At 37.6% G+C, this 144,179-nt stretch overlaps 4 protein-coding genes and 1 pseudogene across 7 annotated transcripts; all 5 read right to left on the bottom strand.

Annotated features, from left to right (window-relative positions):
* Positions 1 to 351: 351 nt before the first annotated feature.
* LOC131395000 (membrane-spanning 4-domains subfamily A member 4A-like) lies at positions 352 to 25,309 on the bottom strand. The gene is made up of 7 exons (XM_058526764.1): positions 25,193 to 25,309; positions 17,929 to 18,088; positions 16,732 to 16,866; positions 13,570 to 13,626; positions 12,214 to 12,372; positions 2,548 to 2,649; positions 352 to 654 (listed from the first exon to the last, which is right to left on the bottom strand). The coding sequence occupies exons 2-7, from the start codon at positions 18,070 to 18,072 to the stop codon at positions 535 to 537; spliced, it is 717 nt and encodes a 238-aa protein (XP_058382747.1). The 5' UTR covers positions 18,073 to 18,088; positions 25,193 to 25,309; the 3' UTR covers positions 352 to 534.
* Positions 25,310 to 31,588: 6,279 nt separating this feature from the next.
* LOC131394999 (membrane-spanning 4-domains subfamily A member 4A-like) lies at positions 31,589 to 117,151 on the bottom strand. Of its 4 annotated transcripts, none has more exons than XM_058526763.1 (7): positions 117,084 to 117,151; positions 41,660 to 41,819; positions 40,446 to 40,583; positions 37,270 to 37,326; positions 35,910 to 36,068; positions 34,227 to 34,328; positions 31,589 to 32,443 (listed from the first exon to the last, which is right to left on the bottom strand). In XM_058526763.1, exons 2-7 carry the CDS (start codon positions 41,801 to 41,803, stop codon positions 32,324 to 32,326), a joined length of 720 nt encoding a protein of 239 aa, XP_058382746.1. In that variant the 5' UTR covers positions 41,804 to 41,819; positions 117,084 to 117,151; the 3' UTR covers positions 31,589 to 32,323. The 4 variants fall into 4 exon arrangements, with proteins under 4 accessions (XP_058382746.1, XP_058382744.1, XP_058382743.1 ...); XM_058526761.1 differs by lacking the exon at positions 117,084 to 117,151 and adding an exon at positions 88,962 to 89,042; XM_058526760.1 differs by lacking the exon at positions 117,084 to 117,151 and adding an exon at positions 53,839 to 53,978.
* On the bottom strand, positions 60,815 to 89,050 carry LOC131395001 (membrane-spanning 4-domains subfamily A member 4A-like). Its single transcript, XM_058526765.1, has 7 exons — positions 88,962 to 89,050; positions 70,292 to 70,451; positions 69,077 to 69,211; positions 65,922 to 65,978; positions 64,564 to 64,722; positions 62,863 to 62,964; positions 60,815 to 60,972 (listed from the first exon to the last, which is right to left on the bottom strand). Exons 2-7 carry the CDS (start codon positions 70,433 to 70,435, stop codon positions 60,853 to 60,855), a joined length of 717 nt encoding a protein of 238 aa, XP_058382748.1. The 5' UTR covers positions 70,436 to 70,451; positions 88,962 to 89,050; the 3' UTR covers positions 60,815 to 60,852.
* On the bottom strand, positions 95,273 to 117,906 carry LOC131395297 (membrane-spanning 4-domains subfamily A member 4A-like; annotated as a pseudogene).
* A 5,805-nt stretch (positions 117,907 to 123,711) lies between these two features.
* LOC131395002 (membrane-spanning 4-domains subfamily A member 4A-like) lies at positions 123,712 to 135,515 on the bottom strand. Its single transcript, XM_058526766.1, has 6 exons — positions 135,369 to 135,515; positions 134,149 to 134,286; positions 130,943 to 130,999; positions 129,594 to 129,752; positions 126,058 to 126,159; positions 123,712 to 123,816 (listed from the first exon to the last, which is right to left on the bottom strand). The coding sequence occupies exons 1-6, from the start codon at positions 135,510 to 135,512 to the stop codon at positions 123,751 to 123,753; spliced, it is 666 nt and encodes a 221-aa protein (XP_058382749.1). The 5' UTR covers positions 135,513 to 135,515; the 3' UTR covers positions 123,712 to 123,750.
* Between the last annotated feature and the right edge of the window lie 8,664 nt (positions 135,516 to 144,179).

Genomic DNA, 144,179 nt, shown 5'->3' with positions numbered 1-144,179 from the left:
CATGATGTGATTTTTACTCTATGTTTATTACACTAAATAATGGTTTGTGCACATACAAGAAATGACTATGTTTTTGGCATGTTCGAGGGGAGGAAGAAAGCAGGAAAAGGAAAGGGAGGGAAAAGCCATGCATCTCAACTTTCTGAAGGTAAAAACACCTTGCATTCCTAAAGGCAGTAAAAGAAAGTCAAACAAATGGGATGAGTATTGGCCAGGGAAGCAGAAATATGTAGTCTGCATGGAGGCTTCACTTCAGCAATGTCTTTTTGTCCTTCTTCTGCCAAATCTTATTTACCACATTCATGTCGTTTTATAAAGACCTGAAGATGGATGAAAACCTTTCAAGTGCTATTGACTCATTAAATGTATGATATATTTATTTAAACTTCTGCTATTGTTGATAAAGTGCCAGCGGAATGAGTGGTTGAGTTCCTGAGGGAAAATGAGAACCTAGTTCTGAATTATACATATATACATATGTTAAAATCAGGGTTGGATTCTGGTACTTTCCCAAGCGGGGTTCTTGCATAACTGTCAAGATAGGTTTCCTGGAACATTTTGCTGTTGATATGCTGGTGGCATCAAGCCTCCTGTGACTGGTGCAGGAGATGCTGTTTCTGCCATGTGAGGATTTGACGGCATAAGGAACACAACCTGTGGAATCAATCAGAATGCCATAGATGAGTCAACCAAATCAACTTGAGGTTTCCCTTTCCTGTCCACACAGTATCACCATTATCAGAGTCTACCCTTTCTTCTCTGAATTCAGTGTCAACATGAATTTGGTAGCATTTCTCAGGGATTCTTTAGATGAAGATAGATCTAGGAAAAACAGTGAGTGATAGCTCTTGGCATGAGATGTTGATAGCTGTTGTTGTGGTCTTGTAAGTGGATTGATCTTACATGTGGATGATGGTGCCCAACAAGTTGGGTAAACCAAGGTGTTGTGGAAAATATAGAGCACTTCTTCCAAACCAGGTCATTCATGTTGATGGCAACAACATACTGAGATAATTGCTTTGCTGGCCATGACTAAAGCATTGCAAAAACCACACTGACCCAGAGTGGCAGGAGTCATTAGGAAACTAAGGAAAACGCCGGTCCTTCTTCCACAAACTCAATGTGAAATGGAATGTGTGTTTGGGGAGAGACCCAGGAAGAGATAAAGAAGTAGGCATCATATGCCCCACAGCCATTACTTTTCTTGATTCACACTTTCGAGCTCTGTAACCAGTGGAATTAAGAGGAGCAATATTTCACAGTTCTGTAACTACTCTAGAGGCAGAAGGGAACACGGGCCTACATATTTTGATATCAATGTTATTAACGAGTTTGCTCCCTTGTTCAAATGCTTCATGTAATGAAGATCCAAAATCATTGGTAATTTCTTAGAAACTCTATCTTCTAGGGTCTTGTGATTCAAGAATCCTCTAATATCGTTAATGTGATTTAGTCAATCTCCCTCTGTGTGGAAGGGCTGTGGAGGTGGGGGATATGGTGTAGCGTGGGACCCCCAAAAGAAAGTAAAGAGGCACAAAATGGTGGAGAAAAGCATCAGAAAAATAATCACATCAAACTATTATTATTTTATGATTTTGCTTTGGCCTTTGACTGCCACTAGCCTTTGGTTCAGGAAAATAATGAGCATCTCTTGGGCTTTTAATATCCATTTTCTCACTCTGGAACCTTTAACTTTCTTGGAAGATACCCTAGTTCTATTCTTCCTGGTGCATCTTGGTCTCTTCTCTCCTCCCATTTCCCAATCCTCTCCGTGTGACATTCTTTCTGTTCTATAGCCAGGAGGATCTGCTGCAGGTCTCAGGGTAAGAGAATGGGCAGATGTGTGCACACTGATAGAGAAGTGTGAAATCTTGACTTTTTCAGCAGCCCAGGGAAGGCTGCAATAACAGGATAATGGAGTAACATCTGGCACTCTCTGGGGACCTTTCCATTGTGAAGTATTCTCTGATCTGGACTAAGAGAGGAGGCCCTTTGAGGGAGAAAGAATGAAGGAAAATAGCTTTTCTTTATCCATTGTGGTCGGCAGAATTCTATAACAACACCTGGTCACCAATGCCCCTGAATGATTCCCTCTCTTGGAGTATGGGTGTGACCTGTGTATATGTTGTGATATCAATCCTGTGAGTAGGTTACTAATCAGCTGACTTTGAGTTTGTCCAAAAGGACATTATTCCGGATAGATGTGACCTAATCATATGAACTCTTTAAAAGAGCCTTAACGTGCCAAAGACTTTTGCTCTCCTGTAGGCCTTGACAAAAAAGTAAATTGTTGTGAGTTCCACACCTGAGAGGAAATAAATTCTGCCATGTGAGCATGGAAGAGGACCAGAGGCCTCAGCTGTGACCACAGTCCTTGCCAACAACTTGATCACAGCCTTATAAACCCTGAGCAGAGAACCCAGCTAAGCTGTGCCCAGACTCTTGACCCACGGAAACTGAGAGATCATAAATGTGTGCTGTTTTATGCCTCTTTTGTGTAATTGTTACACAGCATTAGGAAACAAATGCAGATTTCTTAATACTCACCCCACCAGGATTACAACAGGTTACTTTGCATCCAAAGGTAGAGAGGGACACTGCAATGCAGAACTCTAGCACACTTAAGATGAGCACAATACCATCCATACCCTAAGAACAAATTCATAACAAGGAAATGTGAGGGCTAGAGATGACAAGTACAAAACATTGACCACTTATTACAATACCAAAAGAGAAGAAGCATGGGCCAGAGGTCAGAAAAATTGGCTCCTAATTGCAGTCATACCCTTATCTAGTACTTAGTCTGCTGACTGTCACTTATCCTCTCACTTTTTCACTAATAAAATACTCATTTTTTCCCCACCCTCTACTTTCTATGGTATTGTAGATACAGAATGTGAAAATGCTATAAAATAGGGGAAGAGATCATATAGATAATTATCAACTTAGTTCTTTCCAACTATAGGAATTCCATATAGGAGACAGAATAATATGATCTCATATCTTAGTAATGGAAGGCAGAGTATTAATTGTATGCAGAATAAAAATAGACTGAAGAGGTCCACATCCTAATCCTTAGATCCTGTGAATATGTCAAGTTACATAGCAAAGGAGAATTAAGTTTGCAGATGGAATTAATACCTGACCATGACATAGAGGGACTATCTTGGATTATCCATGAGCCCCAAATAATTACAGAATGCTTATAACTGGAAGGGGAGGCAGAAGAGTCAAAGTCCAAGAGAGATTTGAAGATGTTGCACTGCTTGCTTTGAAGGTGGAGGATGGGATGGCAAGCCCAAGAATTTTAGGCAGCCTCAAGAAGCCAGAAAAGGCAAGGAAACTGATTTTCCCTTAAAGTGTCCAGAGAGTAACACAGCCCTGATAACTATCTGATTTTAGCCCAGTGAGACCAATTCCAAACTTTTGACCTGCAGAACTGTAAAATAATAAATTTATGTTCTCTTAAGTCAGTAAGTTTGTAGTAACTAATTACAGCAACAAGAAGAAACTAATGCAACAATGAACAACAATTTAGTTGGTCTTTAATCCGTCTCCCCAGAGAATTGGCTTTCCATCTAATCTTTAGCCAAAACACATGGTCAGATTTGAGAAACATTGGGCAGCACTCTTATTCCTAAAAGTTTAGACTGAATGCCTAAATTGATGCCTAGGATTCTTGGGTCTAAGTATTCTCTCTTTTTCTCTCCATGGATAGGAATATTACCTCTGCTGTGGAAGAGTCAGTAAATAAAGAGCCCAGGACATGAGTAACACTGACTCGAGTGAACCTTGAGAATATTTGCATTCAATGTTTCTTTATCTATTTACCCATCTCTTCAACACATTCGGTAGCCCCTGTGTTTCAGGAATTGTAGGCACAGAAGATAGAGCAACAAACAAAACAGACAATTTCCATAACCTCAAGGATTTTACCCTCTAGTAGGGTAGAACAGGAGTTAACAAACTTTCTAACAAGGGCCAGCTAGCATATATTTTAGGTTTTGCAGGTCATATGGTCACAAATACTCAAGTCTGATGTTGTAGCAAAAGCAGCCATAGACAGTATGTAAACAAATGGGTGTGGCTATGTTACAATAAAACTTCATTTACAAAAACAGATGTCAGGCTAGATTTGCAACAATAAGTGGAAAAATTTATCTAATACATATGTTTTCAACCATATGAAACCACTGTATTTCTAGATCAAGTAGAGTTGATGACTGGCAATTTCATCTGGTTCTGCTAAAGATTTCAGGTAGGGCACGCTCTGTCTTTCCTACAAAGGGCTCACCTCTTCCTAACCTCTTTTTATAATTATATTCAATGGTAAGCCATTGGACTTTGTCAACTTCTAAGTGCTTTCCAATATTTCTATCTTCTCCTCACAGGAGGACTGGAGCTTCCTAAACATAGGAGCCTGGTCTCTTTCTTATGTCTCCCAGGGCCAACCTTAGGATTGGGCATAAAATGTGGGATCATAGACCTGTGGACTGACTGGGCAGGTGCTCAGGTAGGAATAAACCTGATGCTTCTGATCCCAGGAAGCCCTTATGGATGTGCTCTGCTATAAGGACAGGTAGAAAAAATGTTCACATCACAGGAATTTCTGACAGCCCCTGGGAAAAGGTGATTGAGATGCAGGTAGGACTGGCTACAGCATTTACAGGGCCTCTTGTTAAAAAAGTATTAAGAACTTCAAGATGGTAAATCAGAGCAGTAAACCAAGGGTAGAACTTTTCCAGTGACAAAGTCCTGTGTGACTGCACAGGCCCCATGCCCATAAAGCCAGCCCTATAAAGCTGGTGAATTCAAATTTTTGCCCCTATCATTGTGCCCTTAAAGTCTATGGGTGGAGAGAACTTCAGAAACTGGAAGTAAGATTCTTCTTCAGCATAACTACATGAAAAACATTAAATAATAGGAAGATTAGAGGCAGGAAGTTACAGAATCTAATCTTCCTTTGCCAATTTTTAACCACGTGACTTTGGAAAAAATGTAAGTTCTCTGAAGAAATTCTCTTCCTATTTTGAGTGAGTGGTAAGAAATAAAATTGCTTACTATAAGAACTGTTAGAAATCTCAAGGGGTTTGGTGTCAAGAGGGCAGGTTATATGGACTCTGAACTCACCTCCTCTCATGGACACAACAAATTTACAACTACTCTTGGAACAATTACCCCTGAGAGAGAACTGAAAACTGGATAAAAAGAACCCCCACAACAAGAACAGTCCTGACTGAGGTGGAAGAGGTAGAAATTCCTTTCTGGAGAGGAAAAAAAGCCACTTTTCAAACCACAGCACTTCACTGCCACCTGGGAGCAATCCAAAGGCATGCAGCCTTCCCTGGAGGAGTGAGGGATCTGAGCCGGGGAGTGTTACTGCTGTAAGCATCTTTTGGACTCAGCAGAATGGAGATGAGTGTCATAATATCTGGCTTTGCTGGCTACCAACAGCAACAGGGAATATGCCCAAAAAAGCTATCGGACATAAGAGAAAAATAAGCACTCTTAAAGGGCCCATGCTCAAATTCACCCATTTTGGAAACCAACCTAAAATCACCAGAAAGAAAAGTGCACAGTCCTTTAGTCAAGAGACTCAACTGATAGGCTCTGGGTGCATCTCAGTGAGAGATGAGACCTCTCTAGGGACTGAGATATTAGTGGCAGCCATTATTGTGACATAGTACAAGCATGCTGACACAGACACTGGCAGACACCACTGGAGTGCTTCCCCTTGCCTGTTAGCCCAGGGTCTGCCCTACCCACTAGGGCACCTATTTAATCCAGCTCAGCCAGGGCAGGTAGCCCATTCAAGGGACTGGCCCCAGCCAACAGCAAGCCCTCAGGAAACTTGTGGGCCTGCATAAGATGCATGCCTGGATCCTCTGCAGCCAGGTGAGTGGGTCCACCTCTGCCAGGCAGGGCATGAGTGAAGAGTGGGTGGAGTGTGTGGGGCTTCTGCAGTGGGGTGACTGGGTCCACTTCAGGAGGTTGGGGCGCACATATAGGGCAGGACTGTGTTGACGGTGTGTGTGGCCCTGTGGGTGGGGGGCATGTCAGCTGCAGAAGACTTGTGCTTCTCAAAAAGCCACATAGGGGATCAGCTCCGTCTTCCAAAGCCTGAAATATTTGGGTGCTTCAGTGCCTGGGGCCAGCCCCACTCAGCTGCAATCCTGAGAGAGTTGATAAGAGCCTTGTAGGCCGGATGCCTACAGCAATTGTAAGTCGCTGAGCCTAGCAATCAGCGATGCTGGGGGCCTGCTCACTTAACAGAAAAACTGCAACAAGAATGTGCTATTAGGTCTTGCAGCCAACTGTGCTGGGACCCCCCCATACCTGATAAAGTGACTGAAGGGTCCATAGCAGCCACAAGCAGTTGAGCATTATAACACTCTGGCAAGGGGGTCAGCCAAGCCTCCCTGGGGGCCTGCAGCAAGAGTAACCCTGCTACAACAGAAGGACACATGTAGCCTACACAGGGGACACTCCTGGAAACTTTGGAATTGGTGACAAGAAGGAAGCACACTGCTGGGCCTCATAAAGCATCCCTCACATAAGGGCACCTCTCCAAGATCAGGAGAATGTTCAAATGCACAAGGAACGGTCTCCAAGATTGATCACATATTAGCCCACAAAATAAGTCTCCATAAGTTTAAGAAGATTGAAATAATACCAAGCATTTTTTCTGACCACAATGGTACAAAACTAGAAATCAACTACGGGAAGAAAATCAGAAAAGCCACAAACACGTGGAGATTAAACAAAAGTGGTACTGTACAAAGATTGGGTCAATAAAGAAATCAAAGGAGAAATCAAAAACTACCTGGAGACAAATAAAAATGAAAATACGACATGCCAAAATTTATGGGATACAGCAAAAGTGATTCTAAAGGGGAAGTTTATAGCAATACAGGCCTACCTTGACAAACGAGAAAAATCTCAAATAAACAATTTAACAGGGCCCCTAAAGGAACTGGAAAAAGAAGAAGAAACAAAGCCTAAAATAAGTAGAAAAAGGGAAATAATAAAAATCTGAGCAGAAATAAATGAAATAGAGACTAAAATAAATAAATAAATAAATAAATAAATAAATAAATAGAAAAAATAAATGAAACCAAGAGCTGGTTCTTTGAAAAGAGAAATAAAATTGACAAACCTTTAGCTAACTCGTCAAGAAAACAAGAGAGAAGGATCAAATAAATAAAATCAGAAGTGAAAGAGGAGAAATTACAATAGACACCTCAAAAATACAACAATCACATGAAAAGATGTTCAACATCATTAACTATCAGGGAAATCCAAATCAAAACTACAATGAGATATCACCTCACGCCCATTAGAATGGCTATAATTAACAAGACAGGAAACAACAAGCATTGGAGAGCATGTGGAGAGAAGGGAACTCTCATACGCTGCTCATGGGAGTGCAAACTGGTGCAGCCACTATGGAAAACAGTATGGAGATTCCTCAAAAAATTAAGGATAGAGGGGCTGGCCCAGTGGTGCAAGTGGTTGGGTGCATGTGCTCTGCTGCGGAAGTCGGGGGTTCGCCGGTTCAGATCCCGGGCACGCACTGACACACTGCTTGGCAAGCCATGCTGTGGCGGCGTCCCATATAAAGTGGAGGAAGATGGGCATGGATGTTAGCCCAGGGCCAGTCTTCCTCAGCAAAAAAAGAGAGGAGGATCGGCAGATGTTAGCACAGGGCTGATTGCCTCACAAAAAAAAAAAAAAATTAAGGATAGAACTACCATACGATCCAGCTATTCCATTGCTGGGTATTTCCCCAAAGAACATGAAAACATCAATGTGTAAAGATATATGCACCTCTGTGTTCATTGCAGCGTTATTCACAATAGCCAAGACTTGGAAGCAACCTAAGTGCCCATCAAGGGACGAATGGATAAAGAAGATGTGGTATATATACACAATGGAATACTACTCAGTCATAAGAAATGATGAAATCCAGCCATTTGTGACAACATGGATGGACATTGAGGGTATTATGCAAAGTGAAATAAGTCGGAAGGAGAAGGTCAAATACTGTATGACCTCACTCATTAAGTAGTAGATAACAACAACAAATACATAGAGACAGAGATTGGATTGGTGGTTACCAGAAGGGAAGGGGGGAAGGAGGAGGGTGAAAGGGATAATTAGGCACATGTGTGTGGTGATGGATTGTAATTAGTATTTGGATGGTGGACATGAGAACATGATGTAATCAATGCAGAAATAGAAGTATAATGATGTACATCTGAAATTTATACAATGTTATAAACCAATGTTACCATAATAAACAAAAAATTAAAAAAAAAGAAATACAAAAGATTATAAAAGAATACTACAAAAAGCTATACACCAACAAATTGGAAAACCTGGAAGAATTGGATAAATTCTTAGACTCATACAACCTTCCAAAACTGAATCAGGAAGAAATAGAGAATTTGAATAGACCAATCAACAGTAAAGAGATTGAAACAGTAATCAAAAACCTTCCAAAAAATTAAAGTCCAGGACCAGATGGCTTCTCTTGTGAATTCTACCAAACATTCAAAGAAGGCTTAGTGTCTATCCTTCTCAAACTCTTCCAAAAAACTGAAGAGGAGAGGAAGCTTCCCAAGTCATTCTATGAAGCCAACATTACCCTGATACCAAAACAAGACAAGCACAAAACAAAAAAAAGAAAATTACAGGCCAATATCACTGATGCACATCAATGCACAACAAAATACTAGCAAATCAAATACATTAAAAAGATAGTACACCATGATCAAGTGGGATTTATTCCAGGTATGCAGGGATGGTACAACATCCACAAATCAATCAGCGTGATACACCACATTAATAAAATGAAGAATAAAAATCACATGATCATCTCAATAGATGCAGAGAAAGCATTTGACAAGATATAGCATCCATTTATGATAAAAAATAAAACTCTGAAAAAAATGGGTATAGGAGGAAAATACCTCAACATAATAAAGGCCATTTATAACAAACCCAGCTAATATCATTCTCAGTGGAGAAAAACAGAAAGCTATCCCTCTAAGAACAGGAACCAGACAAGGATGCCCACTTTCATCACTCCTATTCAACATAGTATTGGAAGTCCTAGCCAAAACAATCAGGCAAGAAAAAGAAATAAAAGGGATCCAAATTGGAAAGGAAGAAGTAAAACTGTGACTATTTGCAGATGACATGATTTTATATATATTGAAAACCCTAAAGAATCCACCAAAAGACTTTTAGAAATAATAAATGAATAGAGTAAAGTTGCAGGATACAAAATCAACATACAAAAATCAGTTGCATTTGTATACACTAACAACAAAATAGCAGAAAGAGAAATTAACAACTCAATGCCATATACAATTGCAACAAAAAGAATAAAATACCTAGGAATAAACTTGACCAAAGAGGTGAAAGATCTGTACATGGAAAACTATAAAACATTGTTGAAAGAAGTTGAAGCAGACACAAAGAAATGGAAAGATATTCGTGCTCTTGGATTGGAAGGATTAACAGGATTAAAATGTCGATACTTCCTAAAGCAATCTACAGATTCAATGCAATCCCTATCAAAGTTCCAACAACATTTTTCAGAGAAACAGAACAAAGAATCCTAAAATTTATATGGAACAACAAAAGATCCCAAGCTAAAGGAATCCTGAGAAAAAAGAACAAAGCTGGAGGTATGACACTCCCTGATTTCAAAATATACTACAAGGCTCTAGTAACCAAAAGAGCGTGGTACTGGCACAAAAACAGACACAGAGATCAATGGAAGAGAATCGAGAACCCAGAAATAATCCAACACATCTAGGGACAGCTGATTTTCGACAAGGGAGACAAGAACATACAATGGAGAAAGGAATGTCCCTTCAATAAATGGTGTTGGGAAAACTGGACAGCCACATGCAAAAGAATGAATGTAGACCATTATCTTACACCGTACACAAAAATTAACTCAAAATGGATTAAAGACTTGAATGTAAGACCTGAAACCATGAAACTTCTCAAAGAAAACAAAGGCAGTACACTCCTTGACATTGGTCTTAGCAACATATTTTCAAGTACCATGTCTGACGGGGCAAGGGAAACAACAGGAAAAATAAACAAATGGAAGTACATGAAACTAAAAAGCTTCTGCACAGCAAAGGAATCCTTCAACAAAACAAAACAACAAAACAAAAACATTTGTTTATGGCAATGGAAAACATCAACAAAAGGAAAAGACAACCTAAGAATTGGGAGAAGAAATTTGCAAACCATATATCTGATAAGCAGTTAATATCAAATATATATAAAGAACTCATACATCTCAACAACAAAACAACTAACAACTCAATTAAAAAATGGGCAAAAGATTGGAACAGACATTTCTCCAAAGAAGATATACAGATGGACAACAGGAACATGAACAGATGTTCAACATCATTAACTATCAGGGAAATGCAAATAAAACTACAATGAGATATCACCTCACACCCATCAGAATGGCTCTAATTAGTGAGAGAGGAAACAACAAGTGTTGGAGAGGATGTAGAGAGAAGGGAACTCTCATGCACTGCTGATGGGAGTGCAAACTGGTGCAGCCACTGTGGAAAACAGTATGGAGATTCCTCAAAAAATTAAGAATAGAACTACCATATGATCCAGCTATTCCACTGCTGGGTATTTATCCAAAGAACATGAAAATATGAATGCGATAAGATACATGCACCCCTATGTTCATTGCCGCATTATTCACAGTAGCCAAGACTTGGAAGCAACCTAGGTGCCCATCAAGGGACGAATGGATAAAGAAGATGTGGTATATACACACAATGGAATACTACTCAGCCATAAGAAGCGATGAAATCTGGTCACCTGTGGCAACATGGGTGGACCTTGAGGGTATTATGCTAAGCAAAATAAGTCAGAGGGAGAAAGCTAAATATCGTATGATCTTACTCATAAGTAGAAAATAAAAACAACAACAAACAATCACATAGAGACAGAGATTGGATTGGTGGTTACTAGAGGGGAAGAGTGAAGGGAAGAGGGCAAAAGGGATGATTAGGCACACGTGTGTGGTGATGGACTGTAATTGGTCTTTAGGTGTTGAACATAATGTAATCTATACAGAAATCGAAATATAATGACGTGAAATTGATATAATGTTCTAAACCAGTTACCGGAACTAAAAAAAAAAAAAAGAAATCTCAAGGGTAGTAAATTATTTTAGTAAAGTCACTGAAGTGGCTATTTTGGTGTGAACATATGGCACTCAAGAGACACCTAGGATTAGCTAGGAATGAAGAAAAGGCAATGCGATTGATCTGCATGAGAAGTTAGGAAGAATGCCGAGTTTCCAAATTTGGGTGAAGAAAGGAGACAATGAGAGAAAGAACTAAGTAGCACAGTGAAAGGCTGAAGTTCATATGGAGAGGAGATAACAGAAAATTCAGTGGTGTTGAGAATGGCTAACAGACTTTTTAGTAATAAAGATTTCATTGCATTTTAGTCTGCTATGGGTTCAGCAATAACTCTTCCTTCCCACACTTACCCTAAACCTCAAGAAGTTTTACTACCTACAAAATCTTGTGTAAGTCATTTGGAGAATAAAGCAATGAGGATAATATCTAGAGGAAGGCAAGTGGCACAGGAAAGTACTAAAACACAGAATAGAGATTGAGAATTCGCCAGGAGCTAGAGGTTGAGGCCAAAAGTGCTTAATCTTACATGAACATCCAGAGATGTCGGGAGGGATACTGGGTTATTCACCGTTTGTCAGATAATATTCAAAACACTTTCATTTTATTAGTAGAGAACGAGGTAACTACATCAGGCTCCATCAGGAAGCCCTGGGACGTACAGAGACTGACATCTGGTCTCCATTTTTAGAGTGGAGACAGTACACACTTACTGGTGTTTTGAAATGAAACAGGAAAAGTTATGCAAAATGCTTAGCACAATAATAATTACAAAGTAGGTGTTCTATAACTGTGAGCTTTCTTCCCACTTGTTCTCATCACAGTTGGAGAAGGAACAAAGAGAGAGATGAGATGTGGGCCTGAATCCTAAATAAAGGATTGCCCTGATTCTCAATCACTTCCCACTTCCCAAAGTGATTCATCAATTAGGGGATACTGATTGTTACTTTTGCCAGAGCCAGGGTTCTTGTGTCTTCTTTCCACCACAGTATCTCATGAATGAGAAAGCACTAACCATTAACATAGATACGAGCATGGAACAATTCTCCGAACTCTGAGTATAGTTACAATAAAAGTAATGGGATGGAAAAAGAATCATGCTGGTCATAGTGAGTATGATCCCCGCTGCAGCAAAGACAGAGCTGGTGATGTTCACTCCTAGGCTCCCTTGGACCTAGAAAGGAATGAAAATCAATTCAACAATCCAAGAACATCCTCTGATATGTCTCCATCGATCATTTTACGCCCACTACATCTTGTCCAACCCAGTCCATCTTCTCTATCTTGATTAGTGCAATAGTCTCCTAACTTTTCTCTTTCCTTATAGAAGTTTCAACTCTAATCTCCTGCCAAAACACAAATATGATCCTGTTATTCCCGTGCTTAAATCCTTCAGATGACTCCCATGGGCACATGACAACAACTCCAATCTCCTAAGCAAGGCTTTCAATACCCTTCATACTTCAGCTGGACAGTCCTGTCCGTGTGTAACTCCTACCATGTTCTGTTCCAGGCGCCTGACTTATTATTTTCTAAATGCTACTTGTCTCTCATGCCCCTATGCCTTTTATGTATTATCTCCCTTTGCTGTGTATTCCTTTTCCTACATGATCTTTTCTCAGTGAAGCTATGGAGGCTTTTTATAAGAACTAAAATTCCACAAGTATGAGAAGTTTAGTGTGGCTGTTGCAAGCGGTAGATTCTAATGATTACGGTTCTATCTAGAAGAGATGTTAGGAAGACAGATTGAGGTCACATTTGGAAAAGCTGTGTTGATCGTCTCCCTAGTTTGATATTTATCCTTTAAGTGAAGAAAACTCCAATTTGGCCTTTAGCTAGGAAAAACATTTGTTGAGATCTGGGCTTTTGCCTTTTATTGGCTTTGTGAAAGACAGATTGGCATGAAAGCTTTGTTTTAAATTTGCTTCTTCTTATTTAACAGCCTTATTTTGAATTTCTTTCATTGCATATTGAATCAAAATCATTTCTGCATATAGTTGGAATACATATTTTCATCAATAAGTCAATAAATATGAGGCAACACCATCAGTTGGTGCCACTGTAATGGGCGACTGGATCTCAAGGTGTAGGTTTTCTATGACTGACCCATTTTACTTTTCCTCTCAGGAATTCTCTGTATTTTCATAAAGAATCTCGCAGCACTACTTCCCCAAACTATTCATTCTGATGTCTGTAATTCTATTATCAGCCAATTATTTATTGCAATTTTTGAAAGACCCGTCAAACTAGGTAAAACTTACCGTCTCTTCTGATTTTTTAAAAACAAACAAAATTTGTTTTCTATTCTGGGGGAATACTTATGTGGTTAATCCTTCCTCTTTTGGAACAAAAAAGAGGAAATGTCACTCACCAGACCTCTCGTAGTTCTGGTTCCTGCTGCAATTGACAAGGATCCTGAAATAAGAAACTAATAACGAGAAGAAAAATAAAAGTAAAATACTTTAAACAAATATCTGAGGTCATAACTTTATAAAACTTATCCCAAAATGTGATAAGTATGTTCAACAGACCAGTGATATTAGAAGAAACACAAAAGTGTGTAAATAACTTTCCCATTTTCCCAGAAACAACAGAGAATTTCTACCAGATGGATTCACAGGAGAATTTATTAAGGCTTTCAGAAAATGTCTAACTGTGATGGTATTTAAACTGTTTGAGAGTATTGAAATATAAAGAAAGCTTTTCAATTCCTGATATGAAGTAACTCTAATATGGTACCAAAATTTAGTAAGGTATTACAAGGGAAAAAACCAAATGATTATTTTCATTTAAAATGACTATTAAAAGTTGTAAATAAAATAGTAGCAAAATTTTTTTTTTAATTTTGTATTAGATGATGATTAGAATACACTATTTCATTTGACTCCATCAATTGGGTAATTATTTTTCATTTAGCTAAAATGACTGGAGTGCAGTTGATAGGATTCCCTGCCTTAAACTATTTAACTATTTGAGTTTCTGGGTTTGCTTTCCAAATTTGATTTCAGAAGTTTCAAAAAGTCTGTCTTAATACCAAAAAAAGACTGATCTAATGAAGCAGTTTGATAAATTTATTCAACAAATTTCTAAATACCAAGACAGAGAGATGATTAATGTAAACTAAGTCTCCTCTGCAAAAAAATAGGAGAGAGAATCATCCATCATACTATATGAAACTAATCAGGAACATGTGGAATATTTCTTCAAATGTCTAGATTTTTTAATATTTAAATATTTTTGTAATTTATGAAATTAATGGGTTTAAGCGGAAAACTCACATGTTAATTGCTATTTATGTTTACAATCTTGATAAGACATTTAATAGAATTAAACATTATTATTGACAAACATTATTTATAAAACATGAAGAGCTGCATTTTCTATAACTTGATAGAATATCTTTCTCTGTCTAAAATCTTTATCATGTTTAATGAGGAAACACTAAGGCTATTTCATTAAAGTCAAAATCAAGATAGAGAGGTAGACTATTATGTATTACTATTCTTAGGACATTAACCAAAATGATTATATAAGAAAAATATTTGAAGCAAATGATTAAAATTAGTGTTATTTAAATATGAATATGTTATACTGCAAACATCCAAAATTATCAACTAAAATGTATTATAAACTCTAAGAAGATTCAGTAAGGCACATCATTATAAGCAGACGATATATATATTATAAATATGTGTGTGTTTTTGTGTTTGAAGATAGAATTTAATGAGAACTTCATTTACCACAGCAAAAATATATAAATTTTCTGAGAGAAATAAACTTAACAAGGAATGTGGAAGATATATAGAAATAAAGCTTGAACAAATAGACTAATGTGGGAATAATTTTACAGGATTGTGATAAAGGACATATAGCTCTACTGGAGACTAAAGGGCCAAAAGTAAGAGAAATTTGTGATTGGTTCTTGGTGGTGGTCCTTATATTATATAAGGGAGATGAAGGAGGCACTGCACAGGTGAGGTTTGGAAATAAGGTTGAAAGAATAACTGAAGGTAGCAACAAAAATGCTCCAGCAGTTGAGCAAAAGCTCATCTAGTGGGATTCCTACAATAGTCTGAGTGATGCCTCAGTTGACAGACACAGCTCCTGCAGTTTCTGATAAACTAATGAAAATGTATAGAAGGCATAAATTATGAAAACTGCTTTCCAAAGTGGTCTTGAAAAGGAAATGAAAAGGGAAGCAGAAAACTGGAGTGGTTAGATGCATGAAATACTGGAATTAGACAGACCCTATTTGAGCCCTGATTCCCATACCAAATAATTGTGTGATCTTGGTCAAGTTATTTCATCTCTCTAACTCCCAACTTCTTCATCCATAAAATTAGGACACTGATAAATCCTGTCTCAGATGTTTGTGAATGATTGTTTGAAATGGAATTGCACATAGTAAGCACTTAGCGGAGTGTCTAGATCATAGTAAGAGATTAATAAGAGCTAATATTGACATCAGTATGATCAGATATATAAAGCATTGCACCACTGCCCGGAAATAGAACAGCATTGGCTGTTCTTCAAAGCTTGCAGTTTTTCTATAAACAGGCAACAGGGCACAAAAAGCCAGCTCATTACAGACATTAAACTTTAAACTATCTCATTCTCAACTTTGCAGATCAATGGAACTCTACAACACTTGAATAGGTTCCCTGATTCTAACACAAACCCAGTTTATAAATCTTTTCCTCTTGTCAGTAGGTAAAACTTGATATTTTATACTCCATTTATACTCTCAATTTGCAGAGAAACTCTCTTGCATTGTGTTCTGGGGTAAATTTTCAAACTTTCTTACATTTTAATTTAATTTCAATTATAGTTATTGTTATTAAACTTAACAGACAAAATTTATCTAACGACAGTTGCATTTGTTAAGCTAACCGTTTGCTAAGACTTGATAGTTGACTATAAATTGTCTGCATATCAGCCATGTCTTCTCTTCTCCCTTGCTAACAAAATCCTCATTTTGTTCAGACTCCCATGAGCTTCAATGAATCCTTCCCACCCATAGAGATACATCTTGAGTAGATCAAGCCAATAATGGCAAATCCATGACCTTTGCCCATAGTTGTCTTGGGAATATAAAATATTTATGCATTACAAAACATTTATGAACAATGAGATGTGCCAACAAGTCTGATACGGTATGCCAGCAGTCCTCAATGGGGTTACCATAATGAGGTAACTCTGGAATTAACCAACCCTGGAAATGACTAGCTACCAGGCTTCTTGTTATGAAATAATCAAGGTTTTCAATATTTAGTACATTCTGGTTTGGATTTTTGGTACATGTTGCTGTAATATATATTAACTGATACATATTAAATATTTAACCTGTCTTGCTTTCTATGAGTTTTATATTATTATCCTCACTTAAATATGAGGAAATTGAATCAAACAGAGTTTAGAGATGTTTCTCAAAGTTATAGAACTACAAGATAGGGTAAGGATATGATTCCAAAGCTCAGGATATTAACAACTATGTCATGTTGTCCCCAAGTATATCAGAAGGTATTCTGCTCACCATCACTGACCCCCAAACAGTGTACCCAGTGTACACTGATAAAGGACAGTTATAATAACTTCCATTAAATAACGAGACAGTAATCATTATTATTCCCAAGCTGAAGTTCATCAGGGCAATCAGGATCTGCACAACCTAGAAATGATGAAGAAAGTAAAAATTGATTATCTACCACAAAAATGGGGCCCAAGCCACCGCCTTTCAAACCACTAAGTTACCCTTACTCTCTATCTTTTGAAATCATCAGATGGTCTTCTTGATATTCCCCTGTCACTTTTCTTTCATATAAAGAAGTGAGGATATATTAACTTACTAAAATCATCTCTTGGTATGTCTATCCCAATTGCCTCAATAATTTCAAGATTAAAAAGAGTGTACCAGGACCTACCCAGAGGTGCTTCACTGATACCTGTCCACGACGCTACTCCTACCAAACTGTTGCTCTACTTTGCACATGCTCAGACAGGAGTGATCCAGAAATTAGGAAACAAACATTCTAGCACGGAGGAGTAATCTAAGGAAGGAGAGTATGTACAGGGGAAGCCAAAGAGAAGAGCAATATGCCATTTTCTTGGGGTCTGGGATGTGAGCACATGAGTGAGTACAGGGGTCTAAAATAGAGAATTTGGAGTACATTACCCCATGGCATTGAAAGGGACCCAAAGTGTCACAATGACTTTGTCCCATTGTTGTAAACCTTAGACTAGAGATAATCCTCTATATTCACTGTCCTTCCACGTGCACTAACCTTTCTTTCTTCAAACCATCCATTTCTTTTTAGGCACATCCACCTGAGACTCCAGACAGAAATGCACAGGGGATAGAGGAAGGCTAAGAAATTTCCCCAGAGAGAGATGGTAAAAATATGGTGCCATCAGCTGTCAGGAAGGTCTGTTGATGGGACACCAGCTGGTGCACGTGTGGCCTTTTTTTTTGCTACTCTTCCATGCTGAAGTTAAATACAGTTATCATGGATGACCCACAACCCTAGAGTAGATCTGAAGTCACTATGTTTTAAATACAACTAATCAGAAGCACGATGTAATAGAATATTGTATCATTTTTCAAGTGATAGGGGCTGAACACCAAATGGCTGATGTATTATGAAGCTAATGCGACAGAGTATTTGGTGTTAGATCTGATCCCTTGTGATTCTACAAGATGATTGGTCTTCTCCCAGATCCACAACTGACTTACCCCGAGGACTTTTGGTTCCCCCTTTAAGAACTTCTCTGGCATCCCTTTCCATAGATATGCATTTAGAGAAGCATGATGTCCCGGCTGGTACACACCAGGGCCAGCCTTTTGTGTGGTCTGTTCCATTCCTTGCGTGGTTGTCATGGCAGCATAAAAGGTGCTGCAATAAGAAATGTAATTTAGGAAGCGGTCCTGGAAATGAGAGAGCAACTTCTGGGTCTACATGCTCTTCCTCTATTATGACAGCTATTAGAACATCTTCACAAAATGTCATCATTTTATAGACCAGCCAGGAAACTAGAACAAGGAGAGAGGGAGAGAGATTGAGAGAAATGTCATGTGACATCAAGACGCTACAAAATATTAGAGAGAAGGACATGTGGACAGAATTGAGACAAATATGCTGGGCCCCTCAAATTAGGAAAATGTCTTCCAGTTCGTATACCAAGTCTGCACTCAGGTTTTATCTCTATCCCCATTGCTGCATATTTCATTGATTATAGACGTTTCCCCTTTGAAATATAACTTTTTTTGTCTTTTTTTTTTTTTGTTAACAGGGAACTATTGGCCCTGAGCTAACATCTGTTGCCAATCTTCCTCTTTTTTTGTTTTTTTCCTCCCAAAGCCCCAGTACATAGTTTTATGTCTAGTTTTTCTATATGAACCACCTCCACACCATGGCAGCTGACAGAGGGGGCTGTGGTTCTGTGACCGGGAAGTGAAGCTGGGCCGCAGAAGTGGTGAGCGCCAAACTTTATCCACTAGGACATCAGGGCTGGCTCAAAAGACAACTTTTTAAATAGTAATAACCTGCACAGAATCGTCTGTGTTGCAATTTACTGCATTTTGTAGTTTTCCTTTTCTAACCAGAGCACAGTGACATTCTCAGAGCTGGAAACCTGGGGTTCATCTTTACTAAATACAATTTGTGTAATCTTGGATTTTACCCTACGAACTCTGGACTTTGGGGATGGAACTTATGATTCTGAGTCGTATCCCTGGCACCAAGAACACAAATCTCTTGTCTCACTAAAATGCTTTAAATCCTGACTTGCCGAAGAATAGCAAGGATGTATAAAATTATCTTTCTGAGACTCAAAGCACGAACATGATATTTTTATGCCACTTTCTCTCTTCAATATAGTAACCCCAATCAGGTTATGTGGAGATAGGTCTAAGTCAAATGAATATTTGTATCTACTCATTTGAATCCATATTCTGATGTTGTACGGCTCACTTCCATAAATTTTGAGGGAAGTAAAACTTGGTAAGACTATGCGGAGACACAATCAATTCTGGTAACATTGATGCTTCGTTGGTGCTCTGAAAAGTCTCAAGATTGGAGATGTGTGCCCTTTCATTGGTAGCACAAAGTAAAGAATGTTCTAGTAGCAGAAATTTTGTATGTACTGGAAAAGAATTCAGACTTTTCTAGAAAGGGTTATTAACCTATATTTATATTCAGTAGAGCCAAAGCAACTACATTATTAGTTATAAAGCAATAAAACTGATGGAAATCAGAAAAAAGTGAGTTAATTTTAAAGACAGAGAAAAAATGTCCAAATGAAAATAAAAGATTACTCATTCAAAACATTTATTTAATTTTTGTTAAATATACATTCCAAGTTCCAGAAAGCAGTAAAATGAAAAGTACATAATAGCAGATCATAAAATAATGAGTAAAGCAAAAATGAAAGAAAATAAGTAGACAGAAAAATATAGTTAATTCACAAACAATATTTAAGGTAAAGGAGATTAAAATAGTTAAGATCAAGAAGTAAAGAAGAGTATGTAACCAAAAAGTCAATGTTTCTTCTTCCGTTCTACAAAATTTCAAAAATCAATTCGGAGACAGAAATTTGGAGCTGCATTTTGAAACTGGAAACAACTAAAATCCCCATTACTCAGGTGAAATGACTGTCAAAAACAACAAAGATAGCATGAGAATGAATTTAGGGGAAATGTAGAGAGAGTATGAAGGACACAGGACACTATGGCCACAGATTTTAAGAGTACACTTCTCAAAGATAAGAGGCTCACTGAGGTATAAAACATATATTAATTTTTATAATCCTGAGAATGAATGCACCAGTTGATAGTTGCAGCTTCCCTGGACAAGTACAGTTCTGAGAAGTCTAAGGCAGGAATAAAAGAGAAATCACATCAAAAAGCTAAGAAGTGGGTTATGTAATTTTTCAGTGAAGAGAGGAAAATGTTATGAGAAAACAAATGAATGGTAATTAAAAAGTAAGTGTAATCCATTAACTAAAAAGCAAGAAAGGAAATCAAATGAGTAGAAAAATAAGTGTGACCAACAGAAAGAGAAAATATGGTAGAGAGAAAAGCACCTCCAGAATTGCAGAGCGAGGGCATGAAAATCTACTCCTCATTAAAAGCAATGAGAACACTGGAAAAATTGTCAAAATCAACTTTTTCAGAACTCTGGACATTAACCAGGATCTTGCAACAATCCCAGGAGCATTTATTCAAAGAAAATGTCTGAATCTAAGTAAGAATATTGAGCTTTGTCATTTTTTTATGGTAAAATATTCACAACCTATAATTTACCATTTTAACCAGTTTTAAGTGTGTAGTTCTATAGCTTTAAGTATATTTACATTGTTGTGCAAACATTCCCACCTCCATCTCCAAAACTTTTTCAACTTCCTCGGCTAACCATGTACCCATTACATCCTAACTCCACATGTCCACCGCTCCCCAGCCCTTGGCAACCACCATTCTACTTTCTGTCTCTATGAATTTAACTACTCTAGGAACCTCATATAAGTGGAATCATGCAACATTTGTTCTTTTGTGACTGGCTTATTTCACTTAAAATGTCTTTCAAGTTCATGTAGCCATGTGTGAAAATTTCTTTTCTTTTTAAGGCTGAATAACATTCCATTGTATGTATAAACCACATTTGTGTATCCAGTCATCAGCCTATGGACACTTAGGTTACATCCACCTTTTGGCTATTGTGAATAACATTGCTACGTACATGGCTATACAATTATCTGTTCAAGTCCCTGCTCTCACTGTGTTAGGGTATATATTCAGAACTGGAATTGTTGGATCACATTACCATACGGGAATTCTAAGATTAACTTTTTGGAAGCCACTATACTGTTTTCCACAGTGTTGGCACTATTTTATGTCCCCATCAGCAGTGCACAAGGGCTATAATTTCTCCACATCCTTGCCAAGCTTCTTAGTGTCTGGGTGTTTTTTTGTTTTGTTTTTGGGTTTTTCTTTTATTTTTTTGACAATAGCCTTCCTAATGGGTGGGAAGTTGTATCTCATTGTGGGTTTAATTTATAGGTTCCTAATGGCTAGTAATGTTGAGCATCTTTTAATGTGATTCTTGGCCATTTGCATATCCTCATTGGAGAAATGCGTGTTCAGTTATTTTACCCATTTTTGAGTCAGTTTTTTTGTTTTTTGTGTGTTGAGTTCTTTATATATTCTGGATATCAATTCCTTATCAGATATACGATTTGCAAATATTTTCTCCATTCCATGGGTTGCCTTTTCACTCTGTCGATAGTCTCCGTTCATGATCAAAAGTTTCTAATTTTGATGAAGTCCAACTGATCTATTTTTTGTTGTTGTTGCCCGTGCTTTTGGTGTCATATCCAAGGAATCATTGCCAAATTCAATGTCATGAAAGTTTCGATGTACGTTTTTTTCTAACAAACATAAGTGCACACAAAAACTTGTATGCACATTTTGGTAGCAGCATTACCCTTAAGAGTGAAAAGGTGGAAACACACCAAATATTCTTTCCTTCACCAGACTATATAGTGGATCTCCTTGAGCAAAGAGGCTCTGGAATTCTACCACCTGGAATTCAATACAGCTCTGCCACTCTTTACTCAAGGTACTTAATCTTGTGTTTCTAGACGTCTATACTGTAAATAATAGTGCCTACGTCTTGTGGGAATTTAATAATGAGATAATGCATTTAAATCAGTGCATTTCAATCATGAACACTAAATAGATATTTACTATTGTTATTGTTGTTACTACTGTTATTTACCCATTTTTTGCCTTTATATATAGAACATAAACTTCCTGTGACACTTCAGCCGCTCAAGAACCTGCTAGTGAGGGACTTTCTTTCTGACATTCTCTTGCACCAACCTACTCCTGCCTTAGGGGAGGTGGAGAGGCAGAGGAGAGTGTTTTACATGATTAGTTAGAGCTTGTTATTCATTGTGCCTTGTGGTCAGTGGTTGAGTCTCCATCTCCTTTGCAGTTTTTCACAAAGATTGCTCAGAAAGGTCAGGGTTGTCCTCTGTTTTCTACCCTCATGGTGTATGCTACATACAAGACTATGTAGATGCAGGCCAGGTGACTCTCCTCTTTATCTTGCAGTCTGTCCCAATGATAACTGGGTTCGTAAGGTAGGTAACAGATTATATGTTGTCGAGTAGGTGTGTTCATACTTTTCTGTATATTTGAGCATCCCCTGAGCAGAACCCAATGTCTCAATTTAAACAAAAGAAAATAAAATGGGTAGCTTTCTTTTTGGACTTCAAACTAATCCACATTCTCTAATCCAGTTTATCCTGAGAGATCTGTCCCTCTAGCATAATTTAAAGTCCTTATAATAAAGCCCATAATTTGATATTCATATAGCAACTTGTCCCAGAGAGGAATAGGGAGAATTTTCACTTCAAACATTAGAAGACCTACACAAAAGACATCCAGCCTTCCTCAACACTTTTTTTTTTCAAAAAATTAACTATGCAATGAAAAGTATGTAGAGGAGATTATTTCAGAGTGCTACAACTAGTTCCTAACATAGAATGGCAAAAGCTAAAGGTAACAAGAACCATAAGAGGATTATGGGATTCCAAGGGTTTTTCTTAGGCCTAATAATTAGCTCAGTTGTCCATGTTAAAAAACCTGGTAGTCTGTCATTGATACTTTCTCTTACTCACCCTCATGTCTAAATCAATCCTGTTCTTCTGACCCTACACAACCATTTCAACTCTGGGCACTTCCACATCCTCAGACCAAGCTATCATGCAATTTTCATCAAGAATATTCTCAAATCCTCTTAATCTTCTCCTGTGTCCACTTGAGAGCACGTATGTCTGGTTCATTCTCCACCTTGTAGGCAGAATGTTCATGTTAAAGTGCAAAAACAATTCTGTTGCCCTCCCCTCAAATATCCTCCCCTGCCATCCCAGTGCGCTTACTATAAAGTAATTATGTGGGTAATGTAGTTGATTGGAGAAATTCTGCTACTTCAGCCCACATCCACTCTCCTAACCTTACATTGAATCTCTCTCCTTTTATTTGTGAAGCCACATATACATTTGACTTATTTTAATACTTCCAGAGCAGCAATTTCATTCCTACACGGGGACGCTTGCGGGTCTCGAACCCATTGGCAAGAGTGTTCCAGCCCTCCCACAGCCTCCCTGCAACAACAACAACACCCCCCCGGGATTTGATCTTGTCACATACTGACAGTATTGAACAGTCTCTGCCTTCTCTCAGGTACAACTTTCCACCTCCTCCACTCCCCACACATGGCTGACTTGACCCATGATTGTAAGCAGGGGTTTAAGAAATCTTAGTGATCTCTCTCTTACATCATGGAGACTAAAATTGTTGTAAGGTAAGTACCAACGATTCTTCTTAATCCAGCTGAATATATACCGGAGTTGACTTCTCTTCAATGCAAAGGAAACTCTGCATTGCTCTCTCAGACATACCTTCAGACTGAGGATTTAGGAAGCATAGGTTCAGTCTTATCAAACATCGCTGGTGGTTTCCCTCTATGTGTAATAAGGCCGTGACTTTCTCCAGAGCAGACACTGTATTAACATAATGCTTTCAAATGACTCTTATGTTCTTTCCGTAGTTCTGTGTTAACATACATCAGGTCTTGGTCACTCAGGCCTGGTGCTCTGTCCTTATTAAAAACCTGGCTATAAATTTATGTAACGGGTCCTACCTTCACTGCATAGAAATCCATGTGTTACTTACCTAGGGAAGGTAAATTCCCCAAAGACAAAAATTTGTGATTATTTTCCTGGGCTTAACTCTCATATATTCAAATATATAGGAGACCAAAACAACAGGAAACATTGGATAGACATGAGGTACAATTCTTCAAGATTTGAGAAGACTCTGAATGCTAGTCTTGTCCCATCATCTGAGACATACATTGGGACATTGAGAACCACAGCGTCTTTTTGGTGGTTGTTGTTCCTGTTACAAATGTGGAAAAACCTAGAAAATGCCCCATGTCTTCCGCTGGCTACAATCTCCTTGTTGATCAGCATCAAGATCTATCATTTTTTCCTTATTTTTATGTCACTATCGCCCTCATGGGTCACAGTTTCCAAGGAGGGAGCATGAGGAAGACGGTCTGAAGGAGCCGCATCTCCTTACGTGTAAAACTTATGAAATAGAACAGAGGGCCAAAAGCAGGCCTGAACTTGGATGGTTTGATGGAGGATGATGACGGTAATGTAGAAATGGTGACCTGGGCACAGAAAAGGCCTAGATTAGGAAGCAAGTAGTCTGGGTTCTACTCCTAGCTCTTTTACTGACTGGTGTGACTCAGGATAAGTTCTGTCCTTTCTCTGGGTTTCCTTTACCTCATCCAAGGAAAGAAGTCTTTGGGCACAACTGCCTTCAAGCTTCTTTCTGATCCCAAGAATGCTAAGAATTTACCAAGTCTCTTTCATTAGTAGACTTCCTCGTGAGCAGCCTCAGTTTCTGCCTTGGGTGTCTCATGAATGGTGCCAAAGATAGTGGGAGAACTTGCTCAGGCCACAGTCCATATTGGGGACCCCACCTTTGCTATACAACGTCTCCACCAAATTCTGCATGTGGCAGATTTTTTTTTTAAATGTTGAATATAAAATTAACATGTCAGAGACAGATAAAGACCATGGGAGACCGGCATCAAGAGTACATGTAATAATTAGTCAACTGTGTTAAACATTGCTTTCATGTTCCTGATAGCCTGGGGGTTTAGAGAAGAAAAGTAACTAAAACAACCTCATCCAGCATCAGCTGTCAGGAGCCTGTCTTTACCCCATCCTCTATAGCAAAGACTGTTCCCCAAACGCCCAAATCGTACAGTTAAAGGTGCACTCAACCCACCCCAACATGGAATACCAGCTTGTGCCATAGGAGGTGACCTCGTCCTCTCCCATTCCACTCTCAGGGATCTTAAAACCAGTAGATGAGAAAACCTTCAGCCCAAAAGTCCCAGAAGGCATGTCCCTGGACCTACCTTTCTTCAAGCCTGCAACGTCTGCGTGTGTCTAATGAATGCCAGAGATGCTGGGCAAGTGCCTTTAATCCAGATACAATCACTTTCCCCCACTCCACACCTCACTCAGTCTAAATCTGAATCCCTCTCCAAACAGTTTTTCTAAATCCAAAAGGCGGTGCTAAGTATTTCTGACATGCACAGCTAGTTCCTTTTTTATGTCGGAAGTGTTAACTGAGTCTGTGTCCCTAATATGGGTGTGGATGTCAATTGTGAAATTTGCTGAATGAGCAGTGACTTTCTCATACAGTCTTTTTTTGTGTGTGTGTGTGTGAGGAAGACCAGCCCTGAGCTAACACCTATTGCCAATCCTCCTCCTGGTTTTTTTTTTTTTTTTTTTTCCCAAAGCCCCAGTAGAAAGTCGTATGTCACAGTTGCACATCCTTCTAGTTGCTGTAAGTGGGACGCGGCCTCAGCACGGCCGGACAAGTGGTGCATGGGTGTGCGCCCGTGATCCGAACCCGGGCTGTCAGTAGCGGAGCACATGCACTTAACCACAAAGCCACGGGGCTGGCCCACCTCATACAGTCTTTTATAGGAAAATAATGGTGGTTATTACCACCGTTAATGGTATATCAGTGTATGTAGTGGAGATTAGTGGAGATCAGTGGTAGATGGTTTACTGCATGTCAGACTCTGCTCAAAGGTCTTTATATACACAAACTAATTTAATGGAATTTAAAATCATTTGAAATGCTCTTTTCACTATTTCACACATTCCCCTTGTCTCTCTAGAGAACTTTCTATTGCCATTCTATACATAATTTAAATGTATTGTTTACATGAAATTCCACCATTAGAGATAAATGTCTATAAATTGCCAATAAGTTGGTTGCATGGCAATAATTAATATGGCACTTTCCTAAATCAAAGAGAAAGCTGGTCTCATAGAAAGAGCCTGGTCTTTGACTAAGACAAACCCAATACCAATCATTTATTGCATGCCTTTGTTATTTCTCTGAACCTACGATTCCTCATTTGTAATATAAAATCAATACTTACTTTACATGGAGGAGGAAAGCAAAGTCGTGTTCAGTTCTCTTTTATTCAACACATCCTTAGAGAAAAATTACTATCAGCCAAGAGGTGTGCTATATACTGCAGATCAAATGGTGAAAAATGAGAGTCTCAGCCCCCAATGAGCTTATAGGTTATGGGGCATACAGACAAGTGAACATACCATCATAATCCAGGATAATCAGTTCCCTGCAAGGTAAAGAAGAGTATTCTAGGAGAGCTTATAGAAAGATCAATTAATCTGACTTTGGTGATGCAGAGGAGACTTCCTGGAGAAGGGGACATCTAATTGGAGACTTGAATGAATAAGAGACAGACAAATGAAAGGAGAGTTAGACAAAGGAGAGTAAGAGGTTTCCAAATGGAGTCAACAGAATGAAGAAAAGCCATCTCTGTTTGTAGGCACCTTTTTAAAATTAAAGCACAATTCTTCCAGTCACCATGGAAACAGACTTAGTCTCCCACTCTGTAAAATTAGAAAACTGGCAAATATTGTAAACTATACTGGTGGACATTGGATAGTAGTCAACGCAGGGAGTTCAACACTGAGAAAATGGAAATAGATGTGAATATAACAATTGCTCTGATTTTCTTCATGAAGGAACTTTCCAGACCATTGTCAAGGAGATGGATTCCTACAGATTTTACTGTACTGAGAAGATAGAAATCAGAGTTTGAGGGAGCTGAGACAGCCAGAATTAGTGAGTAATGAATCATTAAGGAGGTAGCCACACAGGGGCAGAGTTCCTGAAATCTGCAAGAGAGTCCTTTGAAATTCGTTGTCAAATAGTATTCATTTACAGGCTGAAATTTGTTGAAAAGTCCAATCAAAGAATAACCAAGTAGTTAGGTAGTTGTAAGCTGAATGATCATCAGAACGCACACAGAGCTGGGAGACACTCAAGTTCCAACCAGTTGGAATGCAGAGTCTTCCATGGATTCTCAGGGTGTAGAGTAAAACCTCCAGGAAAGTTTTTGTTACTGAACACAAACAGAGGGTTTTTTACCGGCCACACAGGAGGGCCAATATCTGGAAGGCCAGGCTATGTCAAGGGAAGAGGTTTATTATCCAAAGGCAGCCAGACAAGGAGATGGGAGTTAAAACTCAGACCCACCTCCTTGAAGGGAAAAAGCTAAGGGGTTTTAGGCAGGGGTAGGGGAGCATGTAGCCCTGGGGGCTGAAGTTGTAATAGTCCTCTATGCAGACTCAACTGTCTTTCATATTTCTTCATGGATCTCGTGCAAATTCGGGGGAGTTCTATATGTTGCATGCAGTGGATTATTAGTACGGGATGTCTCAAGTTTGCAATTGGTCCTTTTAGCTTATCCAAGCTCCTGCATGCTTAGTCAGGCAGGAGTGCTGTTGGCAAGCTACTTTCTGATCAGTGGTCCTCTTGTTATTCTGAAAACTCAACTTAGAAACTTTGGTTACTTTGTTTCCCATGTTAACTTTGTGGGTACAAGGCAGGGTTTCACTCTAACCCAGGGAAATTGAACTCTTTCGTCCTCGGTTTCATTATGCCTTAATAATATATCTAAACTAGCCAAGAGTAATAAGTCCAAACCCTCCCTATAAAGGCTTTAAAAAGTCCCAGAAGAATCAAACTGGAATTCAAGTAACTGCTTACTAGAAATACAGTGTAACACTCTGAAAAAAGAAAATTTGAGCACTCAACCACAATAGAAATGACAATATCCAGCATCCAATCAAAAACTATTATGCATGCTAAGAAGCAGAAAAATGACGATAACCAGGAGAAAAATCAATCGATAAAAACATACCTTTAAATTACTGAGAAGTTTAAAAGGGCATGATGTGAAATGCAGGCAGTCTTCTTTAAGTTCTTGCTCTAATAGCCTGGGTGTTCATACAAAGTTTTTACAGTTAAAAATGCACTACTCTTAAGACTGCTTAGATAAATATAAACACAAAGAGGGTCGTGTATGCAAAAATTCTCACCAAAGGAAGACATTCTTTGGCCATTTTACTTTACTTTCTTTTTGGTTTTTAATAACTTTCGTTTTTTTTTTTTTCTTTTGCTGAGCAAGATTGGCCCTGAGCTAACATCGGTTGCCAATCTTCCTCTTTGCTTGAGGAAGATTGTTGCTGAGCTAACATCTGTGCCAGTCGTCTTCTATGTATGTGGGATGCCACCACAGTGTGGCTTGATGAGCAGTGTGTAGGTCCACACCCGGGATCTGAAACTGCAAACCCCAGGCCACAGAAGTGAAGCATGGAAACTTAACCATTACCCCACTGGGCCGGGTCACTTTGGCCATTTTAAATAAACCCAAAGCAATAGCTCAGCAAATATGAGTGTAGGATATTATACGAAATCCCAGAGATAGTGAAGAATCAAGTGATGTAGGATCTTGTAGGGCTTAGTATGAGCTTTAGCTTTTATTCTGAATCAGAGAGAAAGCCATTGGAGGATTTTGCCCATTTATTGTGATACTTGTATTAGACTACAGTATTACACTACTATTAAAATAGGTCTATTTTAATTTCTTTATATATTTAAAACTTAAGAGATTGGCCCAACCCAAGGCATTGATCCAACTCCAGGGACACCTTGATTCAGACACTCAACGGACATAGTTAGGAACTGATCTTTCCTTGGACCTCTCAGTTCTGCTCTTCTCTGTGAGCATTTGTCTCTTATAAGACTCATACAGTAGCATGAAGCCTGCTAATAGCAGCAGATTTATTCTCACAGCTCAACATCCTCACAAGCCCAACAGGAAGGAGAAAAGAGGGAGACTCTCTTTCCTGGTCAGTGAAGCAAAAATGCTGGGATTAGCTTTGATTGAAAATGTCAGTCATTCATGTAATTGGTTTTATTTAGTCACAAGGCTATGTGACACAGGAACCAGTCACTCTCAGTGAGCTGATGTAATTCTGCCATTGCCCAGATCTAGGATAAGCTGAGAGTATAGTCAGCATAAATTGGGAGTAAGGGAATGGTGGTTCCTTAGAGGAAATTCAGGCCATGATTATCAGAACAAATGAGAATAAATGCTGTGTACCAAAAGCTGTAAAATATAAATGAAGTATTGGAGAAAAAAGTAATAAGTGAGGAAGGGAAAATGGGCAAGGGACCTGACTAGACATTTCTACAAAGATGAAAAATGGCCAACAGATATAAGAAAAGGTGCTCAACATCCCTAATCATCAGAGATATGCAAATCAAAACCACAATGAAATATCACCTCATACCTGCTTGGGTGGCTAGTATCCAAAAGAGAAGGGCCGGCCCCGTGGCATAGTGGTTAAGTGTTTGCGCTCCACTGCTGGCTGCCCGGGTTCGGATCCCGGGCACACACCAATGCACTGCTTGTCAGACCATGCTGTGGCGGCGTCCCATATACAGTGGAGGAAGATAGGCACAGATGTTAGCCCAGGGCCAGTCTTCCTCAGCAAAAAGAGGAGGATTGGCATGGATGTTAGCTCAGGGCTGACCTTCCTCACAAAAAAAAAAAAAAAAAAAAAGACAAGAGAAGGGGCTAATTCCATGATGTGGTGATTATGTTTGCGTGGTCCTTTTCAGCAGCCTGTGTTCACGGGTTCCTGGGCATGGACCTTCACCACTCATCAGCCATGCTGTGTGGTCGACCCACATACCAAGTCGAGGAAAATTAGCACAGATGTTATTTCAAGGCTAATATTCCTCAGGCCAAAAAAAAAAAGAAAAAGATTGCCATGTTAGCTCAGGGGAACCTGCCTCAAAAACAAAACAAAACAAAAAGCCAGACAAGAGATACTAATTGTTGTTGAGGATGTGAAGAAAACGGAACATTTTTATACTGTTGTTGGGAATATAAATTGATACAGCCATGATGGAAAAGAGGATGCACGTTTCTCAAAAAATTAAAAATAGAATTACCCTATGATCCCGCAATCTCATTTCTGGGCATATAGTCAAAGGAAATGAAATCACCATCTTGAAGAGGTATCTGCGTTCCCTTGTTCGTCGTGGCGTTATTCACAACAGCCAAGACGTGAAATCAACCTAAGTGACTGTCAGCTGCTCAACACATAACAAAATATTGTGTGTAGATATGTGTATACACGTAAATATTTTCAGGCTTAAAAAAGAAGGAAATCCTACCACTCAGAACAACATGGTTGAAACTGGAGGACAGTAGGCTGAGTGAAATAACCCAGAGACAGAAAGACAAACACTCTGTGATCTCACTTAAATGTAGAATCGAAAAACATCATTCTCATAAAATCAGAGAAGAGGATGGTGGTTGCAGGGGTTGGGGCATGAGGGAAATGGGGAGATTTTGGTCAAAGGGTATGAAGTTTCAGCTGAGTTGGATGAATAACTTCTGGAAATCTAATTACAGCATGGTGACGATAGTTAATAATACTGTATTGATACTTGAAATTTGCTAAGAGAGTACCTGAAGTGTTCTCACCAACACAAACAAAAGCTAATTGTGTGTGGTGATGGATATGTGGTAACCATTTCACAATGTATACATATATCTAAACACTGCTTTGTACACTGTAAATATATACAATTTCTCTTGGTCTATTATAACTCAATAAAGCTGGAAAAAAATTGAAACAAAAAAAGTCTGTAAATGCAATGATCATTTTTCTCCTACCATAATGAAACTATCGCTTCCTCAGAAAGAACTTTCCTGGTTACTCTTTCTAGGGTCCCATACCCGCCATGACTACCACCAGCCATTCTCTAGCCCATTAACTTACATATAGCTTCCGTACATATAGCTTCTAACAACATATGAAAATATTTTGATTGATTATTTATATGTTCAGTTGTGTCCCACCCTATAAGTTTAACCACACAAGAGGAAGGAGTTCATCTCTCTTGTTCACCACCGCTAAAACAGGACCTGCCCATCATAGGCACTTTATAAACATGTGTTGAATAAAATGATAACAAATTGATATATATATATATAGATATATATATATACACACACACACAAACACACACAAATACATAGGCATGTACATATATTCATGTATGTGTATAAATTGAAACTCTTAAATCTCAGTGTGTGCCCATTGGAGTAGTGGTTGCTCTACCCATATTATATCAAGTAATTATCACGGGAATATGAGCCAGGTGATATTATCATTATTTTACTGAAGATAAATATGAGGTATAGAGAAATTTTGTGCTACGTCCATGGTCACCCGAGTAACAACTGAGAGAAATGTAACTTTCAAGATGAAAACTCAAGGTTGCCTGATTAAAAATCCACATTCCTCACCACCATACTATATTTCCTAATATCAACACTTAGTCTCTTTTCACCATATCACATCTGAATTGGAAGTAGACAGTACATGAACTTATTGGGTCTCATTTTATTTAATTTATTTTTGCTCTGTAATAAATAAAATGTATTTAACGACCATTCAGCAAATACCATCTATTGCACAATCACATATATGGCACTGGATACAAATTTGATGAGGATATAACCCTGCCCTGTAGGAGAGAGAATGAGAGAGAGGGAAGAAGAGGAGAGAGAGAGAGAGAAAATATATGTTGAATCTAATCCATGATGTGATTTTTTACTCTGTGTGTGTTATACTAATAATGGTTTGTGCACATAAAAGGACCTACTGTGCTGTTTGAAGGTATTTTCTATGGGATAAGGAAAGCAGGAAAAGGAAAGGGAGGGAAAAGCCATACATCTCAACTTTCTGAAGGTAAAAACAACCTTGTGTTCCCAAAGACAGGAAAAGAAATTCAAACAAGTGGGAAGAGTATTGGCCAGGGAAGCAGAAATATGCAGTCTGCATGGAGGCTTCACTTCAGCAATATCTATTTGCCCTTCTTCCCAATCTTATTTACCACCTTCATTTCCTTTCCCAAAAGCCCGGAAGCTGGGTGAAAACCATTCAAGTGCTGTTCACTCCTTAAATGCATGATATATTTATTTAACTTCTGCTATTGTTGATAAAGAGTCAGCGAAATGAGTTGTTGAGTTCTTGGGGGATAATGAGAGCATAGTTCTGAATTTTATATTTATATATTAAAATCAGAGTTGGATTCTGGTACTTTCCCAAGTGGGGTTCTTGCATAACTGTCAATATAGGTTTCCTGGAACATTTTGCTTTTGATATGCTGGTGGCATCAAATCTTCTGTGACTGGTGCGGGAGATGTTGTTTCTGCCATATCAGAATTTGATGGCTGAATGAGCACAACCTGTGGAATCAATCAGAATGCCATAGGTGAGCCAAGCAAATGAACTTGGGCTTTCCCTTTCCCGTCCAGACAGTGTCATCATGATCAAAGACTACCCTTTCTTCTCTGAATTCAGTCTCAACATCAATTTGATGGGGTTTCTCAGGCATTCTTTAGGAGAGGGTAAACCAAGGTGTCATGGAAAACATAGAGGTGTTCTTCCAAACAGGTTGTTCATGCTGATGGCAACAGCATACCCAAATCATTGCTTTGCTGGCCATGACTAAAGCATTGCACAACCCACACTGACCCAGCATGGCAGGAGTCATTTAGGAAACTAAGGAAAATGCTGGTCCTTCCACCACAATTTCAATGTGAAATGCAGTGTGTGCAGACGGGTGACCCAGGAAGAAGTAAAGAAGTAGGCATTATATGCACCAAAGCCATTATTTTCCTTGATTCACAACTTCCAGCTCTATAACCAGTGCTATTAAGGGGAACAATATTTCCGAGCTCTGTAACTACTCTAGGGGCTGAAGAGAACACGGGCCTAGCTATTTTGACATCAACATCACTAAGAAGTTTGCTCTCTAGTTCAAATTCTTCACTTCATGAAATTACGAAATCACTGGGAATGGCTGAGAAACTCTAGCTTCTAGGGTCTTATAATGGAAGAGTCCACTAGTATAGTTAACATGATTTAGTCAATCTCCCTCTGTGGGGAAGGGCTGTGGGGTAGGAGATGTGGTGTAGCATGGGATCCCCAAAAGAAAATAAAGAGGCACAAAATGGAAGAGAAGAGAACCAGAATAATAATCTCATCAAACTCCTATTATTTTATGATTTAGTTTTGGTGTTTGACTGCCCCTGGCCTTTGGGTAATGAAACTAATGAGCATCTCTTGGGCTTTTAATATCCATTTTCTCACCCCGGAACCTTCAATTTTCTTGGAAGATATCCATGTTCTAGTCTTCCTAGTGCCCCTTGGTGTCTTCTCTCCTCCCATTTCCCAGTCCTCTCCATGTGACATTCTTTCTGTTCCGCAACCGGGAGGATCTGCTGCACGTCTCAGAGTAAGAGAATGGGCAGGTGTGTGCACAGTGATAGAGAATTATGAAACCCTGACTTTCTTCAGCAGCCCCGGGAAGGCTGCAATAATAGGATAGTGGAGTATTATCTCGCACTGTCTGGGGACCTCTCCATTGTGAAGTATTCTGATCTGGGCTAACTCAGGATGCCCTTTGAGGGAGAAAGAGTGAAGGAAAATAGCTTTTCTTCATCCATTGTGGTAGGCAGAATTCTAAGACGACATTCGGTCAACCACGTGCCTGAATGATTCCCTATCCTGGAGTATGGGTGAGACCTCTGTATATGATAGGATATCAATTCTGTGAGCAGGTTACTAATCAGCTGACTTTGAGTTTATCAAAATGGACATTATTCTGAATACTTGATTTAATCATATGAACCCTGTAAAAAAGCCTTAAGGCACCGGAGACTTTTGCTTTCCTGTAGGCTCCAAGGTAGAAGTAAGCTGTTGTGAGTTCCACAGCTGAGAGGAAATAAACTCTGCCTGTGAGCATGGAAGAGGACAGAGGCCTCACCTGAGACCACAGCCACAGCCAACAACTGGATTACAGCCTTATAAACCCTGAGCAGAGAACCCAGCTAAGCTGTGCCCACACTCTTGACCCACGGAAACTGAGAGATCATAAATGTGTGTTGTTTTATGCCTCTTTGTGTAATTTATTACACAGATATAGAAGATGAATGCAGATATCTTCAAGGGAAGCCTGATACTCACCTTATCAGGATTACCACAGGTTACTTTGCATCCAAAGACAGAGAGTGACACTGCAATGCAGAACTCTAGCACACTTAAAATGAGCACCATCCCATCCATACCCTAAGAACAAATTCATAACAAGGAAATGTGAGGACTAGACACAACAAGTTCAAAACATTGACCACTGATTACAGTACCAAAAGAGCAGAAGCATTGGCCAGAGGTCAGAAAAGCTGGCTCCTAATTGCAGCCATACCCTGATCTAGTTCTTAGCCTGCTGAATGTCACTTATCCTCTCACTTTATTTCACTAAGAAAATAATCATTTTTTCCCTACCCTAGACTTTATATTGCTATTGTCCATACAGAATATAGAAATGCTATAAACGGGGGGCAGGGATCGTAATGTTAATTATCAACTTCGTTTTTCAAAACAGGAATTTCATATAGATGACACAAGAATATGATCTCATAACTTAGTAACTGAAGGCAGAATAATAATAGACCAAAGAGGTCCAAATCCTTATTCTGAGAACCTGTGAATATGTCAAGTTACATGGCAAAGGAGAATTAAGTTTGCAGAAGGGAACAAGTTTTAAGGTGACCAGGAGACTGAGGGATTATCCTGGGTTATCCAATGAGCCCCAAATAATTACAGGACCCTTATAAGTGGAAGGAAGAATTAGAAATCTCAAGGGAAGTAAATTATTTTAGCAAAAACACTGAAGGTTTTTTTTAGTGTGAGTATATAGCACTCAAGATTCTCCTAGGATTAGCTAAGAATGAAGAAGAGGTAATGTGATTGATCCGCATAAGAAGTTAGGAAACATGCAGAGTTTCCAAATTTGGGTGAGGAAAGGAGACAATGAGAGAAAGAACTAAGCAGCACAGTGAAAGGCTGTAAGCTCAAATGGAAGGGAGATAACAGAAAACTGAGTGGTATTGAGAATGGCTACGAGACTTTTTAGTAATAAAGATTTCATTGCATTTTGGTCTGCTATGGGTGCAGCAATAACTCTTCCTCCCCACACTCAATCAAAACTTCAAAAAGTTTAACTACCTACAAAATCTTGTGTAAGTGGTTATTTGGAGAGTAAAGCAATTAGGATAATGCATAGATGAGGGCAAGTGGCACAGAAAAGTAGTAAAGGACGGAATAGAGTTTGAGAACTTGCCAGGAGCTGGACGTTGAAGCCAAAAGTGCTTAATCCTGCAAGAACATCCAGCGATGTTGGGAGGGATACTGGGTTAGTCACCATTTGTCAGACAATGTTCGAGACAATTTTACTTTATTATTAGAGAACCAGGTCACTGCATCAGGCTCCATCAGGAAGTCCTGGGACATATAGAGACTGACACGTGGGCTCTATTTTTGGAGTGGATAGCAGCACAAGCTTACCGGAGTTTTGAAATGAAACAGGAAAAATTATGCAAAATGCTTGGCACACTAATTATTACAGAGTAAGTGTCTTATAACTAGGAGCTTTCTTCCCACTTTCCCTCATCACATTTGGAGAAGGAACAAAGAGAGAGATGAGATGTGGGTCTGACTCCTAAATAAAAGATTGCCCTAATTGTCACTCACTTCTAACTTCCCAAAGTGATTCATCAATTAGGGGATACTGATTGTTACTTTTGCCAGAGCCAGGGCTCCTGTGACTTGCTTCCACCACAGCATCCCATGAAAAGAGGAAGCACTAACCATTAACATAGATATGAGCAGGGAACAGTTCTCCAATTTCTCATAATTTTTACACATATTGTGATGGGCTGCTGAAAGAGCTAGGCTGAAGATAGTGACTAAGATCCCTGCTGCAGCAAAGACAGAGCTGGTGATGTTCACTCCTAGGCTACCTTGGACCTAGAAAAAAAGAAAAATCAATTAAAGAATCCAACAACATCCTCAGATACGTCTCCATCAACCACCTTAGACCCACCACTTCTTGTCCAACCCAGTCCATCTTCTCTATCTTGATTATTGCAATGGTCTCCTAACTTGTCTCTTTCCTTAGAGTAGTTTCAACACTAATCTCTTGTGCAAACACAACATGATGATCCTGTTATCCCATGCTTAAATCCTTCAGATGACTCCCATGGGCACATGAGATCAACTCCATTCTCCTTAAGCAGGGCTTTCAATACTCTTCACACTTTAGCTGGACAGTCCTGTCTGTTTCCATCTCCTACCATGTTCTGTTCCAGGTGTCTGACTTCTCATTATTTTCTAAGTGCTGCTTGCCTCTCATGCCTCCGTGCCCTTTATGTATTATCTCTCTTTGGTGTGTATTCCATTTCTTACATTCTCTCTCTCAGTGAAGTTATGGAGGCTTTTTATAAGAACTAAAATTCCTCAAGAAAGTATGAGAGTGTGGCTGTAGCATGAGGTAGATTTTAATCGTTATGTTGACATCTGGAGGAGAGGCCTGGGAGAGACATTGAGGTCAGACTTGGAAAAGCCATACTGATCACCTCCATACTTTGATATTTATCTTTGAGGGAAGAAAACTCAAATGTGGTCTTTAGCTAGGAACAATATTTGTTGAGATCTGGACTTTTGCCTTTTATTGGCTTTGTGAAAGACATATTGGCATGAAAGCTTTGTTTTAAATTTGCTTCTTCTTATTTAAGTGCCTTATTCTGAATTTCTTTCATTGCAAATTGAATCAAAATCCTTTCTGCATACAATTGGAATATGTATTTTCATCAATAAGTCAATAAATATGAGGCCTCGCCAACATTTTGTGCCACTGTCATGGGGGACTGGATCTCAAGTTGTAGGGTTTGTGTGATCGATGCATGTGAGGTATCTTCTCAGGAATTTTCTATATTTTCGTAAGGATTCTCCCAGCAACGAGCTTCCCAAATGTTCATTCTCACATCGGCAATTCTATTATCAGCCAATTTTTGCTTGCAATTTTTGGAAGACTGATCCAACTAGGGAAAACTTACAATCTCTCCTGATTTTTTTTTGCAAACAAACACCATTTGTTTTCTATTCTTGCAGAATACATACATGGTTAATCCTTCTTCTTTTGGAACACAACAGCGGAAATATTACTCACCAGGCCCCTTGTAGTGCTGGTTCCTGCTGCAATTGACAAGGATCCTGAAATAATAAACTAATAACAAGAGAAAAAATACAGGTAAAAATATTTAAACAAATATTTGAAGTCATAACTTACTAGAACTTATCCCAAAATATGATAAATATGTTCAACAGACCAATTATATTGGAAGAAACACAAAAGTTTGTAAATAACTGTCCCCTTTGACCAGAAACAACAGAGAAATTCTACCGGATGGATTCACAGGAGAATTTATCAAGCCTTTCAGAAATTGTCTAACTGTGATGGTATTTAAAGTGTTTAGGGGATTGAAATATAAAGAAAGCTTCTCAATTCAAGATATGGAGTAACTCTAATATGGAGCCAAAATTTAGTAAGATATTACAAAAGAAAAAATCAAATGATTATTTTCATTTAAAATGACTATTAAAATTTGTAAATAAAATAGTAGCAAACAAAATTTTTAAATTCTGTATTATATGATGATTAGAATATGCTATTTCATTTGACTCCATCCATTGGGTAATTATTTTCCATTTAGCTAAAATGACTATAGTGAAGTTGATTGGACTCCCTGCCTTTAACTATTTAACTGTGTGAGATTCTAGGTTTGCTTTCCAAATTTGATTTCAGAAGTTTTAAAAAGTCTATCTTAATACCAAAAAATGACTGATCTAATGAAAGAGTTTGATCAATTTCTTCAACAAATTTTTAAATACCAAGACACAGAGATGATTAATGTAAACTAAGTCTCCTCTGGGAAAAAAATAGGGAGACTCACCCATCATATTATATGAAATGAATCATGAATGTGTGGAGTATCTCTTCAAATGTATATATATTTTGACATTAAAATATTATTATAATTTATGAAATTAATGGATATAAGGAGAAAACACGTATGGTAATTGCTATTCACATTTACAATGTTGATAAGACATTTAATAGAATTAAACATTATTATTGACAAACATTATTTATAAAACCTGAAGAGTTGAATTTTTTGAATGTAACAGAACATCTGTCTCAGTCTAAAAGTTCTTCATGTTTAATGGGGAAAACAATAGGCCCATCTCATAAAGTCAAAATCAAGATTAAGATGTATTATGTATTAGCATTCTTAGTATATTAAGCAAATGATTATACAAGAAAAATATTTGAAGTAAATGGTTAAAATTACTGTTGTTTAAATATGAATGTTATATCGCAAACATCCAAGATTCTCAACTAAACACTACTGTAAACTCTAAGTAAATTCAGTGAGGCACATCATTATATACAGAAGTGATATATACATATTATAAATATGTGTGTGTTTTTGTGTTTGAGGAGAGGATTTATTAAGACAACTTCATTTACCACAGCAAAAATATATATAAAATTTCTGAGAGAAAAATCTTAATGAGGAATGCGAAAGATGTATAGAAGTAAAACTTTAAAATGTTCTAAAAGTACATAAAAGAAAACGTGAATAAACTAACGTGGGGATAATTTTGTAGGATTCTCATAAAGAACATGTAGCTCTACTGGAGATGAAAGGGCCAAAAATAAGAGAAATCTGTGAATGGTTCTCCGTGTTGGCTTTTGTACTGTATAAGGTACTTCACAGGGGAAGTTTGGCATAAGGTTGCAAGAATAACTGAAGGCAGCAGCAAAAAATGTTCCACCAATTAAGCAAAGCTCATCTAGTGGGATTCCTACAATAGTCTAAGGGATGCATCAATTGACAAACACAGCTCCTGCAGTTCCTGGTAATCTATTGAACACGTGTAAAAGGTATAAATAACAAAAACTGGTTTTCAAAGTGGTCTTGAAAAGGAAATGAAAGGGGAAACATAAAACTAGAGTGGTTAGATGCCTGAAATACTGAAATTAGACTGATCCTATTTGTGCCCTGATTCACGTGCCAAAAAACTGTGTGATTTTGGGCAAGTTACTTAATCTCTCTAAGTCCCATTTTTTTCATCCATAAAGTGAGGACAATGACAAATCCTTTCTCAGAAGTTTGTGTTGATTGTTTGAAATGCAATTGCACATAGAAACCAATTAGGAGAGGGCCTAGATTATAGTAAGAGTTTAATGAAAGCTACCATTGGCATCCGTATGATCAGATATGTAAAGCATTGGACAACTGCCCAGCCAGAAATAGAACAGCATTTGCTGTTCTTCAAAGCTTGCATTTTTTCTATAAACAGGCATGGGGGCACAAAAAGCCAGCTCATTATAGACTTTACACTCTACACTATCTCATTCTCAACTTTGTAGATCAATGGAACTCTACAACAATTGAATAGATTCCCTGATTCTAACACAAACCCAGTTTATAAATGTCTTTTCCTCTTGTCAGTAGATAAAACTTGATACTTTATACTCCATTTACACTCTCAATTTGCAGAGAAACTCTCTTGTATTTTGTTCTGGGGAAATATTTTTAAATTTTCCTAAATTTAATTTAACTTTAATTATATTTATTGGTATTGAGCTTCAGATACAAAATTTAACTAACAGCAATTGCATTTGCTAAGCTAACCATTTGCTAAGATTTGATAGTTGACTCTAAATTGCCTGCATACCAGCCATGTCTCTTCTTCTTCATTGCTAACAAAATCCTCATTTTGCTCAGTGTCCCATGAGCTTCCATGAACCCTTCCCAGCCATAGAGGTGACTCTTGATTAGTCCAAGCCAATAATGGCAAATCCATGACCTTTTCCCATAGTTGGCTTGGGAACGTGAAACATTTATGCATTACAAAACATTTATGAACAATAAATGTGCTAACAAGTCTGATATGGTATGGCGGAAATCCTCAGTGAGGTTACCTCAACGAAGTAACTCCAGAATTAACCAACCCTGGAAATGTTTAGGCAGCAGGTTTCTTCTTGTGAAATAATCAATGCTTTCACTGTTTAATCCATTCTGGTTTGGATTTTTTGCTACATGCTGCTCTAATATCTCCTAACTGATACACATTATCTGTACAAATTGCCTAGCTTTCTATGAGTTTTACATTATTATCCCTACTTTAACTATGAGAAAATTGAATAAAAAGAGGTTAAAGATCTTTCCCAAAATTATAGAACTACAGGATAGCGTTAGGCTATGATTCCTAAACTCAGGATATTAACAACCATGTCATGTTGTCTCCAACTATATCAGACGATATTCTGCTCACCATTACCGAGCCCCAAATTGTGTACGCTGCGTACGCTGATAAGGGATGGTAATAATAAATTCCACCAGATGACACCATGAGACTAATCATTATCATCCCCAAGCTGAAGTTCATTAAGGCAATGAGGATCTGCACAACCTAGAAAAAATGAAGAAAGTAAAAACTGATTATCTACCACAAAAGTGGCTCCCAAGCCACCCTGTTCCAACCGCAATGTTACCCTTCTCTATCTTTTGAAACTGTCAGATGGTCTTCTTGATATTCTCCTGTCACTTTTCTTTCATATAAAGAACTGTGGATATATGAACTTACTAAAATTATCTCTTGGTATAGCTATCACAATTGCCTCTGTAATTTCAAGATAAAAAAGAGTTTACCCAGACCTACCCAAAACTGCTTTATGATACCTACCAAAGATGCTACTCCTACCACAACTGTTGCTCTCCTTCACACATGCTCAGACAGGAGTGATCCAGAAATTACAAAGCAAATACTCTAGCAAGGAGAAGTAATCTAAGGAAGGAGAGCATGTACAAGGGGAGACAAAGAGAAACACAATGTGCCATCTTCCTGGGGTCTGGGGCGTGAGGACATGAGTGAACACAGGGGTCTAAAATAGAGAAAGTGGAGTACATTACCCCATGGCATTCAAAAGGATACAAAGTGTCATAATGACTTTGTCCCATTGGTTTAAAGCTTGGGCCACAGGTAAACCTTTGTATTCACTGTCCTTCCACCTGCTCTAACCTGTCTTTTTTTAAACTGCCCATTTCTTTTGCACGTTGACGTGAGACTCCAGACATAAATGCAGAGAGGATAGAAGAAGGCTAACAAAATTGCCCAGAGTGAGACAGTAACAATATGGGGCCATCAGCTATCAGAAAGTTCTGTGGATGGGACACCAGTTGGTGCAGATGTGGCCTTTCTTTTTGTCTTTCCTCTTCCATGCTGAAGTTAAATATAGTTACCATGGATGACTCACAAGCCTAGAGTAGATCTGAAGTCACTATATTTTAAATACCACTAAATCAGAAGCATGATGTAATAGAATATTGTATCATTTTTCAAGTGATAGGGTCTGCACACCAAATACTGATGTTCCTAGGGCTGGCTGATGTAATATGAGGCTAGTGGGACAGAGTATTTGGTGTTAGATCTGATCCGTTGTGGTTCTACAACATGATTGGTCTTCTCCCAGATCTCTACTGACTTACCCCAAGAACTTTGGGTTCCCCCTTCAAGAATTTCTCTGGCTTCCCTTTCCACATATATGCATTTAGAGTAGTATGCTGTCCCAGCTCGTACACAACAGGGCCAGCCCTTGGTGTGGTCTGTTCCATTCCTTGCACGGTTGTCATGGCAGCAGAAAAGGTGCTACAATAAGAAATGTAATTTAGGAAGAGATCCTGGAAATGATAGAACAACCTCTTGTCTACATGCCTTTCCCTAATATAACAGCTATTAGAACATCTTCGCAAAATATAATTCTTTCAAAGACCAGCTGGCAAAGTAGAACAAGGAGAGAGAAAGAGAAAGATATTGAGAGAAATGTCATGTGACTTCAAGATGCTAGAAAGTATGGAAGAGAGGGACATGTGGATAGAATTGAGGTGAATATGCTGGCCTCTCAAATTAAGGAAATGTCTTCACGTTCATATATCAAGTGTGCACTCAGGTTTTATCTCTATCCTAATTACTGCATATTCCCTTGATTTCAGCCATTTCTCCTTTGAAAGATAACATTTTTAGCAGTAATAAACTGCACAGAATGCTCTGCATTCCAATTTACTGCATTTTGTAGTCTTTCTTTCTAATCAGGGCACAGTGACATTCTCAGAGCTGGAAACTTTGCCCACGTCCATCTTTACTAAATACAATTTATGTAATCTTAGATTTTACCCTATAACCGCTGGAATTTGGGGATGGAATTTATCATTTTGAGTCATAGACCTGGCACAAAAAATTTAAATCTCTTGTCTCATTAAAATGCTTTAAATCCTGACTTGGCAATGCCTAGCAAGGACATATAAAGTTATCTTTCTGAGACTGAAAGCAGAAAAATGATACTCTTATGTTGCTTTCTCTCCTCAATATAGTAACAACAATCAGGGTTTGTGGATATAGGTTTAAGTCACATGAACGTTTTTATCTACCTATGTGAATCCATATTAAGATGTCGTATGACTCACTTTCATAAATTTTGAGGGAAGTAAAACTTGGTAAGACTCTGCCAAGCCACTATCAATTCTGATACCACTGATGCTTTTTGGGGGCTCTGTAAAAATGTCAAGTTTGGAGAAGTGTGCCCTTTTATTGGCAGCAAAAAGTAAAAGAATGTTCTAGTAGCACAAATTTTCTGTGTACTGGAAAAGAATTCAGATTTCTCTGGAAAGGATTATTAACCTATATTTATATATAGTATGCCAAAGGAACTACATTATTGGTTATCTATGAATAAAACTGGTGGAAATCAGAAAAAAATGAGTCAACTTTAAAGATAGATAGAGAAAATAGTCCAAATGAAAATAAAAGATTAATCATATAAAACATAAATTTAATTTTAGTTACGTATACATTCCAAGTTCTGGAAAGCAGTAAAATGAAAAGCACCAAATAGAAAATCATAAAATAATAAGGAAATTATTACAAAAATAAGAAGACAGAAATTTATAATTCATAATTCATAAGCAGTACATAATGTGAAGGATATTAAAATAGGTAAGATCCGAAAGTAAATAGAGACATAACCAAAAAGTCAATATTTCTTCTTCTATTCTAGAAAATTTCCTAAATCAATATGGAGAAAGAAATTTGGAACTCCATTTTGAAACTGGAAACAAGTACAATCCCCATAACTCAGCTGAAATGACTGTTAAAAACTACAAAGATAGGATAAGGATGAATTTCGGGGAAATGTAGAGAGTATGAAGGACACAAGATACTATGGCCACAGATTTTCAGAGTACACTTCTCAAAGATAAGAGGCTCACTGATGTCTAAAACATATATTATTGTTTATAACCTGGGAATGAATACACCAGTTGATAGTTGTAGCTTCCCTGGACAAGTATAGTTCTGAGAAGTCAAAGGCAGTAATAAAAGAGAAATCACATCAAAAAGCTACTTTTGTAGAAAGCCATCTGTCTCTGAAGAAATCTTACATGGGAGCCCACAGAGAAGGAAGCAAGCATTCTTGACGTAAGTCTCCAAGAAATCCCACAGATTAGGATCATCTGAATGTAACATCACCATCTCAGATCACCAAATGCGCAAAAACCAAGAAACCATGAGATTTAGCTATGAGAAACACCAAGTGCTTCAGATGTTAGCATAATCAAATACAGAATATGTACTAAATATGGATAAAATATTGAAATAAAAAATGGAATCACAAAAGTGAGAAAGCACAGACAAGTGCAAAAAGTAACATGACAAATTTCAAATGAGAAAAAAGATAATGTTGACATTTAAAAAAAATTGGTCAGTGTCTGAAATAGAAGGAATAGCCGAATAGAGACTTAATGAACTAATTTCTGAAGAAATCACCCAGAAGCCATACAGAGAGACAAGGAAATGGTCATAATAGAATACAGGTTAAAAGATTAGAAGTAAAGAATTAAAAGTTCTAGAACATGTATAATTATAGTTCCAGAAAGAGAGAAGATAATAAATGCAGGATAGGCAAAATTGGCAACATTTGGAATGATGATAACTATATATTTTCTTTGATGAAATACTTAAACGCACACACACATGTTATATAACACACAAAACAGTGTCTTTAAGAAATCTATATTGAAACAGATTGTAGTGAATTTATAAGATAGCAAAGAACAAAGATGATCTTTCAAGTAGTAGAACAGAAAAGGTAGATCACATGCAAAGCAATGGCGATTAGACTGATAGCAATTCAAGCCAGAAAACAACAGAAAAACATTTTCAAACAACGATACACGTAGAATATTTTTTATGCACCAGCACTGTACTTCAAAATCAAGGGTAAAATAAAAACATTTTCAGAAAAGTAAATGTCTGACAGAGTTTACCAGCACAGATATTTACGAAATAGAACTTCTAAATGATGTACTTCAAAAGTAAAGCTTATAAAACCCATGATGATGTTCTATGATACAAGAAGGAATGGTGAGCAAAGAAACTGGTGAACCTGCATGAACACACAGTTTGCACAAAATAAGAATAACAATATCTAATTTATTAGGTTAAACATGAGGGCAAAATATGAAATACTAGAACCCCAGAAAGCAAAATTTGGGATTGCATGAATGAGAACTGGTCTTCTAATGTCCTTGTGCTCTTTGGGAGATGGGTGAAGGGAGTAACTCTAGATTTTGAGCAAGAATGAAAAAAATCAAGGGTTACCAATAAAGATAAGAAATGGGTTGTGTGATTTTTCAGTGAAGAGAGGAAAATGTTATGAGAAAATGAATGAATAATAATTAATAAGTAAATGCAATCCGTTAACTAAAAAGCAAGGGAAGAGATAAAACAAGCAGAAAAATAAGTGTGACCACCAGAAATAGAAAATATGATGGAGAGAAAAGCACCTCCAGAATTATCGAGCGAGGGTGTGAAAATCTACGCCTCATTAAAAGTAATGAGAACACTGGAAAAATTGTCAAAATCAACTTTTTCAGAACTCTGGACGTTAACCAAGATCTTGCAACAATCGCAGGAGCATTTATTCCAAGAAGATGGCTGAATCTAAGTAACAATATTGAGCTTTGTCATTTTTACTTGTGGTAAAATATTCACAGCCTACAATTTACAATTTTAACCATTTTTAAGTGTGTAGTTCCATAGCTTTAAGTACATTTACATTGTTGTGCAAACATTCCCACCTCCATCTCCAAAACTTTTTCAACTTCCTTGGCTAACACTGTACCCATTACATCCTAACTCCACATGTCCACCTCTCCCCAGATCTTGGCAACCACCACTCTACTTTCTGTCTCTATGAATTTAACTACTCTAGGAACCTCATATAAGTGGAATCATACAATATTTATTCTTTTGTGACTGCCTTATTTCACTCAACAAAATGGCTTCAAAGTTCACCCATGTTTTAGCTATGTGTGAAAATTTCTTTTCTTTTTAAGGCTGAATAACGTTCCATTGCATGTATAAACCACACGTGTATCTAATCATCAGTCAATGGACACCTAGTTTGCATCCACCTTTTGGCTATTGTGAATAACATTGCTACGTACATGGGTATACAATTATCTCTTCAAGTCCCTGCTCTCACTTTTTTGGGGTATATATCCAGAAGTGGAAATGTTGGATCATATTACCAGAAGGGAATTCTAAGATTAACTTTTTAGAAGTCACCATGCTGTTTTCCACAGTGTTGGTACTATTTTACGTTCCCCCCAGCAATGCACAAGGGCTCCAATTTCTCCACATCCTTGCCCAACTTCTTAGTGTCTGGGGTTTTTTTTTGTTTTGTTTTGGGTTTTTTTTTTTTTTTTTGACAATAGGCTTCCCAATGGGTGTGAAGTGCTATCTCATTGTGGGTTTGATTTACAGTTTCCTAATGGCTAGTAATGTTGAGCATCTTTTCATGTGATTCTTGGACATTTGTATATCTTAACTGGAGAAATGTCTGTTCAAGTATTTTGCCCATTTTTGAATCAGGTTTTTGTTTTGTTGTTGTTGAGTTCTTTATGTATTCTGGATGTCAATTCCTGATCAGATACATGCTCTGCAAATATTTTCTCCATTCCATGGGTTGTCTTTTCCCTCTGCTGACAGTCTCCTTTTATGAACAAAAGTTTTTAGTTTTGATGATGTTCAACTTATCTATTTTTTGTTGTTGTTGCCCGTGCTTTTGGTGTCATTTGCAAGAAATCATTGTCAAACTTAATGTCATGAAAATTTCAATCTATGTTTTTTTCTGAGAATTTTATAATTTAGCTCTTACTATTGGATCTTTGATCTATTCTGAATTAATTTTTGCATGTATACGATGTAAGGTAAGGATCCAACTTCATTTTTTTGCTTACGGATATCCAGTTTTCCCAACACTATTTGTTGAAAAGACTGTCCTCTCTCCATTTACAGGTCTTGGCATCCTTGTTGAATATCATTTGACCATATAGGTGAGGGTTTATTTCTGGGCTATTTCATTCCACTGACCTATAGGTCTATTTCAATGTTAGTACCACACTGTTTTGATTACCATGATTTTGTTGTTAGTTTTTAAATCAGGAAGTGTGACACCTCCAAATTTATTTTTATTTTTCAAGATTGTTTTGGCTATTCAGATTCCCTTGAGATTCCATATGAATTTTAGGATGGATTTTTCTATTTCTTCAAAAAATATATATCACTGGAATTTTCATAGGTATTGCATTGAGTCTATTCAATACTTACATCTTAACAATATTAAGTCTTCCAGTCCAGGAACACAGGGTGTCTTTCCATTTATTTGTGTCATCTTCAATTTCTTTCAGCAATGTTTTGTAATTTTCAGTGTGAAAGTCTCACCTCCATAGTTAAGTTCATGCCTAAATATTTTATTCTTTTGATGCCATTATAAATAAAATTATTTTCCTAATTTCCTTTTCAGATTCTTCATCGTTAGTGTATAGAAAAGAAACTAATTTTTGTGTGTTGATTTTGTATCCTACAACTTTGCTGAATTAATTTCTTAGTTCTAACAGTTTTTCTGTGTATGGGTATTTGAGGTTTTGTACATATAAGAACATGTCATCTGTGAATACAGATAATTTTGCTTCATTCTTTCCAATTTCTAAGCCTTTTATTTCTTTTGTGGCCTAATTGCTCTGACCAGGATTTCCATTTCTATGTTGAATAGAAGTGGCAAATGCAGGCATCCTTGCTTTGTTCCTGATCTTAGAGGAAAAGGTTTCATCTTTCATCGTTTGGTATGATGTTTACTGTAGGTTTTTCATATATGGCCTTTATTATGTTGAGGTAGTTTCCTTCCATTGTTAGTTTTCTGAATTGTTTTGTCATAAAAGGATGTTGAATTGTGACCAATGCTTTTTCCACATCAATTGAGAGGATCACATGTTATTCTTTACATCATTCTGTTAATGTGGTATATTATATTGATCCATTTTCATATATTGGACTATCCTTGCATTCTAGGTATAAGTCCCACTTGGTCATGATATATAAGCTTCTAAATATGCTGTTGAATTCAGTTTGCTAGTACTTTGCTGAGGATATTTGCATCAATAATCAAAAGGGGTAGTGGTCTGTGGTTTTCGTCCTTGTAATGTCTTTATCTGGCTTTGGAATCATCAGAGTGATACTGGCCTCATAGAATGACTTAGGAGGTGTCCCCTGCTCTTGAATTTTTTGGAAGATTTTGATAAAGATTGATGTTAATTCTTCTTTAAATGTTTAGTATATTTCTCCAGTCAAGCTATCTCATCCTTGGCTTTTCCTTTTGGGGAGTTTTTAAATTATTCATTAAATATCCTTAATAGTTATAAATCTCTTCCCATTTTCTATTTATTTAAGACTCTGTCCAGGTAGATTGTGTGTTTCTAGAAACTTATTCATTTCATTTTGTTTATCTTATTTTTTTGGAGTACAATTGTTCATAGTACTCACCTATAATCCTTTTATTATTTCTGTAAAATTGGTACGAATGTCCTCTCTTTCATTTCTAGTTCTAGTTATTTGAGTCTTCTATCTTTTTGTCTTAGTTTATCTACCTAAGTTTTGTCAATTTTGTTGATCTTTGAGGAACCAACCCTTGGTTTCATTGATTTTCTCTTTTTTTTTTTTTTTTTTGAGATTTGTCGTGTTTTAACTTCTGCTCATCTCATTACTCTCTCTCGACTCTGTTCTCTGTGTTATCCCTGAAAACCAGAAGCCTTAGAACCATGGAAACTCTAAAAAGCGGTAGCCTAACAGGATCTGGAGGGGTTAGAATAGGATTGGAAATCCCTAAAAAGCCCCCTCCTCAGAGAATTGACACTACTTGATCCGTTTGGCAACTATCTAGAAAAACTTCACTCAGAGATCTGGTCTTTATTTGATCTGATTTAGAGTTCGTTCAGGGAGAGAAGCCATAACCCCAAGGTACTTGTCAAAAACAATCATCAGAAATTTTTTAATTCAGAGCTTTCTGAGGTACTGACAGCAATTGGGACAAAGAAAAAGCTGGATAAAAAAAAATTAAAAGAAAAAATAACAGGAATGAGGTACATTCAGGGAGCTTTGAACAATTTCTGAGGTGTACCTGGGAATTCAGAAGGTCATGCACACGTGCAGGTTGTGTGCATGCCCAGGAAAGACCTGAGAAGTCCCTAACTCCTCAACTATGGCTGATCTTAAGACTCTGTGCAGGTTGAAGGAAAGGCTAAGACAGTGTTTTAAACCACTGGAGCATTGAACTTGCCCCAATGCGCACGCGCACACACACACACACACACACACACACACACACACACAGCTTAACAGAAAAGAATAGGAAACTTCCTGTTTTAAGGCTCTTAAGGATATCTGTTAAATCATTAGCTAGCCATGAAGCTAATCAAGTAGAAAGGTCAATGTCCACAGGTTACAAAAAATACATTCTTCACAGAGGAGATCAAGGAGTCACTAAACTAACAACACAAAAATAACAACAGATAAACAAAATATAGACAACAGCCACAACAGTAAGGAACCCTTGAGAAGGGATTTTCTTTGAAAAGATCCACAAAATTAGAAACCCTTTAGCTAGACTGAGTAAGAAAAGGTGAGAGGAGAAATTAATAAAGTCAAGAATGAAAAAGGGAACATGATTACCAACCTTACGGAAATAAAAAAAATTATAAGGGAATACTAGGAACAACTGTATGCCAATAAATTAGACAACTTAGATGAAATAGTCAAATTCCTATAGAGATACTAACTAGTGAAACTGAATCAAGAAGAAGAACAAAAGCTACATAGATATATAACAAGAAACTAAATTAGTAATCTAAATAATTCCCACCAAGAAAAGCCCAGGCCCATATGGTTTCGAAGGTGAAAGTTTTTAAGCATTTTATGAAGAATTAATAAGCCTTCTTCAAAAACTCTGAAAAATGAGAAGAGGAAGAACACTTCCCAATTCATTGAAAGAACAAAGTTAGACCCTTCTTCATAACAAACAAAAAAATTAACTTAAGATGGATCAAAGACCTAAATATAAGGGCTAAATATACAGAACTATTAGAAGGAAACATAGGCGTTAGTCTTTGTGAACTTGGGTTAGGCGATGGTTTCTTAGCTATACAAATAAAAGCTCAAGCAATTAAAAAAAACAGAGATACATTAGACTTCTTCAAAATTAGCAATTTTCCTACTTCAGAGGGCACCGTGAAGAGAGTGAAAAGAAAACTTACAGAATGGGAGAAGATATTTGCAAATCCTACATCTAATAAGCGACTTGTATCCAGAATACACAAAGAACTCTTACAATTCAATTATAAAAAAGAACAATAACCCAACTTAAAAATGGACAAGGAATTTGAATAGTCATTTCTCCAAGGAAAATAGGAAAATGGCTGATAAGCACCTGAAAAAAAGCTCAACATCCTTTGTCATGAAAGAAGTGTAAACCAAAACCACAAAGAGATACCACTTCACACCTACTAGGATGGAAAAAATAAACACAGACAGTAACACGTGGTGATGAGAATGTGGAGAAATTGGAACCCTCAAACATTGATGTTGAGATAGGAAATTGGTGCAGCAACTTTGGAAAACAGTTTGGCAGGACCTCAAAATGTAAAAGGGAGACTTACCATATGACCCAACAGTTCCACTCCCAGGTAAACACCAAAGAAATACGAAAATAGAAGTGCACACAAAAACTTGTATACGCATTTTGGTAGCAGCATTATCCATCAGAGCAAAAAGGTAGAAACACACCAAATGTTCTTCCCTTCACCAGACTAGTATAGTGGATCTTCTTAAGCAAAGAGGCTCTGGAATTCTACCACCTGGATTTCAATCCAGCTCTGCCACTCTTTACTCAAGTTACTTAATCTTGTGTTTCTAGAACTCTATACTGTAAATAATAGTGCCTACGTCTTGTGGGAATTTAATAATGAGATAATGCATTTAATCAGTGCATTTCAATCATGAAAACTAACTACTTATTAACTATTGTTATTGTTGTTACTACTGCTATTTACCCATTTTTTGCCTTTACATATAAAACATAAACTTCCTCTAACACTTCCTGTCGCTCAAGGACATGCTAGTGAGGGACTTTCTTTCTGACATCCTATTGCACCAACTTTCTCCGGCCATAAGGGAGGTGGAGAGGCAGAGGAGAGGGTCTTGCACCTCTCTTACACCTCTTGTTAGAGCCTGTGCCATGGCACATTGAGCCATGTGGTCAGCGATTGAGTCTCCATCTCCTTTGCAATTTTTCTCAAAGGTTGCTCGGAAAGATCAGCGTTATCCTCTGTTTTCTGCTCTCCTGGAATCAGCTATATAGAAGACTACGTAGAGACAGGCCATGAGACACTCCTCTTTATCTTACAGTCTGTCCCGATGATAACTGGGTTTGTGAGGTAGGTAACATATTATACATTGCCGAGTAGGTATGTTCAGACTTTTCTGTATGCTTGAGCATCCCCCAAGCAGAACCCAATATCTCAATTGAAACAAAAGAAACTAAAAGAGGTAGCTTTCTTTTTGGCCTTCAAACTAATCCACATTCTCTAATCCAGTTTTTCTTGGGAGATCTGCCCCTCTGAGCATAATTTAAAGTCATTATATTAAAGCCCATAATTTGATCTTCATGTAGCAACTTGTCCCAGAGAGGAATAGGGAGAATTTTCACTTCAAGCATTAGAAGACTTAGACGGAAGACATGCAGCCTTCCTCAACACTTTTATTTTTTTCAAAAAATTAATGTTGCAATATAAAGTATGTAGAGGAGATTATTTCAGAATGCTACAGTTAGTTCCTAACATAGAATGGCAAAAGCTAAAGTTAACAAGAACCATAAGAGGATTATGGGATTCCAAGGGTTTTTCTTAGGCCTAATAATTAGCTCAGTTGTCCATGTTAAAAAACCTGGTAGTTCGTCGTTGATACTTTCTCTTACTCACCTTCATGTCCAAATCAGTCCTGTTCTTCTGACCCTACACAACCATTTCAACTCTGGGCACTTCTCCCACATCCTCAGGCCAAGCTATCATGGAATTTTCATCAGGAATATTCTCAAATCTTCTTAATCTTCTCCTGTGTCCACTTGAGAGCACATATGTCTGGTTCATTCTCCACTTTGTGGCCAGAATAATCATGCTAAAGTGCAAAAACAATTCTGTTGCCCTCCCCTCAAAAATTCTCCCTTGCCATCCCAGTGCCCTTACTATAAAGTAATTATGTGGGTAATGTAGTTGATTGGAGAAATTCTGCTACTTCAGCCCACATCCACTCTCCTAACCTTATGTTGAATCTCTCTCCTTTTATTTGTGAAGCCACAAATACATTTGACTTATTTTAATACTTCCAGAGCAGCAATTTCATTCCTATATGGAGACATTTGCAGGTCTTGAACCTATTGGCAAGAGTGTTCCACCCCTCCCACAGCCACTCTGCAACAACAACAAAACCCCCCTGGGATTTGATCTTGTCACATACTGACAATATTGCACAGTCTCTGCCTTCTCTCAGGTACAAATCCCCACCTCCTCCACTCCCCACACATGGCTCACTCAACCTATGATTGTAAGGAGGGGTTTAAGAAGCCTTAGTTATTTCTCTTTTACCTCATAGAGACCAAAAGTGTTCTAAGGTAGCAATGATTCTTCTTAATCTAGCTGAGTATGTACCTGAGTTGACTTCTTTTAATGCAAAGGAACCTCTGCATTGATCTCCCAGACATACCTTTAGACAGGATTTAGGACGCGTAGGTTCAGTCTTATCAAACATCGCTGGTGGTTTCCCTCTAAGTTTAATAAGGCTGTGACTTTCTCCAGAGCAGACACTGTATTAAAATAACTCATGACCTTTCCATAGTTCTGTGCTAACATACATCAGATCTTGATCACTGAGGCCTGGTGCTCTGTCTTTATAAAAAACCTGGCTGTCAATTCATATAACTGATCCTACCTTCATTGCATAGACATCCGTGTGTTACTTACCTAGGAAAAGTAAATTCCCCAAAGACAAAAATTTGTGTTTTTCTCCAGTGCTTAACTTTCCTATATTCAAATATATAGGAGATCAAAACTACAGAAAACATTAGATAGATATGAGGGACAATTTTTCCCAATTTGGGAACACTCTGAATGCTAGTCTCGTCCCATCATGTGAGACATATATTGGGACATCGACAACTACAGCGTCATTGTTGTTCTTGTTACAGATGTAGAGAAACCTAAAAAATGCCCTCCTCTTCTTCCACACTCTCCTTGTGGATCAGTATCAAGATCTATCTTTTGTTTCCTTATTTTTGTGTCACTATCCCCCTCATGGGGCACAGTTTCCAAGGAGGGAGCATGAGGAAGATGGTCTGAAGGAGCTGCATCTCCTTCCTTGTAAACTTATGAAATAGAATAGAAGGCCAAAGGCAGCCTGAACTTGGATGGTTTGATGGAGGACGATGATGTTAATGTAGAAATGGTGACCTGAGCATGGAAAAGGCCTAGATTAGGAAGCAAGAAGTCTCGGTTCCATTCCTAGCTCTTTTACTAACTGGTGTAACTCTGGAAAAATTATTTCCTTTCTCTGGGTTTCCTTTACCTCATTTGAGGAAAGAATGCATTGGGCACAATGCATTCAAGCTTCTTTCTGATCCCAAGAATGCTAAGAATCTACAAAGTCTCGTTCATTAGTAGACTTCCTCATGAGAAGCCTCAGTTTATGCCTTGGGTGTCTCAAGAATGGTGCCAAAGATAGTGGGAGAACTGGCTCAGGCCTCAGTCCATCTTGGGGTCTGCTAAGCCTGGTGACCTCACCTTTGCCCTGCAACATCTCCACCAGATTCTGCATGTGGCAGATTTTTTTTTAAACATCAAATACAAAAATAACATGTCAGAGACAGAGAATAAAGACCATGGAAGAAGGGCATCAAGAGTACATGGAATAATTCGTCAACAGCGTTAAGTATTGCTTTCATGTACCTGATTGCCTGGGGCTTTAGAGAAGAAAAGTAACTAAAACAACCTCATCCAGCATCAGCTGTCAGGAGCCTGTCCTTACCCCATCCTCTACAGCAAAGATTGATGCCCAAACCCCCAAATCGTACAGTTAAAGGTGCACTCAACCCACCCCAGCCTGGAACACCAGCTTGTGCCATGGGAGGTGACCTCATCCTCTCTCCTTCCAGTCTCAGGGATCTTAAAACCAGTGGATGAGAAAACCCTCAGCCCAAAAACATCAGAAGGCACGTGCCTGGGCTTACCTTTCTTCAAGACTGCAACATCTGCGTGTGTCTAATGAATGCCAGAGACGCTGGGCAAGTGCCTCTGGTTGAGATACAATCACTTTCCCCTACTCCACACCTCACTCAGTCTAAATCTGCATTCCTGTCCTAGCAGTTTTTTTAAATCCAAAAGGCGGTGCTGAGTATTTCTGACATGCACAGCTAGTTCCTTTTTTATGTCGGAAGTGCCAACCGAGTCTGTGTCCCTAAATGGGTGTGAGTGTCAACTGTGAAATTGGATGAACAAGCAGTGACTGCTCCATACACTCTTTTATAGGAAAATAATGGTGGTTGTTACCACTATTAGTGGGATATCAGAGTATACAATGTACATGGGTGGGGATCAGTGGTTGAGAGTTTACTGCATGTCAGACTCTGCTCAAAGATCTTTATTTACACAACCTAATTTAATGACATTTAAAATCATTTGAAAAGCTACTTTTCATGATTTCACACATTCCCCTTGTCTCCCTAGAGAACTGTGTGTTGCCATTCTATACACAATTTACATATATTGTTTACATGAAATTACATCATCAGAGATAAATGTCTGTAAAATGACAACAAGTTGGTTGCATGGCAATAATTAATCTGGCACATTCCTAAATCAAAGAGGAAGCTGGTATCCTAGATATAGCCTGGCCTTTGATTAAGACAAAATCAATACAAATCATTTATTACATGCCTTTGTTATTTCTCTGAACCCAAGATTCTTCATCGGTAATATAAAATCAAAACTTATTTTACATGGAGGAGGAAAGCAAAGTTGTGTTCGGTTCTCTTTCATTCAACCTTTTCTCAGAGAAAAGTTACTATGAGCCAAGCAGTGTGCTATGTGCTGCAGAAAAAAATGGTGAACAATGATAGAGTCCCTGCCCTCAATGAGCTTATACATTATGGGGCATACAGACAAGTAAACATACCATCATAATTCAGAGTAATCAGTTCTTTGCAAGATAAAGAAGAGTATTCTAGGAGATCTTATAGGAGGGTCAATTAATCTGACTTTCGTGATGCAGAGGAGACTTCCTGGAGAAGGGGACATCTAATTGGAGACTTCTTGAATGAATAAGAGACAGACAAATGAAAAGAGAGTTAGACAAAGGAGAGTAAGAGGTTTCCAGATGGAGTCAACAGAATGAAGAAAAGCCATCTCTTTTTATAGGCATCCTTTTAAAGTTAAAGCACAATTATTCCAGTCACCATGGAAACAGACTTAGTCTCCCACTCTGTATAATTAGAAAACTGGATAAAATTTTAAACAATGCCTGTGGACATTGGATAGTAGTCAATGCAGGGAGTTCAACACTGAGAAAACGGAAACAGATGTGAATATAACAATTACTCTGATTTTCTTCATGAAAGACCTTTCCAGACCATGGTCAGGCAGATGGATTCCTACAGATCTTACTGTACTTAGAAGATAGAAATCAGAGTTTGAGGGAGTTGAGGCAGCAAGTATTAGTGAGTAATGAACCATTTAGGAGGTAGCTACGCAGAGACACAGAAATCTGTAAGAAAGTCCTTTTAAATTCCTTGCCAAATAGGATCCATTTACAGGCTGAAATTCCAAAAGTCCAATCAAAGAATAACCAGGTAGTTAGGTATTTCTAAGCTGAATGATTTCCAGAACTCACACAGAGCTGGGAGACATTCAAGTTCCAATCAGTTGAAATGCAGAGTCTTCTATGATTACTTGGGGTGTAGAGTAAAGACCTTCAGGAAAGTTATTGTTACCGAACACAAACACGAGTTCACTTACTGGCCACACAGGAGGGCCAATAACTGGAAGGCCAGGCTATGTCAAAGAAAGAGGTTTATTATCCAAAGGCAGCCAGACAAGAAGATGGGAGTTAAAACTAGACCCACCTCCTCTAAGGGAAAAAGGGAACGGTTTTTATCTGGGGTTTTAGGCAGAGGAGGGGGAGCATGTGGCATGGGGGCTGAAGTTCTAAGACTATTCTGCACAGGCATGACTGTCTTTCATATTTTTTTATGGATCATGTGCAAATTTGGGAGAGTTCTATGTGTTGCACGCAGTGGATTTTTAGTCCTGGATGTCTAAACTTTTCAATTGGTCATTTTATTTTCTCCATGCCCCAGCACAATGCCTAGCCAGGTGGGAGGGCTGTTGGCAAGCTACTCTCTGATCAGTGGTCCTCCTGCTATTCTGCTAACCAAACTCAGAAACTTTGGTTGCTTTGATTCTCATGTTAACATTGTGGGTATAAGGCAGGGTTTCACTCTAACCCAGGGAAATTTAACTCTTTTGTCCTCGGTTTCATTATGCCTTAATAATAAATCTAAACTAGCCAAGAGTAATAACAAGTCTAAAGCCTCCCTAAAAAGGCTTTAAAAAGTCTCAGAAGAATCAAACTGGACTTCCAGTTTAACTGGCTGCCAGAAATAAAGTGTAAAACTCTTTGCTAAAAGAAAATTTGAGCACTCAACCACACAGAAATGACAATATCCAGCATCTAATCAAAAACTATTATACGTGCTAAGAAGCAGAAAAATTACAATAACCAGGAGAAAAATCAATCAATAAAAACAGACTTTTATATTACTGAGAATTTTAAAAATACATGATGTGAAGAGCAGGCAGTCTTCTTTTAGTTAGAATCATAACATCTTGCTCTAATAGCCTGACTATTCATACAAACTTTTTACAGTTAAAAATGCACTACTCTTAGATTGCTTATATAAATAGAAACAAAAAAACGGTCATCTATGCAAAAATTCTCACCAAAGGAAGGCATTCCTTGGCCATTTTATTTTACTTATTTTTTGATGTTTCCTTTTTTTTCTTTTTTTTTGGTTGAGGAAGATTGGCCCTGAACTAACATCGGTTGCCAATCTTCCTCTTTTTGCTTGAGGAAGATTGTTGCTGAACTAACATCTGTGCCAGTCATCCTCTACGTATGTGGGATGCCACCACAGTGTGGCTTGATGAGCAGTGTGTAGGTCCACACCCAGGACCTGAATCTGCGGACCCCACGCCACCAAAGCAAAGCACGGGAACTGAACCATTACCCCACTGGGCTGGCCCCCTTTGGCCATTTTAAATAAACACAAAGCAATAGCTCAGTAAATATGAGTGTAGGCTACTTTACAAAATCCCAGAGATAGTGAATCATCAAGTGATATAGGATCTTGTAGGGCTTAGTATGAGCTTTGTCTTTTATTCTGAATTAGAGAGGAAGCCGTTGGAGGATTTTGCCCAATTTTTGCACTACTTCTATTACATTATAGTATTACACTACTATTAAAATAGGTCTATTTTAATTTCTTTATATATTTAAAACTTCAGAGATTGGCCCAACTTCAGGGATTGGCTGAACCCTAGGGCTTGATCCAACTCCAGGGACACCTTGACTCAGACACTCAACCGACATTGTTAGGAACTGATCTTTCTTGGACCTCTCAGGTCTGCTCTTCTCTGTGAGCATTTGTCTCTGATAAGATTCATACAGTAGCATGAAGGCTGCTAGTAGCAGCAGATTTATTCTCACAGCTCAACATCCCCACAAGCCCAACAGGTAAGAGAAAAGAGGGAGACTCTCTTTCCTGGTCAGTGAAGCAAAAATGCTGAGATTAGCTTTGACTGGAAATGTCAGTCATTCCTGTAATTGATTTTATTTAGTCACAAGGCTAAATGACACAAGAACCAGTCACTCTAGGTGAGTTGGTGTAATTCTGCCATTGCTTAGATCTAGGATAAGTTGGGGGTAGAGTCAGCATAAATTGGGAGTAAGGGAATGGTGGTTCCTTAGAGGAAATTCAGGCCATGATTATCAGAAAAAATGGGAATAAATGCTATGTACCAACAGCTGTAAAATATAAATGAAGTATTGGAGAAACAAATAACAAGTGAGGAAGGGAAAATGGGCAAAGGACCTGACTAGACATTTCTACAAAGAAGAAGAAAAATGGCCAACAGATATATCAAAAAGTGCTCAACACCACTAATCATCAGTGATATGCAAAGAAAAACTAGACGGAAATATCATCTCATACCTTCTAGAGTGGCTATTATCAAAAAGGCAAGAGAAGGGGCTAGTTCCAGGGTGTGGTGTTTATGTTTGCATGCTCCGCTTCAGTGGCCTGGGTTCACGGGTTCAGATCCTGGGTGTGGGCCTACACCACTCATCAGCCATGCTGTGGTGGTGACCCACATACAAAGTCGAGGAAGATTGGCACAGCTGTTATTTCAAGGCTAATCTTTCTCAAGTAAACAAAAAAAAAGAGAGAAAGTTTGGCAACAGATGTTAGCTCAGGGCGAATCTTCCTCAAAAAAATAAAAAACCAGGGGCCAGCCCCAGGGCTTAGCGGTTAAGTGCGTGCGCTCCGCTACTGGCAGCCCGGGTTCGGATCCCGGGCACGCACCGATGCAGCACTTCTCCAGCCTTGCTGAGGCCGTGTCCCACATACAGCAACTAGAAGGATGTGCAACTATGACATACAACTATCTACTGGGGCTTTGGGAGAAAAAGGAGGAGGATTGGCAATAGATGTTAGCTCAGGGCTGGTCTTCCTCAGGAAAAAAAAGAGGAGGATTAGCATGGATGTTAGCTCAGGGCTGATTTTCCTCACGAAAAAATAGATAAATAAAAAAATAAAAAACCAGACAAGAGATACTAAGTGTTGATGAAGATGTGAAGAAAATAGAACATTTGTACACTGTTGTTGGCAATGTAAGTTGATACAGCCATTACGGAAAAAAGGATGCACATTTCTCAAAGTTAAAAATAGAATTGCTGTAGGATCCAGCAGTCCCACTTCTGGGTATATACTCACATGAAATGAAATCCCTATCTTGAAGAGATATCTACATTCTCGTGTTCATTGTAGCATTATTCACAACAGCGGAGATATGAAATCAACCTAAGTGACTGTCAACTGCTGAATGCCTAAGAAAATGTTATATATATATGTATAACTTATATGAGTATATATATAAATACACATAAATATTTTTTGCCTTAAAAATGAAGGAATTCCTGCCATTCACAACAACATGGTTGAAACTGGAGGACAGTATGCTGAGTGAAATAAGCCAGAGACAGATAGACAAACACTCTGTGATCTCACTTAAATGTGGAATCTAAAAAGGTCATACTCATAAAGGCAGAGAAGAGAATGGTGGTTGCAGGGGCTAGGGGGTGAGGGAAATGGGGAGATGTTGTTCAAAGGGTACGAAGTTTCAGTTGAGTCGATTGAATAACTTCTGGAGATCTAATGTACAGCATGGTGACTATAGTTAATAATACTGTATTTATACTTGAAATTTGCTAAGAGAGTACCTGAAGTGTTCTCACCAACACAAATAAAAGCCAACTACATAAGGTGACGGATATGTGGTAACCATTTCACAATGTATACATAGATCCAAACACCACTTTGTACACTGTAAATATATACATTTTCTCTTGGTCTATTATAACTCAACAAAGCTGGAGAAAAAATTGAAATGTAAAAAAAATTCTGTAAATACAATGATCATTTTTCTCCTACCAATATGAAACTATCACTTCCTCAGAAAGAACTTTCCTGGTTACTCTTTCTAGTGCCCCACACTTCCCCACCACTACCACCAGCCATTCTCTAGCCCATTAACTTACATATAGTTTCCGTATAGCTTCTAACAACATATGAAAAAATTTTTGTTGATTACTTATATGTTCAGTTATGTCCTGCTCTATAAGTTTAACCTACAAGAGAGGAAGGACATTATCTCTCTTGTTCACCACTACATTCTCCTATGCTAAAACAGGACCTGCCCATCATAGGCACTTTATCAATACGTGTTCAATAAAAGGATGATGAATTGATATATATATACACAAATACATAGACATGTACATATATGCATGTATGTGTATAAATTAAAACTCTTAAGGCTCGCTATGTGCCAATCAGTAGTAGTTGCTCTACCTATATTGTATCAAGTAATTATCACAGGTCTATGAGCCAGATGATATTATCATTATTTTACTGAAGAGAAATATTAAGTACAGAGAAATTTTGTGGCATGTCCATGGTCACCCAGGTAAAAATCGAGAGAAATGGAACTTTTGAGATGACAACCCACCGTTGCCTGATTAAAAAGCCCACATTCCTCACCACCATACTATATTTCCTGATATCAACACTTAGTCTCTTTCCACCATATCATATCTGAATTGGAAGTAGACAGTACACGAACTTATTGTTTCTAATTTTATTTAATTTATTTTTGCTCTGTAATAAATCAAATGTATTTAATGAACATTCAGTTAATACCATATGTTGCTCAATAACATATATAGCACTGGATACAAATTTGATGAGGATATAACCCTGCCCTGTAGGAGAGAGAATGAGAGAGAGGGAAGAAGAGGAAGGTGAAGAAAGAGAGAGAGAAAATACAAATTGAATCTGATCCATGATGTGATTTTTGCTCTATGTGTATAACACTAAATAATGGTTTGTGCACATACAAGGATGGACTGTGCTATTTGAAGGTATTCTCTATGGGAGAGAGAAAGCAGGAAAAGGAAAGAGAGGGAAAAACCATACATCTTAACTTTCTGAAGGTAAAAAATAACCTTGCGTTCTCAAAGGCAAGAAAAGAAATTCAAACAAGTGGGAGGAGTATTGGCCAAGAAAGCAGAAATATGTAGTCTGCATGGAGGCCTCATATCACCAATATCTTTTTGCTCTTCTTCTGCCAAATCTTATTTACCACCTTCATTTCCTTCTCTAAAAGTCTGGAGGCTGGATGAAAACCTTTCAAGTGCTATTCACTCATTAAATGCATGATATATTTATTTAACTTCTGCTATAGTTGATAAAGAGTCAGTGAAATGAGTTGTTGAGTTCTTGGGGGATAATGAGAACACAGTTCTGAATTTTATATTTATATATTAAAATCAGAGTTGGAAAAAAAAAAAAAAGAAAAAAAAATCAGAGTTGGGTTCTGGTACTTTCCCAGGTGGGGTTCTTGCATAAATGTCAAGATAGGATTCCTGGAACATTTTGCTGTTGATATTCTGGTATCATCAAATCTCCTGTAATTAGTGCAGGAAATGCTGGTCCTGCCATGTGAGGATATGCTGGCTGAATGAACACAACCTGTGGAATCAATCAGAATGCTGTAAGTGAGCTAAGCAAGTAATCTTGGGGTTTCCCTTTCCTGTGCACATAATATCATCACCATCAAAGTCTACCCTTTCTTCTCTGAATTCACTCTCAACATCAATTTGGCAGTGTTTCTCAGGCATTCTTTAGATCAGGCTAGATCTAGGAAAAACACTGAGAGATACCTCTGGCATGAGATGCTGATAACTGTTACTGTGGTCTTGCAAGTGGATCGATCTTACACGTAGATGATGGTGCCCAACAAGTTTAAACCAAGATGTCATGGAAAATAGAGAGCTCTTCTTCCAAACCAGGTTGTTCATGCTGATGGGAACAGCATACCCAAATCATTGCTTTGCTGGCCATGACTAAAGCACTGCAAAAACCACACTGACCCAGCGTGGCAGGAATCATAGGAAACTAAGGAAAATGCTGACCCTTCTTCCACAAACTCAATGTGAAATGGAGGAGGGGGGTGATCCAGGAAGAGATAAAGAAGTAGGCATTATATGCCCCAAAGCCATTACTTTTCTTGATTCACAATTTCAGCTGTGTAACCAGTGCAATTAAGCGGAGCAATATTTCCAGGTTCTGTAACCACTCTAGGGGCGGAAGGGAACACAGGCCTAGATATTTTGACATCAACGTAACTAAAGAGTTTGATCCCTTGTTCAAATGGTTCACTTGATGAAATTACAAAATCACTGGGAATGGCTGAGAAACTCTAGCTTCTAGGGTCTTATAATGGAAGAGTCCACTAGTATAGTTAACGTGATTTAGTCAATCTCCCTCTATGGGGAAGGGCTGTGGGGATGACGGATGTGGTGTAGCATGGGACCCCCAAAAGAAAGTAAAGAGGCACAAAATAGAAGAGAAGAGCACCAGAATAATACCTCATCAAACTCCTATTATTTTATGATTTAGTTTTGGTGTTTGACTGCCCCTGGCCTTTGGATAATGAAACTTACAAGCATCTCTTGGGCTTTTAATATCCATTTTCTCACCCCGGAACCTTCAATTTTCTTGGAAGATATCCTTGTTCTATTCTTCCTAGTGCCCCTTGGTCTCTTCTCTCCTCTCATTTCCCAGTCCTCTATGTGTGACATTCTTTCCAATCTGCAGGCATGAGGATCTGCTGCAGCTCTCAGGGTAAGAGAGCAGGCACGTGTGTGCACATTGATAGAGACGTATGAAACCCTGTCTTTCTTCAGCAGCCCAGGGAAGGCTGCAATAATAGGATAATGGAGTAACGTCTGGCACAGTCTGGGGACCTCTCCATTGTGAAGTATTCTGATCTGGACTAAGACAGGAGACCCTTTGAGGGAGAAAGAATGAAGGAAAATAGCCTTAATTTTTCCACTGCGGTAGGCAGAATTCTAAGATAACACCCCGTCAACCATGTCCCTGTATGATTCCCTATCCTGGAGTATGGGTGGGACCTCTGTATATGATGGGATATCAATCCTGTGAGTAGTTTACTAATCAACTGACTTTGAGTTTATCAAAAAGGACATTATTCTGGGTGTACTTGATCTAATCATATGAACCCTTTAAAAAAGCCGTAAAGCATTAGAAACTTTTGCTCTCCTGTAGGCCTCAATGCAGAAGTAAACTGTTGTGAGTTCCACAGCTGAGAGGAAATAAATTCTGCCATGTGAGCATGCAAGAGGACCAGAGGCCTCAGCTGAGACCACAGCCCCAGCCGGCAACTTGATTACGCCTTAAAAGTCCCTAACCAGAGAACTCAGCTAAGCTGTGCCCAGACTCTTGACCCCTGGAAACTGAGAGATCCTAAATGTGTCTTGTTTTATGCCTCTTTGTGTTATTCATTACACAGCAATGGAAAACGAATGCAGGTCTCTTCAAGGGAAGCCTGATACTCACCTTATCAGGATTACAACAGATTACTTTGCATCCAAAGGCAGACAGGGACACAGAAATGCAGAACTCGAGCACACTTAAAATCAGCACCATACCATCCATAATCTAAGAACAAATTCATAACATGGAAATGTGAGGACTAGCGATGACAAATTCAAAACATTGACCACTGATTACTACACTAAAAGAAAAGAAGCATTGGCCAGAGTTCAGAAAAACTGGCTCCTAATTGTGGCAATCCACTTATCTAGTTCTTAGCCTGCTGAACGTCACTTATCCTCTCACTTTTTTCACTAAGAAAATAATCATTTTTTTCCCCTACCCTCAACTTTCCAGTGCTATGTTGATGCAGAATGTGAAAGTGCTATAAATGGGGAGCAGGGATCATAAAGTTAATTATCACCTTAGTTCTTTCAAAACTAGGAATTTCATATAGATGACACAAGAATATGATCTCATAACATAGTAATTGAAGGCAGAGTAATAATTGTAGACAGAATAACAGATGAAAGAGGTCCAAATCCTAATTCTGAGACGCACCTGTGAATATGTAAAGTTACATGGCAAAGGAGAATTAAGTTTGCAGAAGGGATTGACTTTTAAGGTGACCAGGAGACTGAGGGATTATCCTGGATTATCTGATGAGTCCAAAATAATTACAGAACCCTTACAAGTGGAAGCAGGAGTTAGAAATCTCGAGGGAAGCAGATCATTGTAGCAAAGACACTGAAGGGTTATTTTGGTGTGAACATATAGCACTCAAGACTCGCCTGGGTTAGCTAGCAATGAAGAAAAGGTAATGCAATTGATCTGCATAAGAAGTTAGGAAGCATGCAGAGTTTCCGAATTTGGGTGAGGAAAGGAAACAATGAGAGAAAGAACTGAGCAGCACAGTGAAAGGCTGGAAGCTCATGTGGAAGGGAGATAACAGAAAACTGAGTGGTGTGCAGAACGGCTAATAGACTATTTAATACTAAAGATTTCATTGCATTTTAGTCTTCTATGGGTGCAGCAATAACTCTTCCTCCCCACTCTTACCCAAAACTTCAAGAAGTTTAACTACCTACAAAATCTTGTGTAATGGTAATTTGTAAAATAAAGCAATTAGGATAATACTTGGAGGAGAGCAAGTAGTATAGAAAAGTAGTAAAGGACAGAATAGAGTTTGAGAACTTGCCAGGAGCTGGACGTTGACGCCCAAAGTGCTTAATCCTGCAAGAACATCCAGAGATGTTGGGAGGGATACTGGGTTAGTCACCATTTGTCAGACAATGTTCGAGACAATTTTACTTTATTATTAGAGAACCAGGTCACTGCATCAGGCTCCATCAGGAAGTCCTGGGACATATAGAGACTGACACGTGGGCTCTATTTTTGGAGTGGATAGCAGCACAAGCTTACCGGAGTTTTGAAATGAAACAGGAAAAATTATGCAAAATGCTTGGCACACTAATTATTACAGAGTAAGTGTCTTATAACTAGGAGCTTTCTTCCCACTTTCCCTCATCACATTTGGAGAAGGAACAAAGAGAGAGATGAGATGTGGGTCTGACTCCTAAATAAAAGATTGCCCTGATTCTCCATCACTTCTAACTTCCCAAAGTGATTCATCAAATAGGGGATACTGATCGTCACTTTTGCCAACACCAGGGCTCCTGTGGCTTGTTTCCACCACAGTATCCCACAGAAAGAGGAAGCACTAACCATTAACACAGATACAAGCAGGGAACAATTCTCCAACTCCTTAAAATTTATACCCCCATAGTGACCGAATGAAAAAAAAATAATGCTGAACATAGTGACGAAGATCCCTGTTGCAGCAAAGAGAGAGCTGGTGATGTTCACTCCTAGGCTACTTCGGACCTAGAAAAGAAGGAATATAAATTAAACAATCCAACAACATCCTGAGATACATCTTCATCAACCACCTTAGACCCACTACTTCTTGTCCAACCCAGTCCATCTTCTCTATCTTGATTATTGCAATGGTCTCCTAACTTGTCTCTTTCCTCAAAGTAGTTTCAACTCTAATCTGCTGCCCCAACACAAATATGATCCTGTTATTACCATGCCTAAATCCTTCAGATGACTCCCATGGGCACACGAGATCAACTCTGATCTCCTTAGCAGGGCTTTCGGTACCCTTCACACTTTAGCTGGACAGTCCTGTGTGTGTCCTTCTCCTACCATGTTCTGTTCCAGGTGCCTGACTTCTCATTATTTTCTAAATGCTGCTTGCCTGTCATGCCCCTGTGCCTTTTATTTATTATTTCTGTTTGCTGTGTATTCCTTTTCCTACATTCTCTTCTCTCAGTGAAGTTATGGAGGCTTTTTATAAGAACTAAAATTCCTCAAGAATGTATGAGAGTGTGGCTGTAGCACGAGGTAGACTTTAATCGTTATGTTGATATCTGGAGGAGATGCCTGGGAGAGACACTGAGGTCAGACTTGGAAAAGCCATACTGATCACCTCCATACTTTGATATTTATCTTTGAGGGAAGAAAACTCAGATGCGGTCTTTAGCTAGGAAAAACATTTGTCGGGATCTGGGTTTTTGCCTTTTATTGGCTTTGGGAAAGACATATTGGCATGAAAGCTTTGTTTTAAATTTGCTTATTCTTATTTAACAGACTTATTCTGAATTTCTTTCGTTGCAAACTGAATCAAAATCTTTTCAGTGTATAATTTTCATCAATACATATTTTCATCAATAAGTCAATACATATGATGCCACACCATTTGTGCTATTGTCATGGGGGGTTGGATCTCAAGTTGTAGGGTTTCTATGACCGATCTGTTTGACATTTCTTTTCAGGAATTCTCTGCATTTTCCTAAAGATTATCCGGGCATCTAGCTTCCTAAATGTTCGTTCTCATGTCAGCAATTCTATTATCAGCCAATTTTTTCTTGCAATGTTTGAAAGACTGATCCAACTAGGGAAAACTTACAATCTCTCCTGATTTTTTTTGCAAACAAACACCATTTGTTTTCTATTCTTGCAGAATACATACGTGGTTAATCCTTCTTCTTTTGGAACACAACAGAGGAAATATTACTCACCAGGTTCCTTGCAGTGCTGGTTCCTGCTGCAATTGACAATGACCCCGAAATAAGAAACTAATAATAAGAGAAAAAATACCGGTAAAAAACTTTAAACAAATATTTGAAGTCATAACTTACTAAAACTTATCCCAAAATGTGATAAATATGTTCAACAGACCAATTATATTGGAAGAAACAAAAAAGTTTGTAAATAACTGTCCCCTTTGACCAGAAACAACAGAGAAATTCTACTAGATGGAGTCACAGGAGAATTTATCAAGCCTTTCAGAAATTGTCTAACTGTGATGGTATTTAAAGTGTTTAGGGTATTGAAATATTCAAGACAGCTTCTCAATTCCTGATATGAAGTAACCCTAATATGGTGCCAAAATTTAATAAGATATTACAAAAGAAAAAAGCTAATGATTATTTTCATTTAATATGACTATTAAATGTTGTAAATAAAATAGTAGCAAAGAAAAATTTTAAATTCTGTGTTAGAGGATGATTAGAATATACTATTCTATTTGACTCCATCCATTGGGTAATTATTTTCCATTTAGCTAAAACTGCTGGAGTGAAGTCGGTAGGATTCCCTCCCTTAAACTATTTAACTGTTTGAGTTTCTGGGTTTGCTTTCCAAATTTGATTTCAGAAGTTTCAAAAAATCTACCTTAATACCAAAAAAGGACTGATCTAATGAAACAGTTTGATAAACTTCTTCAACAACTTTCTAAATACCAAGACACAGAGATGATTAATGTAAACTAAGTCTCCTCTGGAAAGAAACAGCATGGAGAATCATCCATCATGTTATACGAGAGGAATCGTGAACATGGGAAGTATTTCTTCAAAGGTCCAGATTTTTTAACACTAAAATATATTACAATCTATGAAGTGAATGGATAGAAGGAGAAAACTCGCATGGTAATTGCTGTTCACATTTACAATGTTGGTAAGATATTTAATACAATTCAACACTTTTATTGACTTAAAAGTATTTATAAAGTATGAAGAGCTGCATTTTCATAATACGACAGAACATCTGTCTCAGTGTAAAAGTCGTTCACGTTTAATTGGGAAAACTCTAGGGCTGTCTCGTAAAGTCAAAATCAAGATAAAGGTGTAGACTATTATGTATTACTATTCTTAGTATATTAAGAAAAATGATTATACAAGGAAAATAGCTGAGGTAAATGATTAAAATTGCTGTTATTTAAATCTGAATATGTTATCCTGAAAACATCCAAGATTATCAACTAAACACTACTATAAACTCTGATAAAATTCAGTCAGGCACATAATTATATACAGAAATTATATATACATATTATAAATATGTATGCATTTGTGTGTTTGAAGATAGGATTTAATAAGAGAACTTCATTTACCATAGCAAAAATATATAAAGTTTCTGAGAGAAAAAAACTTAGCAAGGATTGTGAAAGATATATAGAAATAAGACATTACAACGTTCTAAAAGTACACAGAAGAAAACTTGAATAGACTAATGTGGGGATAATTTTATAGAATTCTGATAAAGAACATATATCTCTGTTGGAGACTAAAGGGCCAAAAATAAGAGAAATTTGTGATTGGTTCTTGGTGGTGGTTTTTCTACTGTATAAGGCACGTCATAGGGGAAGTTTGGAAATAAGGTTGAAAGAATAACTGAGGGTAGCAGCCAAAAATGTTCCACCAGTTAAGCAAAGCTCATCTAGTGGGATTTCTATCATAGTCTGAGGGATGCCTCAATTGACAAACAAAACTTCTGCAGTCCCTGATAATCTACTGAACACGTGTAGAAGGTATAAATTATGAAAACTGGTTTTCAAAGTGGTCTTGAAAAGGAAACGAAAGGGGAAGCACAAAACTGGAGTGGTTAGATGCCTGAAATACAGAAATTTGACCCTAATGAGCCCTGATTCCTGTAAAAATAATTCTGTGATCTTGAGCAAGTTACCTAATCTCTCTAAGTCCCATTTTTTTGATCCATAAAATGAGGACAATGATAAGTCCTTCCTCATAAGTTTGTGATGATTGTTTGAAATGGAATTGCACATGATAAGCACTTAGCAGAGGGCCTAGATCATAGTAAGAGCTTAATATGAGTTACTAGTGACATCGGTATGATCATATATATAAAACATTACACAACTGTCCAGAAGGAGAACAGCATTTGCTGTTCTTCAAAGCTTGCATTTTTTTTATAAACAGCTAAGGGGGGCACAAAAAGCCAGCTCATTATAGGCGTTAAACTCTAAACTATGTCATTCTCAACTTTGTAGATCAATGGAAATCTACAACGCTTGATTGGTTCCCTAATTCTAACACAAGCCCAGTTTATAAATATCTTTTCCTCTTGTCAGTAGATAAAGCTTAATACTTTATACTCTATTTACAGTCTCATTTTGCAGAGAAACTCTCTTGTATTTTGTTCTGGGGTGACATTTTTAAACTTTCTTAAAATTTAATTTAATTTTGATTATATTTATTGATATCAATCTTAAAAGACAAAACTTATCCAGCAGCAGTTGCATTTGCTAAGATTTGATGGTTCACTCTAAATTGCCTGCATACCAGCCAGGTCTCTTATTCTTCCTTGCTAACAAAATCCTCATTTTGCTCAGTCTCCCATGAGCTTCAATGAACCCTTCCCAGCCGTAGAGGTGAATCTTGATTAGTCCAAGCCAATAATGGCAAACCCATGACCTTTGCCCATAGTTGGCTTGGGAATATGAAAACATTTATGCATTACAAAACGTTTATGAACCATGAGACGTGCCAAAAAGTCTGATATGGTCTGCCAGCAGTCCTCAATGAGGTTACCCCAATGAGGTAACTCCTGAATTAACCAACACTGGAAATGACTAGATACTGGGCTTCTTCTTGTGAAATAATCAACGCTTTCAATGTTTAATCTATTCTGGTTTGTATTTTTTGCTGCTGTAATATATCTTCCCTGATACACATTAAATATTTAACCTGCCTAGCTTTCTATGAGTTTTGTATTATTATTACCACTTTAAACATGAGAAAATTGAGTCAAGTGGTTAGAGAACTTTCTGAAAATTATACAACTACAAGATAGGGTTAGGATATCATGCCGAAGCTCAGGATATTAACAACTATGTTAAGCTGTCTCCAACTATATCAGACGCTATTTTGCTCACCATCAGTGACCCCCAAATTGTGTAACCTGAGTACACTGTTGCAGGATAAACATGAGTTTCACTAACTGACACTGGAACGCAAATCATTATTATTCCCAAGCTGAAGTTCATCCCGGCAATCAGGATCTGCACAGCCTAGAAATGATGAAGAAAGTAAAAATGAATTTCTGCTGCAAAAATGGTGCCCAAGCCACCCCCTTTCCAACCACTAGGTTACCCTTATTCACTATCTTTTGAAGTAGTCACATAGTCTTCTTGATATTCTCCTGTAACTTTTCTTTCATATAAAAATTGTGGAACGATTAACTTACTAAAATTACCTCTCGGTATATCTCTCACTTGCCTCAGTAATTTCAAGATCAAAAAGTATGTACCACAACCTACCCAGAGATGCTTTCCTGATACCTATCTATGACACTACTCCTATCACAACTGTTGCTCTACTTTGCACATGCTCAGATAGAAGTGATCCAGAAATTAGGAAGCAAACATTCTAGCAAGGAGAAGTAATCTAAGGACGGAGAGTATGTACAGGGGAAGACGAAGAGAAGAGCAAAAGAGAAGCCATTTCATGGGGTCTGGGGCCTGAGGACATGAGCGAGTACAGGGGTCTAAAATAGAGAAATTGCAGTACATTACCCCATGGCATTCAAAAGGATCCCAAGTGTCATAATGACTTTGTCCCATTGGTTTAAAGCTTGGGCTAGAGATAAACCTCTATATTCACTGTCCTTCCACCTGCACTACCATGTCTTTCTTTAAACAGTCTTTTTCTTTTAGGCACATTGACATGAGACTCCAGGTATAAATGCAGAGAGGATACAAGAAGGCTAATAAATTTCCCCAGAGAGAGATAGTAACAATATGGTGCCATCAGCTGTCAGGAAGGTCTGTTGATGGGACACCAGCTGGTGCACGAGTGGCCTTTTCTTTTGCTACTCTTCCATGCTTAAGTTAAATACAGTTATCATGGATGACCCACAACCCTAGCGTAGATCTGAAGTCACTATGTTTTAAATACAACTAAATCAGAAGCATGATGTAATAGAAAATTGTATCATTTTTCAAATGATAGGGCCTGCACACCAAATACTGATGTTCCTAGGGCTGCTTGATGTATTTTGAAGCTAGTGGGACAAAGCATTTGATGTTAGAGCTGATGCATTGTGATTCTACAAAATGATTGATCTTCTCCCAGATCCGCAACTGACTTACCCCAAGGACTTTGGGTTCCCCCTTGAAAAACTTCTCTGGCATTCCTTTCCATAGATATTCCTTTACAGAAATATAATATCCCGGCTGGTACACACCAGGGCCAGCCCCTGGTGTGGTCTGTTCCATTCCTTGCATGGTTGTCATGGCAGCAGAAAAGACACTACAATAAGAAATGTAATTTAGGAAGCAGTCCTAGAAATGCTAGAACAACCTCTGGTCTACATGCTCTTCCTCTATTATAACAGGTATTAGAACATCTTTGCAAAATATAATTATTCATAGGGCAGCAAGGAAAGTAGAACAAGGAGAGAAGAAGAGAGTGAGAGAGAGAGAGAGAGAGAGAGAAATGCCATGTGACATCAAGACGCTAAAAAATATGGAACAGAGAAATGTTGATAATCTTGTGGTGAATATGCTGGTCCACTAAAATTAGGGAAATGTCTTCAAGTTCACATATCAAGTCTGCACTCATAGTTTATCTCTATCCCTATTACTACATATTCCCTTGATTAAAGCCATTTCCCCATTGAAAGATAACTTTTTAAATAGTAATAACTGCACAGAACCCTCTGCATTCCAATTTACTCCATTTTGCAGTCTTCCTTTTCTAACTGGAGCATAGTGACATTCTCAGAGCTGGAAACCTTCCCCAGGTTCATCTTTACTAAATACAATTTACGTAATCTTGGATTTCATGCTATAAACTCTGGACTTTGGGGATGGAATTTATGATTCCGAGTCACATCCTAGGCGCCAAGAATTTATATCTCTTGTCCCATTAAAATGCTTTAAATTCTGACTTGCCAACGTATAGCAAGGGCATTTAAAATTATCTTTCTGACACTTAAAGCACAAACTTTAAAAGTGCTACTTTTATGCCACTTTCTCTCTTCAATATAGTAACCCCAATCAGGTTATGTAGAGTCACAGGGACATTTGTATCTACTTATGTGAGTCCATATTCAGATGTTGTATGGCTCACTTCCATAATTTTTGAGGGAAGTAAAACTTGTTAAGTCTCTGTAAAGCCACAATCAATTCTGATACCATTGATGCTTCATTGGTGCTCTGAAAAGTCTCAAGATTGGAGATGTGTGCCCTTTCATTGGTAGCACAAAGTAAAAGAATGTTCTAGTAACACAAATTTTCTGTGTACTGGAAAAGAATTCAGATTTCTCTGGAAATGATTATTAACCTATATTTATATTTCGTGTGCCAATAGAACTACATTATTAGTTACCTAGCAATAAAATTGATGGAAATCAGAAAAAAATGAGTTAATTTTTAAGATAGAGAAAAAAAGTCTGAATGAAATGAAAAGATTAATCATTGAAAATACTAATTTAATTTCAGTTACATATACATTCCAAGTTCTGGAAAGCAGTAAACGAAAAGCACAAGACAGCAAATCATAAAATAAGAAGTAAAAATTAAACAAATGAGAAAGAAAAATATAATTTATAATTCATAAGCAATACATAATGTGAAGGGGATTAAAGTAGCTAAGATCAAAAAGTAAAGAAGAGGATGTAACCAAAAGATCAATATATATATTTTTTTCGTTCTAGAAAATTTCCGAAGTCGATATGGAGAAAGAAATTTGAAACTGCATTTTGAAACTGGGAAACAATGAAAATCCCCGTAACTCAGGTGAAATGACTATCAAAATCAACGAAGATTGCATAAGGATGAATTTAGGGGAAATGTAGAGAGAGTATGAAGGACACAGGACACTATGGCCACAGATTTTCAGAGCACACTGCTCAAAGATAAGAGGCTCACGGTGGTATAAAACATATGTTATTGTTTATAATCCAGAGAATGAATGCACCAGTAGATAGCTGTAGCTTCCCTGGACAATTATAGTTCTGACAAGTCAAAGGCAGGAATAAAAGAGAAATCTTCATGTAAGTCTCCAAGCATTTGTGACATAAGTCTCCAAGAAATCCCACAGATTTGGATCATATGAATATATCATCACAATCACAGATCACCAAATGCATGAAAACCAAGGTACCATGACGTTTACTTATGAGAAACAACCAGTGCTTTAGATGTTAGCATAATCTAATACAGAATATGTAATAAATATGGATAAAATATTCAAATAAAAATGGAATCACAAAAGTGCGAAAGTACAGGTAAAGTGGAAAAAAGTGACATGACAAATTTCAAATGTGAAAAAAGATACTGTTGACATTTAAACAAACTTGGTCTTACTGTGAAATAGCAAGGAACAACTGAAAAGAGAATTAGTGAACTGGAAGGTAAATCTGAAGAAATCATCAGAAGCCATATAGAGAGACAAGGAAATGGTCATAATAGAATACAGGTTAAAAGATTAGAAGTAAAGAATTAAAAGTTCTAGAATATGTATAATTAGAGTATAGAAAGAGAAAAAGTATTAAATGGAGGCAAAATTGGCAACATTTGGAATGATAACAACTATATATTTTCTTTAACTGGTGAAATACTTAAACCCACAGACACAGGTCACATAACATACACCAAACAGTATATTTGAAAAGTCTATATTGAAACACATTTTAGTAAATTTACAAGATACCAAGGAACAAAGATGATCTGCAAATTAGTAGTAAAGAAAAGTCAGATCACACACAGAATAATGGTGATTATATTGATAGCAACGCAAGCCACAAAACCACAGAAAAGTATTTTTAAAACAATTCAAGACCTAGAATTTTTTATGCACCAAAACTGTACTTCAAGATCAAGAGTAAAATAAAGACATTTTCAGATAAGTATACACATGACACAGTTTTCCAGCACAGACGTTTACTAAATAGAACTTCTAAATGATGTATTTCAAAAGCAAGGCCTACAGTGGGCCTGTCTGGCGGCACAGTGGTTAAGTTTGCGAGCTCTGCTCCAGCATCCCAGGGTTCACAGGTTCCAATCCTAGGCGCAGACCCACGCATCGCTTATCAAACCATGCTGTGGCAGGCGTCCCACATATAAAGTAGTGGAAGATGGGCATGGATGTTAGCCCAGGGTCAGTCTTCCTCAGCATAAAGGGGAAGATTGGCAGCAGAAGTTAGCTGAGGGCTAATCTTCCTCACCAAAAAAAAAAAAAAAAACCAACTAAGGTATATAAAACCCAGGGGGATGTTCCATGATACAAGAAGGAATGATGAGCAGAGAAACTGGTAAACATGCGCGTACACACATTGTTTGCACAAATAAGAACAACAATATATAATTTATTAAGTTAGACATGAGGGCAAAATATAAAATACTAGATCATAAGAAAGCAAAATTTGGGCTTGGAATGATGAGAATTGGTCTTCTAATGTCCTTGTGCTCTTTCGGAGATGGGTGAAGAGAGTAACTTTAGATTTCGAGTTAAGAATGAAAAAAATCAAGAGTTACCAATAAAGATAAGAAGTGAGTTGTGTAATTTTTCAGATAAGAGAAGAAAATGTTATGAGAAAACAAATATATGACAATTAAAATAATACATGTAATCCATCAACTAAAAAGGCAGGAAAGGAGATAAAATGAGCAGAAAAATAAGTGAGACAGACAGAAAGCAGTAACACGGCAGAAGGAAAAGCACCTCCAGAATTGCCAAGTGAGGGCACTGAGAATCTTCTCCTCTTTAGAAGCAATGAGAACACTGGAAACATTGTCAAAATCAACTTTTTCAGAACTCTGGACATTAACCAAGAACTTGCAAAATCCCAGGAGCATTTATTCAAAGAAAATGGCTAAATTTCAGTAAGAATATTGAGCACTGTCATTTTTTTTGTGGTAAAATGTTCACAGCCTGCAATTTACCATTTCGACCATGTTTAAGTGTGTAGTTCCATAGCTTTAAGGACATTTACATTGTTCTGCAAACATTACTGCCTCCATCTCTAAAACTTTTTCAACTTCCTCAGCTAACACCGTACCCATTAAATCCTAACTCCACATGTCCATCTCCCCCCAGCCCTTGGCAACCACCATTCTACTTTCTGTCTCTATGAATTTAACTACCCTAGGAACCTCGTATAAGCGGAATTATACAACATTTGTTCTTTTGCTTCTGCCTTATTTCACTGAACAAAATGTCTTCCAAGTTCACCCATGTTGTAGCCATGTTTCAAAATTTCTTTTCTTTTTTAAGGCTGAAAAATATTCCATTGCACGTATAAACGACATTTTGTTTATCCAGTCATCAGCCAACGGACACTTAGGTTGCATCCACCTTTGACTATTGTAAATAATCTTGCTATGTATATGGTATACAATTATCTATTCTAGTCTGTTCTTTTACTTTTTTAGGATATATATCTAGAAGTGGAATTGTTGAATCACATTACCATATGGTAATAATAAGATTAACTTATTGAGAAATCACCATACTGTTTTCCACAGTGGTAGCACTATTTTACATTCCCACCAGCAATTCACAAGGGTTTCCATTTCTCCATCTCCTTGTCAAACTTAGTGTCTGCGTGTATTTTTTTTGACAATAGTCTTCCTAATGGGTGTGAAGTGGTATCTTATTGTGGCTTTGATTTGTAGTTTCCTATTGACTAGCGATGTTGAGCATCTTTTCCTGTGATTATTGGCCGTTTGTATATCTTCTTTGTAGAAATGTCTGTTCAAGTTATTTTACCCATTTTTGAATCAGGTTTTTTGTTTTATTGTTGTTGAGTTCTTTATATATTCTGGATGTCAATTCCTTATCATATATATGATTTGCAAATATTTTCTCCATTCCATGAGTTGCCTTTTCACTCTGTCGTGGTCTCTGTTTATGAGCAAAACTTTTTAATTTTGATGAAATCCAACTTACCTATTTTTTGTTGTTGTTGCCTGTGCTTTTGGTGTCATATCTAACGAATCATCGCCAAATTTAGTGTCATGAAAATTTCAATCTATGTTTTTTTCTGAGGGTTTTATAATTTAGCTCTTATAATTGGATATTTGATGTATTATGAATTAATTTTTTTATGTATATTGTGTAAGGTAAGTGTCTGACTTCATTTTTTTGGCTTACAGATATCCAGTTTTCCCAACACTATTTGTTGAAAAGACTGTTCTTTCCTCCTTTAAGGATCTTGGCACCCTTGTTGAATATCATTTGACCATATAGGTGAGGGTTTATTTCTGGGCTATTTCATTCCACTGACCTATAGGTCTATTTCAATGCTAGTACCACACTATTTTGCCTTTTGTGTGTGTGTGTGTGAGGAAGATCAGCCCTGAGCTAACATCCATGCCAATCCTCCTCTTTTTGCTGAGGAAGACGTCAGAGCCCGTCTTCCTCCAATTCATATGGGATGCTGCCACAGCATGGCCTGACAAGCGGTACGTTTGCGCCCACCCAGGATCCGAACTCAGGCCGCCAGCAGCGGAGTGCACGCAATTAACCACTATGCCACGAGGCCAGCCCCCTACACTATTTTGATTACCATGAATTTGTTGTTAGTTTTTAAATCAGGAAGTGTGAGACCTCCAAATTTGTTTTCATTTTCAAGATTGTTTTGGCTATTCAGATTTCCTTGACATTCCATATGAATTTCACAATGGATTTTTCTCTCTTCCAAAAATATATATCATTGGCATTTTCATAGGTATCGAATTGAATCTATTCATTAATACTTCTTAACAGTATTGTCTTCCTGTGCATGAACATGGGGTGTATTTCTATTTATTTGTGTCATCTTCAATTTGTTTCAGTAATGTTTTGTAGTTTTCAGTGTTAAAGTTTCACTTCCATAGTTAAGTTTATGCCCCAAATTTTATTTTTTTGATGGTATTATAAATGAAATTATTTTCTTAATTTCCTTTTCAGCTTGGTCATTGTTAGTGTATAGAAAAGCAACTGATTTCCGTGTGTTGATTTTGTATCCTACAACTTTCCTGAATTCATTTCTTAGTTCTAACAGTTGTCATGTATATGGACTCTTTGGGGTATTCTACATATCACAGCATGTCATATGTGGACAGAGATAATTTTAGTTCTTTCTTTCCAATTTGGGTGACTTTTACTTCTTTTTGTTGCCTAATTGTTCTGACCAGGACTTCCATTCTGTGTTCAATAGAAGTGGCAAAAGCAGGCATCCTTGTCTTGTTGCTGATCTTAGAGGAAGAGCTTTCATTCTTCCACCATTGCGTACGATGTTGACTATGGTTTTTTCATAGATGGCTTTATTATGTTGAAGTAGTTTCCATCTATTTCTAGTACTCTGAATGTTTTTATCATGAACAGATGTTGAATTTTGTCAAATGATTTTTTTTGCATCAATTGAGATGATTACTTATGTTACTGCTTATGTCATTGTATTAATGTAATATATTATATTGATCCATTTTCATATGTTGGACTATCCCTGCATTCTAGGTATAAGTTCCACTTGGTCATGGCATATAATCCTTTTAATATGCTGTTGAATTTGGTTTTCTAGCTCTTTGTTGAGGATATTTGCAACAATAACCATAAAGGATATTGTTCTGTAGTTCTCTTTTATTGTAACGTCTTTATCTGGCTTTAGTATCAGGCTAATGCTGGCCTCACAGAATGACTTAGAAGGTTTTCCCTCCTCTTGAGTTTTTTGGAAGAGTTTGATAAAGACTGATGTCACTTCTTCTTTAAATGTTTAGTAGATTTCACCAGTGAAGCTATCTCATCCTTGTTTTTTCTTTTTTGGGAGGTTTTAAATTATTCATTCTATCTCCTTACTAGTTATAGGTCTCTTCCCATTCTCCTGTTGTGATTCAGTCTTGGTAGGTTGTGTGTTTCTAGAACTTTGTCCATTTAATTTAGGTAATCCAATTTTTTCAGAGTACAATGTTCACAGTACTCTCTTATAATCTTTTTATTATGTAAAATTGTAATAATATCTTCTCTTGCATTTCTAATTTTAGTTATTTGAGTCTTCTATCTTTTTGTGTTAATTAATCTAGCTAAAGATTTGTCAGTTGTCTTGATCTTCTGAAGAACCAACTCTTGGGTTCATTGATTCTCTCTGTTCTTTTTTTTTTTTTTTCTAACTTTCTCACATTTTAACTTGTACTATTCCCATTCCTCTCTCCCAACTCTGTGCTCTGGGGTATCTCTGAAAACCAGAAGCCTTAAAACCATGGCAGCTTTAAAAACCAGTAGCCTAAAAGTCTATGGAGTGGTTAGAACAGGATTGGAAATCCCTAAAAAGCCCCATTCCCAGAGAATTGCCACTATTTGATCTGTTTGGCAACTATCTGGAAAATTCCCACTCATAGATCTTGTCTTTATTTGATCTGACTTAAGGTTCATTCAGTGAGGGAAGCCCTAACCCCAAGCTGTTTGTCAAAAACAATCATCAGAAATTGTTTAATTCACAGCTTCCTGAGGCAGTGACAGCAGTGGGATTAAAGACAAAGCTGTATAAAAAAACCTAAAAGAAAAAAAAAACAGGAATGTTGTACATACAGGGAGCTTTGAAAAATTTCTGATATATCCCTGGGAATTCAGAAGGTCATGAATATGTGAAGGGCTGTGTACATGTTCAGGAAAGACCTGAGAAGTCCCTAATTCCTCAACTGTGGCTGATCTTAAGGCTCCTGCAAGTAAAAAGGAAAGGCTAAGGTGGAGTAGTAAACTACTGGAGGTTTGAAGTTGCCCAATGCACACACACACACACACACACAGCCTAACAGAAAAGTATAGCAGACTTACTGTTTTAAGGCTCTTAATGATATCTGTTAAATAAGTAGCTGGCCATTAAGCTAATCAAGAAGAAAGTTCAATGTCCACAGAATACAATACATACAGACTTCACAGAAGAGATCAAGGAGTCACTAAACAAACAAACCAAAAATAGCGAACAGACAAACAAAAAACAGACAATAGCCTGTCTTGGGATGAGGTATTCTTTGAAAAAATCAACATAATTGGAAAACCTTTAGCTACTGAACCAGAAAAAGGGCAAGAAGAAATTATTAAACCCAGGAATGAAAAAGGGAACATGATTACTAAGCTTACAGAAATAAAAAAATTATAAAGGAACATTAGTAACAACTGTATGCCAATAAATTAGATAACTTAGAGAAAATAGTCAAATTCCCACAGAGATACTAACTAGTGAAGTTGACATAAGAAGAAATACAAAAGCTATATAGATCTTTAACAAGAAATTAAATTAGTAATTTTAAAAATTCCCACAAAGAACAGTCTAGGCCCATGTAGTTTCACTGGTGAAGTCTACTAAGCATTGTAAAAATAATTAATAATATTTCCTCAAAAACTTTGAAAAATGAGACCAGGAAGGACACTTCCCAATTCGTTGTAAAAGAAGATTAAAAAGGAGTGACATCAGCGTCATGGCGGAGTGAGCTTTCCCGTGAACTCTTTCCCCAATAAGATACAACAAAAGGAACAGTCACAGACCAACAACGGAATCCCAGACAGTGAAAAGCTAGATCAGAAAGATCCACACTGCCGCACATCTGAGAGTGGAACGTGCTGGGCCCCTGGAGGAAGTGGGGAGAGATAAGGAGAACCCCTCTCCCTCCCCATCAGATCAGCGATCCCGGTCCCCGTTGCTCCCAGAGAGGGGGGAGGGGCGGCCCTCGGCGGGGAAACTGCAGCTCTTCAGGCTCTCTCAGCCAGTGGGAAACTCCCACACAGAGGACTCAGAAGAGCCACAGGGCTACCATCAACATCTGAGCACCCCAGAGAGCTGATAACAAGGGGCTAACAAGAAGCACCCCACCAGGGACCCAGAGGGCAAGAAAGCCCCTCCCCTGCAAACCGACCCTGCAGCTCAACTGACCAGACCAGACCAAGGGATCCATGGCAGACCAGACCAAGTGATCCGCGGCAGACCAGACCAAGTGACTGGACCCGCGGATCACAGTGGGGAGAAAAAAAAGAAAAAAAAACTGCGGATCGCAGCAGAAAAACCGCGGCAGAGCGCAGGGGGCTTAGACTACACAGCCCTTTAACACTACACAGTGGCGGTGGGTGGAAATTGCAACCAGAGATTTCCAGGATGAGGAAAAACAAAGCCAACACAGGAACCACAATGCAAAGATACGTGAAATCACCAAACCAGAAGGAAAATGACAAGCACCCAGAAACCAACCCTGAAACACAGAAATCCATAATCTAAATGACAGAGATTTCAAAATAGCTATCATAAAAACACTCAACGAAATACGAGACAACACAGACAAACAATTCAATGAGATTAGGAGTTTCTTCACAAAAGAGATTGAAATCATAAAGAAAAACCAATCAGTGCTGATGGAGATGAAGAACACAATGGAGGAGATAAAGGAGAATCTGGAATCTTTAAAGAACAGAGCTGACAATATGGAGGAAAGAATTAGCATTTTAGAGGGTAGGAATACAGATATGCTCCAGGATGGAAGAAGAGAGAGAACTAAGACTAAAAAGAAATGAAGAAAATCTCTGAGAAATATCTGACTCTATTAGGAAATGTGACATAAGAATTATAGGTATTCCTGAGGGAGAAGAGAGGGAAAGAGGAACAGAGAGCCTATTCAAGGAAATAATAGCTGAGAATTTCCCAAATCTGGGGAAGAAGCAGGAAATACCAGTAAGCGAAGCCAACAGGTCACCTAAATATGTCAACAGGCAAAGGCCCTCTCCATGACATCTAGTGGTAAGGCTAGCCAGAGTCAATGACAAAGAAACAATATTAAGGGCAGACAGACAAAAACAAAAAATAACCTACAAAGGAACTCCCATCAGGCTCTCAGCGGATTTCTCAACAGAAACTTTACAGGCTAGGAGAGACTGGAATGATATATTCAAAATACTGAAAGACAAAAACTTTCAGCCAAGAATACTCTATCCAGCAAAAATATCCTTCAAATATGATGGATAAATAGTAACTCTCCCAGATAAACAAAAGCAAAGGGAGTTCATGGCCATGAGACCCCCACTACAAGAAGTACTCAAGAAGGCCCTCAGGCCTGAAAAAAAGAAGAGAAAGGGAATACAAAGCTTGGAGCAAGGAGAAAAATAGGTAGATAAACTCAGAAAAATAGTAGATCTTTACTGGAATAGGTTAGCAACCATTTAAATACTAAAATCAAAGATCAAAGGAAGGAACTCACCAAAAAGAAATTTAACCTTATCACTGTAAACACACAGCCACAACACAAGATAGAATAAGGTATAACAAGAACGACTTAGAAGGGGAAGAGGAAAGTGATTGAATTGACTTAGTATAAGGAAATAGGAGGCCATCAGATAATGGACTATATCATACACAAGATTGTTTACCCAAACCTCAAGGTAACCACTAAACAAATAATCAAAACAAAACCACATATGATGAACAAAGAGAAAACTAGAAGAGTCATAAGACAAAACAACCAAACTGAATTGGCAGTCCAAAACAAATGGGACAAGAAACAAAGGAAATGCAAAGGAACTGGAAAATAGGTGACAAAACAGCAACATTAAGCCCTCATATATCAATAATTACCCTAAATGTAAATGGATTGAACTCTCCAATCAAAAGATGGCAGCATGGATTAAAAAGCAAGACCCAACAATATGCTGCCTTCAAGAAACACATCTTAGCACTAAAGACAAGCACAGGCTCAGAGTGAAAGGATGGAAGACAATACTCCAAGCCAATGGCAAACAAAAGAAAGCAGGTGTTGCCATACTCATATCACACAAAGTAGACTTCAAGATAAAACAGGCTAAGAAAGACAAAGAAGGGAAATATATAATGATAAAAGGGACACTCCACCAAGAAAACATATCACTTATAAATATATATGCACCCAACATAGGAGCACCAATGTACATAAAGCAACTATTAACAAACCTGAAAGGAGAAATTAACAACAACATAATAACAGTAGGGGATCTTAACACCCCACTTACATCAATGGATAGATCATCCAGACAAAAAGTCAATAAAGAAATAGTAGACTTAAATGAAAAACTGGATGAGATGGACCTAGTAGACATATACAGAGCACTCCATCCAAAAACAGCTGACTACACATTCTTCTCAAGCGCGCATGGAACATTCTCTAGGATAGACCATATGTTGGGAAACAAAGCAAGCCTCAATAAATTTAAGAAGATTGAAATCATAACAAGCATCTTTTCAGACCATAAGGCTATGAAACTGGAAATGAACCATGAAAAAAGAAACTGGGAAAGTGACAAAAATGTGGAGATTAAACAACATGCTACCGAACAACCAATGGATCATTGATGAAATTAAAGGAGAAATCAAAAACTATCTGGAAACAAACGAAAATGATAATATGCCATATCAAACCATATGGGATGCAGCAAAAGCCATCCTGAGAAGGAAACTCATAGCGATACAAGCCCACCTTAACAAACAAGAAAAAGCCCAAATAGGCAACCTTAAATTACACCTAACAGAACTAGAAAAAGAAGAACAAACAAAGCCAAAAGCCAGCAGAAGGAGAGAAATAATAAAAATCAGAGTAGAAATAAATGAAATTGAGACCAAAAAAACAGTAGAAAGGATTAATGAAACAAAGAGTTGGTTCTTTGAGAAGATAAACAAAATCGACAAACCTTTAGCCAGGCTTACTAAGAAAAAAAGAGAAAAGGCTCAAATAAATAAAATTAGAAATGAAAGAGGAGAAATTACAACGGATACCACGGAAATACAGAGGATTATAAGAGAATACTATGAGAAATTATATGCCAACAAATTGGACAATCTAGAAGAAATGGATAAATTCTTAGACTCATACAACCTCCCAAAACTGAACCAAGAAGAAATGGAGAATCTGAATAGACCAATCACAAGTAAAGAGATTGAAATAGTAATCAAAAACCTCCCCAAAAATAAAAGTCCAGGACCAGATGGCTTCTCTGGTGAATTTTACCAAACATTCAAAGAAGATTTAATACCCATCCTTCTCAAACTATTCCAAAAAATAGAAGAAGATGGAACACTTCCTAAATCATTCTACGAGGCCAACATCACCCTGATACCAAAGCCAGACAAAGACAATACAAAGAAAGAAAATTACAGGCCAATATTGCTGATGAACATTGATGCAAAAATCCTCAACAAAATATTGGCAAACCGAATACAACAATACATTAAAAAGATCATACACCACGATCAAGTGGGATTTATACCAGGGACACAGGGATGGTTCAACATCCACAAATCAATCAACGTGATACATCACATCAACAAAACAAAGAAGAAAAACCACGTGATCATCTCAATAGACGCAGAGAAGGCATTTGACAAGATACAACATCCATTTATGATAAAAACTCTCAACAAAATGGGAATAGAAGGAAAGTACCTCAACATAATAAAGGCTATTTATGACAAACCCACAGCCAACATCATACTCAACGAGGAAAGACTGAAAGCCATTCCCCTGAGAACAGGAACAAGGCAGGGCTGCCCACTCTCACCACTCCTGTTCAACATAGTACTGGAGGTTTTGGCCAGAGCAATTAGGCAAGAAAAAGGAATAAAAGGAATCCAAATAGGTAACGAAGAAATGAAACTCTCACCATTTGCAGATGACATGATTGTATATATAGAAAACCCTAAAGAATCTGTTGGAAAACTATTAGAAACAATCAACAACTACAGCAAAGTTGCAGGGTACAAAATCAATCTACAAAAATCAGTTGCATTTCTGTATGCTAATAATGAACTAACAGAAAGAGAGCTCAAAAAGATAATACCATTTACAATTGCATCAAAAAGAATAAAATACCTAGGAATAAATCTTACCAAGGAAGTGAAGGACCTATACAATGAGAACTACAAGACATTATTGAAAGAAATCCATGATGACATAAAGAAATGGAAAGATATCCCATGCAAGTGGATTGGAAGAATAAACATAGTTAAAATGTCTATATTGCCTAAAGCAATCTACAGATTCAATGCAATCCCAATGACATTCTTCACAGAAATAGAAAAAAGAATACTAAAATTTATATGGGGCAACAAAAGACCCCGAATAGCTAAAGATATCCTAAGAAAAAAGAACAAAGCAGGAGGCATCACAATCCCTGACTTCAAAACATACTACAAAGCAATAGTAATCAAAACAGCATGGTACTGGTACAAAAACAGACACACAGATCAACGGAACAGAATTGAAAGCCCAGAAATAAAACCACAGATATATGGACAGCTAATTTTCGACAAAGGTGCTAAGAACATAAAATGGAGAAAGGAAAGTCTCTTCAATACATGGTGTTGGGAAAACTGGACAGCCACATGCAAAAGAATGAAAGTGGACCATATGCTATCGCCATTCACAAAAATTAACTCAAAATGGATCAAAGACCTGAAGGTGAGACCTGAAACTATAAAACTCATAGAAGAAAATATAGGCAACACACTATTTCACACTGGTTATAAAGGAATCTTTTCAGATGACATGCCTACCCAGACTAGGGAAACTAAAGAAAAAATAAACAAGTGGGACTTTATCAGATTAAAGAGCTTTTATAAGACAAACAAAACCAGAATCAAGATGAACAGACAACCCACCTGCTGGGAGAGAATATTTGCAAAACATACATCTGACAAGGGGTTGATCTCCACAATATATAAAGAACACACACAACTGAACAACAAAAAACAAACAACCCGATCAAAAAATGGGCAGAGGAAATGAACAGACACTTCTCCAAAGAAGATATACAGATGGCCAATAGGCACATGAAAAGATGTTCAACATCACTAATCATCAGGGAAATGCAAATCAAAACAACACTAAGATACCACCTCATGCCCGTTAGAATGGCTGTAATCACCAAGACAAAAAACAACAAGTGTTGGAGAGCATGTGGAGAAACAGGAACCCTCACACACAGCTGGTGGGAATGCAAACTGGTGCAGCCTCTATGGAAAATGGTTTGGAGATTCCTCAAAGACTTAAAAATAGAGATGCCCTACGACCCAGCCATCCCATTACTGGGAATCTATCCAACGAACCTAAAATCAACAATCCAAAGAGGCTATAGACCCCTATGTTCATTACAGCATTATTCACCATAGCCAAGAAGTGGAAGCAACCTAAGTGTCCCTCGACTGACGATTGGATTAAGAAAATGTGGTATATATATGTACAATGGAATACTACTCACCCATGAAAAAAGACAAAATCGTCCCATTTGCAACAACATGGATGGGCCTGGAACGTATTATGTTAAGTGAAATAAGCCATAAGAGAAAGACAAACACTGTATGATCTCACTCATATGTGGAATATAAACCAACACATGGACAGAGAAAACTGTACTGTGGTTACCAGGGGCAGTGGGGGTGGGGGGTGGGCACAAGGGGTGAAGGGAGTCATATATATGGTGATGGACAAACAAAAATGCACAACCCAAAATTTCACAATGTTAAAAACCATTAAAACATCAATAAAAAAAAAGAAGAAGAAGATTAAAAAGCAAAGTTAGACCCTTCTTCACAACAAACAAAAGAATTAACTCAAAATGGATCAAAGACCTAAATATAAGAGCTAAAAATATAAAACAATTAGAAGAAAACATAGGAGTTAGTCTTTGTAAATATGGGTTAGGCAATGGCTTCTTAGCTATACAAATAAAAGCTCAAGAAACTTAAAAAAAAAAAAAAAAAAAACGGATAAATTAGACTTCTTCAAAATTAGAAATTTTCCTACTTCAAAGGGCACCACGAAGAAAATAAAAAGACAACTCACAGAATGGGAGAAGATATTTGCAAATCCTGTATCTGAGAAGGGACTTGTATCCAGAACATATAAAGAACTCTTACAAATCAATTATGAAAAAGAAAAAAATCCCAATTTAAAAATGGGCAAAATTTTTGAATGGGCATTTCTCCAAAGAAAATATGCAAATGGGTGATAAGCACCTGAAAAAATTCTCAGTATCATTTGTCATTCAATAAGTGTAAATCAAAACCACTCCATACATACTAGGATGGAAAAAATAAAGACAGACAGGTAACAAGCGGTGGTGAGAATGTGGAGAAATTGGAACCCTGAAACATTGATGTTGAGACTGAAAATTGGTGCAGCCACTTTGGAAAACAGTTTGGCAGGACCTCAAAATGTAAACGGTAGACTTACCATATGACCCAACAGTTCCACTCCCAGGTATATACCCAAGAGAAACAAAAACGTATGTCCACACAAAAACATGTATACGCGTTTTGTTAACGGCATTCTCCATAAAGGCCAGAAGATGGAAACATATCAAATGTCCATCAACTGATGAGTGGAAAAATGTGCAAACATAACGGTTCTTCCATTCACCAGACTAATGTAGTGGATCTTCTCAAGCAAAGGGGCGCTGGAATTTTAGTACCTGGATTTAAATTCTAGCTCTACCACTCTTTACTCAAGTTTCTTAATCTTGTGTTTCTAGAACTTTATACTATAAATGAGTGCTCACATATTGTGGGAATTTAATAATGAGATAATGAATTTAAACCAGAGCATGTCACATAACGAATACTAAATACATTATATCTATTATTATTGTTGCTACTACTGTTATTTACCCATGTTTTGGCTTTGCATATAAAACATAAACTTCCTCTAACACTTCCTGCCACTCAAGGACATACTAGAGAGGGACTTTATTCCTGACATCCTCTTGCTCCCACTTGCTCTTGTCCTAGGGGAGGTGGAGGGGCAGAGGAGAGAGGCTTATATGATTGGTTAGAGCATGTTATTCATTATGCCATATGCTCAGTGGTTGAGTCTTCCTCTCCTTTGCAGTTTGTCTCAGATTGGACAGAAAGGTCAGGATTATCCTCTGTTTTCTGCTCTCGTGGAATAAGCTACATACAAGACCATGTAGAGGCAGGCCAGGAGACTCTCCTCTGTATCTTGCAGTCTGTCCCAATGGCAACCAGGTTTGTGAGGTAGGTTACATATTATATGTTGTTGAGTAGGTGTGTTCAGACTTTTCTGCATACTTGAGCATCCCCTGAGCAGAACCCAAGTTGTCTATAAATAAAATAATAAAATAGGTATCTTTCTTTTTGGCATTCAGTCTAATCCACATCCTCTAATCCAGGTTTTCCTGGAAGATCTGCAGCTCTCAGATTAATTTAAAGTCATAATAAAACCCATGATTTGATCTTCATTTAGCAACTTATCCCAGATATGGATAGGGAGAATTTTCACTTCGATCATTGGAAGACCTAAAGAGAAGATATCCAGCCTTACTCAACATTTTCCTTTCAAAAAATTGACGGTGCAATATAAAGTATGTAGAGGAGATTATTTCAGAGTGCTACAATTAGTTCCTAATAGAGAAAGTCAAAAGCTAAAGGTAACAAGAACTATAAGAGGATTATGGGATTCCAAGTGTTTTTCTTAATGGAAGGCCCAATAATTAGATCTGTAGCCCATGTCAAAAACCTGGTTGTTTCTCATTGATGCATCCTCTTACCCACCCTCCATGCCCAAATCAATCACGTTCTTCTGACCCTACACAACCATTTCAACTCTGGGCACTTCTTCCACATTCTCAGACCAAGCTATCAACCTCTTTTCATCTGGAATGTTCTCAAAACCTCTTAATCTTCTCCTGTGTCCACTTGTGACCCTGTATGTCCATTTCATTCCCCACTTTGTAGCCAGAATGTGTTAAAGTGCAAAAACAATTGTGTCACCCTCCCCTCTAAAATCCTTCCTTTGCATCCCTGTGCCCTTACTATGAAGTTAAAATGGGTAATGCAGTTGATAGGAGAAGCTCTGCTACTTCACCCCACATCTATTATCCTAAACTTACCTTGAATCTCTCTCCTTTTATTTTTGAAGCCACAAATCTGCTTGACTTATTTTAATACTTCCAGAGCAGCAATTTCCTTCCTACATGGGAGCATTTGCACATGTTGAACACATTGCCAAGAATTGTTCTGCCCCTCACACTGCAACCCTACAACAGTAACAACAAACCATCCCAGGATTTGATTTTGTCACATACTGACAGTATTGCACAGTCTCTGGCTTCTCTCAGGTACAACTCTCTACCTCCTCCACTCCCCACACATGGCTTACTCAACATATGATGGTAAGGAGGGGTTTAAGAAATCTTAGGTATTTCTTTCTTACACCATAGAGACAAAAGTGTTGTAAAGGTAACGACCAATGATTCTTCTTAATCCAGCTGAATGTGTACTTGAGTTTAATTCTCTTTAATGCGAAGGAAACTCCTCATTGATCTTTCAGACGTACCTTCAGACTGAGGATTTAGGAAATGTAGGTTCAGTCTTATCAAACACCGCTGGTGGTTCCACCTCTATATTAAATAAGACTGTGAGATTCCCCAGAGCAGACATTATATTAAAAAGATGATTTCAAATGACTCATGTTCATTCCTTAGTTCTTTGGTAATATATGTGAGGTCCTGGTCACTCAGGACTAGTTATCTTTCTCTCTAAAAACTCTTACTATAACTTCATATAACTACTCCTACCTTCATACCATAGAAATCCATGTGTCAAGGACAATATTTGTGTTTATTCTCCAGGGCTTAAATTTCCTACATTCAAATATCAAGGAAACCAAAACAACAGAGAATATTGGACAGATATAAGGGACATTTCTTCCAGATTGGGGAAGACTTTGAATCCTAGTCTTGTCCCATCATTGTGACATGCATTGGGCCATTGACAACTACAGTGTCTTTTTGTTGTTGTTGTTCCTGTTACAGATGTGGAGAAACCTAGAAAACTCCTCTCTCTTCTTCTACTGCCTCAAATGGCCTTGTGGATCAGCACCAAAATCAGTCTTTTCTTTCCTTATTTTTATGTCACCACCCCTGTCATGGGTCACAATTCCCAAGGAGAGAGCATGAGGAGGGTAGTCTGAAGGGGTTGCCTTTCCTTCCTTCAAACTTAAAAAATAGAATGATCGTAATGTAGAAATGGTGACCTGAGCAGGGAAAAGGCCTGTACTCAGAATCAAGACGTATGGGTTCTACTCCTAGCTTTTTTACTAACTAGTGTCACTCTGGTTAAATTATTTCCTTTCTCTGGGTTTCCTTTACCTCATCCGATGAAAGAATGCATTGGGCACAATTGCCTTCAAGCTTCTTTCTGATCCCAAGAATGCTAAGAATCTACATAGTCTCTTTTATTAGTAGACTTCCACATGGGCAGCCTCAGTTTCTGCCTGGGTGTCTCATGAATGGTGCCAAAGATAGCGGGAGAACTAGGTCAGGCCACAGTCCATCTCAGGGCCTGCATAGGACTGGGGACCCCACCTTTGACATACAACATTTCCACCAAATTCTTCATGTGGCAGATCTTTCCTTAAGTGTTAAATTAAAAATAACATTTCAGAGACAGATAATAAAGACCATGGAAGAAAGGGCATCAAGAGTACATGAAATAATTAGTCTATAGTGTATAATATTGTTTTCAGTTTCTGGGTAGCCTGTAGATTTAGAGAACAAAAGTAACTAAAAAAATCTCTTCCAATATCAGCCATCAGAAGCTTGTCCTTACCGCCATCCTCTGCAGCAAATTGTTCCCCAAGCCTCTTAAACATACATTTAAAGGTGCACTCAACCCACCCCAATCTGGAATACCACCTTGTGCCATGGGAGGTGACCTCATCCTCTCTCATTCGACTCTCAGGGATCTTGGAACCAGTGGTTGAGGAAACCATCAGCTCAAAAGCCTAGGAAGGCATGCCCTGGACCTACCTTTCTTCAAGCTTGCAACTTCTGCGTGTGTCTTATAAGTGCCTGAGATGCTGGGCAAGTGCCTTCAGTCCAGATACAATCGCTTTCCCCCACTCCACACCTCACTCAGTTTAAATCTGCATTCCTCTTCTAGCTGTTTTTCTAAATCCCAAAGGTAGTGCTGAGTATTTCTGACACGCACAGCTAGTTCCTTTTTTATGTCGTAAGTGCTAATTGAGTCTGTGTCCCTTATATGGATGTGGAGGTCAATTGTGAAATTTGCTGAAGAAGCAGTGACTGCCTCATACAGTCTTTTATAGGAAAATAATGGTGGTTATTACCACTATTAGTGGTATATCAGTGTATATAATGTATATCAGTGGTTGAGGATTTACTGCATGTCAGACTGTGCTCAAAGATCTTTATTTACAGAAACTAATTTTATGGCATTTAAAATCACTTGAAAAGCACCCTGTCACAATTTCACATGTTCCCCTTTTCTCCTTAGAGAACTGTGTGTTGCCATTATATACATAATTTAAATGTATTTTTTACATGACATTCCACCATTAGAGATAAATGTCTGTAAAATGTCAACAAGTTAGTTGCATAGCAATAATTAATATGGCACTTTCCTAAATCAAAGAGGAAGCTGATATCATGGAAAGAGCCTGGTCTTTGACTAAGACACACCCAATACCAATCATTTATTGCATGCCTTTGTTATTTCTCTGAACCTAAGATTCCTCATTTCTAATATAAAACCAATACTTACTTCACATGGAGGAGAAAAGTAAAGTCATGTTCGATTCTCATTCATTCAACATTTTCTTAGAGAAAAGTTATTATGAGCCAAGCAGTGTGCTATGTGCTGCAGAAAAAAATGGTGAAAAATGATAGAGTCCCTGCCCTCAATGAACTTATAGATTATGGGGCATACAGACAAGTAAACATACCGTCATAATCCAGGGTAATCAGTTCTCTGCAAGGTAAAGAAGAGTATTCTAGGGGCCGGCCTGGTGGCGCAAGCGGTTAAGTGCGCGCACTCTGCTGCGGCGGCCCGGGGTTCGCTGGTTCGGATCCCGGGCGCGCACCGATGCACTGCTTGGTAAGCCATGCTGTGGCGGCGTCCCATATAAAGTGGAGGAAGATGGGCACGGATGTTAGCCCAGGGCCGTCTTCCTCAGCAAAAAAAGAGGAGGATTGGCGGATGTTAGCTCAGGGCTGATCTCCTCACAAAAAAAATAAAATAAAAAAATTAAAAAAAATAAAAAAAAAAAAGAAGAGTATTCTAGGAGAGCTTATAGGAAGGTCAATTAATCTGACTTTGGTGATGCAGAGAAGACTACCTGGAGAAGGGCGCATCTAACTGGAGACTTCTTGAATGAGTAGGAGACAGACAAATGAAAGGAGAGTTAGGTGAAGGAGAGTAAGAGATTTCCAGGCAGAGTCAACAGAATGAAGAAAAGCCATCTCTGTTTATGGGCATCTTTTAAAATTAAAGCACAATTCTTCCAGTCATCATGCAACCAGACTTACTCTCCCACTGCTACAATTAGTAAACTGGAAAAAATTTTAAACAATGCTTGTGGGCATTGGATAGTAGTCAATGCAGGGCTTTCAACACTGAGAAAATGGAAATAGATGTGAATATAACAATTGCTCTGATTTTCTTCACGAAGGAACTTTCCAGGCCATTGTCAAGGAGAATTCATGAGGATCTTACTGTACTGAAAAGATAGAAACCAGAGTTTGAAGGAGCTGAGGCAGCCAGAATTAGTGATTATAGAACCATAAAGGAGGTAGCTGTGCAGAGACAGAGTTTCTGAAATCTGCACAAGAGGCCTTTTAAATTCATTGTCAAATAGTATCCATTTACAGGCTGAAATTCCAAAGTCCAATCAAAGAATAACCAAATTCGTTTATCTGCCACACAAGAGGGCCAGTAACTGGAAGGCCAGGCTTGTGGCAAGGAAAGAAGTTTATTATCAAAAGGCAACCAGACAAAGATATGGTAGTTAAAACTCAGATCCACCTCCTTGAAGGGAAAAAGATAAGAGTTTTCATCTGAGGTTTTAGGCAGGGGAGGGAGAGCATGTGGTCTTGGAGGCTGAAGTTCTAAGAATCCTCTGCACAGGCGCCACTGTCTTTCATATTTCTTCATGGGTTGCATGTGCAAATTTTGGGGGCTTTCTATGTGTTGCATGCAGTGAATTTTTAGTCTGTGATGTCTAAGGATTACAATCAGTCATTTTATCTTCTCCACGCTCCAGTGCCATGCTTAGTCGGGTGGTGGGGGTGCTGTCAGCAAGCTACTCTCTTATCAACGGTCCTCCTGCTGTTCTGCAAAGCAAGCTCTGAAACTTTGGTTACTTTGCTTCCCATTAACCTTGTGAGTACAAGACAGGGTTTCATCCTAATCCAGGGAAATTTTAACTCCTTCGTCCTCGATTTCATTATGGCTTAACAATAAATCTAAACTAGCCAAGAGTAATAACAAGGCTAAAATCTCCTTACTAAGGCCTTTAAAAGTCTCAAAAGAATCAGTCTGGGCCTCAGGTTTAACCTCCAGCCAGAAATGAAGTGTAATAGTCTTTGAGGAAAAAAAAAACTTGAGAACTGAACCACATACAGATGACAATATCCAGCATCCAATCAAAAATTATTATACATACCCAGCAGCAGAACAATGACAGTAACCAGGAGAAAAATTAATCAATAAAAACAGACCAAAAAAAAATTTATAGGTATAAATCAGTGAGAAGTTTAAAAAGACATGATGTAAATGCAGGCAGTCTTCTTTAAAATTTAGAATCATATCATTTTGCTCGTAGAGCCTATATGTTTGTATAAACTTTTTACAGTTAAAAATGTACTACTCTTAGATTGCTTATATAAATATGAACATAAAAAGCTTCATGTGTGCAAAAATTCTCACTAAAAGAAGGCGGTATCTGGCCATTTTTAAAAAACTCAACAGCTCAGCAAATATGAGTGTATCCAAGAAACAGCAAAGAATCAAGTAATGTAGAGTCTTGTAGGGCTTCGTATGAGCTTTGGCTTTTATTCTGAATAAGAGAGGAAGACATAAAGGGATTTGTCCCAGTTATTGCACTACCCGAATAGTTCTATTTTAATTTCTTTACGTATTTAAAACTTCAGAGATTGCCCTGACTCTGGGGGATGGCCCAACTCCAAGTACACCTTGACTCAGAGATACAAATGACATTGTTAGGAACTGATCGTTTACTAGGAACCTCTCAGTTCTGCTCTCCTCTGGGAGTGTTTGTCTCTGATAGGATTCATATAGTAGAATGATGGCTGCTAACAAAAGCTGATTTACATTCTCACAGTTCAACATCTATAAAACCCCAAAAGGAAAGAGAAAAGAGGGAGACTCTCTTTCCTGGTCAGTGAAGCAAAAATGCCAGGATTAGCTTTGATTGGAAATGTCAGTCTTTCATACAATTGGTTTTTCTTAGTTCACAAGGCTAAGTGACGCAGGAACCAGTCACTGTAGTTGGGTTGATATAATTCTGCCATTGCCCAAATCTAGGAGAAGTACGGGGTAGAGTCAGCATAAATTGGGAGTAAGGGAATGATGACTCCTTAGGGGAAATTCAGGCCATGATTATCAGAACAAATGAGTATAAATGCTGTGTACCAAAAGCTATAAAATATAAATGAAGTATTGGAGAAAGAAAATAATAAGCGAGGGAGGGAAAATGACTAAAGGACCTGACTAGATATTTCTTCAAAAAAGATGTAAAAATGGCCAACGAGTATATGAAAAGGTGTTCAATATCACTAATCATCAGACATATGCAAATCAAAACCACAATGACATATCACCTCATACCTGTTAGAGTGGCTGTTATCAAAAAGACAAGAGATACAAAGTGATGACGAGGATATGAAGAAAAGGAAACATTTGTACAGTGTTGCTGGGAATGTAAATTGGTACAGCTACTACGGAAAGGACTACAGAGGTTCCTGAAAAAATTAAAAATACAACTACCATGTGATCCAGCAACTCCTCTTCTGGGTATATATTCAAAGGAAATGAAATCACTATCTAGAAGAGGTACCTGCATTCCCATTTTCATTGTAGAATTATTCACAATAGCCAAGATATGAAAACAACCAACGAGTCCATTGATGGATGAATGGATAAAGAAAATTTTACATATATATATAACATATAGATATATGTATATATAAATACATATACACATATATATATACACAAAAATATTTTCAGCCTTAACAAAGAAGGAATTCCTGCCATTCACAACAACATGTTTGAAACTGGAGAACAGTACACTAAGTGAAATAAACCAGACACAGAAAGACAAATACTCTGTGATCTCACTTAAATGTGGAATCTACAAAGGTCATACTCATAAAAGCAGAGAGTAGAATGGTGATTGCCAGGGATTGGGGTTGAGGGAAATTGGTAGATGTTGGTCAAAGGGTACAAAGTTTCAGTTAAGTAGGATGAATATGTTCTGGAGATCTAATGTACAGCATGGTGACTATGGTTAATAATATTGTATTTCATACTTGAAATTTGCTTAAAAAGTTTAATCTCACCAAAACTAATCAAGGGTAACTATGTGAGGTGATGGATATGTGGTGATCCTTTCAAAATGTATACATATATGAAAACATCACATTGTACACCCTAAACACACACTATTTTTATTAGTCTATTAGCCTAATAAAAGTTTTTCCAGACAAATAATAATAATAATAATTTTTTCCAGACAAAGCTGGAAAAAATTTGAAACATAAAAAGAGAAAATGTCTGTGAAAACATAATGATCATTTTTCTCCTATCATAATGAAACTATCACGTCCTCAGAAAGAAGGTTCCTGGTTACTCTTTCTAGTGTCCCACACTCCCCCACCACTACCACCAGCAGTTTTCTAGCCCATTAACTTACATATAGCTTCCGTACATCTTCTAACAACATATGAAAATATTTTGATTGAATATTCATATGTTCGGTTATGTCTTGCCCTATAAGTTTAACCTACAAGAGAGGAAGGACTTCATCTCTCTTGTTCACCACTATATCCTCCTGTGCTAAAACAATACCTGCCTATCATAGGCACTTTATAAATATGTGTGGAATAAAATGATAGTGAAATGATATACATATATATATATATGAATACATAGACATGTACATATATTCATGTATGTGTATAAATTAAAACTCTTAAGGCTATGCATGAGCCAATCAGAGTATTGGTTGCTCTATCCACATTGTATCAAGTATTTATCACGAGTCTCTGAGCCAGGTGATATCATCACCATTTTACTGAAGAGAAATACGAAGTAGAGAGAAATTTTGTTGTATGGCTATGGCCACACATTATCAATTGATAGAAATGCAATTTTCAAGATGAAAACCCAGGGTGATATGATTAAAAAGCCCACATTCTTTACCACCACACTATATTTCCTGGCATCAACACGTGGTCTCTTTCCACCACATCACATCTGAATGGGAAGTAGGCAGTACAAGAACTTATCGTCTTTAATTTTATTTTCTTTCTGCTATGTAACAAATCAAATGTATTTAGTGAACATTCAGTAAATATCATGTATTGCACAATCACATATATGGCACTGGACACAAATTTGACTAAGATAAAACTCTGCCCTGTAGGAGAGAGAATGAGAGAGACTGGAAGAAGAGGAAGGTGGAGAGAGAGAGAAAATATAAGTTGAATCCAATCCGTGATATGATTTTTACTGTATGTATAATTAAACTCAAATAATGGTTTGTGCACATATAAGGACTGACTGTGTTATTGGTATTTTCTAAGGGAGAAGGAAAGCAGGAAAAAGACAGGAAGGCAAAAGCCTCGCATCTCAACTTTCTGAAGGTAAAAACACCGTGAGTTCCCAAAGGCGGGAAAAGAAAGTCAAACAAGTGGGAGGAGTATTGGCCAGTGAAGCAGAAATATGCAGTTTGCACGGAGGCCTCACTTCAGCAATACCTTCTTGCCCTTCTTCTGCCAAATCTTATTTACCACCTTCACGTCCCTTGATAAAGTCCTGAGGATGGATGAAAAACTTTCAAGTGCTATAAACTCATTAAATGCATGATATATTTATTTAATTTCTGCTATTGTTGATAAAGAGCCAGCGAAATGAGTTGTTGAGTTCTTGGGGGAAAATTAGAACATAGTTCTGAATTTTATTTGTATATATTAAAATCAGAGTTGGATTTTGGTACTTTCCCAAGTGGAGTTCTTGCATAAAAGTCAAGATAGGTTTTCAGAACTCATTGCTGTTGATCTGATGGTGGTGTCAAATCTCATGTAACTGGTGCATGAGATGCTGTTTCTGCCGTGTGAGGATCTGATGGCTGAATGAACACAACCTGTGGAATCAATCAGAATACCATAGGTGACTTCCAAGTCTTGGCTATTGTGAATAACGCTGCAATGAACACAGGGGTGCATGTACCTTTACAAATTGGTGTTTTCAAGTTCTTTGGATAAATGGGTTGTAATTAGTATTTTGGTGGTGAACATGATGTAATCTATGCAGAAATAGAAGTACAATGATGTACACCTGAAATTTTTACAATGTTATAAACCAATGTTACTGCAATAAACAAAAAATTAAAAAAAAAAAAAAAGAATACCATAGGTGAGTCAAGCAAATAATTTCGGGGTTTCCCTTTCTTGTCCACACAATGCATCATTATCAGAGTCTACTTTTTCTTCTCTCAATTCAGTCTCTACATAAATTGGTGGTGTTTCTCAAGCATTCTTTAGATGAGAATAGATTTAAGAAAAACACTGAATGATAGCTCTTGGCATGAGATGCTGATAGCTGTTGTTGTGGTCTTGCAAGTGGATTGATCTTATGCGTGGATGATGGTGCCCAACAAGTTTGGTAAACCAAGGTGTCATGGAAAATATAGAGCTTTTCTAACAAACCAGGTTATTCATGCTGATGGCAAGAGCACACCTAAATCATTGCTTTGCTGGCCATGACTAAAGCATTGCAAAAACCACACTGACTGAGTGTGCCAGGAATCATTAGTAAACTGAGGAAAATGCTGATCCTTCATCCACAAACTCAATGTGAAATGGAGTGCGCATGGGGGGAGATCCAGGAGGGATAAAGACTTAGGCATTATATGTCCCAAAGCCATTACTTTTCTTCATTCACACTTTCCAGCTCTGTGACCAGTAAAATTAAGGGGAGCAACATTTCTCAGCTCTGTAACTATTCTAGGAGCAGAAGGGAACGCAGGCCTAGATATTATGATATGAATGTTACTAAGGAATTTGCTCTCTTGTTCAAATGTTTCACTTAATGAAAAAATACTTCACTCAGTGAAATTAGAAAATCACTGGGAATTGCTGAGAAAGTCTAGTCTCCAGGGTCTTAACAATGCAAGATACCACTAATAAAGTTAGCATGATTTAGTCAATCTCTCTTCTGTGGGGAAGGACTGTGGGGTAGGAGATGTGGTGTAGCGTGGGAGCCCCAAAAGAAAGTAAAGAGGCAAAAAATGGTGGAGAAAAGCATCAGAAAAATAATCTCATCAAACTATTATTATTTTATGATTTGATTTTGTCCTTTGTCTGACCTAGGCCTTTGAGTAATAAAACTAAAGAGGATCTCTTGGGCTTTTAATAGCCATTTTCTCACCCCGGAACTCTCAATTTTTGGAAGATATCCTTGTTCTATTCTTCCTAGTGCATCTTGGTCTCTTCTCTCCTCCCATTTCCCAATCCTCCGTGTGACATTCTTTCTGTTCCGCAACCAGGAGGATCTGATGCAGGTCTCAGGGTAAGAGAATGTGCATATGTGCACACACTGATAGAGAAGTGTGAAACACTGACTTTCTTCAGCAGCCCAGGGAAGGCTGCAATAATAGGATAATGGAGTAACATCTGGCACTCTCTGGGGACCTCTCCATTGTGAAGTATTCTCTGATCTGGACTAAGAAGGGAGGCCCTTTGAGTCAGGAAGGATGAAGAAAATAGCTTATCTTTATCCATTGTGGTCGGCAGAATTCTAAGATGACACCTGGTCATCTATGTCTCCGTATGATTCCCTCCCCTGGAGTATGGGTGGGACCTCTGTATATGATGGGATACCAATTTTGTGAGTATGTTACTAATCAGCTGACTTTGGGTTTATCAAAAAGGACATTAGGGTCGGCCCCATGGCTTAGCGGTTAGGTGCGCGCTCTCGGCTGCTGGCGGCCCTGGTTCGGATCCCGGGCGTGCACCGACGCGCCGCTTCTCCGGCCATGCTGAGGCGGTGTCCCACATGCAGCAGCTGGAAGGATGTGCAACTATGACATACAGCTATCTACTGGGGCTTTGGGGGGGAAAAATAAATCAATAAAATCTTAAAAAAAAAAAAAAAGGACATTATTCTGGATAGACTTGCCCTAACCATGTGAACTCTTTAAAAATTCCTTAAAGTGCCAGACTTTTGTTCTCCTGTAGGCCTCAACATAGAAGTAAGTTGTTGTGAGTTCCACAGCTGAGAGGAAATAAATTCTGCCATGTGAACATGGAAGAGGACCAGAGGCCTCAGCTGAGACCACAGCCACAGCCAGCTCCTTGATTGTAGCCTTATAAGACCCTAACCAGAGAATCCAGCTAACCTATCGCCAGATTTTGACCCATGGAAACTGAGAGATAATAAATATGTGTTGTTTTATGCCTCTAAGTTTGTGTAATTTATTACACAGCAATAGAAAACAAATGCAGATATCTTCAAGGGAAGCCTGATACTCACCCCACCTGGATTACAACAGGTTACTTTGCATCCAAAGACAGTGAGGGACACAGAAATGCAGAACTCGAGCACACTTAAAATAAACACTATCCTATCCACACCCTAAGAATAAATTCATAACAAGGAAACATGAGGAATAGAGATGACAAGTTCAAAACATTGACCACTGATTACAATACCAAAAGAGAAGAAGCATGGACCAGAGATCAGGAAAACTGGCTCCTAATTGCAGCCATACCCTTATCTAATTCTTAGCCTGCTAAATGTCACTTACCTCTCACTTTTTTCACTAATAAAATAATAATTTTTCCCCACCCTCAGCTTTCCAGTGCTATTGTAGATGCAGAGTGTGAAAATGCTATAAATGGGGGGGAAGTGATGATAAAGATATTTATCAACTTAATTCATTAAAAAGGCTAGGAATTCCATATAGTTGAAGCAATAATACGATCTGATATCTTAGTAATTGTAGGCAGTGTAATAATTGTAGGCAGAATTATAATAGACCAAAGAGGTCCACATCCTAATTCCGAGGCTGTGAACACGTCAAGTTACATGGCAAAGAAGAATTAAGTTTGCAGATGGAATTAAGGTTTATTAGCTAACCTTGAGATGCAGGAATTATCCTGGATTATCCAGTGAGCCCAAAATAATTTCAAAGCCCTTATAAATGGAAGCAGGAGGCAGAGGGGTCAAAGTCCAAGAGAGATTTGAAGATTTTGCACTGCTTGCTTTAAAGATAAAGAATGGGACAACAAGCCCAGGAATGTAGGGAACCTCAAGAGGCCAGAAAAGGTAAGGAAATTGATTCTTCCTCACAGCCTCCAGACAGGAATACAGCCCTGATAACACTTTGATTTTAGCCTAGTGAGATTCATTCCAAACTTTTGACCTTCAGAACTGTAAAATAATACATTTATGTTATCTTAAGTCAGTAATTTCATAGTAATTTGTTACAGCAACAATAAGAAACTAATGCAACAATGAACACCAAGTTAGTTGGTCTTTAATCCATTTTCCCAGAGTTGGCTTAGGTCTAATCTTTAGGCAAAATGTATGGTCATATTTGAGAAACATTGGGCAGTACTCTTATTCCTAAAAATTTGAATTGGATGCCTGCATTGATGCCTCGGATTCTCTGGTCTAAATATTCTTTTTCTCTCCATGGATAGGCATAGAACCTCTGCTATGGAAGAGCCAATAGATCAAGAGCCCAGGACATGAGTGACACTGACTCACTTGAACCTTGAGAATATTCTCATTCATCATTTCTTTATCTATTTACTCATCTCTTCAACATATTCAGTAGCCTCTATGTTTCAGGAATTGTAGGCACACAAGATAGAGCAGCAAACAAAACAAACAATTTCCATAACCTCAAGTATTTTACCATCTAGTAGGGTAGACTAGGAGCTAAGAAACTTTCTATCAGGGGCCAGTTATCATATAGTTTAGGTTTTACAGGCCATGTGGTCACAAAAACTCAACTCTGCTGTTACAGTACAAAAGCAGCCATAGACAACATATAAACAAATTGGTGTGGCTATATTCCAATAAAACTTCATCTACACAAACAAGAGTCAGGATAGGTTTCCAACAAAAAGTAGAAAAAATACATATTATATATATAGTCTGAGCCATATGAAACCACAGTATTTCTAGATCAAGTAGAGTTGATCATTGGCAATTTCATCTGGTTCTGCTAATGATTCCAGGTAGTGCACGCTCTATCTTTCCTTCAAAGAGTTCACTTCTTTCTAACCTCTTTTTATAAGTATATTCAAAAGTAAGCCCTTGGGCCTTTGTCAACTTCTGTTTTTCAATAATTCTATATTTTCCTCCCAGGAGGACTGGATATTCCTGAAGGTAGGGGCCTGGTCTCCTTCTTACATCTCCCAGAGTGTCAACCCTAGGACTGGACATAGAATGTGGGCTCATAGACCTGTGGACTGACTGTGCAGGTGCCCAGGTAGGAATAGACCTGGTGCTTCTGATCCCAGGAAGCCCTTATGGATGTGCTCTGCTATAAGGGCAGGCAGAAAAAATGTTCATACAATAGGGATTTGTGACAGTCTCTGGGAGAAGGTAATTGAGATAAAAGCAGGACTGGCTAGAGCATTTATAGGGCCTCTTGTGGAAAAAGTATTAAGAACTTCAAGGCAGCAAGAGCAGAGCAGTAAACCAAGTGTAGAGCTCTTCTAACTACAAAGTCCTGTGTGACGACACAGGTCCCATGCCCATGAAGCCAGCCCTGTGAAGCTGGTGAATTCCAATTTTTGTCCCTATCATTGTGCCCTTAAACTCTATGAGTAGAGAATACTTCGGAAACTGGAAGTAAGATTCTTCTTCAGCATAACTACATGAACAATTTTAAGTAATAGGAGGATTAGAGGCAGGAAGTTACAGAAACTAATATTGCTTTGGCCAATTTCTAACTGTGTGAACTTGGACAAATGTCTTAAGTTCTCTGAAGAAACTCTCTTCTTATTTTGAGGAAGTGGTAAGAAATAAAATTGCTTACTGTAAGAACTGTTAGAAATCCTAAGGGAAGTAAATTATTTTAGCAAAGACACCGAAAGGGTTATTTTGGTGTGAATATATGACACTCAAGATGCACTTAGGATCAGCAAAGAAGGAAGAAAAAGTAATGCGATTGATCTGCATAAGAAGTTAGGAAGAATGCTGAGTTTCCAGATTTCGGTGAGGAAAGGAGGCAATGAGAGCAAGAACTAAGCAGCACACTGAAAGGCTGGAAGTTCATACGGAGAGGAGTGAACAGAAAGTTGAGTGGTGTTGAGAACAGCTAATAGACTTTTTAATAATAAATATTTTACCGCATTTTAGTCTGATATGGGTGCATCAGTGACGCTTCCTCCCCACACTTATTCAACACTTTAAGATGTTTTACTACCTACAAAATCTCGTGTAAGTGGTAATTTGGATAATAAAGTAATTGGGATAATATCTAGACAAGGGCAAGTTGTACAGAAAAGTATTAAAATACAGAATAGAGACTGAGAATTTGCCAGGAGCTGGATGTTGAGGCCAGAAGTGCTTAATCCCGCAAGAACATCCAGAGATGTTGGGAGGGATACTGGGTTAGTCACCGTTTGTAGGATAATATTTGAAACAGTTTTGCTTTATTATTAGAGAACCAGGTAAATGCATCAGGTTCCACCAGCGAGCCCTGGGACATATAGAGACTGACATCTGGGCTCCATTTTTAGAGTGGATAACAGCACAAACTTACCAGTGTTTTGAAATTGAACAGGAAGATTTATGCAAAATGTTTGGCACACTAATTATTGCAGAGCGGGTGTTCTGTAGCTACGAGCTTTCTTCCCACTTTTCCTCAACACATTTAGAGAAGGAGCAAAGAGAGAGATGAGATGTGGGCCTGTCTCCTAAATAAAAGATTGCCCTAATTCTCAATCACTTCTAACATCCCAAAGTGATTCATCAATTAGGGGATACTGATTGTTACTTTTGCCAGAGCCAGGGTTCTCGTGTCTTGCTTCCACCACAGTATCCCATGAAAACAGGAAGCACTAAGCATTAAAACAGGTACGACCACGGAACAATTTTCCAACCTCTGGTTATAGTAACAGTGAGAGTAACGGAGTGAAAAAATAATCATTCTGGTCATAGTGACTAAGTTCCCTGCTGCAGCAAAGACAGAGCTGATGGTGTTCACTCCTAGGCTCCCTTGACCTAGAAAGGAATGAAAAACAATTAAAGAATCCAACTACATCCTCAGATACGTCTCCATCAATCACTTTACGCTCACCACTTCTTGTCCAACCCAGTCCATCTTCTCTATCTTGATTATTGCAATAGTCTCCTAACTTGTCTCTTTCCTTAGAGTAGTTTCAACTCTAATCTCCTGCCAAAACACAAATAGGTTCTTGTTCTCAAACTTAAATCCTTCAGATGACTCCCATGGATACATGACATAAACTCCAATCTCCTTAGCAGGGGTTTCAATACCCGTCACACTTTGCTGGGCAGTCTTGTCTGTGTGCAACTCCTACCATGTTCTGTTCCAGGTGCCCGACTTCTCATTATTTTCTAAATGCTGCTTGTCCCTCATCTCTCTGTGCCATTCACTTATCATTTCTGTTTTCTGTGTATTCCTTTCCCTATACTGTCTTCTCTCAGTTAAGTTATGGAGGGTTTTTATAAGAACTAAAATTCCTCGAGAAAGTATGAGAGGTTTAGTGTGGCTGTAGCATGAGGTAGATTCTAATGGTTATATGCAGAGGAGATGCCTGGGAGACAGACTGAGGCCAGATTTGGAAAAGCCATATGGATCACCTCCATAGTTTGATATTTATCCTTTGAGTGAAGAAAACTCCAATATGGTCTTTAGCTAGGAAAAACATTTGTTGAGATCGGGGCTTTTGCCTTTTATTGGCTTTGCGAAAGACATATTAGAACGAAAGCTTTGTTTTAAATTTGATTCTTCTTATTTAATAGCCTTATTCTGAATTTCTTAAATTGCAAACTGAATCAACATGCTTTCTGCATACAGTTGGAATACATATTTTCATCAATGTCAATAAATACAATGCGACACCAACATTTGGTGGCACTGTGGTGGAGGGGCTGGATCTCAAGGTATAGGTTTTGTATGACCTATCCATTTGATGTTTCCTCTCAGAAATTCTCAGTATTTTCCTAAAGATTCTCTCAGCCACTACCTTCTCAAACTATTCATTTTCATGTCCGTAATTCTATTACCAGCCAATTTTTTACTGCAATTTTTGAAAGACCAATCAAACTAGGTAAAACTTATAATCTCTCCTGATTTTTTGAAAACAAACAAAATTTGTTTTCTATTCTGGCAGAATACATATGTGGTTAATCCTGCTTCTTTGGAACAAAACAGAGGAAATATTACTCACCAGACCTCTTGTAGTTCTAGTTCCTGCTGCAATTGACAAGGACTCTGATATAAGAAACTAATAACAGGAGACAACATACAGGTAAAAAATTTTAAACAAATATGTGAAGTCATAACTTAGTAAAACTCATCCCAAAATGTCATAAATATGCTAAACAGACCAATTATATTGGAAGAAACACAAAAGTTTGCAAATAACTGTCCCCCTTTCTCAGAAACAGCAGAGAAATTCTACCAGATGGATTCACAGGAGAATTTATCAAGGCTTTCAGAAAATCTCTGTGATGGCATTTAAACTGTTTGAAATTGAAATATAAAGAAAATTTCTAAATTCCTGATATGAAGTAAATCTAATATGGTACCAAAATTTCATAACGCATTACAGAAGAAAAAACCCTAACGATTGTTTTCATTTAAAATGACTATTAAAAGTTGTAAATAAAATAGTAACAAAGAAAAATTTTAAATTCTGTATTAGATGATGATTAGAATATACCATTTCATTTGACTCCATCAATTGGGTAATTATTTTCTGCTTAGCCAGAAAGACTGTAGTGAAGTCAATTGGACTCCCTGTCTTAAACTATTTAACTGTTTGAGTTTCTGGGTTTGCTTTACAGATTTGAATTCAGAAGTTTCAAAAAGTCTATCTTTATACCAAAAAAGACTGAGCTAATGAAACAGCTTGATAATTTTCTTCAGCAAATTTCTAAATACAAAGACATAGAGATGATTAACCTAAACTAAGTCTCCTCTGGAAAAAATAGCAGGTGGACTCATCCATTGTATTATATTAAATGAAACATGAACAAGTGGAGTATTTCTTCAAATATCTAGATTTTTTAATATTGAAATATTACCATAATTTATGAAATTAATGGGTTTAAGGAGAAAACTTACATGCTAATTGCTATTCATGTTTACAGTGTTGATAAGACACTTAATAGAATTCAACATCATTATTGACTTAAACACTATTTATAAAATATGAAAAGTTGCATTTTCCATAACATGACAGAACATCGTTCTCAGTCTAAATGTATTCTTCGTCTTTAGTGGGGAAACATAGGGCCATCTCATTAAAGTCAAAATCAAGATAAAGATGTAAACCATTATGTATTACTATTCTTAGTATATTCACCAAAATAATTATATAAGAAAAATATTTGAAGCAAATGGTTAAAATTACTGTTATTTAAATATGAATATGTTATACTGAAAACATCTAAGATTATCTACTAAAAACTAGTATAAACTCTAAGAAAACTCAGTAAGGCACATGGGAACATCTTTATATACAGAAATGATATATACATTTTATAAATATGTGTGTGTTTGAAGATTCATAAGAGAATTTCATAAGAGAACTCCATTTACCATAGCCAAAAATATATAAGGTTTCTGAGAGGAAAAAACTTAACAAGGAATGTGAAAGATATATAGAAATAAAATATTACAATATTCCAAAAGTACACAAAGACAAACTTGAACATATAGACTAATGTGGAGATAATTTTATAGGATTGTGATAAAGTGCATATAGCTTTACTGGGGACTAAAGGGCCAAAAGTAAGAGAAATTTGTGACTGGTTCTTGGTGTTGGTTCTTGCGCTGCATAGGGAGAGAAATGACGCACTTCACAGGTGAGGGATGGAAATAAGGTTGTAAGAATAACTGAAGGTACCAGCAAAATATGTTCCACCAACTGTGCAAAGGCTCATCTAGTGGGATTCCTACAATAGTCTGAGTGATGCCTCAGTTGACAGACACAGCTCCTGCAGTTCCTGATAAACTACTGAAAATGTATAGAAGGCATAAATTACGAAAACTGCTTTCCAAAGTGGTCTTGAAAAGGAAATGAAAAGGGAAGCAGAAAACTAGAGTGGTTAGATGCATGAAATACTGGAATTAGACAGACCCTATTTGAGCTCTGATTCCCATACTAAATAATTGTGTGATCTTGGTCAAGTTACTTCATCTCTCTAAGGCCCAATTTCTTCACTCATATAATTAGGACGATGATAAATCTTTTCTCAGAAATTTGTGATGATTGTTTGAAATGGAATCGCACATATAAAGCACTCAGCAGAGTGCCTAGATCATAGTAAGAGTTTGATAAGAGCTACTATTGACATCAGCATGATCAGATATATAAAGCATTGCACAACTGCCTAGAAGGAGAACAGCATCATTTTCTGTTTTTCAAAGCTTGCATTTTTTTCTATAAATGGGCAACGGGGTACAAAAAGCCAGCTTATTATAGACTTTAAACTCTAAACTATGTCATTCTCAACTTTGTAGATCAACAGAACTCGACAACACTTGAATAAGTTTCCTGATTCTAACAGAAACCCAGTTTATAAACGTATTTTCCTCTCATCAGTAGGTGAAACTTGATATGTTATACTCCATTTACACTCTCAATTTGCAGAGAAACTCATTGCATTTTGTTCTGTGGGAAAATTTTTAAACTGCCTTAAATTTTAATTTAACTTTAATTATATTTATTGATGTCGAGCTTAGGAGACAAAATTTATCTAACGGCAGCTGCATTTGCTAAGCTAACCATTTGTTAAGATTTGATAAATTGCCTGCATACCAGCCATGTCTCCTCTTCTCCCTTGCTAACAAACTCCTCATTTTGTTTGGTCTCCCATGAGCTTCAATGAACCATTCTCAGCCATAGAGGTGAATCTTGATTAGTCCAAGCCAATAATGGCAAATCCATGACATTTGCCCATAGTTGGCTTGGGAATATGAACCATTTATGCATCACAAAACACTTCTGAACCATGGGATGTGCCAACAAGTCTGATACGGTATGCCAGCAGTCCTCAATGAGGTTACCTCAATGAGGTAACTCCTGAATTAACCAATCCTGGAAATGACTAGATACCGGGGTTCTTCTTGTGAAATAATCAATGCTTTCAATGTTTAATCTATTCTGGTTGGGATTTTTTGCTACTTGCTTCTGTAATATATCCTAACTGATAGAAATTATATATACAATCTGCCTAGCTTTCTATGAGTTTTACATTATTATTCCAACTGTAAATATGAGAAATTGAGTCAAAAGAGTTTAGAGATCTTTCCCAAAATTATAGAACTGCAAGACAGGGTTAGGATATGATTCCATAGCTCAGGATATTAACAACTATGTCATGTTGTCTCCAACTATATCAGAAGGTATTCTGCTCACTGTCACTAACCCCCAAATTGTGTACCCCAAGTATACTGATATGCGACGGTCATAATAAATTCCATCAAATGACACCATGACACTAATCATTATTATTCCCAAGCTGAAGTTCATCAAAAAAATCAGGATTTGCACAACCTAGAAATGATGAAGAAATATAAACTGATTATCTACAACAAAAATGGCATCAAAGCCACCCCGATCCAACCACTATGCTACCCTTCTTCATCATCTTCTGAAATTGTCAGATGGTCTTCTTGATATTCTCTTGTCACTTTTCTTTCACATAAAGAACTGTGGATATATGAACTTACTAAAATTATCTCTTGGTATATCTATCCCTATTCCCTCAGTAATTTCAAGATAAAAAAAAGAGTGTACCAGAACCTACCCAGAGCTGCTTTACTGATGCCTACCTATGACACTACTGCTACCACAACGGTGCTCTCCTTCACACATGCTAAGACGAGAGTGATCCAGAAATTAGGAAGCAAACCTTCCAAAAGGAGAAGTAGTCTAAGGAAGGAGAGTATGTACAAAGGAAGACAAAGAGAAGAGCAATATGCCATTTCCTGGGTCTGAGGCCTGAGGATATAAGTGAGTACTGGGGTCTAAAATAGAGAAGTTGGAGTACATTACCCCATAGCATTCAAAAGGATCCAAAGTTTCACAATGACTTTGTCCCATTGTTTTAAACCTTGGACTAGACATAATTCTGTATGTTCACTGTCCTTCCACCTGCACTAACCTGTGTTTCTTTAAATGGTCTATTGCTTTTAGGAACATCCACCTGAGACTCCAGACAGAAATGCAGAGAGGAAAGAGGAAGGGTAAGAAAATTCCCCAGATAGAGATGGTAACAATATGGTGCCATCAGCTGTCAGGAAGGTCTGTTGATGGGACACCAACTGGTGCACGTGTGGCCTTTTCTTTTGCTACTCTTCCATGCTTAAGTTAAATACAATTATCACGGATGACCCACAACCCTAGAGTAGATCTGAAGTCACTATATTTTAAACACAACTAAATCAGAAGACTGATGTAGTAGAATATTGTATCATTTTTCAACTGATAGGGCATGAACACCAAATACTGATGTTCCTAGGGCTGGCTGATGTATTATAAAGCTGGTGGGACAGAGTATTTGGTGTGATATCTGATCCCTTGTGATTCTACATGCTTGGTCTTCTCCCAGATCCACAACCGACTTACCCTGAGGACTTTGGGTTCCCCCTTCAAGAACCTCTCTGCCATCTCTTTCCACAAATATGCATTTAGAAAAGCTTGATGTCCCAGCTCGTACAACAAGGACCACTGCCTGTCGTGGTCTGTTCCATTCCTTGCATGTTTGTCATGGCAGCAGAAAAGATGCTACAATAGGAAATGTAATTTAGGAAGAGGTCTTGGAAATGATAGGACAACCCTCTGGTCTACATAACATTTCCCAACATAACAGCTATTAGATCATCTTTGCAAAACATTTATTTCTTTCAAAGACTGGCCAGGAAAGTAGAACAAGGAGAGAGAGAGATTCAGAGAAATGCCATGGGACATCAAAACTCTGGAAAGTATGGATGAGAGAGACGTGGCTAGAATTGAGGTAAATACGCTGGGCCTCTCAGATTAGGGAAATGTCTTCCAGCTCACAGATCAAGTGTGCACTCAGGTTTTAGTTCTATCCCTATTACTGCATATTCCCTTGAATTCAGCCATTTTTCCTTTGAAAGATAACATTTTTAATAGTAATAAACTGCACATAATCCTCTGCATTCCCATTTACTGTATTTTGTAGTCTTCCTTTTCTAATCAGAGCATGGTGACATTGTCAGGGCTGGATACTTTCCCCAGGTTCATCTTTACTAAATACAATTTGTGTAATCTTGGATTTTACCCTACGAATTCTGGACTTTGGGGATGGAATGTATGATTCTGAGTCATATCCCTGTCACCAAGATTTTAAATCTCTTATCCCATTAAAACGCTTTAAATCCCGACTTGTCTAGCATAGTTAGGGCGTATAACACTATCTTTCTGCGACTCAAAGCACAAACATGATACTCTTATGCCACTTTCTCTCCTTGCTATAGTAACCTCAATGAGGTTATGTGGAGATAGGTTTAACTCACATGAACACTTTTATCTACTTATTTGAATCCATATTCAGATATTGTATGGCTCACTTCCATAAATTTGGAGTGAAGTAAAACTTGGTAAGACTCTGCCAAGCCACAATCAATTCTGATACCATTGATGCTTTACTGGGACTCTGTAAAAGTCTCAAGTTTGGATATGTGTGCCCTTTTACTGGCAGCACAAAGTAAAAGAATGTTCTAGTAGCACATATTTTCTTTGTACGGAAAAGAATTCAGATTTCCCTGGAAAGGATTATTAACCTATATTTATATACAGTAGACCGAAGAAACTACCTTATTGGTTATCTAGCAATAAAACTGATGGAAATAAGAAAAAAAAGAGTCAATTTTAAAGATAGAGAAAAAAAGTCCAGGTGAAAATAAAAGATTAATCATTCAAAATATTAATTCCAAGTTCTGGAAAGCAGTAAAACGAAAAGCACAAAATAGCAAATCATAAAATAATATGTAAAGTAAAAATTAAAAAAATAAGAAAACAAAATTAGTTAATAATTTATTAGCAGTACACAATGTGAAGGAGATTAAAAGAGTTAAGATCAAAAAGTAAATAAGGGATGTAACCAAAAAGTCAATGTTTCTTCTTCTGTTCTACAAAATTTCCAAAATCAATATGGAGAAAGAAATTTGGAACTCCGTTTGAAACTGGGAAACAACTAAAATTCCCATTACTCAGGTGAAATGACTGTCAAAAACAATGAATGTTGCTTGAGGATGAATTTATGGGAAATGTAGAGAGAGTATCAAAGAAACAGGACATTAAGGCCATAGATTTTCAGAATACACTTATAAAAGAGAAGAGGCTCACTGAGGTATAAAACTTATATTATTGTTTATAATCCTGAAATTGAACGCACCAGTTGATAGCTGTAGCTTCCCTGGACAAGTATAATTCTGAGAGGTAAAATAATACTTCTGAGACTCAAAGCACAAACATGATACCGTTATGCTGGAATAAGTAGGAGTAAAAGAGAAATATCATCAAAAGGTCACTTTTGTAGAAAGCCATCTCTCTCTGAAGAAACCTTACATTGGAGTCCACAGAGAAGGAAGCAAGCATTCTTGACATGTCTCCAAGAAATCCCACAGATTAGGATCATCTGAATATATATCACCACCATCACAGATCACCAAATGCCAAAAACCAATATATCATGAGATTTAGCTATGCGAGACACCAAGGGCTTCAGATATTAGCATAATCAAACATAATATGTACTAAACATGGATAAAATATTCAAATAAGAATGGAATCACAAAAGTGAGAAAGCATAGATAAAGTGCAAAAAGTGATATGACAAATTTCAAATGTGAAGAAAGAAAATGTTGACTTTTAAACAAACTTGGTCAACGTGTGAAATAGCAAGGAACAACTGAAAAGAGAATTAGTGATCTGGAAGGTAAATCTGAAGAAATCACCAGAAGACATATAGAGAGAAAGAAATGGTCATAATAGAATACAGGTTAAAAGATTAGAAGTACAGAATTAAAAGTTCTAGAACATGTGTAATTAGAGTACTAGAAAGAGAGAAGATAATAAACACAAGATAGGCAAAATTGGCAACATTTGAATGATAATAACTATACATTTTCTTTAACTGATGAAATACATAAAACTCCAGACACAGTTCATATAACATACACCAAATAGTATATTTTAAAAATCTATATTGAAATACATTGTAGTGAATTTACGAGATAGCAAAGAACAAAAATGATCTTCAAAGTAGTAAAAAAGAAAAGTCAGATCACATGCAAAGTAACGGCAATTAGATTGATAACAATGCAAGCCAGAAAACCACAGGAAAATATTTTTCAAACAACTATACACCTAGAATTTGTTAGGCACTAAAACTGTACTTCGAGATCAAGGGTTAAGTAAAGACATTTTCATGTAAGTAAACACATGACAGAGTTTACCAGCACAGATATTTACGAAAGAGAACTTCTAAATGATGTGCTTCAAAAGTAAGGCATATAAAACCCAGAAGGATGCTCCATCTGACACAAGAAGGAACGGTGAGCAAAGAAACTGGTAAACATGAGTGTACACATTTTGTGTGTACAAAATAAGAACAACAATATCTAACTTATTAGGTTAAACATGAGGACAAAATATAAAATACTGGACACTCATAAAGCAAAATTTGGGATTGGAATGATGAGAATTGGTCTTCTAATATCCTTGTGCTCTTTGGGAGATGGGTGAAGAGAGTAACTTTAGATTTTGAGTAACAATGAAAAAATCAATAGTTACAATAAAGATAACAAGTGGGTTGTGTAATCTTTCAGAAAAGAGAAGAAAATGTTATGAGAAAACAAATATATGATAACTTAAAAAATAAATGTAAGCCATCAACTAAAAAGGCAGGGAAGGAGATAAATTAGCAGAAAAATAAGTGAGACAAACAGAAAGCAAAAATACGGTAGAGGGCAAGGCGCCTCCAGAATTGCAAGTGAGGGCGTCTGAAAATCTACTCCTCCTTAAAAGCAGTGAGAACACTGGAAAAATTGTCAAAATCAACTTTTTCAGAACTCTGGACATTAACAAAGACCTTGCAACAATCCCTGGAGCATTTATTCAAAGAAAATGGCTGAATCTCAGTAAGAATATTGAGCTTTGTCATTTTTTTTGTGGTAAAATATTCACAGCCTACAGTTTACCATTTTAACCAGTTTTAAGTGTGTAGTTCTATAGCATTAAGTACATTTACATTGTTGTGCAACCATTACCACCTCCATCTCCAAAACATTTTCAACTTCCTCAGCTGAAACTGTACCCATTAAATCCTAACTCCACATGTCACCTCCCCCCAGCCCTTGGCAACCAGCATTCTACTCTCTGTCTCTATGAATTGAACTACTCTCGGATCCTCATGTAAGTGAAATCATACAACATTTGTTCTTTTGTGACTGGCTTATTTCACTTAACAAAATGTCTTCAAAGTTCACCCATGTTGCAGCCATGTGTGAAAATTTCTTTTCATTTTAAGGCTGAATAATATTCCGTTGCATGTATAAACCACATTTTGTTTATCTCGTCATCAGCCAATGGACACTTAGGTTGCATCCACATTTTTGCTATTGTGAATAATATTGCTATGTACATAGGTATACAATTATCTGTTCAAGTCCCTGCTTTCACCTTTTTAGGGTATATATCCAGAAGTACAATTTCTGGATCATATTACCCTATGGTAATTCTAACATTTATTTTTTGAGAAATCGTCATACTATTTTCCACAGTGGTAGCACTGTTTTACATTTCCACCAGCAATGCACAAGAGTTCCAATTTCTCCACATCCTTGCCAAACTTCTTAGTATCTGGGGTTTTTTTGTTTTGGTTTTTTTTTTTTTTTTTTTTTTTTTTTGACAATAGCCTTCCTAATCAGCATGAAGTGGTATCTCATTTTGGTTTTGATTTGCATTTTCCTAATGACTAGCGATGTTGAGCATATTTTCATGTGATTATTGGCCATTTTTATATCTTCTTTGGAGAAATGTCTATTCAAGTATTTTGCCCATTTTTGAATCAGGATTTTTGTTTTTCTTTGTTGAGTTCTTTATAGTTTCTGGATATCAATTCTTTAATCAGGTATATGATTTGCAAATATTTTCTCCATTCCATGGGTTGCGTTTTCAATCTGTTGATAGTCTCCTTTTATGAACAAAAGTTTTTAATTTTGATGAAGTCCAACTTATTGATTTTTTTTGTTGTTGTTGCCCATGCTTTTGGTGTCATATGAAAGAAATCATTGCCAAATTTAATGTCATGAAAATTTCAATCTATGTGTTTTTCTAAGCGTTTTATAATTTAGTTCTTATAATTGGGTCTGTGATCTACTTTGAATTAATTTTTGTGTGTATCTGGTTTAAGGTAATGGTCCAACTTCATTGTTTTGCACATTGATATCTAGTTTTCCCAACACTATTTGTTGAAAATATGGTCCTTACCCCATTTATTGGTCTTGGCATCCTTGTTGAATATCATTTGACCATATAGGTGAGGGTTTATTTCTGGTCTATTTTATTCCATTGACCTATAGGTCTATTTCAATGCTAGTACCACACTGTTTTGATTACCATGGATTTGTAGTTAGTTTTTAAATCAAGAAGTGTGAGACTTCCAAATTTCTTCTTATTTTTCAAGATTGTTTTGGCTATTCAGATTCCCTTGAGATTCCATAAGAATTTTAGGATGGATTTTTTTTTCTATTTCCTAAAAAAATACCTCATTGGGATTTTGATAGGTATTGCATTGAGTCTATTCAATATTTAACATGTTAATAATATTAATTCTTCCAGTCCATGAACATGGGACGTCTTTCCATTTATTTGTGTGTTCTTCAATTTCTTTCAGCAATATTTTGTTGATTTCGGTGTGCAAGTCTCACCTCCATAGTTACGTTTATGGCTAAATTTTTACTTTTTGGATGCTATGATAAATGAAATTATTTTCTTAATTTTCTTTTCAGATTGTTCATTGTTAGTGCCTAGAAAAGCAACTGATTTTCGTGTGTTGATTTTGTATCCTGCAACTTTGCTGAGTTCATTTCTTAGTTCCAACGGTTTTTTTTTGTATATGGCATCCTTGGGGTTTTCTACAAATAAGAGTATGTCATCTGTGAACAGAAATAATTTTACTTCTTTCTTTCCAATTTGGAAGCCTTTTACTTCTTTTCGTTGTCTAATTGCCCTGACCAGGACTTCCATTTCTGTGTTGAATAGAAGTGGCAAAAGCAGGCATCCTTGTCTTGTTCCTGATCTTAGAGGAAGAGCTTTCATTCTTTCACCATTGACTGTGGGTTTTTCATAGACGGACTTTATTATGTTGAGGTAGTTTCCTTCTATTGCTAGTTTTCTGAATGTTTTTACCATTAAAGGATGTTGAATTTTGTCCAATGCTTTTTCTGCATCAGCTGAGATGACCATGAGTTACTGTTTACATCATTCTGTTAAGGTGGTATATTACATTGATCTATTTTCATATGTTGGACTATCCTTGCATTCTAAGTCTAAGTCCCACTTGGTCATGGTATATAATGCTTTCAATATGCTGTTGAATTTGTGTTGGTAGTACTTTGTTGAGGGTATTTGCATCAATAATCATAAGGGATAGTGGTCTATAGTTTTGTTTTCTTATAGTGTCTTTATCTGGCTTTGGTATCAGGGTAATGCTGGCCACATAGAATGACTTAGGAGGTGTTCCCTCCTCGTGAAATTTTTGGAAGAGTTTGATAAAGATTGATGTTAATTCTTCTTTAGATACGTAGTAGATTTCATCAGTGAAGCTATCTCACCCTTGGCTTTTCATTTTTGGGAGTTTTTAAAATATTCATTAAATCTCTTTACTAGTTATAGGTAAAAAATTGGTGCAGCCACTTTGGAAAACAGTTTGGCAGTACCTCAAAATGTTAAATGGAGACTTACCATATGACCCAACAATTCCACACCCAGGTATATACCCAAGGGAAATGAAAACATATGTCCACACAAAAACTTGTATATGCATTTTGTTAGTGGCATTCTCCCTAAGGGCCAAAAGGTGGAAACACACCAAATGTCCATCGACCGATGAGTGGACAATCGTGCAAACAAAATATTTCTTCCATTCACCAGACTAGTAGAGGGGATCTTCTTAAGCAAAGGGACTCTGTAATTAAACTACCTGGATTTAAATTCCAGTTATGCAACTCTTTACTCAAGTTACTTAATCTTGTGTTTCTAGAACTCTGTACCGTAAATAATAGTGCCTACCTCTTGTTGGAATTTAATAATGAGATAATGCATTTAATCCAGTGCATTTCACATCATGAATACTAAATACATTATAACTATTATTATTGTTGCTACTACTGTTATTTATCCATTTCTTGGCTTTACATATAAAACATAAACTTCCTCTAACACTTCCTGCCACTCAAGGACTTGCTAGGGAGGGAATTTATTCCTTATATCCTCTTGCTCCCACTTGCTCCTGTCCTAGGGGAGGTGGAGGGGCAGAGGAGAGAGGCTTATATGATTGATTAGAGCATGTTATTCATTGTGCCATGTGCTCAGTGGTTGAGTCTTCCTCTCCTTTGCAGTTTGTCTCAGATGGGACAGAAAAGTCAAGGTTGTCCTCTGTTTTCTGCTCTCCTGGAATAAGCTACATACACGACTAGGTAGAGGCAGGCCAGGAGACTCTCCTCTGTATCTTGCAGTCTGTCCCAATGATAACTGGGTGTGTGAGGTAGGTAACATATTATATGTTGCTGACCAGGTGTGTTCAGATTTTTCTGTATACTTGAGCATCCCCTAAACAGAACCTAAGATCTTGATTTAGAGAAAAGAGCATAAAATAAGTAGTTTTCTTTTTGGTCTTCAATTGAATCCACATCCTGTAATCAGGATTTTCCTGGGAGATCTGCCCCTCTGAGCTTACTTTAAAGTCATTATGATAAAGCCTATAATTTGATCCTCATTTAGCAACTTCTCCCAAAGAAGAATAGGGAGAATTTTCACTTTGAATACTAGAGGACCAAAACCAGAAGATATTCAGCCTTCCTCAACATTTTCTTTCAAAAAATTAATGATGCAATGAAAAGTATGTAAAGGAGATTATTTCCAAGTCCTACAATCAGTTCATAATATAGAATGGCAAAAGCTAAAGGTAACAAGAACCATAAGAGGATCATGGGATTCCAAGTGTTTTTCTTAATGGAAGGCCCAACAATTCACTCATTTGTCCATGTTAACAACCCTCGTAGTTGGTTATTTATGTCTTCTCTTACTCACCCTCTATGTCCAAATCCATCCTGTTCTTCTGACCATACACAACCATTTCAACTCTGGGCACTTCTCCTACATCCTCAGAGCAAGCTATCATCCAATTTTTATCAGGAATATTCTCAAAGCCTCTTAATCTTTTCCTGTGTCCACTTGTGACCCTATGTGTCCATTTCATTCTCCACTTTGTAGCCAGAATGACCAAGTTAAAGCGCAAAAACAATTCTGTGACCTTCTCCTCTAAAATCCTCCCTTGGCGTCCCAGTGCCCTTGCTATGAAGTTAAAATGGGTAATGTAGTTGATAGGAGAAGCTCTGCCACTTCAGGCCACATCTATTATCCTATCCTTACCTTGATTCTCTCTCCTTTTATTTTTGAAGCAACAAATCTACTTGACTTATATTAATACTTGCAGCAATTTCCTTCCTAAATGGAGACTTTTGCACATGTTGAACCCATTTCCAAGAATTGTTCTGCCCCTCACACAGCCACATTGCAACAACAACATCAAACTTCCCCAGGATTTGATCTCGTCACACACTGACAGTATTGCACAGTTTCTGCCTTCCCTCATGTACAAATCCACACCTCCTCCACTCCCCACACACGGTTTAACTGAACCTGTGATGGTATGGAGGTTTTTAAGAAATCTTGGTTATTTCTCTCTTACACCATAGAGACCAAAACTGTTGTAAAGGTAACAACCAATGATTCTTCTTAATCCAGCTGAATGTGTTCTTGAGTTTAACTCCCTTTAAGGCAAAGGAAATTCTTCATTGATATCTCAAACATACTTTCAGACTGAGGATTTAGGAAACATAGGTTCAGTTTTATCAAACATCACTGGTGGTTCTGCCACTATATTAAATAACACTGTGACTTTCCCCAGAGCAGACACCATATTAATGCTTTCAAATGACTCTTATGTTCATTCCATAGTTCTGTGGTAATATATGTGAGGTCTTGGTAGCTCAGGACTGGTGCTCTGTCTTTGTGAAAACTCTGGTTATAAATTCATATAACTGCTCCTACCTTCATACAATAGAAATCCATGTGTTACTTACCTAGGGAAGGTAAATTCCCCAAAGACAAAAATTTCTGTTTATTCTCCAGGACTTAAGTTTCCTATATTCAGATATCAAGGAAACCAAAATAACAGAGAATATGGGATAGAGATGAGGGACATTTCTTCCAGATTGGGGAAGACTCTGAATGCTAGTCTTGTCACATTTTCTATGACATACGTTGGGCTATTGACAACTACAGTGTCTTTTTGTTGTTGTTGTTCCTGCTACAGATGTGAGAAATGTAGAAAATGCCCCTCTTCTTCTACTGGTTACAATCTCCTTGTGGATCAGCACCAACATCAGTTTTTGGTTTCCTTATTTTTACGTCACCATCCCCCTCATGGGTCACAATTTCCAAGGAGGGGGCATGAGGAGGGTGGTCTGAAGGGACCACCTCTCCTTCCTTGTCAAACTTATCAAATGGAATAGAAGGCCAAAAGGAGGCCTGAACTTGGATGGTTTGATGGAGGATGATGATTGTAAAGTAGAAATGGTGACCTGGGCAGGGAAACGGCCTAGACTAAGAATCAAAAAGTCTGGGTTCCACTCCTAGCTCTTTTACTAACTGGTGTGACTCTGGATAAATTATTTTCTTTCTCTGGGTTTCCTTTATCTCATCTGAGGAAGGAATGCATTGCGCACAATTGCCTTCAAGCTGTTTTCTGATCCCAAGGATGCTAAGAATCTACAAAGTCTCTTTCCTTAGTAGACTTCCTCATGAGCAGCCTCAGTTTGTGCCTTGGGTGTCTCATGAATGGGGCCAAAGATAGGGTCAGGCCACAGTCCATGTCGGGGCCTGCATAGGACTGGGGACCCCAACTTTGCCCAACAACATCTCCACCAAATACTACATGTGGCAGATCTTTTCTTAAATGTTCAATATAAAAATAACAGGTCAGAGAAAGAGAATAAAGACCATGGAAGAAGGGGTAACAAGAGTACATGAAATAATTAATCTATAGTGTAAAATATTGCTTTCAGTTTCCTGAGAGCTTAAGGATTCAGAGAACAAAAGTAACTAAAACAAACTCATCCAGCATCAGCCACCAGGAACCTGTCCTTACCCCCGTTCTTTGCAGCAAATATTGTTCCCCAAACCCCCAAAACATATATTTAAAGGTACACTCGACCAACCTCGACCTGGAATATCATCTTTTGCCATGGGAGGTGACCTCATCCTCTCTCATTCCACTCTCAGGGATCTTGGAACCAGTGAATGAGGAAACCCTCAGCCCAAAAGCCTCAGAAGGCAGGTCCTTGGACCTACCTTTCTTCAAGCCTGCAACATCTGCGTGTGTCTAATGAACGCCAGAGATGTTTGGCAAGTGCCTTCAGTCCAGATACAACCACTTGTCCCCGTTCCACATCTCGCTCAGTTTAAATCTGCATTCCTCTCCTAGTAGTTTTTCTAAATCTCAAAGATAGTGCAGAGTATTTCTGAGACACATAGCTAGTTCCTTTTTTATGTAGGAAGCGTGGATTCTGTGTCCCAAATATGAGTATGGATGTCAATTGTGAAATTTTATGAACAAGCAGTGACTGCCTCATATAGACTTTATGGGAAAATAATAGTGATTATTACTACTATTAGCAGTATATCAGTGTATATAGTGTATATCAGTGGAGATCAGTAGTTGAAGATTAAGTGTGTGTCAGATTCTGGTCAAAAGACTTTAAATATCCAAACTAATTTAATGGCATTTTAAAATCATTTGAAAAGCCCCTCTTTTCACAGTTTCACACATTTTCACATGTTCCCTTTGTCTCCCTAGAGAACTATGTGTTGCCATTCTATACACAATTTAAATGTATTGTTTACATGAAATTCCACCATTAGAGATGAATGTCTGTAAAATGTCAATAAGTTGGTGGCATGGCAATAGTTAATATGGCACTTTCCTGAACCAAAGAGGAAGGTGCTATCATAGAAAGAGCCTGGGCTTTGACTAAAACAAACCCAATACCAATCATTTATTGATGACATTCTTATTTCTCTGAACTTAAGATTCCTCAGTTGTAATATAAAATCAACACTTACTTGATATGGAGGAGGAAGGCAAAGTGGTGTTCAGTTCCCATTCATTCAACATTTTCTTAGGGAAAAATTACCATGAACCAAGAAGTGTGCTATGTGTTGCAGATAAAATGGTGAACAATGATAGAGTGCCTGCCCTCAATGAGCTTAGAGATTATGGGGCACATAGACAAGTACACATACCATCATAATCCAGGATAATCAGTTCTCTGCAAGGTAAAAAAGAGTATTCTAAGAGATCTTATAGGAGGATCAATTAATCCATCCTTGGTATGCAGAAAAGACTTCCTGGAGAAGGGGACATCTAACTGGAGACTTCTTGAAGGAGTAGGAGACAGACAAATGAAAGGAGAGTTAGGTGAAGGAGAAGAAGGGGTTTCCAGACAGAGTCAACAGAATGAAGAAAAGCCACCTCTGTTTACAGGCATCCTTTTAAAATTAAAGCTCAATTCATCATGGAACCAGACTTAGTCTCCCACACTGTACAATTGGAAAACTGGAAAAAATTTTAAACAACACTTGTGGACATTGCACAGTAGTCAGTTCAGGGCTTTCCAATGTGATAAAATTGAAACAAATGTGAATATAACAATTGCTCTGATTTTTTGCATGAAGGAACTTTCCAGATCATGGTCAAGGAAATGGATTCCACTGGATCTTACTGCACTGAGATGATCAAAATCAGAGTTTGAGGGAGCTGAGGAAGCTAGAATTAGTGAGTAATGAACCATTAAGGAGGTAGCTATGCAGAGACAGAGTTCCTGAAATCTGCAAGACAATATTTTTAAATTAATTGTCAAATAGTATACATTTACACACTATAATTCCAAAAGTCCAATCAAAGAATAACCAGATAGGTAGTTCTAAGCTGAATGATTTCCAGAACTCACACGGAGGTGGGAGACATTCAAGTTCCAACCAGTGGGAATGCAGAGTCTTCCACGAATATTTGGGGTGTAGAGTAAAGACCTCCAGGAAAGTTATTGTTACTAAATGCAAACACAGGTTCCTTTACCTGCCACACTGGAGGGCCAATAACTGGAACACCAACCGGGCTTGTGGCAAGGAAAGAACTGAAAGGTAGCCAGATGAGGATACGAGAGTTAAAACTCAGATGCACCTCCTCAAAGGGAAAAAGTTAAGAGTTTTTATCTGAGGTTTTAGGTAGGGGAGGGGAGCATGCAGCCTTCAGGGCTGAAGTTCTAAGTGTCCTCTATGCAGGCACAACTGTCTTTCATATTTCTTCATGGATCACATGTGCAAGTTCGGGGGGTTCTATGTGTCACATGCAGTGAATTTTTAGTCTGTAATGTTTACAATCAGTCATTTTAGCTTCTCAGTACTCCTGTGCTATGCTTACTCAGGTGTAGGGGTGCTGTCAACAAGCTACTCTCTTATCAGTGATCCTCCTGCTGTTCTGCAAGGCAAGCTCAGAAACTTTGGTTACTTTGTTTCCCGTGTTAACCTTGTGGGTACAAGGCAGGGTTTCACCCTAACCCAGGGATATTTTAATTCTTTCATCCTTGGTTTCATTGTACCTTAATAATAAATCTAAACTAGCCAAGAGTAATAAAAAGCCTAAAACATCCCTTAAATTCTTTAGAAACTGTCAAAAGAATCAACCTGGAGTTCAAGTTTAACTGCCTGCCAGCAATAAAGTGCAATATTCTTTGAAAAAAGAAAATTTGAGCACTCGCCCAGATAAAAATGACAATATCCAGCATCCAATCAAAAATTATTATACATGCCAAGCAGCAGAAAAATGACAATAACCGGAGAAAAATAAATCAATAAAAACAGACCTACAAATTACGGAGAAGTTTAAAAGGACATGATGTGAAATGCAGGCAGTCTTCTTTAAAAGTTAGAATCATAATATCTTGCTCTAATAGCCTGGATGTTTGCTTAACCTTTTTAAATCTAAAAATGCATTACTCTTAGATTGCTTATGTAAATATGAACATAAAAATGCTCATGCGTGCAAAACTTCTCACCAAAGGAAGGCATGTTCTGGGCTTTTTTATTTCATTATTAAGGTTATCTATTTTTCTTTCTTTTTTTTTTTTTTTGTAAGGAAGATTAGCTCGGAGCTAACATCCAGTGCCAATCCTCCTCTTTTTGCTGAGGAAGACTGGCCCTGGGCTAACATCTGTGCCCATCTTCCTCTACTTTATATGGGATGCTGCCACAGCATGGCCTGATAAGTGGTGTGTCTGTGTGTGCCCAGGATTCGAACCTGTGAACCCTGGGCCGTCGCAGTGGAGCATGCACACTTAACCGCTACACCACCAGGCCAGCCCCTCTGGCCATTTTAAATAAGCAAACCAAAGCCACAGCTCAGCAAATATGAGTACAGGGTATTTTACAAAATCCAAGACATAGCAAAGAATCAAGTGATGTAGGGTCTTATAGGGCTTAGTATGAGCTTTGGCTTTTATTCTAAATTAGAGAGGAAGCCATTGGAGGATTTTGCTCAGTTATTGTACTACTTGAATAGGTCTATTTTAATTTCTTTATATATTTAAAGTTTCAAAGATTGGCCCAACTTCAGGGATTGACCTAACTCTAGGGGTTGATGGAACTCCAGGGACACATGGACTCAGAGACTCAACCGACATTGTTAGGAACTGATCTTTTACTAGGAAACTCTCAGTTCTGTGCTCCTCTGTGAGCATTTGTTCTGATAGGATTCATATAGTAGCACAAAGGCTACTAATAGCAGCAGATTTACATTCTCACAGCTCAACATCCTCACAAGCCCAACAGGAAAGAGAAAAGAAACAGACTCTCTTTCCTGGTCAGTGCAGCAAAAATGCTAGGATTAGCTTTGATTGGAAAGGTCAGTCATTCATGTAATTAATTTTGTTTAGTCACAAGGCTAAGTGACAAAAGAACCATTCACTGTAGTTGCGTTGATGTAATTCTGCCATTGCCCAGATCTAGGAGAAGTTGGGGGTACAGTCAGCATAAATTGGGAGTAAGATAATGGTGGTTCCTTAGAGGAAATTCAGGCCATGATTATCAGAACAAATGGGAATAAATTCTGTGTGCTAAAAGCTCTAAAATATAAATGAAGTATTGGAGAAAAAAATGATAAGTGAGGGATGGAAAATGGGCAAAGGACTTGACTACGCATTTCTCCAAAAGATGTAAAATGGCCAACAGCTATATGAAAAGGTGGTCAATATCACTAATCATCAGAAATATGCAAATCAAAACCACAATGAAATATCACCTCATAACAACCTGCTAGAGTGGTTATTATCAAAAAGACAAGAGTGGGGGCCAGCCCCATGGCATGGTTGTGAAGTTCACGCTCCACTTCAGTGGCTGAAGTTCACGAGTTCCAATGCTGCGTGTGGACCTATACCACTCATCAGCCACGCTGTGGTGGCAACCCACATACAAAGTCGAGGAAGGTTAGCATAGATGTTATTTCAGGGTTAATCTTCCTCAAGCAAAAACAAAAGAGAAAGATTGGCAACAGATGTTGGTTCAGGGTGAATTTTCCTCAAGAAAAAAAAAAAAGAGACAAGAGATACTAAGTGTTTAACAGGATGAGAAGAAAAGGGAACATTTGTACAGTGTTGTTGGGAATGCAATGGGTACAGCCATTACAGAAAAGAGGATGTATGTTTCTCAAAAAATTAAAAATAGAACTACCATATGATCCAGCAATCCCACTTCTGGGTATATATTCAAGGGGAAATGAAATCACTATCTAGAAGAGATGTCTGCTCTCCATGTTCATTGTAGCATTATTCATAACAGCCAAGATATGTAATCAACCTAAGTGACTGTCAACTCATGAATGGATAAAGAAAATGTTATATATATATATATAACTTATATGTGTGTATATATATACGCACACATACATATTTTCAGCCTTAAAAAAGAATCCTGCCATTCACAACAACATGGTTGAAATTGGAGGACAGTAGGCTGAGGGAAATAAGCCAGAGACAGAAAGACAAACACTCTATGATCTCACTTAAATGTGGAATCAAAAAACATCATACTCATAAAAGCAGAGAAGAGAATGGTGGTTGCCAGGGGCTGGGGGTGAGGGAAAAGAGGAGATATTGTTCAAAGGATACAAAGTTTCAGTTGAGTCGATTGAATAACTTCTAGAGATCTAAGGTACAGCATGGTGACGATAGTTAATAATACTGTATTTTCTACTTGAAATCTGTGAAGAGAGTTTATCTTAACTGTTTTCACAAAAACAAATAAAAGCTAACTATGTGAGGTGGGATATGTGGTAATCATTTCACAATGTATACAGATATCAAAACAGCACACTGTACCCCTTAAATATATACAATTGTATTGGTCTATTATACTTCAATAAACCGGGAAAAACAATTGAAATTAAAAAAAAAAGTCTGTAAATGCAATGATCATTTTTCTCCTATCAATATGAAACTATCACTTCCTCAGAAAGAACTTTTCTGATTACTCTTTCTAGTGTCCCACACTCCCCCACCACTACCACCAGCCATTCTCTAGCCCATTAACTTGCATATACCTTCCGTATAGTTTCTAACAACATATGAAAGTATCTTTATTGATTACTTACATGTTTGGTTATGTCCTGCCCTATAAGTTTAACCTACAAGAGAGGAAGGACATAATCTCTTTTGCGCACCACTGTATTCTCCTATGGTAAAACAGGACCTGCTCATCATAGGCACTTTATCAATATGTGTTGAATAAAATGATAATGAATTGATATTATACATATACAAACTCATACACATATACAGATGTTCATGTATATGTGTAAATTAAGTCTTAAGGCTCAGTATGTGCCCAATGGAGTAGTGGTTGCTCTACCTATATTATATCAAGTGATTATCACAGGTCTATGTGCCAGGTGATATTATCACTATTTTACTGAAAAGAAATAAGAAGTATAGAGAAATTTGGCCATGGTCACAGGTAGCAATTGAGAGAAATGGAATTTTTGAGATGAAAACCCAGGGTTGCCTGATTATAAAGCCCACATTCTTCACTACCATACTATATTTCCTGATATCAACACTTAGTCTCTTTCCACCATATCACATCTGAAAGAGAAGTAGGCAGTACATGAACTTGTTATTTCTAATTTTATTTATTTTTGCTCTGTAATAAATCAAATGTATTTAATGAACATTCAGTAAATATCATGTATTGCACAAACACATATATGGCACAGGATACAAATTTGAGTAGGATATAACCCTACCCTGTAGGAGAGGGAATGAGAGATAGGGAAGAAGAGGAAGGTGAAGTGAGAGAGAGAGAGAAAATATAAGTTGAATCTGATCCATGATGTGATTTTTACTCTGTGTGTATTACACTAAATAATGATTTGTGCACATTAAAGCACTGACTGCGCTGTTTGAAGGTATTTTCTATGTGAAAAGGAAAGCAGGAAGACAAAAAGCAGGGAAAAGCCACACACCTCAACTTTCTGAAGGTAAAAACACTGTGAGTTCCCAAAGGCGGGAAAGGAAAGTCAAACAAGTGGGAAGAGTATTGGCCAGGGAAGCAGAAACATGTAGTCTGCATGGAGACTTTACTTTAGCAATGTCTTTTTGCCCTTATTCTGCCAAATCTTATTTGCCATCTTCATGTCCTTTTAAAAGTGGCCTGAAGTTGGGTGAAAAACTTTCAAGTGCTATTCACTCACTAAATGCATGATATATTTATTTAACTTCTATTATTGTTGATCAAGAGCCAGTGAAATGAGTTGCTGAATTCTTGGGGGAAAATGAGAACATAGTTCTGAATTATATATATATCAAAATCAGAGTTGGATTCTGGTACTTTCCCAAGTGGGGTTCTTGCATAACTGTCAATATAAGTTTCCTGGAACATTTTGCTGTTGATATGCTGGTGGCATCAAACCTCATGTGACTGGTGCAGGAGATGCTGTTTCTGCCATATCAGGATTTGACGGCTGAGTGAACACAACCTGTGGAATCAATCAGAATGCCATAGGTGAGCCAAGCAAATAACCTTGGGCTTTCCAACTCCTGTCCATACAATGTCATCATCATCATCAGAGTCTATCCTTTCTTCTCTGAATTCAGTCTCAATTTGGTGTGGTTTCTCAGGCATTCTTTAGCTCAGTTTAGATATAGGAAAAACTCTGAATGATAGCTCTGGGCATGATATGCTGATAGCTGTTGTTGTGGTCTTGCAAGTGGATTGATCTTATATGTGGATGATGGTGCCCAACAAGTTGGGTAAACCAAGGTGTCATGGAAAATATAGAGCTTTTCTTCAAAACCAGGTTGTTCTGCTGATGGCAACAGCATACCAAAATACGGCTTTGCTGGCCATGACTAAAGCATTGCAAAAACCACACTGACCCAGAGTGGCAGGAGTCATTAGTAAACTAAGGAAAATGCTGGTCATTCATCCACAAACTCAATGTGAAATGGAGTATATGGGGCGGGGGATCCAGGAAGAGATAAAGATGTAGGCATTATATGCCCCAAAGCCATTGCTTTTCTTGATTCACACTTTCCAGCTCTGTAACCAGCGGAATTAGGGAGAGCAAAGTTCCCCAGCTCTATAACTAGTCTAGGAGCAGAAGGGAACACTGGCCTAGATATTATGATATGAATGTTACTGAGGAGTTTGTTTCCTTGATCAAACGGTTCACTTAACGAAATTACAAAATCACTAGGAATTGCTGAGAAAATCTAGCTTCCAGGGTCTTATAATGCAAGAGTCCACTAATAACTTTAATGTGATTTAGTCACTCTCTCTTCTGTAGGGAAGGGCTGTGGGCTGGGGGATGTAGTGAAGCATGGGTGCCCCAAAAGAAAGGAAGGAGGCACAAAATGGAGAAGAAGAGCACCGGAATAATAATCTTATCAGACTATTATTATTTTATGATTTTGATTGGCCTTTGTCTGACCTGGGCCTTTGGGTAATGAAACTAATGAGCATCTCTTGGGCTTTTAATATCCATTTTCTCACCCTGGAACTCTCAGTTCTTGGAAGATATTCTTGTTCTATTCTTCCTCTTGCCCCTTGGTCTATTCTCTCCTCCCATTTCCCAATCCTTTCCACGTGACATTCTTTCTTCTCAGCAGCCAGGAGGATCTGCTGCATGTCTCAGGGTAAGAGAATGGGCAGGTGTCTGCACACACTGATAGAGAAGTGTGAAATGCTGACTTTCTTCAGCAGCCCAGGGAAGTTTGCAATAATAAGATAATGGAGTAACATCTGGCACTCTCTGGGGACCTCTCCATTGTGAAGTATTCCGATCTGGAATAAGAGAGGAGGCCCTTTGAGGGAGTAAGGATGAAGGAAAATAGCTTTTCTTTGTCCACTGTGGTAGGCAGAATTCTAAGACGACACTCAGTCAACCATGTCCCTGAATGATTCCCTCCCTTGGAGTATGGGTGGGACCTGAGTGTATGATGGGGTTACTAATCAGCTGACTTTGAGTTTATCAAAAAGGACATTACTCTGGATGGACTTGATCTAATCATGTGAACCCTTTCATGTGAACCCATTCTCCTCTCCTCTCCTCTTCTCCTTCCTTCCTTCCTTCCTTCCCTCTCTTTCTCTCTTTCTTTCTTTTACTTACTTATTTATTTATTGAGGAAGATTGGCCCTGAGCTAACATCTGTTGCCAATCTTCCTCCTTTTTCCCTTTTTGTCCGCCTAAAGCCCCAGTAAACAGTTGTATGTCATGGTGGTACCTCCTTCTAGTTGCTTTATGTGGGAAGCCACCTCAACATGGCTTGATGAGCGCTGCACAGGTCCACACCAGGATCCGAACCAGCGAACCCTGGGCCGCTGAAGCAGAATGTGTGACCTTAATTGCTATTCCACTGGGCTGGCCCCATTCTTTAAGCTTTAAAAAAAGCTTATAGAACCAAAGACTTTTGCTGTCTTGTAGGCCTCAACATAGAAGTAAGTTGTCACGAGTTCCACAGCTGAGAGGAAATAAATTCTGCCACGTGAGCATGGAAGAAGACCAGAGGCCTCAGCTGAGACCACAGCCCCAGCCAACTCCTTGATTGTAGCCTTATAAGACCCTAACGAGAGAATCCAGCTAACCTGTGCCCAGACTCTTGACAAAAAAAAACTGAGATAATAAATGTGTGTGGTTCTGTGCCTCTAAGTTTGTATAATTTATTACACAGCAATAGAAAATGAATGCACGTATCTTCAAGGGAAGCCCAATACTCACCCGACCACGATTATAATAGGTTACTTTGAATCCAAAGATAGAGAGGGACACAGCAATGCAGATCTCCAGCACACTTAAAATCAGCACTATACCATCCATACCCTAAGAAGAAGTTCAAAACAAGGAAACATGAGGAATAGAGATGACAAGTTCAAAACATTGACTACTGATCACAATACCAAAAGGGAAGAAGCATGTGCCAGAGATCAGGAAAGCTGGCTCCTCCTTGCAGCCATAGCTTTATCTAGTTCTTAGTCTGCTGAATGTCACTTATCCTCTCACTTTTTTCACTAATAAAATAATCATTTTTCCCCACCCTCTACTTTCCAGTGCTATTGTACATACAGAATGTGAAAATGCTATAAAAGGAGGGGAAAAGATCATCAAGATAGTAATCAACCTAGTTCTTTCAAACACTAGGAATTCCATACAGTTGACATAATAATATGATCTCATATCTTTGTAATTGAAGGCAGAGTAATAATTGTAGGCAGGACAATAATAGACCAAAGAGGTCCACATCCTAATCTCCAGAACCTGTGAATATGTCAAGTTACGTGGCAAAGAAGAATTAAGTTTGCAGAGGGAATTAAGGTTTACTAGCTAACCATGAGATGGAGGGATTATCTTGGATTATTTGGTAAGCCCAAAATAATTACAGAACCCTTATATGTGGGAGCAGAGGCAGAAGAATCAGAGTCCAAGAGAGATTTCAAGATGTCGCACTGTTTGCTTTGAAGATGGAGGATGCAACCACAATCGTGGGAATGTAGGCAGCATCAAGAAGCTGGAAAAGGCAAGGAAATTGATTCTCCCTTAGAGCCTCCAGGGAGGAATACAGACCTGACAACACATTATTTTAGCCCAGTGAGACTCTTTTCAAATTTTTGACCTTCAGAACTGTAAAATAATAAATTTATGTTGTCAGTAAGGTTGTAGTAATTTGTTACAGAAACAAGAAGAAACTAATGCAACAATGAACACCAAGTTAGTTGGTCTTGAATCCATCCCCCCAGAGAATTGGCTTTAGGTCTAATCTTTAGCCAAAAAACATGGTCAGATTTGAGAAATATTGGGTATTACTCTTATTTCTAAAAATTTGAAGAGGATGCCTGAATTGATGCCTAGGATACTTTGGTCTAAATATTCTCTCTTTTTTCTCCATGGATAGGGATAGTACCTCTGCAGTGGAAGAGCCAACAGATCAAGACCAGGACATGAGCAACACTGACTCAAGTGAACCTTCAGAATATTTGCATTCATTGTTTCTTTATCTATTTACTCATCTCTTCAACATATGCAGCAACCTGTAAGTTTCAGGAATTGTAGGCACAGATGATGGAGCAGCAAACAAAACAATTTCTCTACCCTCAAGGATTTTACCATCTAGTAGGGTAGACCAGGAGTTAACAAACTTTCTATCAGGGGTCAGCTAGCATATATTTTAGGTTTTGCAGGCCATGTGGTCACAAATACTCAAGTCTGATGTCACAGCACAACAGCAGCCATAAACAACATGTAAACACATGAGTGTGGCTATGTTTCAATAAAACTTCATTTACAAAAACAGGTGTCAGGCTAGATTTCCAACAAAAAGTAGAAAAAATACATATTATATATATAGTTTGAGCCATATGAAATCACAGTATTTCTAGATCAAGTAGAGTTGATCATTGGCAATTTCATCTGGTTCTGCTAATGATTCCAGATAGTGCACGCTCTATCTTTCCTTCAAAGTGTTCACTCCTTTCTAACTTCTTTTTATAGTTATGTTCAAAAGTAAGCCCTTGGGCCTTTGTCAACTTCTAACTGTTTTCCTATATTTCTATCTTTTCCTCTCAGGAGGACTGGAACTTTCTGAAGGTAGGGGCCTGGTCTCCTTCTTACATCTCCCAGAGTGCCAACCCTAGGACTGGGCATAAAGTGTGGGCTCATAGACCTGTGGACTGACTGTGCAGGTGCCCAGGTAGGAATAGACCTGGTGCTTCTGATCCCAGGAAGCCCTTACGGATGTGCTCTGCTATAAGGACAGGCAGAAAAAATGTTCACACAATAGGGATTTGTGATGGTCTCTGGGAGAAGGTGATTGAGATAAATGGCTACAGCATTTATAGGGCCCCTTGTGAAAAAAGTATTAAGAACTTCAAGGTAGCAAGAGCAGAGCAGTAAACCAAGTGTAGAGCTCTTCTAACGACAAAGCCCTTCGTGACCACACAAACCCGTGCTCGTGAAGCCAGCCCTATGAAGCCGGTCAGTTCCAGATCTCATCCCTACCATTGTGCCCTTAAAGTCTACGAGTGGAGAGAACTTCAGAAACCGGGAAGTGAGATTCTTCTTCACCATAACTGCATGAACAATATTAAATAATAAGAGGATTCGAGGCAGGAGGTTACAGAATTTAATCTTCCTTCATCAATTTTTAATTGTGTGACTTTGGGAAAAAAATGTAAGCCCTCTGCAGAAACTCTTCTTATTTTGAGTGAGTGGCAAAAAATATAATTACTCACTATAAGAACTGTTAGAAATCTCAAGGGAAGTAAATTATTTTAGCAAAAACACTGAAGAGGTTATTTTAGTGTGAATATATAGCATTCTAGACTCACCTAGGATTAGCTAGGAATGAAGAAAAGGTAATGTGATTGATCTGCATAAGAAGTTAGGAAGAATGCTGAGTTTCCAAATTTGGATGAGAAAAGGAGAGAAGGAGAGAAAGAACTAAGCAGCACAGTGAAAGGCTGGAAACTCAAATGGAGAGGAGATAACAGAAAACTGAGTGGTGTTGAGAACGGCTAACAGACTTTAGTAATAAAGATTTCACCGCATTTTAGTCTGCTATGGGTGCAGCAGTAACTCTTCCTCCCCACACTTACCCAAAACATCTAGATGTTTCACTACCTACAAAATCTTTTGTAAGTGGTAATTTGGAGAATAAATCAATTAGGATAGTATGTAGGTGAGGGCAAGTGGTACAGAAAAGTAGTAAAATACAGAATGGAGATTGAGAATGTGCCAGGAGCTGGATGTTGAGGCCAAAATGCTTAACCTTGCAAGAATATTCAGACGTGTTGGGAGGGATACTGGATTATTCACCATTTGTCAGATAATGTTCAAGACAATTTTACTTTATTATTAGAGAACCAGGTAACGGCATCAGGCTCCACCAGGAAGCTAGGGGACATATAGAGACTGACATCTTGGCTCTATTTTTAGAGTGGATAACAGTACACACTTACCAGTGTTTTGAAATGAAGCAGGAAAAATTAATCAAAATGGTTATCACACTAATTATTACACAGTGTGTGTTATATAACTATGAGCTTTCTTCTTACTTTCCCTCATCACATTTGGAGAAGGAACAAAGAGAGAGATGAGATGTGGGCCTGACTCCTAAATAAAAGATTTCCCTAATTGTCACTCACTTCTAACTTCCCAAAGTGATTCATCAATTAGGGGATACTGATTGTTACTTTTGCCAGAGCCAGGGCTCCTGTGACGTGCTTCCACCACAGTATCCCATGAAAAGAGGAAGCACTAACCGTTAACACAGTTACAATCCTGAAACAATTCTCATCCCCCGGAACATGGTGACAGTGAGGGTAAATGTGTGAGAAAAAAATCATGCTGATCATAGTGATTAAGATCCCTGCTGCAGCAAAGACAGAGCTGGTGATATTCGCTCCTAGGCTACCTAGGACCTAGAAAAGAAGGAAAATCAATTAATCCAACAACATCCTCAGATATGTCTCCATCAATCACTTTATACCCACTACTTCTTGTCCAACCCAGTCCATCTTCTCTATCTTGGTTATTGCAATAGTCTTCTAACCTGTCTCTTTCTTTATAGCAGTTTCAACTCTAATCTCCTGCCAAAACACAAATATGATCCACTTATTCCCACACTTAAATCCTTTAGATAACTCCCATGGCCACAAGAGATCAACCCCAATCTCCTCAGCAGGGCTTTCAATACCCTTCACACTTTAGCTGGACAGTCCTGTCTGTGTCCATCTCCTACCATGTTCTGTTTCAGGTGCCTGACTTCTCATTATTTTCTAAATTCCATTTGCCTCTCATGCCTCCATACCTTTTGTGTATGATCTCCCTTTGCTGTGTATTCCATTTCCTACATTCTCTCTCTCAGTGAAGTTATGGATACTTTTGATAAGAACTAAAATTGTTCAAGAAAGTATGAAAGTGTGGCTGTAGCACGAGGTAGGTTTTAATGGTTATGGCTATATCAGGAGGAGTTGTTAGGGAGGCAGATAGAAGTCAGATTTGGAAAAGCTGTATTGATCAACCCCATAGTTTGGTATTTATCTTTGAGTGAAGAAAACTCAAATATAGTTTTAGCTAGGATAAACATTTGTTGAGAAAGGGGCTTTTGCCATTTTTGGCTTTGTGAAAGACATATAGGCATGAAAGCTTTGTCTTAAATTTGATTCTTCTTATTTAACAGCCTTATTCTGAATTTCCTTCATTGCACACTGAATAAAAGTGCTTTCTGCATACAGTTGGAATACATATTTTCATCAATAAGTCAATAAATGCGATGTAATACCAACATTTGGTGGCACTGTCATTGGGGGCTGGATCTCAAGGTGTAGGGTTTGTATGATTGATCCATTTGATGTTTCCTCTCAGAAATTCTCTGTATTTTCATAAAGATTCTCTCAGCAATTACGTTCCCACACTATTCATTCTCATGACCGTAATTTTATTATCAGCCAATTTTTTATTCCAATTTTTGAAAGACAGATTCAACTAGGTAAAAGTTACAATCTCTTCTGACTTTTTAAAAACAAACAAAATTGTTTTCTATTCTGGCAGAATATATACATGGTTAATTCTTCATCTTTTTGAACAAAACAGAGGAAATATTACTCACCAGACATCTTGTAGTTCTAGTTTCTGCTACAATTGACAAGGAACCTGAAATAATAAACTAATAACAAGGAGAAAAATACACGTAAAATACTTTAAACAAATATTTGAAGTCATAACTTACTAAAAGCTGTCCCAAAATGTGATAAATATGCTAAACAGACAATTATATTGGAAGAAACACAAAAGTTTGTAAATAACTGTCCTCTATTCCCAGAAACAAGAGAGAAATTCTACCAGATGGATTCACAGGACAATTTATTAATCCTTTCAGAATGTGTCTAACTGTGATGGTATTTAAAGTGTTTAGGGTATTGAAATATGAAGAAAGCTTTTCACTTCCTGATATGAAGTAACCCTAATATGGTGCCAAAATTTAATAAGACATTACACAAGAAAAAAAGCCAATGATTATTTTCATTTTAAAAAGACTATTAAAAGTTTTAAATAAAATAGTAACAAAGAAAATTTTTAAGTTCTATATTAGATGATGATTAGAATATGCTATTTCATTTGACTCAATCCATTGGGTAACTATTTTCCATTTAGCTAAAATGACTGAGGTGAAGTTGATAGGATTCCCTGCCTTAAACTATTTAACTGTTTGAGTTTCTGGGTCTGCTTTCCAAATTTGATTTCAGAAGTTTCAAAACTTCTATCTTAATATAAAAGAAGACTGATCTAAGGAAACAGCTTGATAAATTTCTTCAACAAATTTCTATATACCAAGACATAGAAATGATTAATGTAAACTAAGTCTCCTCTGGAAAGAAATATCAGGGAGACTCATGCATTATATTATATGATACGAATCATGAATATGTGGAGTATTTCTTCAAATGTCCAGATTTTTTAATATTGAAGTATTGTTATAAATTATGAAATTAATGGATTTAAGGAGAAACACGATAATTGCTATTCATGTTTACAATATTGGTAAGACATTTAATAGAATTCAACATTATTATTGACTTAAACATTATTTATAAAATATGACGTTTGCATTTTCCATAACATGATAGAACATCTGTCTCAGTCTAAAAGAATTCTTCTTGTCTAATGGGGAAACACTAAGGCCATATCATTAAACTCAAAATCAAGATAGAGAGGTAGACTATTATGTATTATTATTCTTAGCATCTTCACCAAAATGATTATATAAGAAAACTGTTTGAAGCAAATGGTTAAAATTATTGTTACTTAACCATGAATATGTTATACTGCAAACATCCAAGATTATCAACAAAAACCACTATAAACTCTAAGAAAATTCAATAGGGCACATGGGAACATCATTATACACAGAAATTATATAAACATATTATAAATATGTGCATGTTTGTGTGTTTGAAGACACGATTTCATCAGAGTACTTCATTTATCCTAGCAAAAATATATATACACTTTCTGAGAGAAAAAACTTAACAAGGAATGTGCAAGATATATAGAAATAAAACATTAAAATGTTCTAAAAGTACACAAAACAAAACTTGAACAAATGGACTAATGTGGGGATAATTTTATAGGATTCTGATGAAGGACATATAGCTTTACTGGGGACTAAAGGACCAAAAATAAGAGAAATTTGTGATTGGTTCTTGGTGTTGGCTCTTGTACTGTATAAGGGAGAAAAAGGAGGCACTTCACAGGTGAGGTTCAGAAAGAAGGTAGAAAGAGTAATTGGAGGTACAAGCAAAAAATGTTCCAAATTAAACAAAGGTTCATCTAGTGGAATTCCTACAATAGTCTGAGTGATGGCTCAGTTGAAAAACACAGCTCCTGCAGTTCCTGGTAATCTACTGAACATGTGTAGAAGGCATAAATTATGAAAACTGGTCTCCAAAGTGGTCTTGAAAAGGAAATGAAAAGGGAAGCAGAAAACTAGAGTGGTTAGATGCATGAAATACTGGGATTAGACAGATCCTATTTGAGCCCTGATTCCCCTACCAATAATTCTGTGATCTTGAGCAAGTTACCTAATCTCTCTAAGTCCCAATTTCTTCATCCATAAAATGAGGACAATGACAACTCCTTTCTCAGAAATTTGTGATGATTGTTTGAAAGGGCCTTGTACATAGAAAGCACTTAGAAGAGTGCCTAGATCATAGTAAGAGTTTGATAAGAGCTACCTTTGACATCAGTATGATCAGATATATAAAGCATTGCACCACTGTCCAGAAAGTGAACAGCATTTACTGTTCTTAGAAGCCTGCATTTTTTCTATAAACAGGCAAAGGGGCACAAAAAGCCAGCTCATTATAGACTTTAAACTCTAAACTATCTCATTGTCAACTTTGTAGATAAATGGAAACTCTACAACACTTGAATAGGTTCCCTGATTCTAATACAAACCCAGTTTATAAATGTCTTTTCCTCTTGTCAGTAGGTAAAACTTGATACTTTATACTCTATTTACACTCTCAATTTGCAGAGTTACTCTCTTTCATTTTGTTCTGGGGGGAAATTTTTAATATCTCTTAAATTTTAATTCCATTTTAATTATACTTATTGATACTAAACTTATGAGACAAAATTTAGCTAATAGCAGTTGCATTTGCAAAGCTAACAATTTTCTAAGATCTGATAGTGGACTATAAACTGCCTGCATACCAGCCATGTCTCCTCTTCTTCCTTGCTAACAAAATCCTCATTTTGTTCAGACTCCCATGAGCTTCAATGAACCCTTGCCATCCATAGAGGTAAATCTTGATTAGTCCAAGTCAATAATGGCAAATCCATGACTTTTGCCCATAGTTGGCTTAGGAATATAAAATATTTATGCATTACAAAACATTTATGAACCATGAGATGTGTCAACAAGTCTGATTTGGTATGCCAGCAGTCCTTAATGGCGTTACCTCAATAAGGTAACTCCTGAATCAACCAACTCTGAAAATGACTAGTTACCGAGCTTTTTGTTGTGAAATAATCAATGCTTTCAATGTTTAATTCATTCTGGTTTGGACTTTTTGGTATGTGTTGCTGTAACATATCCTAACTAATACACATTAAATATTTAATCTGCTTAGTTTTCTATGAGTTTTATGTTATTATTCCCACTTTACATATGAGAAAATTGAGTCAAAAGAGGTTAGAGAACTTTCTCAAAGTTATAGAACTACAACATAGGGTTAGCATATTATTCCAATGTTCAGGATATTAACAAATATGTTTTGTTTCTCCAACTATATCAAATGGTATTCTGCTCACCAGAAGCGACCCCCAAATTGTGTACCCTGAGTACACTGATAAGGGTCGGAAATAATAACCTCCAGAGTATGACATCGTGACACTAATCATTATTATTCCGAAGCTGAAGTTCATCAGGGCAATCAGGATCTGCACAGCCTGGAAATGATGAAGAAAGTAAAAACTGATTATCTACCACAAAAATGGCACCCAAGCTACTCCCTTCCCAACCACTAAGTTACCCTTATTCTCTATCTTTTGAAATAGGCAGATGGTCTTCTTTATATTCTCCTGTCACCGTCTTCATATAAAGAACCGTGGATATATTAACTTACTAAATTTATCTCTTGGTATACCTATTCAAATTGCCTCAGGAATTTCAAGATAAAAAAAAACAGTGTACCAGGACCTACCCAGAGCTGCTTTACTGATACCTACCTATGATGCTACTGCTACCACAACGGTGCTCTCCTTCACACATGCTCAGACAGGAGTGATCCAGAAATTAGGAAGCAAACATTCTAGCAAGGAGAAGTAATCTAAAGAAGGAGAGCACGTGCAGAGGAAGACAAAGAGAAGCGCAATATGCCGTCTTCCTGGGGTCTGGGACGTGAGGACATGAGTGAGTACAGGGGTCTAAAATAGAGAAGTTGGAGTATTTTACCCCATGGCATCCAAAGGATACAAAGTGTCATAATGACTTTGTCCCATTGGTTTAAAGCTTGGGCTAGAGATAAACCTCTATAGTCACTGTCCTTCCACCTGTACTAACCTGTCTTTCTTTTAACCCTCCGCATCTTTTAAGGACACCCACCTGAGACTCCAGACGTAAATGCAGAGAGGATAGAAGAAGGGTAAGAAAATTCCCCAGAGAGAGATTCTAATAATATGGGACCGTCAGCTATCAGGAAGTTCTGTGGATGGGACACCAGTTGGTGCATATGTGGCGTTTTTTTGGTCTCACCTCTTCCATGCTGAAGTTAAATATAGTTACCATGGATGACCCACAACCCTAGAGTAGATCTTAAGTCACTGTATTTTAGATACAACTAAAGCAGAAGCATGCTGTAATAGAATATTGTATTATTTTTCAAGTGACAAGGCCTGAATACAAAATACTGGTGTTTCTAGGACTGGCTGATGTATTATGATGCTAGTGGGACAGAGTATTTGGTGTTAGATCTGATCTGTTTTGTTCCTGCAACATGACTGGTCTTCTCCCAGATCCACAGCTGACTTACCCCGAGGACTTTTGGTTCCCCCTGCAAGAACTTCTCTGGCATCCCTTTCCACAGATGTGCATTTAGAGCAGCCTGCTGTCCTGGCTGGTACACACCAGGGCCAGCCCCTGGTGTGGTCTGTTCCGTTCCTTGCATGGTTGTCATGGCAGCAGAAAGGTGTCACAATAAGAAATGTAATTTAGGAAGCGGTCCTGGAAATGAGAGAACAACCACTGGTCTACATGCTCTTCCTCTATTGTAACAGCTATTAGAATATCTTCGAAAAATGTAGTTATTTCATATGCCAGCCAGGAAAGTAGAACAAGGAGAGAGAGAGAGATTGAGAGAAATGCCACGTGACATCAAGATGCTAGAACGTATGGAAGAGAGGAACATGTGGATAGAATTGAGGTAAACATGCTGGGCACCTCAAATTAGGGAAATGTCTTCCCTAATTTCCCCTTATTAGGGAAAGTTCATATATCAAGTTTGCGCTCAGATTTTATCTGTATCCCTGTTACTACATATTCCCTTGATTAAAGCCATTTCACCTTTGAAAGATAACTTTTTTAGCAGTAATAAACTGCACAGAATCTTCTGCATTCCAATTTACTGAATTTGTAGTCTTCCTTTTCTAATCAGAGCACAGTGACATTATCAGAGCTGGAAACCTTTCCCTGGTTCATCTTTACTAAATACAACTTGTGTATTCTTAGATTTCACCCTATAAACTCTGGACTTTGGGGATGGAATTTATGATTCCAAGTCATATCCCTGGCACCAAGAATTTAAATCTCTCGTCCCATTAAAATGCTTTAAATCCTGACTTGCCAATGCCTAGCAAGGACATATAAAATTATCTTTCTGAGATTCAAAGCACAAACATGATACTCTTATGCCACTTTCTCTCCTCAATATAGTAGCCCCAATCAGGTTATGTGGAGACGGATTTGAGTCACATGAACATTTTTATCAACTCATTTGAATCCATATTCAGATGTTGTATGGCTCAGTCCCATAAACTTTGAGAGAAGTAAAACTTGGTAAGACTCTGCAAAGCCAGAATCAATTCTGATACCATTTATACTTCATTGGTGCTTGGTAAAAGTCTCAAGATTGGAGATGTGTGCCCTGTTATTGGTAGCACAAAGTAAAAGAATGTTCTAGTAGCACAAATTTTCTCTGTCCTGGAAAGAAATTCAGATTTCTCTGGAAAGGATTATTAACCTATGTTTATATTAAATAGGCCAAAGGAACTACATTATTAGTTATCTAGCAGTAAACCGACGGTCATCTGTATATCTTCTTTGGCGAAGTATCTGTTCATTTCCTTTGCCCATTTTTTGATCAGGTTGTTTGTTTTTTTGTTATGCAGTTGTGTGAGTTCTTTATATATTATGGAGATTAACCCCTTGTCGGATATATGACTTGCTATAATCACCAAGACAAAAAAACAACAAATGTGGGAGATGTTGTGGAGAAACAGGAACCCTCATTCACTGCTGGTGGGAATGCAAATTGGTGCAGCCCCTATGGAAAACAGTACGGAGATTCCTCAAAAAATTAAAAATAGAAATACTCTATAAGCCAGCTATCTCACTACTGGGAATCTATCCAATGAACCTGAAATCAACAACCCAGAGGTTTATGCACCCCTATGTTCGTCGCAGCATTATTCACTTGGCCAAGAAATGGAAGTAACCCGTGTCCCTCGACTGATGATTGGATAAAGAAGATGTGGTATATAGACACAATGGAATATACTCAGCTGTAAAAAAAAGACAAAATCCTCCCATTTGCAACAACATGGATGGACCTGGAGGTATTATGTTAAGTTAAATAAGCCAGAGAAAGAAAAATTAACACTGCATGATTTCGCGCATATGTGGAATATAAACCAACACATGGACAGAGAGAACTGTATGGTGGTTACCAGGGGCAAGGGGGTTGGGGGGTGGGCACAAGGGGTGAAGGGAGGCACTTATATGGTGACTGACAAACAATAACGTACAACCAAAATTTCACGATGTTATAAACTATTGACATCAATAAAAAATTTCTTTTAAATCTATATTGAAATACACTATAGTGAATTTACAAGATAGCGAAGAACAAAGCTGATCTTCAAAGTAGTAGAAAAGTCAGATCACGTGCAAAGTCACGGCAATTAGATTGGTAACAATGCAAGCCAGAAAACCACAGGAAAATACTTTCCAAACAACTATACACCTAGAATCTGTTAGGCACCAAAAGTGTACTTCAAGATCAAGGGTAAAATAAAGACATTTTCAGAAATGTAAACACCTGACAGAGTTTACTCTCACAAACATTTATGAAATAGAACTTCTAAATGATGTGCTTCAAAAGTAAGGCATATAAAACCCAGAAGGATGCTCCATCTGATACAAGAAGGAACGGTGAGCAAAGAAACTGGTAAACATGAGTGTACACACTGTGTGTGTACAAAATAAGAACAACAATATCTAACTTATTAGGTTAAACATGAGGACAAAATATAAAATACTAGATTCCCCAAAAGCAAAATTTTGTATTGGAATGGTGAGAATTGGTCTTCTAAGGCCCCTGTGCTCTTTGGGAGATGGGTGAAGGGAGTAACTTTAGATTTCCAGTAAGAATGAAAAGAAATCAAGAGTTACCAATAAAGATAAGAAGTGGGTTGTGTAATTTTGTGTGTGTGTGTGTGAGGAGGATCAGCCCTGAGCTAACATCCATGCCAGTTCTCCTCTTTTTGCTGAGGAAGACTGGCCTTGAGCTAACATTTGTACTGATCTTCCTCCACTTTATGTGGAACGCCGCCACAGCATGGCCTGACAAGCAATGCGTTGGTGTGCGCCTGGGACCCAAACCCTGGGCCACCAGCAGTGGAGCGCACGCACTTGACCGCTACGCCACGGGGCCGGCCCCTGGGTTGTGTAATTTTTCAGAAGAGAGAGGAAAATCTTATGAGAAATCAAATGAATGCTAATAACAAAAATAAATGTAATCCATTAACTAAAAAGGCAAGAAAGGAGATAAAATTAGCAGAAAAATAAGTGAGACAAACAGAAAGAGAAAATATGGTAGAGGGAAAAGCACCTCCAGAATTGCCGAGTGAGGGCATGAAAATCTACTCCCCCTTAAAAGTAATGAGAACACTGGAAAAATTGTCAAAAACAACTTTTTCAGAACTCTGGACACTAACCAATACCTTGCAACAATCCCAGGAGCATTTATTCAAAGAAAATGGCTGAATTTCAGTAAGAATATTGAGCTTTGTCATTTTTTTTGTGGTGAAATATCACAGCCTCCAGTTTACCATTTTAACCAGTTTTAAGTGTGTGGCTCTATAGCGTTAAGTACATTTACATTGCTCTGCAAACATTACCGCCTCCATCTCCAAAACTTTTTCAACTTCCTCAGCTAACACTGTACCCATTAAATCCTAACTCCACATGTCCACCACTTCCCAGCCCTTGGCAACCACCATTCTACTCTCTGTCTCTATGTATTGAAGTAGTCTCGGATCCTCATGTAAGTGAAATCATACAACATTTGTTCTTTTGTGACTGGCTTATTTCACTTAACAAAATGGCTTCAAAGTTCACCCATGTTGTAGCCATGTGTGAAAATTTCTTTTCTTTTTAAGGCTGAATCATATTCCATTGCATATATAAACCACATTTTGTTTACCTAGTCGTCAGCCAATGGACACTTAGGTTGCATTTGCCTTTTGACTTTTGTGAATAATATTGCTATGTACATGGGTATATAATTATCTATTCAAGCCCCTGCTTTCACTTTTTTTTTTTTTTTTTTTGTGAGGCGATCAGCCCTGTGCTAACATCCGCCAATCCTCGTCTTTTTTTGCTGAGGAAGACGGCCCTGGGCTAACATCCGTGCCCATCTTCCTCCACTCCATATGGGACGCCACCACAGCATGGCTTGCCAAGCAGTGCGTCGGTGCGCGCCTGGGATCCGAACCAGCGAACCCCGGGCCACCGCAGCGGAGCGCGCGCACCTAACCGCTTGCGCCACCGGGCCGGCCCCCTTGCTTTCACTTTTTTATGGCATATATCCAGAAGTGGAATTGCTGGATCAGATTACCATATGGTAATTCTGAGACCAATTTTTTTTCAATTATTTTCTTGAAATCATAAAGGTTTATAACATTGTGTAATTTTGATTGCATATTGTTATCTATAAATTTCTGTATAGACTGCACCATGCTCACCACCAGTAGTCTAATTTTTATCCATCACCATACATATGTGCCCCTTTACCCCTTTTGCTTTCCCCCAGCCTCCTTCCCCTCTGGTAACCACTAATCTGTTCTCTTTATCCATGTGTTTGTTTATCTTCCACATATGAGTGAAATCATGCAGTATTTGTCTTTCTCCATCTCGCTTATTTCACTTAACACCATACCTTCAAGATCCATCTATGCTGTTGCAAATGGGACGATTTTGTCTTTTTTATGGCTGAGTATACTCCATTGTGCATATATAACACATCTTTTGCCATTCATCAGTTGATGGGCATTTGGGTTGCTTTCACGTTTTGACTATCGTGAATAATGCTGCAATGAACATAGGGGTACATACATCTCTTTGGATTGTTGATTTCAAGTTCTTTGGATAAATACTCAATCGTGGGATAGATGATTGAATGGTATTTCTATTTTTAATTTTTTGAGAAATCTCTGTACTGTTTTCCATAGTAGCTACACCAGTTTGCATTCCCACCAGCAGTGTATGATGGTTTCCTTTTCTCCACATCCTCTCCAACATTTGTTATTTTTTGTGTTGGTAAGTATGGCCATTCTGATGTGTGTAAGGTGATATCTCATTGTAGTTTTGATTTGCATTTCGTTAATTATTAGTGATGTTGAACATCTTTTCATGTGTCTGTTGGCCATCAGTATATCTTCTTTGGAGAAATGTCTGTTCACATCCTTTGCCTACTTTTTGATCAGGCTGTTTGTTTTTTTGTTGTTGAGTTATATGTGTTCTTTATATATTTTAGAAATTACCCACTTGTAGGATATATGATTTGTGAATATTTTCTCCCAGTTGGTTGTCTTTTCATTTTGTTCATGGCTTCCTTTACTTTGTAGAAGCTTTTTAGTCTGATGAAGTCCCATTTATTAATTTTTTCTTTTGTTTCCCTTGCCTGAGTAGACATGGCATTCGAAAAGACGCTGTTATGGCCGATATCAAAGAGTGTACTGCCTATATTTTCTTCTAGGAGTTTTACGGTTTCAGGTGTTACATGCAAGTCTTTAATCCACTTTGAGTTAATTTTTGTTTACGGTGCAAGATAATGGTCTATTTTCTTTCTTTTGCATGTGGCTGTCCAGTTTTCCCAACACCATTTACTGAAGAGACTTTCATTTCTCCATAGTATGTTCTTGGCTCCTTTGTCAAAGATGAATTGACCAGAGAAGTGTGGTTTTGTTTCTGGGCTTTCAATTCAGTTCCATTGATCTGTGTGTCTTTTATTGTGCCAGTACCATGCTCTTTTGATTACAATAGCTTTGTAGTATATTTGGAATTCAGGGATTGTGATGCCTCCAGCTTTGTTATTTTTTCTCAGGATTCCTTCAGCTATTTGGGGTCTTTTGTTGTTCCATATAAATTTTAGGATTCATTGTTCTATTTCTGTGAAGATTGTCATTGGGATTCTGCTTGGGATTGCCTTGAATATGTAGATTGCTTTGGGTAATATGGACATTTTAACTATGTTTATTCTTCCAATCCATAAGCACAGAATATCTTTCCATTTCTTTATATCTTCTTTGATTTCTTTCAATAATGTCTTATAGTTTTCAGTGTATAAGTCTTTCACCTCTTTGGTTAAATTTATTTCTAGATATTTTTTGTTGTTGTTGTTGCAATTGTAAATGAGATTGTATTCTTGGCTTCTCTTTTTGCTAGTTTGTTATTAGTGTATAGAAATGCAACTGATTTTTGTAAGTTGATTTTGTACCCTGCAACTTTGCTGTAGTTGTTGATTATTTCTAACAGTTTTCTGATGGATTCCTTAGGGTTTTCTATATATAGAATCATGTCATCAGCAAACAGTGAGAATTTCACTTCTTCGTTTCCAATTTGGATACCTTTTATTTCTTTTCCTTGCCTAATTGCTCTGGCCAAAACCTCCAGGCCAAAATTAGGCCAAAACCTAATTTTTTGAAAAATCACCATACTGTTTTCCACAGCGGTAGCACTATTTTACATTCCCACTAGCAGTTCACAAGGGTTCCAATTTCTCCATGTCCTTGTCAAACTTCTTAGTGTCTGTCTGTGTGGGGTTTTTTTTGACAATAGACTTCTAAATGGGTGTGAGTGGTATCTCATTGTGGTTTTGATTTGCAGTTTCCTAACGTCTAGTGATGTTGAGCATCTTTTCATGTAATTATTGGCCATTTGTATATCTTCTTTGGAGAAATGTCTATTCAAGTGTTTTATCTATTGTTGAATCAGGATTTTTGTTTCTTTGTTGTCGAGTTCTTTATATATTCTGGATATCAATCTCTCATCAGACATATGATTTGCAAATATATTCTGCATTCCATGGGCTGCCTTTTCACTCTCTTGATAGTCTCCTCTTATGAACAAAATTTTTTAATTTTGACCAAGTGCAACTTACCTAATTTTTGTTGTTTTGCTCATGCTTTTTGTGTCATATCCAAGGAAGCATTGCCAAATTTAATGTCATGAAAATTTCAATCTATGTTTTTTTCCTAAGAGTTTTATAATTTAGTTGCTATAATTGGGTCTTTCATTTATTTTGAAATTTTTTATGTATATGGTGTAAGGTAAGGGTCACCTTCATTTTTTTTTTATTGGTGTTGTTGAGGAAGATTTGCCCTAAGCTGACATCTTGCCAATCTTCCTCTATTTTGTATGTGAGTCACCACCACAGCATGGCTGACGAGTGGTGTAGGTCCATGCCCGGGATCTGAACCTGCAAACCGGGGCCACCAACGTGGAGCATGCTGAACTTAACTAGTATGCCATGGGGTTAGCCCATCAACTTCATTTATTTGCATATGGATATCCAGTTTTCCCAACACTATTTGTTAAAAAGACTGTCCTTTAATCATTGAATGATCTTGGCAGCCTTGTTGAATATCATTTGACCATATATGTGAGGATTTATTTCTGGGCTATTTTATTCCATTAGTATATATGTCTGTTTTTATGCTAGTGCCACACTGTTTTGATTACCACGGATTTGTAGTTTGTTTTTAAATCAGGAAGTGTGAGACCTCCAAATTTGTTCTTATTTTTCAAGATTGTTTTGGCTATTCAGATTTCTTTGAAATTCCATATGAATTTTAGGATGGCTATTTCTTCAAAAAATATATATCACTAGGATTTTCATAAGTATTGCATTGGATCTATTCAATACTTACATCTTAACAATATTAAAATTCCAGTCCATGAACACAGGGTGTCTTTCCATTTATTTATGTTGTGTTCAATTTCTTTCAGCAATGTTTTGCAGTTTTCAGTGTGAAAGTCTCACCTCCCTAGTTAAGTTTACACCTAATATTTTTTGATGCTATTATAAATGAAATTATTTTCTTAATTCTCTTTTCAGATTGTTCATTGTTAGTGTATAGGAAAGCAATTAATTTTCATGTGCTGATTTTGTGTCCTACAACTTTCCTGAATTCATTTCTTAGTTCTAACAGTTTTTTTGTAAATGGAATCTTTGGGGGTTTTCTACATATACGAGCATGTCATCTGTGAACACAGAAATTTTACTTCCTTCTTTCCAATCTGGATGACTTTTATTTCTTTTTGTTGCCTAATTGATCTGACCAGGACTTCCATTTCTGTGTTGAATAGAAGTGGCAAAAGCAGGCATCCTTGTCTTGTTCCTGATCTTAGAGGAAGAGCTTTCATTCTTTCACCATTGGGTATGATGTTGACTGTGGGTTTTTCATATATGGCCTTTATTATGTTGAGGTAGTTTCCGTCTATTGTTAGTTTTCTGGATGTTTTCATCAAGAAAGGATGTTGAATTTTGTCAAATGCCTTTTCTTCAAAAGTTGAGATGATCACGTTTTTTGTTTACATCATTCTGTTAATATTATATTGCTCCATTTGCATATGTTGGACTATCCTTGCATTCCAGATCTAAGTCCCACTTGGTCATGGTGTATAATCCTATATAATGCTGTTGAATTTGGTTTCCTAGGACTTTGTTGAAGATATTTGCATCCATAATCATAAGGGATAGTGGTCTGTAGATTTCCTTTCTTGTAGTTTCTTTATCCGGCTTTGGTATTAGGGTAATACTGGCCTCGTAAAATGACTCACCCTCCTCTTGAATTTTTTGGAAGAGTTTGATAAAGATTGATGTTAATTCTTCTTTAAATCTTTAGTAAATTTCACCAGTACAGCTATCTCATCTTTGGCTTTTCATTTTTGGGAGATTTTTAATTTTTCATTCAATCTCCTTAGTAGTTATAGATCTCTTTCCATTTTCTGTTTATTTATGATTCAGTCTAGGTAGGTTGTGTGTTTCTAGAATTTTGTCCATTTAATTTAGGTTATCCAATCTTTTTGGAGTACAATTGTTCATAGTACTCTTTTATAATCCTTTTCTTATTTCTGTAAAATTGGTAATAAGGTCCTCTCTTTTAGTTCTAATTTTACTTATTTGGGTCTTCTATCTTTTTGTCTTAGTTAATCTAGCTAAATTTGTGTCAACTGTGTAGATCTTTTGAAGAACCAGCTGTTGGTTTTGTTGATTCTCTCTACAGCTTTTTTTATTTTTTAAGATTTGTCATGTTTTAACTTGTCCTATTCCCATTCCTCT

Source organism: Diceros bicornis, chromosome 31 (assembly GCF_020826845.1).
Source record: "Diceros bicornis minor isolate mBicDic1 chromosome 31, mDicBic1.mat.cur, whole genome shotgun sequence".
NCBI classification, from domain to species: Eukaryota; Metazoa; Chordata; class Mammalia; order Perissodactyla; family Rhinocerotidae; genus Diceros; species Diceros bicornis.
The sequence above is the reverse complement of the archived record's forward strand: the minus strand, read 5'-3'. Positions and strand labels throughout refer to the sequence as shown.

Excerpts from the sequence above, each read along its gene's own strand:
- LOC131395000 (XM_058526764.1), bottom strand. The coding sequence starts at position 18,072 with ATGACAACCACGCAAGGAATGGAACAGACCACACAAAAGGCTGGCCCT. Across the intron at positions 16,867-17,928 it reads GGGAACCAAAAGTCCTCGGG|GTTGTGCAGATCCTGATTGC; the intron begins GTAAGTCAGTTG and ends CATCATTTCTAG. Across the intron at positions 13,627-16,731 it reads CTGTTTGGGGGTCAGTGATG|TTTCTTATTTCAGGATCCTT; the intron begins GTGAGCAGAATA and ends TCTCGTTATTAG.
- LOC131394999 (XM_058526763.1), bottom strand. The coding sequence starts at position 41,803 with ATGACAACCGTGCAAGGAATGGAACAGACCACACCAAGGGCTGGCCCT. Across the intron at positions 37,327-40,445 it reads CAATTTGGGGCTCGGTAATG|TTTATTATTTCAGGATCCTT; the intron begins GTGAGCAGAATA and ends TCTTGTTATTAG. Across the intron at positions 34,329-35,909 it reads TGCTCATATCTATGTTAATG|GGTATGGATGGGATGGTGCT; the intron begins GTTAGTGCTTCC and ends ATTTGTTCTTAG.
- LOC131395001 (XM_058526765.1), bottom strand. The coding sequence starts at position 70,435 with ATGACAACCATGCAAGGAATGGAACAGACCACACCAGGGGCTGGCCCT. Across the intron at positions 64,723-65,921 it reads CCAGCACTGCAAGGAACCTG|GTCCGAAGTAGCCTAGGAGT; the intron begins GTGAGTAATATT and ends CTTCTTTTCTAG. Across the intron at positions 62,965-64,563 it reads TGCTTGTATCTGTGTTAATG|ATTATGGATGGTATGGTGCT; the intron begins GTTAGTGCTTCC and ends ATTTGTTCTTAG.
- LOC131395002 (XM_058526766.1), bottom strand. The coding sequence starts at position 135,512 with ATGACAACCATGCAAGGAACGGAACAGACCACACCAGGGGCTGGCCCT. Across the intron at positions 131,000-134,148 it reads CAATTTGGGGGTCGCTTCTG|TTTATTATTTCAGGTTCCTT; the intron begins GTGAGCAGAATA and ends CCTTGTTATTAG. Across the intron at positions 129,753-130,942 it reads CTAGAACTACAAGATGTCTG|GTCCTAGGTAGCCTAGGAGC; the intron begins GTGAGTAATATT and ends CTTCTTTTCTAG.